The sequence below is a fragment of the Rhipicephalus microplus genome, chromosome 1 (genome assembly GCF_043290135.1).
Source record: "Rhipicephalus microplus isolate Deutch F79 chromosome 1, USDA_Rmic, whole genome shotgun sequence".
Taxonomy (NCBI): domain Eukaryota; kingdom Metazoa; phylum Arthropoda; class Arachnida; order Ixodida; family Ixodidae; genus Rhipicephalus; species Rhipicephalus microplus.
The window spans coordinates 149,736,123-149,854,719 of NC_134700.1; the positions used below are offsets into that span (position 1 = coordinate 149,736,123).

At 46.8% G+C, this 118,597-nt stretch overlaps 3 protein-coding genes across 3 annotated transcripts; 1 reads left to right on the forward strand and 2 right to left on the reverse strand.

Annotated features, from left to right (window-relative positions):
• The first annotated feature begins 7,569 nt into the window (after positions 1-7,569).
• Positions 7,570-52,265, forward strand: LOC142800151 (lactosylceramide 4-alpha-galactosyltransferase-like). The gene is made up of 4 exons (XM_075887466.1): positions 7,570-7,695; positions 34,541-34,574; positions 35,518-35,640; positions 50,726-52,265. The coding sequence occupies exons 1-4, from the start codon at positions 7,678-7,680 to the stop codon at positions 51,556-51,558; spliced, it is 1,008 nt and encodes a 335-aa protein (XP_075743581.1). The 5' UTR covers positions 7,570-7,677; the 3' UTR covers positions 51,559-52,265.
• Positions 52,266-67,974: 15,709 nt separating this feature from the next.
• Positions 67,975-71,599, reverse strand: LOC142765799 (lactosylceramide 4-alpha-galactosyltransferase-like). The gene is made up of 2 exons (XM_075867536.1): positions 71,356-71,599; positions 67,975-68,801 (listed from the first exon to the last, which is right to left on the reverse strand). The coding sequence occupies exons 1-2, from the start codon at positions 71,597-71,599 to the stop codon at positions 67,975-67,977; spliced, it is 1,071 nt and encodes a 356-aa protein (XP_075723651.1).
• A 19,821-nt stretch (positions 71,600-91,420) lies between these two features.
• LOC119177825 (TBC1 domain family member 25) lies at positions 91,421-109,673 on the reverse strand. Its single transcript, XM_037429014.2, has 4 exons — positions 109,147-109,673; positions 108,237-108,539; positions 107,951-108,132; positions 91,421-92,504 (listed from the first exon to the last, which is right to left on the reverse strand). Exons 1-4 carry the CDS (start codon positions 109,534-109,536, stop codon positions 91,628-91,630), a joined length of 1,752 nt encoding a protein of 583 aa, XP_037284911.2. The 5' UTR covers positions 109,537-109,673; the 3' UTR covers positions 91,421-91,627.
• Between the last annotated feature and the right edge of the window lie 8,924 nt (positions 109,674-118,597).

The following is a 118,597-nucleotide window of genomic DNA, read 5'->3' on the forward strand; positions in this document are numbered from 1 at the left end:
CGGGTATAAATTGGCAGCAGCAAGCACAGGACCGGGTTAACTGGCGGAACATGGGAGAGGCCTTTGTCCTGCAGTTAACGTAGCCAGGCTGATGATGCTGATGATATATATATACGCCTATAAGCGTAAAAGACAACTGCTTCTTCTTCGGAGTGATGCACACGTACTGGTTCACGTGATCTGGCGGTATAGCATGGGCGAAATAAGTAAAGTCCTTGCGAATGTAAACAATACCTTTGCTGCTCCTCCCATTCGGGGCTGAAGCGAAAGACTCGTGTCCTGGTATTCTTATAGTCGATGAGTTCGGCTCACAGATTACCATTAGCTGGAAGCGGTTTTTAAACACTAACTGCTGCAAATCCGATATCCGGGACCTCAGGCCTCTAACAATCCATTGAAATATGAAGGTGATTCAAATATCCTCTGCAAACGATAGTTGTTTCAGTTTACAAGCCATGGTTCTTCTGTTATTCTTGTTAAGCCATTGACTTCTGAAGGCTTGCTACGACCAGGCTGTTGGTATAAAGCAGCTGCAGCGCGCCTTGTGCTATTGGTGTTTGCACCTTGTCCACGAACTCACGAATGGTACTTACGAAGGAGCTGACTATGGTGACTATTTGTTTATCTTTCTCTGTTGATTTAGAGAATTTGAACGAGGAGTGCTTCACTGGTGAAATCTGATGGCGCTCTTTAGTGGCGTGTAGTCGAAGGGGTTCCGGCCAGGCGTCAGCTGTGTCACTGTTGGCGGCTTCTTTATTCTTCGACCCGACTTCGCTTGTTCTGGGAACTAGAAGTGGAGGCGACTTTCAGCACGGTTCACGAGTCAACGGTGTCTTGGATGTCTTAAAGCGACCTCGATGACGCGATCGTTGTCGTCTAATATATGCGGCCACTTCCCAGTGAGACGAGTCATCTCGAACCATTTTCTTCAGCACTGCCAATTCCCTTCGAATAATCGGACAGTTCTTCGAAGGTGCACCATAGGGCCTGTCACAGTTCGAACATTTCCCAGTATTGGATGGACATGTGTTAGGGGCGTGAGGTTCAGTACATCGGGCACAAACGGTGGTTTTTTTGCACACGTTGCTCAGGTGACCCAATTTCATACATTCTCTCCAATGAAGTGGCCTCGGTACGAAGGGACAAACAGCGTGCTAAAGTGTCCCACCTACATGTGTGACGGGAGGGTTTCACTCTTGAATATGATTTTCACGCAAGGTGACGTGCCGAGACGAAAAACACTTGTGATGATGGTGCCTTCTAAAGCGGGCTTTATCAGGATTGGCAAGTCTGTGTTGACAATGGTCTCGTCCACATCATAAATCACTCCAGTGATGACTTCCTTGCTGAGTGGTATGCGAGAGCGGACTGTCATGCCTTGAACTCTGCATTCTAAGGCAAAATTACCCGAAAAAGGAGTAACGAAGCCCAATATGCGTGCGCGATGAACGGATAGACCGTTGAGGAGCAACCACAGAGGGAAAAGTGCTGCGTGAAACCACTTACTCTCCAAACACGATCCAAAGGTATGAACCGCCCGGGGATTGCAGGCAGCACGAAAAGCGTTGCCAAGGTGACCAGCCCTCCTTCTCCTCCAGTGCTGACTCAGTCTTTCGCCGTATTGTGCCTGAGGCGGTTCGCGCTGCATCGCGCGCGGAGTGCTCGACCACGGCCGCCTGGATTCGATGATCTATGAATTACGACGTAGTGCTTTTGTTTACATTTGGATGAGTGTGGGCTGCTGCTTTTGTGTTTCGCTCCGCCCATGAAATCTGCAGCAAGTTTCGACACGTCACCACGCAGCGCTGTATATCTCTGGCTTCAACATAGTCACGACCAACACACGACAGTAACAGTTGGGAAGGCCAATATGGCGGACGAGAAGACAACAGGCCTATCGAATATATACTTCAGTCCGTCTCAGGGCAGAAAACAGCGCTGGAGTCTAAGGCAAGTAGGTTATCATTCTTTATTCTATTCTACTTGTCGCATGTGCGATACGGATTGCGCTTGCCGGCAACGAGCTCAGTCGTGTTGTATGTCGCATGCACGAAATGCATCGCGAAGGTCAGCTTCGGCGTCTGCAGTTCGCCTGTGCTTTGCGACCGCCTGGAAATTGGCCGCCATTGCCATCGGCCTCCCGCACGCTCGCTCATCGAGTGCTCGCCTGTCTTCGCCACCGCGATGAGCTCTGGGCTGACGATATTGGGCTGAGACCTCGTCGCTGCGTTGGGAGTCATCGAAAACACGTTGCGAGCTCTTGTATAGGGCTTAGTTGTAGTATGTCGCGCGCTATAGGTGCACCAGTACGGGCTGGCGGGGCTTTCGCTAGCGTCGGAACTCACTGAAAATCGGTCGCCATTACAGTTGGCTTTCCCTTCAGTCGGTCACAAGTATTTCGGCGCCGCCCGGTTGCTGCGGTGGCGCACTCGCGTTTGCACGCTGCACTTGCTCGAGTTTGTGGAAATGGGCCGCATTACCGTCGATTTCTTCGGCGCTAGCTCCAAACCAACTCGGTGCTGTTCGTGGCTGCAGCCAAGCGTACGCTCGCTCTTCTGTTCGAAGTTCGCTGGCGGCAAACACTCCGCATGCAGCGGCGTGTTTTGTCTCGCGATCGCTCGCTCGAGCTGAACGACGTCACTCGCGTAGGACTCGCCGACTTGTTAGCGGCACGGTGGTTCGCGGAGTTGTGGCTGCGGCCGCCGCTCTTAAGCTGTTGTGCTACGGGGATTGAAACGAGTCTTTGACGATGTGTGACATCACGGTGAAATTATTAGCATGTCAAATCTCACGTATGTTTTCATTTCACCTCGCACGTGTTTCTCATATGCATTTGTATTCATCCTTTGTCACGTGTGACTCACTATTTTACATACTTAATGTGCAGCCGTGGGTACACTGTGGTGAAGACTGTGCGTGCTGGCGTCTGCGATGCCTGTCATTCATCTCTTTCGTCAGAGCAGCTTCAGAAGGACAGTGCGAGATGATAAGGTTAAGTCGTTTGTGTGTCATATTTTAGCACTCACTTTTTATTAACGTGCACGTACTTGTCATATGCGTGCATCTTCATCTTCTGTCACGTGTGTCTAACTACATTTACTATAATATTGTACGTGCAGCCGTGGGAACACAATAGGTAGAAGGCTGCGTGCGCTGGCGTCTACAATGCTTATCATCTATCGCTTCCATTGAAGGAGTTTCACAAGGAGTGAACAAGATGTTACGGCGAGACTGCATTTGTACACTTCACCATGAATTCACTTAGCAGATTGGCGAAACTTCATGTGTATATAGAAAAATAAAAGATTTCACTGTCTCACTTGTGTCTTTCGTTGTTGCCGTGACTGCGAAAGCAGTCACACATAGGTGGCTAACTACTTTCTCGCGTTTGTTTTTTTCTGCACAATTTGTTGCTCACTGCGCAGAAAATTAGGCAAAAAGGTATTAGGCCTGGCGGAAAATAAACAAAAAACAATGTTTGAACTGGAGACAAAAAGTTAATTCGATAGGAGTATTTGAGTGGATCAACCGTTTGTCCGGCAAGGTGCAACTGTGAGGACTAACGGTTGCCCGGTAAGGTGTAAATGTGGGGATTAACAGTTACTCCTTAAGGTGCAAATTTGAGGACTAAACGTTAGTCCTCTGGAATGAACTGTGGGGCTAACAGTTACTTACTAAGGTGTAAATGTGAAGACTAAATGTTAGCCCTTTGAGGGGACTACCTGTTAGACCCGGTGTCGTTAGTCCTTAAAGGACAGCCCCATTAGTCCCCAAAAGGACGAACCACACACCCTTTTAACGCCCTTTTGCCTTAGAGTGTGTGACCTTGTGCAATTTGTCCAGCGCAGCCGCGTGGTTAACGTCAATAGCTAGAACATTCTTGCGCATGTTCACTCTGACATCTTTGATTTCGTTTGGCACCAGTGCCTCCAGCTGTGCAGACACGGCTTGCATGTTGAGGCGCCTCATGTTGTCCGTGGCGAGAACTGGCATGAACAGGACGGTGAATGCCTTGATATTACGCGAAGGTCTTATGGAGGATGCACTCTAATCGGAAGCCGTGCTCAGAAACCGTCTCTTAGCCTTGCGGCTCCTCACCAGCTCGAAGGTGTCGCCACCGGACTCTTCACTGCTGACATAATAGTTCATGGTATCATCACTTTCAGTGTCGCTCTCGGCGCCGTTGCGCTTCCTGGAGGCGGATTCCGCGGGATTCGTGGGGTCTGGCGGTCGTGTGCGCGACTCTATGTCCATCGCACGCCGGCAAAAACCCGCACTTGGCTGGTGAAAACTATGTTATCCACAAAAATACAAAAACTGAAGGACTCACCGTTGTGTCAGAGAGACACTTCGCCTTCTTTGTTGAATCTACAAAGAGTATAATTTAGCGATTACCCGATGCCGACTTTCGAAGGTGCCTGACGCAAGCATACTATATGACGTTGCTGCCGCTGATGGCAGTGGCTGTTTTCAATTGATCATTGTCAACTTCGCAAATACCTTTTTCGAATCGGGGCTTATATGAGATAAATCCAAAAGATAATCTATTTTACCGGCGAGTGGCTGTCATATTTTTTTCCGATTTATCAGAAGACATGAAGTCCTATTTACCGCCTACAGAAAAATCCCGCCAGTGTTTCACCATCCTGATCATAACCACTGCCTTAATACCCTGAACAGCTGGGTGAGCTCGAATGTGCACGTATACTTAAGCCACTTCGAAACCATTCATATTAGTTGGGAACCAGTGAACTTGGAGTTGACTGTTCGCACCACGCAGTAGCTACAAAGGTACTCCGCAGCACTTGTGATGTTTTTTTTTCTTTCATCTGTTACCAAGGGCTTCGTGTTTACAAGCAAGTGTATTTGTCACTTTCTGAGTACTCATGAAGCCTAAAAAAGCCATGATGCATTACACACAATGCTGCGTACTATTTTCCCACAAAATTGTAAGAAGATTTACTTACTTGTGGTGGTTTTGCATTTTATTTCCCTCCTTATGTGCTTATTTGATGATAGTGAGTTGATCCGTGAAGGAAAAACTAAATCCCCTTTGATATTCTCGCACGTATGTGCCAGAGGCGAGGACAAAGAAGCAGTGACAAGACACTTGGTCAGGACAAGTACGAAGAAGACGTGGCTTAACATGAATATGTGCCACATATCCATGTACTACCCATTATTTTCATGCTTGCTGAAGCACCATGTGTTGCAACTCCTATAGACACCAGCGCCAGAGTTTCCTGTAGTGATTTTCTAGGAAGCTCTATGGCCGGCATAATTTCCGCAAACGAAGCTTTATAACACGGTCGCTTTAAAACAAGATCGAGCTACGGGAACAAAAATGAGTATTTGATCAGAATTTTGGAGCGTGCAGCGAGATAATGGAAGCAGCTCGCGCAGGAAAGGTCAACTGCTGGTCATTGGGAGAGAATTTCGGCGTGCAGTGGAGTAACACAGTCCGAGAACGAGTGATGATCTTGATGATAACGAGTGATGATCTTGTCTTCAGTAAGATAGAGCAATCGCCAGTGTTTTCTGGTGATATTCAGTTAATAATAATTTGGTAATCAAAATAACATCTCAAAATACTTAGGTCGTTTGCGTGTTTTACAATGGTCGATTGGTAGTTTGTACGTATTCTAGGCACCCACAATTGACCTATTTTCAGTAGCATACTAAAAGCGAGCTAATATTTTCTGAACTAAAGAAGTGACTTCGTGCCAACCGCGCCAGCATCGAGCGCTTTGAAACAGGCCTACAACCAGGTAGTCAGAAACCTGAAAATAACACGGAAAGATAGAATTAAATTATCGAGCAAGTTTTTGATCTACCACTACCTCGGCAAAGCTTGTGTTCCTGATATGTATAGCATTGCGACCGCCTGGAAATTAGCGAAACGGCCGCGAGCACGCTATGAGCGTAGTATGTTGTCATATCCTTAAATGACACGCTTGGAAGCATTACCATGTTTGCACCAGTCACATATTTTCGTCCTTCATTGACGTCACGTAACACCTAATTTGGTATATGTGGAGTTAGCAAAATGGCCACGAGCGCATCATGAAGAGCCCAATATACTCCAATGTAGCGTTGACGCGTGCGCACGCTGGGCACAGCGACCCTACGTAAGCGAAACTTGAGCACTCCGACGCCAGACGCTACGGGTGCGACAAGCGTCCGTCGGCGCGACCCGATGGCAACCGATGCAAATTGCGAAATGCTGCATTTCGCGCCAATGCATTACCCAGACAACACTGCGTCTCTATCTTTTCGTGATGTAGGGACGCCGGACGTGCTGAAACGCGCATGCGCCAAGTCAACGCAGCACAGCGCGCGTGCGAGTATATGACAAGACTAGCGCCTGGCGTGGCAACGCTGGTGTGACGCGTCGAAATGAATGCCGGTGCACGCGCACCACGTCACGTCGCGATGTATTAGCGCCTTGACTGTGGTATGTAGTCATGTTTTCACATGACACACTAATGATTATAATGTTTGCACCAGTCACATGCCTTCGTCATCCATTCACGCCTCTGATACTCACGCTACTGGGGGAACCTTGGGAAGCCGTCCTCGCCCGACCTGACCTGAAGACCCAAAGGGGTTTCCTGGATCAAGCCGGAGCTAGAGCGGCCACTAATGTCCTGGAAGGGGCAAACCACCTTTGACGTTCTCTCCTCCCTTTTTTTCTTTTTTTTCATAGATAAAACTGTATCATCGTTATCATCACGTACCATAATACCGAATTACGTATATGTGACGCTAGCGAAAGGGCCGCGAGCGCATCATGTGCGTGGCATGTAGTCATGTTGTCACGTGACACGCATGTCATGATTTTTATGTAAGGGTCAGTCGCTTGTGTTCGGCATGCAATGATGTCATACCATACACGTTTTTCAACATGTCATGTGAAAGAAACCACCGCAAGAGCTGCAGGACTATTAAATGTAAATCACGACATTCATGACATACATGTAATGATCTTCATGTTATGACTAGTCAAATATGTTCTTCATACAGTCATGTTATGCCATACCACGTTTGGTGTCGATACCATTATCAAAATGAACGATAGCTAGATGTCGTAGGTTGATAGATAGATAGATAGATAGATAGATAGATAGATAGATAGATAGATAGATAGATAGATAGATAGATAGATAGATAGATAGATAGATAGATAGATAGATAGATAGATAGATAGATAGATAGATAGATAGATAGATAGATAGATAGATAGATAGATAGATAGATAGATAGATAGATAGATAGATAGATAGATAGATAGATATTCGCATTTAAAATATTGTCTTAGTTTTTTCACGTACCGCTGCTGCTGCTTTACAGAGAACACTTGTGCTCGATAGTTAAGGCATGATGTATGTCATGAACCCAACCAACCCCCTGTGCCAGAAAGCATTATAGAAGTTTTTCCTAGAATGCTTATATTTTCATGCCCAAACAGCCGTTCCGGTACAACGTGTTGCGAATTCGTACCTGTTGTCACGTGCACGCTAGTGCACCTGCAGCCACGTCATCCACATATCCCCATCATAGTGCGAGCTTTCGAGAGCGTTTCGACATTGCCGGCTGGCTCCTTACGACACAACAGGGCAGAACGGTTTCCAGCTGTCCAGCCCGTGACATTCAAAAGTGTGCCGGAGAGCTTTCATAATGTCTCGGGTGTCGCAGGTGAGCGCTACTTTCTTACACTATTTTGTGGAATACTCTCAAAGGAAGATAAATTCAGGCGATGACAAAGGCTACAATGAATGAGAAATTTTCGAACGGAGAATGTCACGAAAGCCCACACTTCAACGAGTGGTCTCGTTTTTTTCTCAACTCACAGAGGCCTTGAGGAAGACAAGTCTGCTTCTTTATTCGTTGGGTCCAGTGACACTTTATTGATAAATTATTTTTATCACTGGAAAATAGGGTCATTCTTGCTTTGTGAGAGGTGAAGTTTGACGAGTATTGTTATGTGAAGCCAGATCAACGAGGGTGATAACGAAGAATGCGTACTTATGTATACCTTATGTCTACTGATGATGAAGACATGAATAGCACTGTAGAAACAAAGGCTTGGAGACTGTCCTCGGCTGTGTTCATTCTGTGGCTACAATAACATGCCCCCCCCCCCTCGCTGCCCGTTTGATTGTTTCCTAACACTCGGAATGCTGACCCACAATCACGGCACTCTTCATTCGCCAAAGTTTTTTATCGCCTTGTCCAAAGGTACTTCAGCTGGAAGCTTATTCGTTATTGACTGAGGCATTGAATACACATTAGATCTTCATGAGTTTAAAGTACTAGAAATTGAATGGCAGCATTATTCCTCTGGCTTCATCCGCTGCCAGGGCGTTACCGGTGAGCCTAATCGCAATTGCTAAGGTTTAATAAGAAGTGGGTGAAGTATATCGCTGTAAAGAATAGCAACCTGTTGCTCAGTAATAAGCTTGTTCAGCCGGCCGGTCTAACAAGAAGTTTAAGCGTCAAGTCCACACTTCCTACTAACGGCACCAGCTCTCATAATCTTCGGCAGAGTGGCTCAGCAGCAAATTCCAGCCACAACTTGGGAGGATTCTCAACGCAAATGGGGTGGTGGCGATTGAGACATACATGCCTGCGTACTATACCAGATCGTCGTTCGCAGACCAAAGTTAGCGTATATTGCCACACGCACGTACATGGTTACTACTTTTAACAGATCTCAGTTCACGTACAAAAACCATTAGCACCGCCTGTCCCAGGTCGCGCAGCAATGTTTGGGAAACCTCCAGATGGTTTTAGATTGCTCTACTGAGATCACGAGCAGAACGCGACTGACCAACGTATTCGGTAGATTACGTGGGCACCATCAATAAACGATGAATGGTTCGATCACTGACGCATACAAGACAAAGCATCCCCGGACGATCAGACTACCGGTGGCGGGCTTCTGTGCTCGCAGTTATCATTGTACGGTGAGTGTTCATTCTAGTACATTGAAACTTGCTCTTACCGGGCACATGTCCGCCCCAATAAGCGCTTCCTTCATTCAGTGCCGGTTGCGTTTGCTTCCTCACAATTACTACGGCGCGGCACTATAAAAGAAGCAGTGTCGAAATGCAGAAAAGCGACCCACAGAATGGACGTGGAAAGCATGGACTGCTGGGCAAGTTGGTAACTCATCTTAACCATTTCATTCATCAACATGTGTTAATCAAACAATATTTATATATATATATATATATATATATATATATATATATATATGGGATCTAACAGACAGTAATGCCAAGGAATGTATAGGGGAAGGTATTAAAACCAATGGAATGTAAATAAGAAGAAAGAAAAGTGGGTGAAAAAATAACCAGCCATGAGCAGGAACCGAACCTACGACCTTCGAATGACGCGTTCGATGCTCTAACCACAGAACTATCACAGCGTCCTTCCTTCCATCCACTTTTTGGGGTTCATATGTGAATTTAGAAGTAGGAGTGTCAGTCAGTGCCATCTATAAGCCAAGCGACAAGTGTGAAACACTCTTTTATGCGCATTTCTGGCGTCACGTAGCACGTGAACTTATTACGAGTGGGCAGCTGATCAATAGTCCCTCGTATACAACCTAATGACACCAAGTCTGCCAGTACGAGACCCTCGTTAATGAATAAGGGAAAGAAGTGTATACCTAAGGGCTTGTTTTTCCGTGTTTTGACACAATAATAATGAGATCTAACAGACAGTAATGCCAAGGAATGTATAGGGGAAGGTATTAAAACCAATGGAATGTAAATAAGAAGAAAGAAAAGTGGGTGAAAAAATAACCAGCCATGAGCAGGAACCGAACCTACGACCTTCGAATGACGCGTTCGATGCTCTAACCACAGAGCTATCACAGCGTCCTTCCCTCCATCCACTTTTTGGGGTTCATATGTAAATTTAGAAGTAGGAGTGTCAGTCAGTGCCATCTATAAGCCAAGCGACAAGTGTGAAACACTCTTTTATGCGCATTTGTGGCGTCACGTAGCACGTGAACTTATTACGAGTGGGCAGCTGATCAATAGTCCCTCGTATACAACCTAATGACACCAAGTCTGCCAGTACGAGACCCTCGTTAATGAATAAGGGAAAGAAGTGTATGCCTAAGGGCTCGTTTTTCCGTGTTTTGACACAATAATAATGAGATCTAACAGACAGTAATGCCAAGGAATGTATAGGGGAAGGTATTAAAACTAATGGAATGTAAATAAGAAGAAAGAAAAGTGGGTGAAAAAATAACCAGCCATGAGCAGGAACCGAACCTACGACCTTCGAATAACGCGTTCGATGCTCTAACCGCAGAGCTATCACAGCGTCCTTCCTTCCATCTACTTTTTGGGGTTCATACGTAAATTTAGAAGTAGGAGTGTCAGTCAGTGCCATCTATAAGCCAAGCGACAAGTGTGAAACACTCTTTTATGCGCATTTGTGGCGTCACGTAGCACGTGAACTTATTACGAGTGGGCAGCTGATCAATAGTCCCTCGTATACAACCTAATGACACTAAGTCTGCCAGTACGAGACCCTCGTTAATGAATAAGGAAAAGAAGTGTATGCCTAAGGGCTCGTTTTTCCGTGTTTTGGCACAATATTAATGAGATCTAACACACAGTAATGCCAAGGAATGTATAGGGGAAGTTATTAGAACCAATGGAATGTAATAAGGAAGAAAGAAAAGTTGGTGAAAAAATAACCAGCCGTGAGCAGGAATCGAACCTACGACCTTCGAGTAACGCGTTCGATGTTCTAACCACTGAGCTACCACAGAGGCCTTCCTTCCATCCACTTTTTGGGGTTCATATGTGAATTTAGAAGTGCCGGCAATATTTGAGCGCATGATGTGCCGGCAACATTTGAGCGCATGATGGACACAATCTTAAGAGGCTTCAAACGGAACACGTGTTTGTGCTACTTAGATGATGTTGTGGTATTTTCGCCTGATTTTCCCACGCACCTTCGTCGCTTGGAACAGGTTGTACGCTGCCTTTTTGCAGCTGGCTTCCAACTAAACTTGGACTTGCGTGTCACTTTGGAGCACGCAAGCTGACCATTCTCGAACACGTCGTGTCGAAGGATGGCGTTCTCCCTGACCCCGCTAAGCTACGTGCTGTTAGCGAGTTCCCGAGGCCCTCGTCTCTTAAGGAACTGCGTAGTTTCATTGGGCTTTGCTCATACTTCCGCCGCTTCATCTGGGATTTCGCCTCGATCATAGCATCTCTGACAGACCTACTTAAGGGAGACCGTAATCAATCTGCGTCGTCTCCAGCCTGCGACAGTGCTTTTGCGAAGCTCCGTGAACTGTTAACAACACCACCCACACTGCGACATTTCGATTCAAGCACTCCCACAAAAATCCACACGGATGCTTGCGGTGTCGGTCTTGGCGCTGTACTCGCCCAACGAAAGCCTGGTTACCAAGAATATGTTGTTGCGTACGCGAGCCTCACTCTTACAAGCACAGAAGCAAATTATTCGGTCACTGAGAAAGAATGTCTAGCGATCATCTGGGCCATTACCAAATTTCGACCTTATCTGTACGGCCGCCCTTTCGATGTTGTTACCGATCACCACGCGCTCTGCTGGTTATCCTCCCTCAAGGATCCCTCCGGACGCTTGGCACAGTGAGATTTACGGATCCAAGAGTACGACATCCGTGTCATTTATCGCTCAGGCCAAAAGCATGCCGATGCCGATGCCGATGCTCTTTCACGTCCGCCTGTTTCTGCTGATATTGCGAGTGTCTCCATCCAAGACATCTTACTTCCACTGTCAAGACCCATTGACATGGCTGTGGAGCAGCGCAAAGATTCGTGGATTGCGTCTCTGATGGATTACCTATCTGAAACACTCTCCCACCCGCCACATCGAGCGCTACACCGACAAGCCTCTCACTTTGCCATCCGTGATGGAATACTTTATCGCCGCAACTACCACCCTGACGGCCACAAATGGCTACTCATCATACCTAGGCATCTCCGTGCCAGCATATGTGCTGCTTTCCATGCCGATCCGCAGTGTGCACACGCCGGTTTGTTTAAAACATATGCCAGGCTACGTTTTGGGTTTTATTGGCACGGCATTTACACATTCCTTCAAAAGTACATTCGGTCTTGCACACAGTGCCAAAGCCGCAAGCACGATCCTAGCCGTCCAACTGCACCAATGCAGCTGTTACCGTGCCCAATGCGACCATTCGACCGGGTTGGGATAGACCTTTATAGTCCTCTGCCATATACATCAGCTGGGAATCGCTGGATTATTGTAGCGATTGACCATCTCACGAGATATGCAGAAACGGCCGCTCTACCAGCCGCGACGGCACGTGACGTTGCGTCTTTCCTCCTGTAACGTTTTGTTTTCCGTCACGGCGCTCAACGTGAACTTTTGAGCGACCGAGGCCGCGTCTTTCTCGCGGATGTTATTAAAGAACTTCTTGCTCAATGCCATGTGATCTACCGCTGTACTACCGCATATCGGCCACAAACAAACGGCTTGACCGAACGTTTCAACCGCACTCTCGGCGACATTTCTATGTATGTCACCTCCGACCACTCCAACTGGGATCTCATCCTTCCCTACGTATTGTACGCTTACAACACGGCACCTCAAGCGACGACAGGCTTTTTTTCCTTCTTGTTACTTTATGGTCGAGAGCCGTCATCTCTCATCGACACCATTCTCCCTTACCGACACGACTCATCCGAAGGAACACCAGTTTCCGAAGCCGCTCGGTATGCTGAAGAATGTCGACAATTCGCTCGCGCCCTTACAGCACAAGAACAAGAGCTACAAAAATTTCGTCACGACGATGGACGGTCTTACTACCAGTTTTCGCCCAACCATCTTGTTTGGCTGTGGGTGCCTCCCACTGCTGCTCCTGGTACATCCACAAAGTTTGTCAGCAGGTCCCATGGGCCTTATCGCATCATAAAGAAAACTTCCGCTGTCAACTACCTCATCGAAACCCTAACACCTACTCCAGAGCGGCGTCGCCGAGGACGCAAAATCGTACACGTGGATCGTCTGAAACCATATCACGAACCACTTGTTCTCACGACACCTTAGAACACCTACTTCGCTCCGTCTTCAGCGAGGGGGAAATATGTAATGGTGAATGTAGTGGGTCATGCATAGCTCGGAAAACACATCGTCAGTGCTAAGCACGAGGCGCTCGCGCCGGACGTTATCGCTGCTTTCGCTGGCTAGGCCTACGCTCCTACTTGGTTTCAAATAATAGTTCTGACTGTCACAGTTCTTTACAGTATCAAGTATATCCTCCGTGAGCGGTCACTACGTGGCTTATTTCGACGTTTCGGCCTAGAGTCTGGCCTTCATCAGGATTGAGGGTACAGTTTGTTGGTGCTGAGTTTTATACAATCTTCAATCATAGGGTGAGAGAGAGAAAGAGGAAAAAAGCGAGAAAAAGAAGAAAAAAAGAAAGAAAAAAGAAGAAAAAGAAAACAAAAAAGAAAAAAGGATAATATAAGGTGGACTGCCCCGGGCGCCCCCTTTCACTCTTCCCTCCCCTTTCCCCTCCATCTCTCTCTCCTTTCTCCTTTTAACCTTTAGGATGTTATCGGTCTGTGTATCCTTCCTTTTACTAACGCATTGTTCCCGACCAGACGGCGCCTCCTGGCTCTGGCGGTTCGGTGTGGGGGGGAAGAGCTTTTTTCAGACGTTTCAGCCGTTATTATATTGTGGGGCTTTAGTATACGCATCCTCTTCACCGGTACATTATCATCATTATCATGTGTGGCTCATGCATCCTCATCGTTTTCGCGTAGCATCATCATCTTGGCTCATTCATCGTAGCTGTCGGCTGCCGGTTCCTCGGGCCTAATAAAAGGTAATCCAAACCAAGACTTCATACGTGGTGGAGCGTGCTGTTAGATCCCCCGCCATCCTCTCGACCACTCTACCCCCTGGAGCTACGTTCAGGTCGCCGCTTGGGCCAGGTGTCATGAAATATGTCGCACCAAGATGAGGCCGGTGCTGCAGCCGTTCCCACTTCTCCACCACGTGCCGCGCCTTCTCACGTCATCAACAGCCTCCAGCGTGAGCCCCATCTCTTCGCTGGTATGCGCGGGGAAGATGTGGAGGAATGGCTGGATGATTTCGAAAGTGTCGGCGCTGCTAACCGTTGGGATAACACCTACAAACTCGCTCACGTGTCATTCTACCTCACGGGTGTCGCAAAGACGTGGTTCCTCAACCACTTCATCGACATCTCCGACTGGTCAGCCTTCAAAGATCAGCTTCGCCATGTCTTTGGCACACCGGCTGTTCGTTCGGATCTCGCAAAGAAAGCTCTCGTGACTCGGAAACAGCACATCGGGAAGTCGTATACATCCTACATCGAGGATGTTCTTTCACTTTGCCGCCGGGTTGACACACCAATGACAGAATCAGACAAGGTGCGCCAGCTTCTTAAGGGAATTGCACCCGTCGCATTCAATGCCGTTGTAATCCAGAATCCGGCTACCGTTGCTGACGTTGCGACAACCTGTCAGCGCCTCGAAAAACTTGAGTCTATGCGCCTAGAACCAGACAGTGACGCGGCCCGTATTACGACTGATCCAAACCTGCGAGACACGATAAGGGTGATTATACGCGAAGAATTAGAATCGATGGGACTCACACTACCTTCAGTGTGTCCCATCCAGTCTTCTTCAACGTCATTGCGGGATGTCATCAGGGAAGAGCTCACGTCCATGACCCACAAGGCCAACCTGCAGCCCACTGTCTCTCGTACTCTCCCATCGTTCCCGCACACCGCCGCCGCGCCACCAGGCACCGTCAGCTCGACGTCCCCGCCACGAACGTACGCATCGGTTGTTGCCGCACCTCCCACAAGCTTTCCTATGAGCTTTTAATCACCACGGCCTGAGCCGTCATCTGTCCCTCTGACTGCTCTTTCTCCCGGTGCAGTTAGCGCAAGCTACTAACCTCCTTATCGATTGACTCGGCCTACGTGCTATTATTGCCGCTATCGTGGTCACATTGCACGCTTTTGCCGCAAGCGCTAGCAAGACGAGCGCCGAGGGTATGACATACGCGAACGGGACTATACCGCAGGAGCCTTGTACCAGGGCGGCCGTTATTTGTCACCACCGCGTCGGTCTCCATCTCCGCCAGCATCGGGTGAACTGCGCAGTAGTCACCGATCAACCCGACGCCGTTCACCGTCGCCTTACCGTCCCTCTTCTTCTCCTCTTCAGCCTGCTTCCCTTACTTCTGATCGGCGTCAGGAAAACTAAGCGATGCAGTTTTTGGAGGACAAACTGCATTCGAACACAGGACTCCAATTCCTCCAGCGCGCCCCTACAATATGATTGCGGTCACAGTTGAGGGAGTGGACGATGATGCTTTGGTGGACACTGGGGCTGCGTTTTCTGTTATTCGTGCTGATTTGTGTGCCCGTCTTCGAAAAGTCCCGACGCCTTATGATGGACCGACACTGGTTACAGCCCAGGGAACAATGATTCGCCCTTCCGCTCTCTGTACTGCCCGTGTACTAATCGACAAAATTCTTCATCATATAGAATTTGCTGTGCTATCCCCATGCTCCCAAGAACTCATTTTAGGCTGGGACTTTCTTTCCTCTGCTTCTTCGGCTATTTGCTGTGCCCAACGTGTCGTCCATTTTACTGACACTGACCACTTGCTCAACGACGAAACCTACAGGCCACTTCGACTCATCGCTGCAGTAGACATCGAGTTACCACCATCAATTAGTTACAGTTTTGTCCAACGATGGTGGACAAAACCTGGTCCATTTTGGTCACTCTGGTGACATTTTGGTCACTCCATCACCACGATGCCTTAATAAAGCCATAGCTCTCGCATGAGGTGTGGCTCGCTTCAACAATGGATCAACTGTCCTCGCTGCTACCAACAGCACACAAGATAAAATTTTACTGCCACGGGGCACTACTGTCGCCTGCGTTGCCGATCTGCAGCCTGTGTGCGTTGTGCCTCTTACCCCTGTCTCCTCTTAAGGCCATCCTGCAGATCATGCTGCTTCTTCGGCCTTTACAGCAGCCATCAACAAAGACTTGACAGACTCACAGAAGCAGCAGCTGCTTGATTTGTTGGAAAACCATGCAAAATCCTTTGACGTTCATTAATCCACCCTGGGCCAGACAACCGCTACAGGACATCGTATTCAGACCGACGGAACATCCATTGTGCACCGCCGTCCGTACCGCGTCTCTCTAGCCGAACGAAAAATCACTGAAGAAAACGTAGACGATATGCTCCTACGGGAGATAATCCGACCCTCAACCAGTCCTTGGTCGTCGCCCATCGTTCTGGCGCGTAAAAAAGACGGTTCCGTACGATTTTGTGTCGATTACCGAGCACTCCATAAGATCACTAGGAAGGACGTATACCCCATGCCACGCATCGACGATTCCCTAGATTCCTTACAAAGTGCTGAATACTTTTCGAGCCTCGACTTGCGTTCCGGCTATTGGCAAATCCCCATGCACGAAGATGATAAAGAAAAAACTGCGTTTGCAACCCCGGACGGCCTATACGAATTCAATGTTATGCCGTTCGGTCTATGCGATGCGCCCGCAAATTTGAGCGCATGATGGACACCGTGCTGCGTGGCCTGAAATGGAAGACTTGCCTATGTTACCTCGATGACATTGTTGTCTTTTCATCGACGTTTCCTCAACATCTGCAACGCTTGGACGAGGTCCTGACTTGTCTTGCGGGCGCTGGTCTTCAAATTAACACCAAAAAGTGCCATTTCGCCAGCAGATTTATCAAGGTACTCGGTCATGTTGTAAGCAAGGACGGAATTCGTCCAGACCCTGATAAAACTGCTGCAGTGCTTCGCTTCCCTCGCTCTGACAAACCGAAAGATTTGCGAAGTTTCCTTGGTCTCGCCTCTTACTTTCGGCGATTCATACAAAACTTTGCCTCCATAGCCGCACCACTTCATAAGCTACTTGCTTCCAGTATGCTCTTTCAGTGGTCTCAGGAATGTGAATCGGCTTTTGACAGGTTGAAGAGTGCCCTCACGACCGACCCTGTACTTGCTCATTTTCACGATGAGGCACCGACCTTCCTGCACACAGACGCTAGCGGCCGCGGTTTAGGAGCCGTGCTCCTGCAACGCGACAACTCTTCGCGAGAGCGAGTCGTTGCATAAGCCAGCCGCGTCCTCTCCGCAGCCAAGAGGAACTACACGATCACCGAGCAGGAGTGCCTCGCCATCGTTTGGTCAGTACAGAAATTTTGTCCATATCTGCATGGCCGCCATTTCATCATTGTGACCGACCACCACACTTTATTTTGAGATCGCATACAGGTGAGGCAGGAAGCATAGTGACGCTGACGATCTTTCTCGCTGCCCACTACCAGCGACTCCACTCGGGGTTTCCGCAATCAATTTGCACAACACGCCCTCAGAGTCCACGTCTACGGCGGTTTCCTCTCTCGCCTCTATGAACCAGCTGCCTTCGGACGACCCGCACGATTTTTATTCTCGACAGCTGGCTGACCCATACTGTCGAGGTATTATAGGCTACCTCACTCGCAGTTCCCGTCCACCTAATGCAAGGCTCCGTCGCCTACTCTCGCAATTTAAGCTGGACAACTCGGTGCTGTACCGCAAAATTTACCATCGTGACGGTCAGCGCTGGGTTCCCATTCCACCCCGATCGCTTCGGTCCGAAGTGCTCAGAGCGCTTCATGACCATCCGACTGCTGGTCATCTTGGTTACCATAAAACCTATGATCGCCTTCGAAGTCGGTTTTATTGGCCAAACATTACCACTAGTGTAGCTCGGTACGTCGGGTCCTGCACTACCTGCCAATGTAGAAAAATACCAACATCTGCTCCCGCCAGTACACTACAGCCTCTTCCGTGCCCAGCCACACCATTCGAAGTTGTAGGCGTCGATCTTTATGGCCCCCTTCCCGTCAGTGCTGCTGGAAACCGATGGATAGTAACAGCCGTTGACCATTTGAAGCGCTACGCCGAGACGGCATCTGTCACTACCGGTTCCGCTTCTGAAATTGCCGACTTCATCCTCCGAGCCATTATACCGCGTCATGGGGCTCCACGTGTATTGCTCAGCGACCGTGGAAGGGCCTTCTTTTCACAACTAGTGAACGAACTTCTTCGCGCCTCTGGCACAACTCACAAGACTGCCTCTAGTTATCATCCCCAGACTAACGGCCTCACTGAGCGATTCCACCGCACTCTTGCTGACATGATCGCCGCCTATATTCAACCAGACCACAATAACTGGGACTTTGTTCTACCATTCGTCACTTTCGCCTACAATACAGCCATTCAGCGGACAACCGGCTACTCGCCATTTTACCTAGTTTATGGACGCTCCCCTACATCTTTCCTGGACGTCTCTTTCTTTACCTGCCAAGCGAATTCATCTCCATCTTCTTCAGAGGAATACGTTTCACGACTCGCACAGTGCCGCCAACGTGCTCGTATAAACACTGAAGCCCACCAGCAAGACAGAAAGCTAGTTTATGATCAATCGCATCGTGCTGTATCCTTCAAACCTGGAGACGAAGTGCTCCTTTTGACGCCTGTTCGCACACCTGGTATGTGTGACCAATTTCAGCCTCGGTTTATCGGGCCGTACACAGTTCTTGAAGAGACTTCACCAGTGAATTATCGCGTGACGCCACTTGTAACCCCAGCAAATCGCCGTTATAGAACTACAGAGGTCGTCCATGTCTCCCATATGAAGCCCTTCATGCGACGTTCTTTGTCCCCTTGACTTGCCGCGGCCAGGCTGGCCGCTTTCACGTGGGGGGAATATGTGGGCATTTAGTATACGCATCCTCTTCACCGGTACATTATCATCATTATCATGTGTGGCTCATGCATCCTCATCGTTGTCGCATAGCATCATCATCTTGGCTCATTCATCGTAGCTGTCGACTGCCGGTTCCTCGGGCCTAATAAAAGGTAATCCGAACGAAGAATTCATAATATATATATATATATATATATATATATATATATGACATAAGAAGGCAGAGATGGTTAGGAGAAGTACATGAGGAAGAAGTGAGAATGGAATAAACATGGGGTATGCGCCAGGCCACGTCTGCCATTCATCATAGCGTCACACACGTCGACAGGATGAATACCTGCCAGCCCTTTCATCAGTCGCTCATCATCGACGCAGTTCCCCACAAGACGCCCTGACCATACATTGACTACCGAATCATCTCCTAGCAGTACACAGTGACCAGCACCTTGACGGAACCATCAGCTGACCTTGACATCCCCAAGCACACCGGATCAGCGGACGATGGAACCGTACAGGACTGGTTAAACCTATTCGAGCTCCACGCTGCCGCTGCATCATAGTCGGAACGGGAGATGATCGCCAACTTCATTGACTACTTCTCCAGTGAGGCTTTTAAGTTTTACTTGACACACATATTCGAAAACTACGAATCGTTGCAAAAGATGAAACAAGAGATGATCGCCCGATTTCGCAACTATGATGAAGACTTTCTTATTGCCAACCATCTGGAAACAATCGCACTCGGTCAGCACAGTCAAAAGCACTGCTCACGCATTGGTATATCAAGAACGAATCGGCCTTTGAAACAAGAACAATTAAAGCACCCTCTCACTGAAAGGCAGCCAGATCCGTTTGCAGGAAGAGTGCACCCTCTACCACACCACGTTTCGCAACTGCCCGATCGAAAACCAACCTTTACGTCATCAATGCATCGTAGCACTCCTGTTAGTAAGCCACCCTACGCAATGTACTCTTCGTCTCGCGCACTTCGCCCACCTCCTGCTTCTCCGCCGCTTGGCTCTTCAGTTGCTCACAACGCTCATCGGGCATCTCACAGGCTCACTACGGTTGATACACAGGTGAGTAACTCGGAAGATACTCAACCAGGCTTTGGTCTTTCTGTGCAGATGCATGCATCAGAACAGCTTAACTCGTTAGTTACACAGAAAGACAAACATTTCCGACTGAAATCTGACCAAACTACGCCTGCTGCGGTGTCACCACCCAGTGCACGGACACCAGGGAGTCTTAACAACACAGGAGGCTCGGAAGCATCAAATCGCACACGTTGCTGAGAGCCAGAAGCGTCCATTAGGAACAGCGTCATAAGAGCTTCCGAAGAGTCTCCAGTAAATTCGAGCGCACAACCTTCATTACCCGCAATGCAGCATAACAGTCCGCTGACTACCATCTGCCTACTAGACACCACATCAAGTTGCCCAGAAAATTAGTGCCATGGTCATAAACGGCTGCCACCTCAGCTCCTTCCACATGAACACCATCAATGCCAGCAGAAGCAAGCCCAAGAACAACAGAGTCTCTATGGGCTACACCAGTAAGGACGACTACGAATGGAAAAATCTTTGGAAGAACACTCAAGGATTAAACAAAGGCGTCTACAAGCGGGTCAAGTGAAGCGACGACAAATTAAATATGTCTTGCTTAAGAAAAACAAGTCTTCTGATTCAAGACATTTTCGCAAAAAGGAACATCGCACAAGATTTCTCCAGAAGAGATCAAGATTCAGTCTACAATCAATGCTGTTCAAACAACAGGACACAAAGCGACGAAGGAGGCGCAAAACAACACCATGTTTTACGGAAAGACGCAGAAATCACCGCATCAGTCTTGGTCAACAAACACACAGACGGGTGGCACAGCATGTGTACCAATCAAGGAAAAGAACACGACGCCTACGCAAATCATGCTGCTGGTGCTCCGAAGCCTTCGCACGCCGTTCATTCCTTGCAAGTATACAATAAGTTTCATCATCTGCAGTTTCCACGTTCAAGGTGTAATTGTGTTTTCCAGAACGCAAGTCAGCCTCGCCCACCAGAACTCCAGAACTTACCGGACTGCTGCACTCTCTGAAGCTAAAGTGTGTTTACGGAAACTTCCTTGGACACGAAACGATGTTCCCTTTTTTGACAGTGTTCACTTTTAAGCCGTGCATGTTCAGTTTTTAATTTCTGTTCGTCTGACGCGACTTCTTTCGGGGGGAGGGGGAATGCTGTGACGTAATAAGGCAGAGATGGTTAGGAGAAGTAGATGAGGAAGAAGTGAGAATAGAATAAACATGGGGTATGCTGCGCCAGGCCACGTCTGCCATATATATATATATATATATATATATATATATATATATATATATATATATATATATATATATATATATATATATATATATATATATATATATATATATACATGCATGCATGCATGCGTGAGTGTTCAGCTGGTTCTTGTAATAAATTATTTGGTGATAGTTTGCACTGTCATTGTAACCCTTCCCTTGTGCTAGAGTTTTCTTTTTTCGCACCACCATGATCCACCGATAGGGGGCCGTATTGACCAGACGCGTCTCGCATGGGCTCCTGCTTTTCGTGCTTTTCAGCCTGAAGCAAGGCCAGTGACGAACTCAAGAGTATCACAGCCTCAGCCGCCAAGACACGAGGAATCGGTGGACACTAGCTTATTTTGGGTGAGTGCATCCTGTCTCAAGATATAAGACTTAATTCCCGACAAGCGCACGTCCAGTTTATTAAGCCTAACGCCAAGTTCGTTCCTGAGCAAAGCTGCGCGGCGCGTGCACAACGCGGTCAGGTGCACCTGACGGCACGGCAGGAGCACTCGTGCTCACCGTGGCGAAAATCTCTTAGAATGAGCCGAGACGCAGCCGCAGCAAGCGAAATGCAAAGAAACCAGCAAGACGAAGAAAATACAATGCAAACTGACCCAGTGGAAGCAAACAAAACTACAGAAAATTTGTGGACTTATGACGCTGGCAGTGGCAGAACAATTGCAACGGAAAGCGCTTGGATCACGAGAAATAAGAAAGACAAGAAGGCTGCCGTCAATCAAAGGACACCGGCCAACTAACCCACAGAGCAGCCACCTATCACAGAGCAGACGCTAAAGCCATCACCACCGCAGCAACAACGCAGGCCCAAGATGCCACCTGTGCCACTCGATGACTTTAAGATCGTCTACCGCATGCAAGCAGGTCTTGACCTAGCCAAATGAAACACCGTCGCTGTCGGCAGAGTGAGTGGACTATCGCAGCAAGACTTTAACGACAAGGTACGCGTACAAGTCCAGAGAATGGAAAACCTAATCATCGCAAGCACCGCCGCCAAAGAAGACGCCAAGAAACTGGTAAGCATCCAGAAAATACAGCTTGGAGGAAATTTCTACACTGTGAACGGCAACATCAGAACACCGGACGACGTCTCCAGAGGCGTCATCAGTGGCTTGATACCCGGTACGAGCACCGCAGAACGCATGGCTGGAATTCGCGCACCGGCAAGGTACACAGTTCTTCACGCCCGAATGCTGGGTCAATCGACTGCGGCAGTCATCTTCTTTGAAGAACCGCACGTTCTCTACTACAAAATTTTCCAGAGAGTGGACTTCCGCTGCAGACCATATCGTCAGTCAGTGCAGTATTGCCGAGCTTGTGGCAATACGGGTCACCGCCAGGACGTCTGTCCGAAACCTATCCCAGATTTCTGCTATAAATGTGGCAAGGCTGGACAAACGCAAGGAAAGCAAAGTCCACCACCATACAACGTAAAACAACAGCGCCTGAACAGGCTTCAAGAAATAGACAACAACTGAAACGCCAGCGGGGAAGAGTTCCCTAAGGTTAACATATCGGCCGCTACCTCTAACAGAAACAATGAGGGCCGCGTCTCCATGCGCAGTAGATCCAAATCAATACTGCGTTCATGTTTGCGCTCCCGCTCTCGCACGCGCTCGCGTTCCGTTAAACGTGCGAGCTACGCTACCATGGCAAGTGGATCTAACGACAGCAGCAGCTTAACCTCCTCGAATTCGGACACGTCATCCATACAGGTTCTCGAAGATAAACTGAAAAACCAAGGAAAAAAAGCTCCAGAATCAGCACAGCCAACTGCAAATCCAACAAAGCCTCATAAATAAACTGCTTCAGAGTCAAAAACGACAACAAGAGCTCATTGACAAGCTGCTTGAAAAGTGCACGCATCAGCAAGGACATTCAGACAATGCAGAACAACAATATCAAGAACAAGCAAACTCAAGCACAGAGCCGGCAACGACGCTGACCAAGGTAGGCGTCCAAGCCCTAGTGAACGCAAGGTGCCGGATATTCCAAGAATCTTTCATGTATAACATGCACGCCACGATAGAAAAGATTGTCCAGTCAGCAATAGAAAAAACAGCCTCAATGTTTGAACACAAGATCACTACGCTTAACTCCAAAATTGATGGGATTGCTGCGCAAGTCAACAATTTCATCGCGCACGTGAAAAAACTTACGTATCCATGGCACAGTTCGACAGCTTGAACAACCCACGCCAAATGACTCGGAAGAAGGCACGAGCGAACAGTCACAATGCTTCTCGCTCAGTCTCGCTGAGTCTCGATCGCAGGCGTGACATCGAATCGATCGAAGATGGCAGTTCCTAGCCATAAGTATAAGAACCAGCATTCAACTTTACACATATGGCAATGGAACTCTCGATCATACCGCCCTCGACACGCAAGCCTACAAGAATTCATCAAGCTTAACCAACCAGACATCATTGCACTTCAGGAAACCAACACGCAGAACGTACGACAGCAAGGGTACATGACCTACGCACAAACCCAACGCCCTGCCATACTTGTCAAGAAAGCACTTTCAACGCAAAAAACATGAAATCGAGGACACTCAGATAGATCATACCCTAATAGAGATTCTGCCGGAACGAAAGACGCAGCAAAGTCTTTTCATAACCAATATATACAGCCCCCCCACGAGACCAACTACCAGACTTCACTCACTTCATACGAGATATCAGGAAACGCACGAATGTCCACCAGATCATAATAATGGGAGACTTTAACGCCTCTCACACGGCATGGGGCTATCATATCACCCCGGGGAAAGGTTCTAGGGTGCACGATACTGCTCAACATCACAGACTAACCCTGTGGAACGGCCCTCTTCAGAGCACGAGAATAGGAAACAGCGTCTCGAGGAATACAAATCCCGATCTTAAATTTACGGCGAACGTCACTGGGGCAGAGTGCAGTGTGCTACCGGAAACTTTAGGTAGTGATCATCACATCATCCAACTCTCTGTAGCACACACTCGTAAACAGACCAAGACTGGAATAGCGCGGTTAACGGAATGGCAATCTTTTAGGAATGACCTCGACGTTGAAACCACCATAATCGACATTGAAGACTGGTTTAAGAATGTGCTCAAGATAGCCGAACGCTACACTAAGGACATATAGCTTGACGTCGATACACCCGCCGTCGACGCACATCTCCTGCACCTATGGGAGGCTAGGAGAGGACTTCTAAAACGGTGGATGCGGCAAAAACTAAACAGAAAGTTACGGAAACGCATTTCTCTCCTCACCGAGCAATCTGAAGATTATGCGAACCAATTCGCCAGGCAGAACTGGCACGCTTTCTGTGATAAGCTGCAGGGGACTCTGAGCACCAAGAAGACCTGGCATCTGCTACGCACACTTCTAGCCACGCAACCCTCCAAAGCAGCACAGAAGCAGCACCTTCAGAGGCTTATTCGAAACTACGCTGGTACAGAAGAACACCTCTTAAAAGAAATACAAAAGAAGCTCTGTGGCGATGCACCCACTCGGGCTTCAATTCACACCAAAGAATATGCTGGCGCACCAAACACTGAACTCGACCAGCCCTTCAGCCAGGCTGAACTGCCCACAGCCCTATCGAAGTAGACAAGAAATACCAGACCCCGGAATAGACAGGATTGTCAACAAACACTTGCGCAACCTACCGCACCAGGCCACCACGGCTCTTCTCCGATATTACAACGACTGCTGGAATAAAGGAGAGCTACCTGCGGTATGGAAGCACTCGGAAATTACCATGATCCCTGAGCCTAACAAACCAGTCAGCATTGAGAACCTACACCCGATTTTTCTCACCTCGTGCGTGGGAAAGTTGTTCGAACACATGGTGCACAACCGCTTAACCCAGTACCTGGAAGACAGTGGACGCCTACCGGACGCCATGTTTGGCTTCAGGCAGCATCTTTCGACGCACGACGTGCTCTTACTACTCAAAAAAGACCTCCTTGATCACCTCACCCATCGAAGTAAGTACTCCATACTCGGAGTCGACGTCAAGGTGGCCTTCGATAACGTCAGCCACGACGCGATCCTCAACAACCTCGAAGGCATAGGCTGCGGCATTAGAACCTACACGTATGTCAGAAACTTTCTGATGGACCGTACGGCAACTGTGGGCATATGCAACATCCGCAGCAAAAGCTTCCAACTACCTAAAATGGCACACCGCAGGGTTCGGTCATCTCGCCATTACTTTTCAATGTGGCTGTGATCAATCTGCCAAAACTTCTCGACAAAATACCAGATTTACGGCACGCGATCTATGCTGATGACATCACGCTCTGGACCAGGGCTTCGAACACTGGGAGACAAGAGACCAGCCTACAAACCGCCGTAGATACCATCGAACGGTATCTCAGAAACTGCGGTCTCTGCTGTGCCCCCGAGAAATCCGAGCACCTCGTCCTCAAAGCGAGAACAAGAGGCAGACCCCCTCTATACGACGAGCCTGACCCTAGCGTGAAGCTGAAAGCGACCTTAATTCCAAAAGTCGAGACCCTGCGAGTACTTGGAGTTCACATCTACAAGGATGGATTTGGAGCTGCCACCATACCGAGACTCCAACGGACACTATCACAACTCACGCACCTCGTCAAGAGGATCGCGAATCATCGAAACGAACTCAAAGAGCACGACACGCTACGTTTAATGCAAGCTCTGTTCGCCAGCCGCATTACGTATGGCACGCCGTACCTGAATTTAAAAACCGCTGAAATTGAAAAACTTAATATTATGATAAGAAAGGCCACTAAAGTAGCCCTGGGACTTCCACCAATGGCCTCTACCACACGTCTCATAAAGATGAGCGTCCACAACACGTTGCAAGAGCTCATCGAAGCGCATAGGAACAGTCAGCTGGAGAGGCTCAAACTGACGCCCACGGGGAGGTCGATGCTCCGGTACCTCAACTATAGCGACAAGTTCATTGCCGATGCAGACCGGAAAAATCGCATCCCGCTGTACGTTAGAGAGTCGCTGTCCATCGCACCCATTCCACGCAACATGCATCCTACTTTCCACAAAAGTAGACGCAAGGCTAGAGCGTATGCTATTCAACGAAAGTTCAAGCAAGACCCAGACGCCCGCTACACTGATGCGGCCAAATATCCGCATAGAAACGCGTACGCTGTCAGCGTCATAGATTCTCAAGGCCGAGAATTAGCGTCGGCCACAGTCAACGCACTCAATTCAGACGCCGCAGAAGAATCGGCAATCGCTCTAGCAACCACAACATGTACAGACGCCGCAGTGATTTTCACCGACTCACAAGCCGCCTGCGGGAATTTTGCTAAGGGCCATATCTCAGCCAATGCCATCAATATTTTGAAACGGCGAGGCACTCCACTACCATACACTTGTATATTATGGGGGCCAGGACATGAGGATCTGCAGGGAAATGAAGCGGCCCACGCTGCTGCCCGCGAGCACGTCAGCCGGACTGCCCCCTGCACACAGGACATTCGACCCATCGTTGAAGAGACGGAAGCTGTTCAAAACACCTGCTCGTCGTTACTCCAGCATTACAGGCTGGAGCGATGAGTATACCCTCCACCACACCCAAAATTGACAAAAGAGGAAAGCGTAATTCTGAGACGCCTGCAAAGCAGCACATACACACATGGGGCCTTAATGCACCGTCTCTACCCAACGGGATATAGCTCTATGTGCCCGCTTTGCAACGTACCGGACACCCTGGCGCACTTGCTTCTTGCATGCCAGTGTATTGCCAGACGTAATCTGCAAGCACACACGACTGATAACGAAGCAGGATGGACGAAGACCTAACCGAAACGTGGGAGGCGAAGCTCACCTTTGAGGACCTGGAAGACCAACAACAACTCGTCGCCAGGGCCAAGAGGGCAGTAGAAGCCAGAGGGTTCCTGGACTAAGGAGCCCTCCCACCTCAAGGTGACACCGGGCATTGCTCGGGGCACTGTTTCAAAATAAACGTTTACTTCTCTCTCTCTCGCACTACCATATTAAATCTACAAAACTGAGGAAAAAAAAGCGACTTAAGTAGCATGCGTTCGCAATGCAAGTTCATTAAAACACGATTTTCGGTAGATACGGAAGGTCCTTCAATAAGCGCTGCATAATGCATCTTACGTAAACTCACTAGCCACATTCTATCGTGAGTCATACTTCTACAATATCACGGGCTTTAGTTTCAGCTGCAGCTAGTAACCATCCGTTTTATCAGAGATCGAGCCACTTTTTCATTTTGCGCTTTATGCCGCCTTGTCTCCCGGTGACTACAGGCATGTATTATTTAAAAAAGAAAAATACTTGCGATATTATGCAAGCGCACCTATGGTGCCGAGTGAAGCTTGCGTTATCTCCCCCGTGCAACACCTGTGGCACTCGTGCTACAGCATTTGTCTCATTCATCTCGCTCTACTCTCTCGGGCCGCTTACGTGAAATGACGTCACCTGCACCAGTGTATGTATCATTATTCTGCTACACATATTTTTCGAATGGTGAGCCGTATGAAGCATTTCGAATGATAAGTCAAATAGCTTGTTTTGCGACTGCGGATACATCTTAGGTTTAAGAGCCCAATCTAATAAAAAATAAGAAAAATTACTCGGTGACAATTCCACTGTTTCGCATAAGGAGATGATCCAACAGACAGTTAAATAGTGAGAAGCACAGATAAAATCATTTGTCGTGCTTAAGAATAGCGTAGAAATTATGACATAAAGCTTAACTAATTAAAGTGGGCGAAATATCGATACTACATCTTAGCTGAATCCAAACCCACAACTTTCAAATTACGTGTGTCGTGCTTTACCATGAGAGCGACAAATTATATGACAACCCCGTTTTTATAGGTATCGAGAACGTTACTTACAAAAACTTTTAGCGTCAATCAATTTCTGCTTTCAACAGCATCCCCCAGTGACATACCTTGACCAGCTATTTCTAATGCAACCTGTAGCACTACATATGATCAGTTTTATCGTGTCTACAAATACAACTCAGCACCTGCAAGTCCAGTCTATTTTGGTTTTGTACGCACAGGTGCCATTCTCTGTATCTCGGAAAAACGTATGTCGATCATTATAATTAGGCACTGACTACAATGAATAATCAACAAACTATATTGAGTTTTACACGTGAAAAGAGGGGTAGCTGGCGGCTACTTGCGTAAATGTTAACAGCATTTTCATTCGTTGCATATTTTTCGGCCAATAAATTTATTCGAGAGATCAGCATGAATATTCTGTCAATTACTGTCATACTGACCTTTTCCTAGTGCAAAGAATGTTTTTGCTTCGGGGAGCCATAGCCGCTGACGGCCAACTATGCGACCGACCTATGACATTACAATATCTCCTGCCATGGCACATAAGTTGCTATGATTTCATGCGTCTGACCAATTCGCCCCATGAACGAACACTGGAGTCGCTGCGATCGCGGTGATTCAACATCACGGAAACGACTCGCCTACTCAACCGCCGCTTGTCTCTTTTTAAAGACGATAGTCTTTCTTGGGGACCTTCGACGTGAAAACTTTGGTCTGTCTCACCCTCACACTCTCTGTCTGTCTGTCTGTCTGTCTGTCTGTCTGTCTGTCTGTCTGTCTGTCCGTTTATCTGTTCGTCGGCCTTAATAATACTAACAGGTACTAGACGATACACCAAACTTCCGACCCCATCCGCAGCACCCATCAATTATGCTCAAGCATCAGCGTTCATACTTGTGCGCTTGCGATTACAAAACAATTATTGCGCATATATGAGGCACCATAACAACACTTCAATAATCTGTATGTGTGTCTTTTACTAAAAAGGCATACATAAGTAATTCAAAGGACCGTAGAATTTATTACGCTGCGCTGACCATGCAACGCTTGCACGAAAAGGCAAGAGTTTCCAACGCTTTGCTCAGGCGAGATGGTGGTGGCACCTACCCGTCACCTCGCGTTTTATAGCTTATCACCACTAAGACGGGCGCGCACGGCCACGCGCTTTGTTTTTCAAGATAACTGCCAGATAGCGCTCATGTCTGACGTGTGACGTGGCTTGGTGCGCTCGTTCGCCTGCGCTGCACGCTTGAGGCACTCTAACACGGTGCCTCCATAATACCATTCTCCGATTTTCTTGCGCAGAACATCAAATAAACGTTTTGTTCCCTCTTTCCAAACGCAAGACTATCGTCTTATGACGACATTTGCAGTGTAACATGCGGATACTGGACCAATTCTTTCTGTACTCGCCATGCACCCGCTCTTTAGTGAGACGTCGACGATTCCTTCTTAATTTCTTGACAAATCTCTCAACGTAAAAGGTGCTTCATAATTATTGAAACTTGTCAAAGCTGTAAAAATTGTTCATAATAATAGCTTAAGGTAGGCAGACTCACGTCTGACCAGAAGATTTATTGCGAAATGCTGTTTCAGGACAACAAGACAGTCGTTTTTAATGCGTACACCAAGAAATGGGTGCTAAGAAATTATGCTCAGTGAATGGTCCAAGCGTAATTACGACTAGGCATAGACTGTAGCGTGATTACAACTAGGGAAACATACGTGTGCCTAAGTATCACAAACTACATTATCTGTTTTCGATTCACTAAATACACAGCACTTGGCCAAGCAAGCTACGTTTGCATCTACGCAAAATATAAACGAATTGACAGAATTGCGCTTCCTCCAACTGGAAACTTTGCAAGAGTTCGACTGTCATAAACACCTACCTAACGTATTGGGGAAATTATCAAAGTAATACTGCCACACGCACAAGCATTTTTGAAGTTTTGAGATACCCTGTTCTTTTTTTTTCTGCATCATACGTACAGGTTTCGTCTCAACGGTCATATACCCTGATTTTCGTGAGATTCTCGAGTGATCTGCCGGCCCGACACAAACAATAACGTTCACTACGCGTGGAACCACCGCATAGCAACGATTCGCGCACAAACGCCAGATTGTCGCAATGAACTCTTTCGATTACGCGCTCAGCGACGTGACCCAAGTAGTATTTAAACAACCTTCCGCTTGATGAATTGACGGATGGTATCGCCCGTCACTTCCACGTAAAAAACTGCAAGGAAAATAATTTATGAGGTGGCTATCTGAACTGGTAAGTATAAACGCGACAGAATCATTGTTACGGTTCTGCAAGAAGACAGAATCTGGCTGCAAGAAGAATTTCCGCGCACAACCAAAACCACCCTTAAGCTCATTATTTCGGTGAAATGAAGCTCCAATATAAATCCAAGAGAAACATGAAACTGAACGTGTTGAGTGAGCGATTACACAAGAAAATCGACGCCACAGCGTTGGCGGTATTCTAGGCGAGTGCATTCACGATATTATGCGACATTCGATGCTGCACGCGAGAGCGAGGTTTGGCACACCGTTGACAGCACTGTCCACAGATACAGCCTGCGATACTTCGGTGCCGCAGGCAGGGCTTAACAATTCATGTTCTTTTATGTAAAGTTTACGTCACCCAACACCACTTTCTGTCCATAGATACACGCATTTCTACGATACAGGTAACACTATAGAGAAGGGGAAGCCCTCATATTTCCTAAGGAATTACCCAAGAACTACTCAACCTGAAATAATGCAAATGTAATGGTCTTGTGTCTAGAATTGACATGAGTATGCGCCAATGATTGTGTTGTGTTCAAGCAGAGGCGTGTTCTTGCTTTACACACCCTTCGGAATACGACTGCCATGGGCAGGAACAAAATCTGCCTTAAGAATTAGCAGCGCTACATAAAGCTTTTCACCCCTATCACACTGCCTACCACCGAGCGCGCGATGGTGAAAAAGCGACAGTAAGCTTTTCATTGTTTTACCAGCAACTCTACCCATTCTGTTTTCGTCACATTCACCAGCAGCTTGAAGCACGCACAAATCGAACGAAAACAGCGGTTCAGCACACGAAGCAAGCGCATTATTATGTAGGCGCGCTGCGGCGCGCATTGAAGAATTCGTGCCGTGACGTCACTCAAGCCTCCCGCCAGGTGATTCGATTAGATTGATTTGTGGGATTTAACGTTCCAAAACCACTATATATATATGAGAGACGCCGTAGTGAGGGGCTCCAAAAATTTCGACCACCTGGGGTTCTTTAACATGCCCCCAAATCTGAATACACGAGCCTACAACATTTCTGCCTCCGTCGAAAATGGAGCTGCCGCAGCCGGGATTCGATCCCGTGACCTGCGGGTCAGCAGTCGTGTACCTTAGCCACTATACCTCTGCCAGGTGGTGTTCACCCCCTCAACTTTTCCGGGCTTATAGATTACAAAGCGAACGCAAGGAGCCTGGCGACGCAAGAGCGAAGATAAACTTTAATAGCCTGGTCAATGAACTTACGTACCCATTATTTTATCGAGTGTGAGCACACCAAGGCCAAGCGTGCTCTTCGTTATCATCTGCCCCGCAGCGGCCGGAATCACCGATGGACCACCATTATCCCTTCCCTCTCCGATGCCAAGACGGGGTAGGGATGGCGTTGGGCGCGCTGGTTGGGTTCGTTCTTCTATTCCGGCAAGTGGTGCATTCCTGTCTCACTAGCGTTGGTCCTGGCGAGGCGCATACCACTGACTCGCACATGTCGTACGCGCCGTTGCGTACTCAAGGCTGAAGTATCCGCATCGTAATCCTGATCCTCGCTGACAACCATTGGCGGCTGTAGGCAAGGAGGCCGTTTAGCGAAACTCGCACAATGGCCGACACTTCACCCAGCCCTCAACGAGTCCTCGCATGCCTGGATATTGCAGTCGAAGCGATGGTCTAGATCGTGCTGAGCTTTTTTTTTTTCATTGCAGTTACTGTTTAAAACGTTCCAATCGTCCTTCTCATCTCACTTCATGACGACACAGTCTTTAGCGTAACTGTGTTCATCATTATCTTCGCGCGGTCCAAACACATCAACCACTTCGTTCTCTCCGCCCACCACGGTTTTTTTCACTCTCTTCCACGTCGTCGCCTCTATTTTTGACATCGTCCTCTCATTCATTTCGTTGCTGTGGCTGTCTTGCCACTGCCACCTTCATCGTGCATGATCTCGTCATTTTTTGCCCTTGGTGGCACCGTCAGCTGCTCTTTCTCGGTTTTTATCGAAGTCTTCACCACATTAGCCCTTCTCAAATTCACTCAACTTGATGACCTCCCTCATCGGCAGCCTCAACAATTTCAGTCTCGGCAAGCATGGAATCTCCCTAGCCAGCGTTGTTGCGGCTCTCCTCATTTGTCTTCTTGTCTCACGGCGATGGCGAGTGGCCTTCATCGTAGTCAACATCTAGACGCAGCGCCTCCCACGTACTGTCTTTCCATTGGCAAAGCTCAACAGAGTTAGAGATTGGTCTAGTGGGTATCCTTCTTCAATAACCAGCACGTAATCGACAACAGACACGAAGGTGAATGGGGACAAGCCCTCCTTCGATGCCGTTTATCACGTGCTGCGAATTCACTGGTGGCTGATAACGTCCTCTCCGCTTCCCGTTGGTGATGACTGCACGCCGATGGCCGTGTGGTAGGCCGCAATGTGGATACTGAGGCGCAGAGGGGCCTCGAGAATGCATTGCACCTCTGTGTTCATCGCTTATTAAAGACGATAGTCTCTCTTGGGGACCTTCGACGCAAAAACTTTCTGTCTGTCTGTCTGTCTGTCTGTCTGTCTGTCTTTACATTTGTTTGTTTGTACACCATTACCGCGCACCGGGTACTTTAAACAGCACCAGCCAAATCCCCGAACGGCCGACCCCAACCGCAACACCCACCTATGTGGCTCAAGGATCAGCGTTCATACGTGTGCGATTGTCAATTAAGAAGCAATTATTGCGCATATCTGAGGCACCATATTAAAACCTATATATTCTGCATGTCGTCGTTTACTAGAAAGGACATACATAAGTAATTCTAAAGCCCGTAGCGCTTATCACGCTGCGCTGACCATGCAACGCTTGCACGGAAAGGCGAGTGTTTCCAACGCTTTGCTAAGGCGAGATGGTGGTGGCACCTACCCGTCACCTCGCGTTCTTTAGCTTATCACCACTAAGACGGGCGCGCACGGCCACGCGCTTTGTTCTCCAAAAGAAACTGCCAGATGGCGCTCATGTCTCACGTGCGACGTGACTTGATGTGCTCGTTCGCCTCTGCTGCATGCTCGAAGCACTCCAATGCAGCGTCTTCGGAATACCATTCATCAATTTTGTTGCGCAGAACATCAAATAAATGTATTGTTTACTCTCTCCACACGCAACACTATCGTCTTTCGACGACATTTGCAGATTACATGCAGATACGGGCCACTTTTTTACTGAGAGATCAGCCCTTGCCGTTCTGCAAGAAACCTAGGAAGAAGAAATGAGCAGAAAGGGGAGAAGGCAGGGATGTTAACCCGACAATAGTCCGCTTAGATACCGTATACACCAGGAAAAAAGGGGAATGTGAGTGGAAAGATGAAGAGACGCAAAGAGCCAGTCGGAGCCAGAGAACCAACCTTTTTTGATACTCAGGCTGTGGGTGCAAGGTCTCCTGACCGCCTCATGAACAGTGTACTCGCAGAAACTGAACATAACCTCAATTTATATGGTGTCAAATAAATGATTTTCCTCCTCTTCCTCTTCCCGCCTTTTGGTCGAGCGCGAGTTCGCCCCGCCCCAGCGTGCTCTTCGTTATGACCTGCCTCGCAGCCGTCGGAAATAGCCAGCGCCCTCACAAAACAGACCTGTATTTACTCAGCAAACTGTGTGCCTCAAAAGAATTTGTCTATGGTCTAGTACCTTAGTTTCCCACAATATTTACTACAGAACAGAGGCGTAGCTAGAGTCTTTTTTTTTGGGGGGGGGGGGGGGGGACTGTATTCCCTGCCCTTTCCACCTTTGTCTATGGCCCTTCAAGAAGCAAATGCAGCATTCCGAGCCTTCAACCACCATGGGAGTGATCTTTATTACATGGAGTTGCCTTGTCGTCGTGTTTGTGGCTTCGAACACATTTGCGTCGTAGGTTATTGCTGTGTTTCTGGTTTTGTTTCGGATGAAAGAATGACTGATTGTAAACCTCAGAATGGATTTGAATTGATCCGTCTAAAAGGTTCAAGGCCACGAGGTGGGTGTGCAGAATTTTATTGTGCCACATTGCGAATGCAGGCTGGAGGAATATGAATGCCACACGAAGCTGAAAAAATTATGTTTATAGAAATCAATGTACTACCCATCATTTCTATGCGGACTTAAGCAGAAATAGATTTTCCTTGAGTGTGCTGTATTGAAACACTGTGCTGAATACCTTATGTGCAACATAGCTTTCTTTCCGCAAGTACGATTCTCACGTTTGATTGACCATACTTAACAACCAGCTTCTTTTATCTCCTTTCTCCGGTAGAGAATTACGTACTTATTGGCCTTACTGCTAACTGGTAAGTACGTGCTTAAACTTTCGTATTGCGTTTATTATTTGCTGGTATGACAGCGCTTTTGAAGGCATCAATGATTGCATATATAAATTTTTAGTACCTGTGTGCTCATATTATTACTGCGAATTCTCCCAGCCATTCATAACCGAGACAGTAAAATCAGTGTCTCAAAGGCAGCACTATTTTTGGCGTGACAATGTGAATTCTAAGTCACTGGTATTATGCACAACTACATGTATTATGATATAAACAAAAGCTTGATTGTTACGTTTATTAGGTGCATGACACATTTTGACACACGCGCAGAGGCCTCCAGTGACAAGCACTTTCGTATAATCTCAGTATCCTTATTGGTAATAGCTGTACCAAATCTTAACATCATCAAGAACGATGACTTGATGAAAACTGTAGTCCGTGTCAGTTCTCGTAAAGACTAAGTGGTGCAACAAGAAGAAGGGTACACAGAAAAAAAGACACGTTGACAATAACCATGGTACTGTGTATCTGGGCTCTCTTTATCAAACGAGCACTTAATATATTTATTTTGTATATATACGTGAGCCGACCTCATCGGGGCATGTCAATTCCCTCTCCATCCCTCCGTATGAGAGTAGTACCCTAAGTGATTGCTATTAGCTTAGGATATTGCTGGTTTCTTAAGTTGTATTCACAACGCGGTGGTACTGTTCGTTATAAATTTTGGGTCCAGTCTCACTGGCTGACTACTATCCTAAATATATCTAAAGCTTAGCTATAAAGCAGCAAGATGGCTAGTTGAAAGAATTTAATGGCACAATCACTACAACTCGCGCGTTCTTGATAAAAGTACTGGTGTTCTAGTTGCGTGCAGTTCGCCTCATCGGAGGAAAGTAATTGAACCCTATCTATGAACCAAAGAGCTTTCCCAATAAGAACCGTGGCGTATCTAAGCACGTATCTTCTACAGGGTTCACAGTGATTTCTGCGGCATTGCTTCTTTACTGGACTTGGAGTGAAGCCTACGTCCGACAGCTAGATTTCTCGTCATCGGAAACACTCTGGACGCAAGCAAATGATTGTGCTGGAGAAGGTAAAGGTACTTTTGCAGGTTCAGTTTAATTTTTAATAGTAATATTGTGGCATAAATTTATAAACATTACTCTACTGTGAAATTTTCAGAGGTGCCTGAAATTCACGAGTAAATAATAAATATTGGTTTTTGAAGTGATTGTATCCCGCAGAAAAGTTTGCAGCCATTTCGATTACGTGCGTAACCGGTAAGACAGTCATAGGTGGACACCCTGATGATTTGAGCTATTAGATCCACAATATCCTGTCTTGCAGATGAGCAGGCTGCGTAATGATCAAGCCTACTGGCCTGGGGCGTATCCAGTAGACATTGTACAGATTGAACTGGTCACCGACCAGACCACAATATTTAAAAAAATAGTCACGCCAAAAGAGGCATTGTTAAAAAAAATGTGGTTGGCATTTCATATATTTGTTGTACTAGTCATAAAATAATTGGTTCTTTTACATTTCTCTGTATTAGTTAAGGAACAGAGTCGCAGACTAAAGACAAGTGCAGGTTTTGGGATGTTCTACATATAGAGATATTATAAAGTTTGGCATAAAATTGCGCTGCGGCTTTCATGTTGTGTAAAAGTGAAACCATGACAGAACCTGCCGGTGAAGTTGACACCACGAATGGACCATGGAAAACAGCTATTTCAATTGTTCCTGCTAGTACCATGAAATATTAGGAATGACTGAAGCAGGGTTACTATTGCGTATATTTGAGAAAAAGTGATGAACTCGTGTTAAAATTAGCCGGAATAGCCATGTCATTTAATGTTATCGCTAACTTTGTAGCGAAGTAATCCAAAAGCCGTAATATAATTGGAGTTTTCGATATAAATAACACTAAAATTCTATTTTGAAGAAAAAATGTCATGGAAATAACAGCACAATGTTTCGATCTCATTTCTCGTGCAAGCTTTAGATACGTTCCAAATAAATGGACACATTGTGACAAATACCATGCGCCGACATACATATAGTCCGTACGGCACGTTCTCTTTACTTCCACTTTTACACCAAAAGCTCTTACGAGATCACAAGGGTCGCATGCACCGCAGTTCTCCGCTGCCACCACCGTCGGTGTCCGTAACCACTATCGCGCAAAATAGGAAAAAAGTCAAGTAAATATCAACATCAAAGACACAGAATAACTTTAACCCAGGTCGCCTGCGTGCCAGCCCAGTATTTTACCACTGAGCCAAGAAGGTGCCTGAAATCGCCCAGCTAAAATGCCTTATTCAGGCTTGATGTAGGGAAAATAATCGGGTTAATATGAGTAACAATGCATTTTAGATTAGCAAAAGAACAGCCACGCTTCGCAAACAAACAAACAAACGCACAAACACACACACACACACACAATGTGAACTACGTAACGCGTAAACCATCGAATGCTCCAACCATACCCCCTTCTTAGTACAAAATCTCAAGGTATCTTTCTTTGTTATCGTCGGTAACAGCACACAAAAACGTTGCTTTTACCTCTTTTTTAGAAATAGGTATATTGCGAAAGTGACACGTGTCTTCCCTGTGACAGCTAAGCGTTTACTGTGTCTTGTTTTACCACAAGGGTGGTGGATTTATGTTACAGTAACAAATTATGACGTCACGTGAACAATGGCAAGTGCCTCGAAACTTATAGCACGCACCTGAAACAGAAAGCTTGAGGTGCGTGCTGCAGAAGGCGAGCATACACAGGGCTAACGGCGACTAACGACTGTCACAGCTCGACAGTTGTAGCTCGCTGCTTAAATAAAATAAATAAAACGCACAAACGAACGCACAAGTACACACAACACGAGCGCCATTAGCTGTCATAATTTGTACTTCTCCGTGTGTGAGCAGCAAGCTCCTTTCCTAAATGTGGCCTCGGCAGCGAGCGAAGTGACCTTCGTGCTCTCTTTAAGCATTGCAGTTTCAAAACAAACGTGCGGTGGAGGCACAAGAGGTACAAACAACCTGAATATTGAGATAAGCGCGCGACAGAGAGAGCTGTCACGTCAGAGAATATTTGAAGACATATTTTAACTGCGCGAGGAAAACAACACGTTAGACACACAGGACGATCACGAACGAAGCGCAGACTTCCAGCTGTGTTTATTTCATAAAGGTATAGCATTTGCAAACTCGGACGAAGGCCAATCAAACAGATAACCTTACACTGCACAGAAATGTGGCAAAACAACTTGCGCGTTACAATCTCGGAAAGAACCTGATATGCCGACCAAAGAAATCTTTACACCTCGCCGTGGTGGTCTAGTGGCTAAGGTACTCGGCTGCTAACCGCAGGTTGCGGGATAAAACCCCGGCTGTGGCGGCTGCATTTCCGATAAAAGCGGAAATCTTGTAGGCCCGTGTACTCAGATTTGGGTGCAGGTGGAACTCCAGGTGGTCGAAATTTTTGGAGCCCTCCACTACGGCGTCTCTTACAATCGCATGGTGGTTTTGGTACGTCGAACCCTACAAATCAATCAATCGAGAAATCTTTACGTGATAAAGACAATGAGGGTGAACTAACACACGTATCTTCTTTTTTTTTTGCTATTAGGACTGCCTAATTGGGCATTCTTCTGCCCACCAATGGGCATCACACAGTGCAAGTAGCGTAATGTGTGGGCCGACGAACGCTCCAACCCGCTCCACCTCATACTACAAAAGCTTCAGGCATAATTCTTTGTCATCATCAGCCACTGCATAAAAAAATTGCACAAAATTATTAGGAAGTGTGTAGCGGGTACCACACTTTTGCAAAGAACGTCGAAGGATGCCACAGTGAATACAAAAATTATGATGAATTATTATAAATACAAAAATTATGATGATTATTGGCGTAGTGGGTACTCTGCAAGTGTGCTTGTAGTAGTTGCCCAAAAAGTGCCTAAATAATGCTTGAAAGGGCACTCTTCTAGCATTCGCTGTGATTGTGCTGCACGTTCCGCGGAGGCCTGGCAGCTTCCAGTTTCCGTTTTTATTACTTACAAAGTATCGATCACTTAACACTTGTGTACAGATGAGGGTCCCAGAGTATAAATACTGAAAACGTGACCCTCAGTTAAAAACTACGACAAAAGTGAATTGAAAACAAATAGAGGACAATAGCGAGTGGTAATAATAAACTGATACAAGGCAAAACAAGCAGCAACATGCTAGAACATTGTTATAACCTCCTCTACGTTTCTCTTGACTTGCTTGTCTGTTAGTTCTCTTTAATGCTGCGTCTAACAAAAAAAACAAGTCCTTATAATTCACCTTCTTTGATTTGTGCATACAGTTTATGGAGCTTGGATAGAAAGCTTGCTAGGTATATAGGGATTATGTTCAGTCTTTGACAAGGCCACTGCTACATTTGTTCACATCTCGACACTGTGATATGCAACAAAGAAATCAACAATGCGATTCCGGATACAAAAACTTCTTGCGATCTTTATTGCTTGTGTAAACACTGAACCTAGTTTTCAATAAAGCTATAGTTGGAATTATGCTTGCATAGTTTCCATAATTCCAGCTTAGCTTCAGATAGTGAGACCAGGTTGAAGATATACATTTCGCCTTCAATTTTTTGCGTACTACTGTTTTATATTTCAATTTCACACCGGAACACGTGCTGGCACATCAGAATTTCCCCCGTAATCATAAACGCTCCTCGGCTCGATTTTCACCTTTCACTTGACAGAGTTGAATACGTCGCCCCAGCTCGGCTCAAAATGACGCTGCGCTACTCAAAAATCGCAGCATTTATGGAAGCCCCTACAGCACTTCACACTGACGCCAGCAATGTAGGTCTGGGTGCCGTTCTGGTGCAGTGACAAGACGGCTGTGAAAGAGTAATAGCCTACGCCAGCAGAACTCTCTCTCGCACGGAGGAGAACTACTCGACTACCGAGAAGGAGTGTCTCGCCGTGGTGTGGGCGGTCATCAAATTTCGTCCATATTTGTACGGCTGCTCCTTCAAGGTTGTTAGCGACCATCACTCTTTGTGCTGGCTCACCAACCTCAAAGATCCATCTGGCCGTTTGGCGCGCTGGAGCCTAAGGCTTCAAGAGTTTGACATGACCATCGTCTATAAATCTGGGAACCGACACACCGACGCCGACTGTCTCTCATGGTCGCCACTGGAGACTGTCGCTCGTGATGACGAAAACATCGACGCGGCATTCTTGGGAGTTGTGAACACGGCCACTATTGCACGGGAGCAGCGCAGTGACCCCAAGCAGTTACCACTCATTGAATATTTAGAAGGACGACGTAAGGACGTTCCGCGGTTATTTTCCAGAGGACTTTTTGCTTGCGAAACGATGTTCTCTATAAGAAAAACTTCTCACCAACCGGCAACCCGCACTTGCTCGTTGTGCCTGCCTCTCTTCGAAAAGAAATTATGGAAGCGTGCCATGATGAAGCAACTTCTGGTCATCTAGGCTACACCCGAACATTGTGCCGACTACGATGCAAGTACTACTGGCCAAAGTTACCCGCTGCTGTTAACCATCCCGTGCGCACTTGCACCGACTGCCAAAAGACGCAAAGCACCTCCCAGCAAGCCAGCTGGTCTTTTACATCCAGTCGAAGCACCAGCGAAGCCGTTCACCCAGATTGGAATGGATTTCCTGGCCCCCTTTCCAACTTCCACAACAGGGAACAGATGGATAATCATGGCCACCGATTACCTCTCCCGTTATGCGGAGACTAAAGCTATGCAGCGCGGCACAGCAGCAGAAGGTGCTCAGTTCTTCATCGAAAACATCGTCCTTCGGCATGGTGCTCCGACAGCAGGGATCACAGACAGAGGACCTGCCTTCACTGCAGAGCTTTTGGAGTCGGTTCTTAGACTCAGCGGTACAGCTCATCGGAGAACAACTGCATACCATCCGCAGACAAACGGACTGACGGAGCGCCTCAATAGGACCCTCACAGACATGATCAGCATGTACGTTGACACGGAACATAAAAACTGGGATCAGATATTGCCGTACGTGACCTTTGCCTATAATACCGCTCGACAAGAAACCACTGGAATGACGCCGTTCAGTCTGATTTATGGTCGCGAAGTCATGACAACGTTGGACGCCATGTTGCCGCATGAGTGTGACGACATCCATGTAGACGCCGAAGAGTTCACTCAGCGCGCCGAGGAAGCCAGACAGCTCGCGCGAGTGCGCAGCTGTCATCAATAGCATCAAGATGCACAACGGTACGACCCCCGACACAAGTTTATTAGCTACAGACCAGGCGACAAGGTCTGGGTCCGGATTCCGATACGTCGACGTAGGCTGTCGGAAAAACTGCTAAGACGATACTTTGGCCCACACAGCGTCACGCGACGCTTGAACGACGTAAACTATGAAGTTGTTCCCGACACTGACTGTAGTTCTAAGCGCCAAAATCATTTACCCGAAGTCGTACACGTCGTGCGTATGAAACCGCATTTATCCAGTTGACGCTACCACTTCATACGCCTGGTAGAGCACCTAAGTTGCGCATCGGGACGATCTCTCTTTCGGAGGGAGGCAAATGTCACGTGCTTGTCAAAAAGAAAGACAATGACAGTTGAGCATGTGCCATGAAGTACAACGAAATCGATGAAAAAGAAGAACTCTCTTGCGCGTTCTATTAAAAGAACCTACCTGCTTCTGGTGTCTCAATTTCTGCGGCAACACCTCTGTTTTGACGTTGTGACATTATTACCGCTGATATGCAGTGACTTGCAGTGCCTAGAGACGTCGCTCCCATTGGCTTCCTCAAGTGAAGGTGAAGCATTGAGTGAAGAGACGTTCTAGAATACGGGGCTTAGAACTTGACTGGAACATCAGCATAGATGGCGGGCAGCATGTGCAGCGTGCTAGCCGCGTGTATGCCAAATACATGCTTCTTCGCCTATCCGTATTTGCAGGCGTGGCGCACTTTGTGTGGAGGTGCCTCGATACGCAACAGCCGGCCGCTGACGGGACGCACAGCGTGCATTGACTTACATTACACAAAGGTTTTAATATATTGTATCTTCTCTGCATATATTTTGGACATTTCTTACCTTACCCACCAAACAGAAGTTTAAAAGTGGTCAGAATATAACGATGGTGCCGACCCTAAATTTTGATCAACATACTGGGTCGTAAATTAGCCAATACGGTGCCATGTGACCATCAGCTGGTTACTTAACGCTTAACGCTTATTACTTAACCTAACGCTTATATGCGCCAAGCCATTCTTTCAAGCTTTGTTCACAGTCGCATAAGTACATGCTCCTATGGGGCGTGGGTGCAAGATGTTTGAATATTATACCTGCATTTCAATTAAAGGAAGAGTTGGTATTCACTTTATAGCAGCAGAACCACCCTTATGTGCCAGCTGAAAGTAAGTTTGTGATAGTAAGCGCGAACACCTTAGCAAATCGTTTTTGTTTCCATGCATTGTGTGCTCGGTTCCATAATACTGGTGACACGCCAATGTCATCACTTATACGCTGAGGAGTACTAAATTGAAAATACAGTGTATATTTTAGCTTCGGGAGCGATGTTTAGTGTACTGTAAATGTGTAAAAACCAGATATAATTTTCAGCCATTAAGCTACATCAAGTCGCGGCAATTTCACGACCTAGAATAGCCTATTAAGTCGCTCCAGGCTACTATGATGCAGACAAAGCTTGCATACCGTATTACCCTGGTGGTTATAGCTAGCACCCACGACGTTTCATTCAGCGCGAGTAGGTCCTGATTTATTTTACGGCTTGCGGCAACATGTTTCCACTCCGTGCAAACACAAACACAGCTCATTTGATCGAATTGTTGGGTTTAACGTCCCAAAATTACGATCTGATTATGAGGACGCCGTAGTGGAGGGCTCCGTAAATTTTGACCACCTGGGGTTCTTTAACGTGCACCCAAATCTGAGCAAACGGGCCTACAACATTTCCGCCTCCATAGGAAATGTAGCCGCCGCATCCGGGATTCAATCCCGCGACCTGCGGGTCAGCAGCCGAGTACTTTAGCCACTAGACCACCGCGGTGGGGCCACAAACACAGCTAGCAGAGCTCATGTTATAAACATCCCTTGTTTAGCGGCTTCCCCTGTAGAAGAAACTTTCGCTTTTGCGCAGATGTGTGCACTGCGCCAGCTGTACGGTTCATAATAAAGTTGTTTTCGCATGAGCTGGCTTTACCGTAGTATCGACATTCAGTCACCACAAATCAGCACATCCAGTGGTGCCGGATGTTTGAAGCTGCACAATGATATCGTCTAAAAGTCCTGCATGTGTCGTATAACATACGTATCTCATTGTGTTAACAATTTCAGGGAATCATTCAGTTATAAGTCATTGTACGGGCGAGTTTCTGTTTACCGGTGTCTGCGTCAACTCTTTTTCAATGCGGCTTCAAGGAAATTCACACTCGCTTACCAACTACTGTAATGTAATTTTTTTCCCTTTTTATAACAACATTTTGCTCTGTGAAACATTAAACATGTAAGTATAGGTGTATATGGTAAGTCAGTTTTATGAAATCCTGAATTGTAGCGGAATGGCTGTGATTGAAAAACTTGCTGTTCACCCATTTATAGCAAAAAACTACAAAAGAAAACCGATTTGCTATTTTCGTAAATATAACTTACTGAGTGGCCTTTTAGCCTTGTGCGGCAAGCGGCTCAGCAATTAATGTTTTCACGTGACCTTAAAGGAGAAAAATGCTAGTGTGTTTACTAACCGACGTTCATTCAAATAAAACATTCGCAAAAATTTATTATTCTTTTTACAAGTCAAAAGATACCACATGATGTGCTGATAAATGATAAGCCATGGATGCGGGAAACGTCCTATGGTGAAATAGGAGGCCGGAAGCTGACAAAGTTGATTTATGCCATTAATGGTACAATAAAATGTGAGAAAGAAATAAGCCAACGTGAGAACATTTTTTTTTTTGCACAGCCATCCTTAAAATATTCGTTTGAGATCGAGTAGATATTAGGGTTTTATCAGTAGTAATTAGGTTATCTCCAGCTACGAAATAGAGCTTATAAAGCACATTTCTTCGACCCGTGATTTACGTAACAACTCATACCTTCAAAGCATCACAGCTAAAAAATAGTTGGAAAAGCAAGCTTCGGCATTATAATGGGTGAACGGAGAAAACTTCTTCGACACTTGCAAAACTTGCAAAATTGTTTGTGATTCAGATCTGCGATGGCCTCCTCAGTAACAGATGAGTCCAGTCCAAAGAGACGACAAAAGCGGCATCCTTCTTCGAGCTTAAAAGCAAGTGACGCCCTCTGGTTTGCATACATGATCATGAATTTGTCGTTCATGAGTAGAACATCAACGAAAATTTGCAATATTGAGTGAAACTGCAAGAAGGGGGTCTAGAGTGATTAAGTGTTTGCATGAGGTGTATACTATAGTTGTGTTCTTCCCCAAAGTAGACAAGATACTTAAAACTTAATTGTTACGTTTACTAATTACGTTTACAGTAATTATCGACCCATTACTGAGAATGTAACTTTCACAGACGCTTCGTAGTGGCTACACAATCTTTTAGGCAGTGTCCATTACAGTTTATAAAGACACTAACTTTACCATAATAATAAGCATTTAGTTCAGTTCATTCAATATGTGAAGATCATTTGGTATTTTTACGTCTATGTCGGAATAAACTCTGAAGATCGTTTGCGCTTAATATGAATCGCAACTCGCCTGGCACATGCTTCCACTATAAGGGGCCCCAAACTTGCACTTCAGTAGCAGAAAAATATCAGTGGTTGAAACAGTGCTGAATTCACTCATGGTTTTTTGTGCGCCATCAACTACACAGTGTTCTACCGCTTCAATCACAGGCAGGGTGTTGCAACTCATACTTGGCGCGATGGCACATTTAATGCCAGGCCTTTCTTTACAAAGTTTAGAGATGTGTCAAACTTATCGGTCTAAGTCTTTTAAGTGTGAATACACTTTATGAGCGACCCCAAACCATCCACCGCCGTCGGCGGCATCCGCAGTCTTCTCTCTATCTTTAAAAGAAAGAGGACTTGGCGGGCCGCAGCGCGACGCTCTACCGAATAAGCCACGGACGCGACGCTGATATCGGTGTCAGTAACGCGCCTTATACCAACACCACCTAAATGAGCTTATCTAGGTGGTGTTGCTTATACCCCCTCCCCCTTCGCTCGGTCCTCCGCTCTCCTCGCTCGCTGAAGCTGCGCGCGCACCCCTCTCTCTCGCGCGCCCGCCTTCTCTCTCAGTCTCCCGTCGAGAGCGGGTCGTGAGGGGGAGTAAAGTTAAAATCCGTTGGCATTTACCGGTGAGTTAACGTAAACTCCCCCGTGTGATCAAATTGCGATTCCCAGGAACCATTACACCATAAAGGCACCATAGTGTGATAAATATATATAATAGTGCGAATGAATAAATACCCCTCATAGCATCACCCCGTGTATTCGCACTTAACCATGTTCACCCTCGGGGAAATGCTTGGGAGTTTTTTGTTTCATTTCTGTAATAGGGCTATAACAATATTATACCAGTGCTATAACATCTGATTTTGGCGTTATACAACCAGGTGTGATGACGTTTATTCGAGCCGAGAAGTCGCAGCGAGGTCGCAACGGAAAGTGGGCGTACGGCAAGTCTGGCAGAGGCGGCACGAACTCTCGCGCAAGCAGAGCACGGGCTTTTCGTTGTCTTCCGAAGGCGCATACGCGTTGGTGCGTATGCTCCACTACAATACCCCCGGGGTGAAGGGTAGCTATCCTGGCGACTCAGGGAGTAGGCACAATGAGGGGGTCGTAGTAGGGCTTGAGACGGTCGACGTGTACGGTCTCGCGTCCTCGACGGCGCAAATCTGGTGATTGTGTTAATGGCTCGATGATGTAATTCACCGGGGAGGTCGCGTCAATGACACGGTACGGACCATGGTACCGGGCCAGAAGTTTAGAAGACAGGCCAGGAACGTGCGGGGGCACCCAAAGCCACACAAGGGAGCCAGCACGAAATGTAGGAGCTATGCGGTGAGCGTCGTCGTGTCGAGTCTTTTGTAGACCTTGAGCCTCGCTTGTCAGAGACCGAGCCAACTGACGGCAGTCTTCAGCGTATCTGGCGACTTCCGAAAGCGGGGAGCACTCAGATGCATCATGGCGGTACGGTAGTATAGTGTCGAGGGGGTGGGAAGGTTCGCGGCCGTACAATAGAAAGAACGGAGAAAAACCGGTAGTCGCTTGCGTCGCGGTGTTATAAGCGAAGGTAACAAAGGGCAATACAGCGTCCCAGTTAGTGTGGTCGGAGGAGGTGTACATCCTCAGCATGTCGCCAAGTGTGCGGTTGAACCGCTCAGTAAGACCATTTGTCTGTGGATGGTATGCGGTAGATTTCCGGTGGATAATGCTGCATTCAGCGAGGATAGCTTGGATGACCTCCGACAGGAACACTCGACCCCTATCACTGAGTAATTCCCGCGGAGCACCATGGCGTAGAATGAGGCTGCGGAGAATGAAGAGTGCAACTTCGTGGGCGGTCGCTGCCGGTAGAGCTGCAGTCTCAGCGTAGCGTGTCAGATGATCGACTCCGACAATAATCCACCGGTTTCCAGAGCTACTATATGGGAGGGGGCCATAGAGGTCTATACCCACGCGGTCGAATGGGCGAGCCGGGCACGGGAGCGGCTGTAACATGCCAGTAAGGTGCCGCGGAGGTGTTTTGTTCTGTTGGCAAGTGGTGCAAGACTGAACGTATTTCTGCACAAAACGATACATTCCTCGCCAGTAATAGCGTTGGCGCAGCCTTTCGTAGGTTTTCAGGACACCTGCGTGAGCACTTTGGGGATCTGCATGGAAATTCATGCAGATGTCAGAGCGCATAATAGTTGGGACAGCAAGGAGCCACTTCCGACCACCAGGCGTGTAGTTGCGGCGGTACAGAATGTTGTCACGTAAGGAAAAGTGGGCTGCTTGCCGGCGCACCGCTCTCGTGGAAGGGACAGAAGATGGATCGGTAAGGTAGTCGACTAACAAGGCAAGGTATGGGTCTTTACGCTGCTCCGAAAGCATGTCAGTGCTGTCGAGTGGTGACAAGGTGGTAAAAGGGGGTGACAGAGAAGCCACATCTGGTGTTAATGGCGATCGGGAAAGTGCATCGGCGTCCGCATGCTTGCGACCGGAACGATATACGACACGGATGTCGTATTCCTGCAATCGAAGTGCCCAACGGCCCAGACGTCCGGACGGGTCTTTCAAGGTGGACAGCCAACATAGAGCGTGGTGGTCTGTGACCACGCCGAAAGGACGGCCGTAAAGGTACGGGCGAAACTTCGTAAGCGCCCAGATTATGGCCAAACACTCCTTCTCTGTCACGGAGTAATTCAATTCAGCCTTCTTAAGAGCGCGACTTGCATAAGCGACTACGTATTCGGTTTGGGTGCCTTTCCGTTGTGCCAAAACTGCACCAAGACCAACGCCGCTTGCATCAGTGTGAACTTCTGTGGCAGCAGTGGGGTCGTAGTGGCGAAGAATAGGTGGCGAGGTCAGCAGGCAGCGCAGCTGGTGAAATGCGTCGTCACATGCAGGTGACCATGCAGATATACCTTTGCTGTTGGAAAGCAGACTAGTCAGAGGTGCAATGATGGACGCGAAGTTGCGCACGAAGCGACGAAAGTAAGAGCAAAGACCAACGAAACTTCTTAGGGCTTTCAGTGATGTGGGCATTGGGAAGTCAGCGACAGCTCGAAGCTTATCGGGGTCCGGAAGAACACCGTCTCTTATGATGACGTGTCCCAAGATGGTTAGTTTGCGGGCTGCGAAGTGGCACTTCTTGGTGTTAAGTTGTAGGCCTGCAGAAGCTAGACACGTCAGAATCTCGTGGAGACGACGAAGATGTGTCGGGAAATCAGCTGAAAAGACTACGATGTCATCTAGGTAACACAAGCAAGTTTTCCACTTGTGGGCCTGCAATATGGTATCTATCATGCGTTCAAACGTCGCAGGCGCGTTGCAGAGCCCAAATGGCATGACTTTGAACTCATACAGGCCATCTGGCGTTACAAAGGCTGTTTTAGGGCGATCACATTCAGCCATTGGCACCTGCCAATACCCAGAACGCAGATCCAAGGATGTGAAGTACTCGGCGCCTTGTAAACAGTCAAGAGCATCGTCTATTCGTGGTAGCGGGTAGACGTCTTTCTTTGTAATCTTGTTTAAGCGGCGATAGTCCACGCAAAATCGTACGGTGCCATCTTTTTTCTTTACCAGAACCACGGGTGACGACCAAGCGCTTTGAGAAGGCTGTATGACTCCACGTTTAAGCATGTCATCTACTTGCTCCGTAATAACGCGGCGCTCTTCGGCAGAAACGCGGTAAGGACGCTGTCGCAGAGGCGAATGTGAGCCGGTGTCAATAGTATGAGTGACAGTCGTGGTGCGGCCCAAAGCAGGTTTCTGAAAGTCGAAAGAAGAGCGAAACTTCTTAAGGAGAGCAACAAGTTGGCTGCGATGCGAGGGGGGAAGGTCTGCGTCAATAGCATCGTCGAAGGCTGGTGAGCTTGATGGCTCAGACGCCTGAGTGATTGCGGCAATCTGACATGGCGTTTCGTCGGGAAGAATAATATCATTGATATGGTCGACAGGTTGCACATATCCTAACGTTTCACCACGAAGCAAGTCAATGGGGTAGTTGCAGTGGTTGGTAACCAGCATTACGGTTAAACCAGATGCAATCGTAAAAACGGCAAATGGAAGCACGATGCATTCAGTAAAAACAGGGGATGGCGTAAACACCACCGTGGCGTCAGGTTGCGCCCCACATGAAAGGCTAATAGGGACTGAAGCTTCCGGAGGCAAGGTGATGTCGTCGTCAGCGATGAGTTTGCAGAGCAGTGGTGAATGGTCGAGCGGTGGAAATTCACAACTTGGCAGTAGGGACACTTCCGCACGGCAACAATCGATGATAGCTTCATGACCTGATAAGAAATCCCAACCCAGGATGAGGTCATGAGAGCAAGATGGTAGTACAAAAAATTGGACGATGTACAAAACGTCTTGGATGACGACGCGCGCCGTACACACAGACGAGGGCTGAATGCGTTGCGCGCTAGCCGTGGACAGCACGATGCCACAGAGAGATGTGGTCACTTTCTTCAGTTTGCGACAAAATTTTGCGTTCATCACAGAAACGGCGGCCCCAGTATCAATTAACGCTTGTGTGGCGACTCCCTCAACATTGACATCAACAACATTTCGCGGCGAAAATGGAGGCCTTGATAATTGCGCAGAAGTTGCAGTTCTTGCCTCTGGAACTGCACTGATTAGTTTCCCTCCTCAGGAGGTGGTCTACGACGCATAGGAGATGGCGATCGGCGACGAGGAGATGGGAAACGAGAAGTTGATGGGCGACGATCCGAGTCAGAGTGCCTCTGTTCGTATGCAGACGTGGTGGCCTGCTGCGACGCATAGGTAGGAGTTCCAAAGGAGGCGTACGCAGGTGTGGGACGGCGGCGGCAGTAGCGTGCAATGTGGCCAGCGATGCCACACGCGAAGCAGATAGGACGGTTGTCATGGGTGCGCCACTCATTAGATGGACGGAAAAAGCGAGGTGAGGGCCTGTAAACCGGAGGCGCTGCCGGAGGAGTTGGAGCCGATGAAGGATACTGGATGCGGTGGGGGTCGCGCAACCACAGCTGCGTAGCTGAGAGGTGAAGATGGTGCAGGTGGTGCGTAGCTGACAGCTGAGAGATTAGATGCTGCTGAAGTGCATGCGTAAGGGGCCTGCACTGTAGGTAGGACATCGCAAATTTCAGTGCGTATGGCCTGCTGCAGTGTCGAAGGCAGACTTGCGGTGGGCGCGTCGCTATGCGGCAGCAGGGAGAGCTGTCGGGCGACTTCCTCCCTGATGAAGTCTTTGATCTGGTTGGACAGACTTTCTTGGCGAACGTTGACATTTGCGAGTGCGACAGCCGAGATCGAATCTGGTGGTGAGACACTCTGTCGGGCGATGGAACGCTGACGGCGTAATTCATCGAAGCTCTGGCACAGGCTCACGAGGATTGCCACCGAGGTCGGGCTTTTCGTTAGCAACATCTGGAATGCGCCATCCTCAATGCCCTTGAGAATCTGCCGAATTTTCTCTTCTTCGGGCATAGATGGGTTAACACGCCTGCAGAGGTCGAGCACATCCTCAATGTAACTCGTAAACGTTTCGCCAGGCTGCTGGGCTCTGTGGCGCAGACGCTGGTCAGCGCGGAGCTTGCGGACCTCTGGTCGGCCGAACGCTTCTGTTACGAGGGTCTTAAAGGAGGACCAGTTGGCGATGGCGGTTTCGCGGTTGGTAAACCAAAGCTTAGCTACGTCTGCCAAGTAAAAGATAACGTAAGCGAGTTTAGAGTCGTCGTCCCACTTGTTGCTGACGCTTACGCGTTCGTACAAGGAGAGCCAGTCTTCGACGTCTTGCTCACCACTTCCGCTGAAGATTGGTGGGTCCCGCTGGCGAGTAGCGCCGGGGCAGGTAAACGGGGCAGCTGATGGTGCTGGCTGGGCTGGGACGGGCTGGTTGGCGACTGCGTCAGTCATGTTTCGCGGTAGTCTTTCAGGCAACTTGCGAGAGTGGAGCTCCAGGTCTTCTTGGGGATCTCAGCAGCCTCCACCAAATGTGATGACGTTTATTCGAGCCGAGAAGTCGCAGCGAGGTCGCAACGGAAAGTGGGCGTACGGCAAGTCTGGCAGAAGCGGCACGAACTCTCGCGCAAGCAGAGCACGGGCTTTTCGTTGTCTTCCGAAGGCGCATACGCGTTGGTGCGTATGCTCCACTACACAGGGAAAAAAAAGTATTAGAAGACTACTTCAATTACAATGGTGGAATATCCCTTGGAGTACCAAAGCCACACCACTACACGTGATGTTTTAAACACTACAATCAATAAAACATATATCAAATGGATCTGTTATTGTCAGGAATAAAAGCAAAAGCGCCTGCCAATAGAGCGGGAAGCCTCCGTGCTTTTTTTCGTATACTGACTGTACTCTGGAAACAAATGAAGTTGTGAAGTTTTCATATCTTATTGCCTGTTTTTATATGCAAAGGATTTAGAGCAATCACAATAACTTTTGCAACTGTCTTTTATTGTCTCTGCAGAATCGACTACCGCCTGCCAGCCCAATATATGGTTCCTAGAAACATTCAATCATAAGAAGCTCAATGCAAGGCAGGCGTGCAGCATCGAGTCAGCTTGCCGGCACAACAGCGACTTCCTCGTGCATCTGCTTTCTACTGGAAATATCAGTTCGTCTGCCTGTAAATTTTTTCGTCTACTTTCCAGCTTTCCGAATTTCCGATTTATGAGAATAAATGCTGGAGCAGAACTTCAAGGCACTCCGTTGGCGCCGTTGCACGCCAAAGGGGGAGCGCTACACCGGAGCCCGCATGCTGCAGTACATTTGAGTGACTTTCTGCGGTACGTTCTGCTTTGGAGACATGGTGGTGTTTATCTGGACAGCGACGTCATTGTGATGAAGTCAATCAAGGGAATAACCAATAGCGTAGTCTACCAAGGCGGAAATGACAGCTTCACTCTGGCGAATGGTATATTATTCTTCAACAAACAGCATGCAGTGCTCGAGGCGTTAATTGATAAGTGCGCACGCTCGTACGATCCCCAATGGCGGATCACGTGTGGTCCTGGGTTGATGTCTATGCTTCTTTCAGACAAGAAATTTTCTCGACAACTCAACTTCATGAATGAGTCAGCATTTTTCGTTGTTCCGTGGCAAGAGTGGGAGTGTTTGTTTAGTCCTCGGGTGGCGCCAGTAGTACTGAGTGCGGTAAATGGTAGCTATGGTGTGCACTTTTGGAACAGCCTTAGCGAAAAGAGACCAGTAGTACCCGGCTCTGGTTCCGCTATGGACGTTCTTGCCCGAACCCACTGCCCGCAAGTTTATCTCGAAGCCTTGTATGAGGGTGACTTTTGAGTACATTGTGCTCACCAATGCTGCTGTAGCAGGAATGTGCCAAATCCACTGCATCAACGGAGTCTTCACCATGGTTGGATTTGGTTATGTGCTAAGATGGTCAGCTCAGAACGACCCATTGTCTGAGGACCCACCTTCATGTCAGTTTGAGTGACATGACTCGCACAGAAAAAAACGGAGCCTATAATTATTTTAGACTGCTGTGCGTCTTTGTCGCATCATTCTAGCAGAGAGACATCTGACGGCATGAAGACAATGAAGGCGTCAGGAGTGGCGAAGCGGGCATTTTCAGTACAACGATCCCATTCCCACACAATAGTCGGCTGATTGAGTGGGGACTGTACTCTCCTTGAGTTATTGCTGTAAACAGAGGCTTCGAATCAACAAACCATGCCAGTGACCCCAAGTTCTTGTGTTCCTCATTCTGCTTTTTTATCTTTTTTATCAAAATGGCACATGTCGTATGATGCTTTATTCTACACCGCACAAGAAAGTGCTGTGTCGTGCCAGCAAGCATGTGTTTGGAAGCGGTTGAATTAACATTTCCTCTCAAGTGGCCTACGAAGCTGCTGAAATTTGCGGCCACACGGCCAGCTATCAGGAGGTAATTCAGCCCGGAAACCTCCAGAAGTTGAATAAAGCTGTTCACTCACACATCGTTGCTGTTGGCGAAGTGCTCTACTCAAATAAATGATTATTGAATCGAAGTGGGCATTTTGTCCCTCAATTATTTACATTCGTGAACTTTTCATGCTAGCGAAGCTTCCCCAGAATAGGAGTATGTTGACACATCACCACTTCACAAGCACAGTAAGATGACATAGAATGACGACGCCACATGCAAAGCAGGAACGTTCACAAAATGCTCTTCCCTCGAACAAAATTAACAAGCGTCGACAGTGCATTGTATTTCAAGAATGAGCATGTGGAAAGGATTTGCATTGCAAGCCCAAAAGTGCTAAAGGAAAGTCGTAACAAAACGCACAAAAGGTCGACACGAGCGCTGCTTGCTTTCCGTTACGCCTTACCTTCAGCCTTTGCCTGCTGGCTCTGCGAATCCTTTCAGCATACACTTAACGGACTAGCTGAAATAGCCGTTCCTATTTTTTTTCAAAGAAGATTACGTCATTTAGTCTTGTTTCGTGCGAATATTTCTACGCACAGAAACCTAAATGTTGAAACCTTTCAACAAAGAAGCTTCAAGTTTACGGACTGGTGAAAGAGTTCTCTTCACCAAAAGACGATATGTGGAGCCCGGTCTTGCGCACGCAAGTGGAGGAGAGATGTCAGCGGGCGCCATATTTATGAGCCAAATATGAAACGACATCATCGTAGACAATTCAGGCAAACTCGAGTTGCTTTTGAAGCCTACGATTTCTACAATTATGGCGATGATTCAATCATACGAGGTGATATTTTAGAGACGTATTCGATGCTTACACATTACTGTACTCACTGAAATGCAGTGTCACTTCGTGCAGAAACAAATAAACAACTTTCCATAGATAAATATTGTGCGAACCTCACTGAGAAGTCAAGACACACCCAAGACTAGTTTGTGGTGTTAGGACTTTTGCTCTGTCGCGATGGTAGCGGTGGCGAAGAGCGGCGAGCCGTCGAGCGGACTTCGCTGAAGCCTTAGCCCGTAGGCGAAACAGGGAGGCAATCCGTTTTGAAAACAGCAACAAAAGTAGCGTTCACTGTAGCAGGTTGTCGTTTGTACAGAGCCGGCCAGCACGACAACGTCGGCTGGGGCAAAATCTACTAACATGGGGCCGGCACGGCCTTAAATAGCGTTTTGGGACTCTTCTGCGAGACCAGTTCCCCGGAACGGCACAGTGGCTCGGCTGAGGAGACGCAGCCGTACCCGGAACTGCAAAGTGGTTCGGCGGAGGAAGCGACGTTATCCCCGGAACTGCACGGTTCTTCTGCACGGAAGGCGGCGCTGGGAGGGGGGGGAGACAGTTCATCGGAACAGGGCTCGATCTCGTGAGACGTGCTGCCGAACGAGGAACATGTCTGTGGCACAACAGCACCCCCGCCGCCAGACAATGCATCCGGAGTTTTGAGCCGTCAGCGCGGCTCGGAAGGAGGGATGCTGGTTGACCGTCGATACTGTAGCCACTCCGTGGTGATCTTCAGAGCCCTGCAGGGAATCACTGGAACGACGGAGTTGAACGCAAAGCCAAACCACTTTCGTGGAAGCAAGCACCCTCTGAACGCCTCTCATAGCGCCAGACCAAGGCAGCAAAGAGATCTATTGAGTCTCTACTATTGTACGTTTTAAAAAGCACGAGAAACGTATCCTTTAGAGACCTCAAAACACTGGCCCTCACAAATGCTGTGATTACACTGCGCAGTCCCGATGCCAAGAAAGGCCACGCGAAACCATCCCTAATGCCATACGAGCTCGTCGGAACCCGCTGAAGCAGCCCAAAACCAATTCTGTGCAATTTTTTTTAACAATTTTACCAGAATGGTAGAGGCTGGCCTTCCTGGTAATCTATCAGAGTACACTTCAAACAAAATTACATCTGTTAGTGCAATGCGACATTGTTGATACAGTTTAAATCGAAACGAAAGAATAGACGCCAAAATTATGCAAAACATGTCAAACCAGAAGGATGTGCCTCAACTTGTATGAGGGAGCTGAGCTGCACTTCAATAAGCTCTGCTGAGACCATCTGCATTTGAGTGCAGCTTCCCTTTCTTTTAGCGCACACTAAAGTTACGGTGCTGAAGCGTCAAGCTCCACCTAAGTAAACGACCGCTTTTAGACGACATGTAGTGCAACCAAGTCAAGGGGCAGTGATCAGTTTCTACTATGAAGCTCGACCCTGAGACGTAACATGCTAGCTTACCAATTGCCCAAACAAGGCAGGCGCACTCTTTTTCTGAAGTGCTGTAAGCTTCCTCTCTGACACTGAGCTTTCTGCTGAGATACAAAACTGGCCGCTCGTGCCCTTCGGCGTCTTTTTGGCACAAAACTGCTCCTAGGCCGCGGTCACTGACATCACACTGAATAATAAAACTCTGAGAAAAGTCCGGTGCCGCTAGCACGGGTCGTTTTGCGAGAGCGCTCTTGGGGCTCTTGAAAGCATTCTCTTTTCTTGTGTCCCACGAAATGACGGTGGGCTCGGTTTTGCGGAGAGAGTCCGTCAGCGGACTAGCGAGGTTTGAGTAACCTTTGACGTAGTGTGAGATAATACCCCGCCAGTCCCAAAAACGCCCTCAATTCCGAATTTTTGGTGGGACGACGATACTCTAAAACGGCCGCAACTTTCAGCTCGGACGGGCTACGCTGGCCACGACCCACGATGTGGCCGAGATAACTTACGCTTGCGCACCCTAAGTGGCATTTCTGCGCTCTCACGGTGAGGCCTGCATCACGTAGTCGAGCCAGAACGGTTCTCAAGTGAGTCACATGCTCGACCCACGTCTCAGAGAATATCGCCACATCATTGAGATACGGCAGCGCGAAATCTCCTAAACCCCGCAACACCCTATCCATGAGGTTTGAGAAGCAGTAGGGAGCATTCTTTAAGCCGAAAGCAAGCATTAAAGGGCGAAATGTTCCCAATGGGGAAATGAATGCGGCATAACGAGAGGCTCGCTCCGTCAACGGGACCTGCCAGTATCCCCGTACCAGATCTAAGAGGGAGATATATGTGGATTTTGCCACGGTTTCTACTCTCTCCTCGATATTAGGTATCGGATACGTCTGATCTAAAGTGATCTTATTTAGCCGGCGGTAGTCCACGCATGGCCTAGGGTCCTTTCCCGGAACCTCGACTAGTATGAGTGGGGAGGTGTAATCGCTTTCACCTGGAATGATGACCCCCAAGTCACACATGCGGCGGATCTCGGCTTCCATGATCTCCCTTTGCCTCGGCGATACGCGGTAAGCCTTACTAGAGATCGGTTCTTCTCTTGATAACTGAATATCATGCTCTACCAAAGAGGTTTTCCCTGGTTTGTCGCAAAACACGTCTGCGTAGTCTCTAACTACTTTCGTGAGATCATCACGCTGACTCTCCGTGAGACTTTGCTCTTCGGCAATAAGCTGTACGAGCCTGTTAGCTGGCGCGTCGCTTTCACGTGGAAAACTTAAGAGGTCGGTCTCCACTTCGTTCGCCGCATTCAGTGTCATGTTAACCACGGCATGGCGCTGGATGTAAGGCTTCATTAAATTACTGTGGTAAACCTTACCTTTCTTTCGGCCCAGTTTTACCTCGTAGTTTGTATCTGAAAGCTTGGACATTACTTTAGCTGGCCCTTCCCACTGCATGTCCATTTTGTTCTTTTTACACTGTCGTAGCAGCATTACCTGGTCGCCGATGTTGAACGTGCGCTTCCGGGACAACTTATCGTAGTAAGTCTTCGCTAAACTCTGAGCCGCCTTCATGTTTTCCTCAACTAGCTCTCTGGTTTTAGATAGTCTTTCCAACAGATCTAAAACGTAGCTGACTACGCGTGGGTCTTCTTCATATCCTTCCCACGAGTCTCTCTATAGCCGAAATGGAGATCTTAAGTTTCTTTCATAGACAAGCTCGGCGGGACTGAATCCCGTTGTCTCGTGGGGAGCGGACCGTATGGCGAACAGTGCCGCGGGTATGCATGCCTCCCAATCTTTGTTATGTTCAAAGCAAAGAGCTCTCAGAACTCGCTTGAGTACAGCATGCATCCTCTCCACGGGGTTAGACTGTGGATGTCCTATAGAGCTGTGGATTATTTTTATTCCACAGCGTTCACAAAACGCTGTTGTGAGACAACTGGTAAATACGCTCCCATTGTCACTCTGAATCTCGGCTGGAAAGCCAACGCGAGCAAAAATGGACAAAAGTGCGTCCACAATGCAGGGAGAGGTGAGCTCTTTTAGCGGAACCGCTTCGGGAAATTTCGTCCCCACGCACAAAACAGTTAAAATGTAGCGGCAACCGGAACGGGACTCTGGAAGGGGGCCAACAATATCAATTACGAGCCTCAGGAACGGCTCTGTGATAACAGGCACTAATCTCATCGGGGACTTCCGTTTGTCAGTAGATTTTCCTACTCTCTGATACGTGTCGCACGATCGCACGAAGTTTTCTACATCTTTCCAGCATCCAGGCCAATAGAAATCCTGTGCGAGCCTCGCCTTTGTTTTCTTGATGCCAAGGTGGCCCGCCCAGGCATTTCCGTGCGCCAGTTCTAAAAACTGTCGTCGGTACTTCTCTGGCACTAGAAGCTGGTCGAACGTTCTACCCTCAGCGTCCCGATACTTTCGATACATGAGCCCTGCCTTCGTGTAGAATGAGATGTTCTTTCGGGCTACTCCTTCTTTCCCGTTATGCTGCAGATTCTTAATGGTATCATCACTTGCCTGTGCAGTGACGAGTGTGTTTCTGTCCACTTTACTGAGCTTTTCCCAACAAGTGGATGTTGGACCAAGCAGGGACGACTGAACGCTCTCCTGAAGCGCCCTGCTTTCATCCACCTCCGCAGGCTCGTCGCGTTCGGCAGCCAATACCGTATCCGGAGCCCTACTGTCTTCGATGTCCTGTGATACAATAGTCGCCTCTTGGCCCGAGTCTCCCTGGGGAGTTGTCTCACGCTCGACCGCCTCCTCGTTCGAAACCGAGACCTCAAGTCTCCCCGCGAGAGCGCGGGACCGCGATCGCGTGAGTGCCATGCACGCGAGGGGAGATGAAAATGACTGGCCCTTTTCTTTAAGGAGCTGCTCTGATTTGTTGGAAAAAAGGTACGGAAAATCTTGGGGCAAATTAGGGCTCACGACCGCCTCAGTGCGCAATTTTCCAAAACTTCCCTCTAGAACAACCGCAGCAATTGGCAAACAGGCACTTTGCTCTTCTGCAACCTGTCTGATCCAGGCGCATTCGCCAGTATAGTCGCCAGGGGAGATGCAAGATGGGTGTGCTATGTCCATCGTCGCAGCTGAATCACGGAGTGCCCGGCATTTCTTTCGGTTGACCACAATTTCGCGCATGTAAGGCTCGAGTAGCTTCAAGTTCTCGTCCGACTCGCGAATGCCAGCGAAAACGAACTTTTGCTTACAGCTAGATGAGATATGACCCTCCTTTTTACAATTGTAGCATACAATTGGTCGTTTTGATTCAAAAGCTCGAGCGGTGTCGACGCATTCCCTTGCACTTGCTGTCGACTCAGGTGCCTCTCCTGGCTTTCTCCTTTCCCTCTCATTGTTAGTCGCTCCATGACTGAATTCATCACGCGGCGGAGCCATCTTTTGTGCTGCATTTTGAGCAGCAAGCCGCCTTGAGGAGTCCCTCTTCTCTTTTGTATCCTCGCGATCCAACTAAAAATTCCTTCGCGTGTAATACTCATCAGCTAGCTCAGCAGCTTTGTCAATGTCTGTTCCCTTCATTCTGTCCTGAAGCCAGAGTCTGGCATCTTCAGGCAACACACGATAGAATTGCTCGAGGGCCACACAATCAATCACCCTGTCGTGGTTACCGTAAGCATCCGCACTTCTAAGCCATTCTTTCAAATTAGACTTAAGCTGGTACACGAACTCTGTGCATGATTCACTGCCCCTTTTTGCTTGCCGAAATCGCTGCCGAAATGCCTCGGCAGACAAGCGGTACTTACGAAGGAGGGCCGCTTTGACCTTAGCGTAGTCGTCAGAGTCTTCATTAGACAACCGTGCGATTACTTCCGCGGCCTCTCCCGGAATGACTGACAGAAGCTTCTGGGACCAGACACCCTCATTTATCCCAATTTTCTCGCACGTGCGCTCAAAGTTCACTAAAAAAAGCGCGATGTCTCCACCCGTCCTAAACGGCGGAATCAAATCTTGGATTTTCTGTCTTGGCATTTCGTCTGCCAGGTATAGCGAACTAGACTGCGCCGATGTTATGCGAAGTTGCTCAAGTTCCAGCTCTTTCATTCTAAGAGCATGTTTACGCTCTTCTCGCCTTTTACGCTCTTCAGCCTCCTCGCCTTCGTGTTTTCGACGCTCCTCAGCCTCCTCGCGTTCGCGTTTTTGACGCTCCTCAGCCTCCCGCTGTTTTTCTTTAATTGTCTCCATAGCCTCTTCTACCTCCTCTTCAGTTATTCGTTCCGCTCTCATGACATCAAGAATATTTCCTTTACGGCTCGTCCTAGCAACGGAAACACCCAGCTGCTCACAAACATCGAGAAGGTCCCTCACTCTGAGCTTCTCCATTGTGTACCGCAACTCGTGCACGTTCCTTTCTGAAATAGCTTTGTCTCAGAAGCTATATTCTTCGACGTGAAGCAAGTCGAGAACCAGCCAAGCACTAGCCACCTAAAGATCTAAAAGAACATACTTGGCTACTCTGTGCTAACAGGGTCTGACGACAAAAGACGAACGTCAGGCACTCACCCAACTAGAGCGGGTGACTTCGGCCATCTAGTCGTTGCCGTCGAGCGGTGTCGTGGGTGTCCTCGGGCCTGCCAAGATCCGCTCCAACTTTCCAGCCGTAGAAGTCGGCGTAGCGGGTCGCAGGGCAGCAAAACGATATCACGGTGGTCGTCCTCGGGCTTCCAGGGATCCGATCCAACTTTTCAGCCGTTGAGATCGGGGTAGCGGGTCCCAGAGCAGGAAAACGTTGAGGACAAGGGTAGCGTATACCCGCGTATCCAAACGCTGATATCAAATCGGTCGTGCTCGAGCTTCCAGGGGTCTGATCCGGCGTGCCAAACGTAGGATATCGTATCCCGAAGCTGCCAACCACTGTTAGGACTTTTGCTCTGTCGCGATGGTAGCGGTGGCGAAGAGCGGCAAGCCGTCGAGCGGACTTCGCTGAAGCCTTAGCCCGTAGGCGAAACAGGGAGGCAATCCGTTTTGAAAACAGCAACAAAAGTAGCGTTTACTGTAGCAGGTTGTCGTTTGTACAGAGCCGGCCAGCACGACAACGTCGGCTGGGGCAAAATCTACTAACATGGGGCCGGCACGGCCTTAAATAGCGTTTTGGGACTCTTCTGCGAGACCAGTTCCCCGGAACGGCACAGTGGCTCGGCTGAGGAGACGCAGCCGTACCCGGAACTGCAAAGTGGTTCGGCGGAGGAAGCGACGTTATCCCCGGAACTGCACGGTTCTTCTGCACGGAAGGCGGCGCTGGGAGGGGGGGGGGAGACAGTTAATCGGAACAGGGCTCGATCTCGTGAGACGTGCTGCCGAACGAGGAACATGTCTGTGGCACAACAGTGGATCTTTCTGGAGGAGTGATTTGCAATCTCTTTTGTCTTCTCTTGAACCGTAGCTGAAAAACGCATCTTGAATAGTCGACGATGATCTTCAAAGCATTCCAATTCCCGCACACTTTACCTATACATTAGTGGCAGAAAAGACGTGAGAAGGGTGTGACATTAAGGAAGGGGGGGGGGGGTAAGAGAGGAGGTTCATCGCAGTGTACCCATCCCCCGCTAAGTCAATGTATGGGGCCGATTTTGCGCCTCCCTCTTCTTTGGTAACTAGGAGACGGGCGCTCTTCTTGACCGAGAAGATAGTTGCAGAGGGGTAGGAAAGCACACATCTTTCCCTTATCTATCTCGACAGGTCAGATAAGTCACAAGAGGCGGCACCTACGTGAACGCACAGGCAAAGGACCGGCGATTCAACGTGGATACATATTTTCCATCTGGCAAGTAATCTTTGGCTTCTCCAAGGATTAGGCAAGTCGAGTGCCACCAGAAAAAATATAATAGAGCTTAATTCCCCTTTAGCTAACGCTATCTACAACACCACCAAACCATTATGCTCGCCTCGGAAACACATTAATGTACATTGACCTCCAAGTCTTTTGAACTGGTATACGTGTAAACGTTGTTATTTCGGTAACCTAGGCTTTGTCGCAGCTTATACACACTTCGCTACTAAGCAGGGAGTGAAGTGGCCTCCGTTTTGTCCAAAGAATGAGGTGAAAAAAGCGTGTAATAATGTATAAAAAAACAAATACCGTAACTTATCGAGGCTGCTGCATCCTCACTTCAGAGCACAGACATATAAGACTGCAGTATACTTCACAGAAAAGCGGTAAGTTTGGCCAGTTTGTGCTGGTTTATGGTCTAACTGTGCAAGAAATGACGGCGACCACATCACCATTACCCTCATGCGATCAAGGACGGCATCAACTGCACAATGATTATTTCAGTTTTATCGCAATATACTCCGATTCTATGAATTTGATTTACTTTAAACTGCTTTCACAAACTAATTATAGCCCATAGAAAATGTTTCGAATCCATAAAAGACAAATTCAAATTTTCACCTAACTACTGTATATAGTGGGCGACATAGATTTCAGCGAAATTATAGATTTGATGTATTTGGGTACCACAAACACACCTGGAAATTTTGTTGGCACAGGTTAAACGAAAAGCGTAAAGTAGCACGAACAGATGTCGTTCCAACAGGTGAACATCTGCCTGATTGAGCTTTCGATATCTAGCTGAGTACTTTCTGAGTTACAATAGTAAATATGTATAAATAATATATAACAATTTGCACGTGGTTTAAGGGGCGTTACACTTTCCTCTTCTTTTTATCGCTCAGCGTGATAATGGGGACACTATGTAAAAACCACAAAAAAAAATGATTCAGGAAAATATTTTTCGATTCGCAGAGTCGAACTGGTGACCTATTACTCCGAAGGGAGTAATAGGTCACCAGCTATCCAAGAAAACGCAAGCCATTCAACGTGGTAACGGCGAGCTATTTATATACGACGTTTACTGCTGGTGGTACAGTGCAGTCGGTAGAAGCGCGAGAATTTCGGCGGATATACCAAAGCAATTTGTGGCACTGATTATACTTCATTCCAAGCATTTGAGCCTGCAGATGCACATGATTATGACCATGCTCACAGTACATTGAGAAGAGTACCTTATGTTTCTATTTTAGTAATGCACAAGATCTAGTTATTCAATAAAAAATGTTACGCATCTCTCACTACGTACATGACCATATAGTGTGTAGAACGGGGAGTCGTGCAGTCCAGAGAATCACAGGGGATGTGCAGTGGTCTACCTCAAAACTCGTCATTGCAACCCTGTATCCTACGACCTTTTCCATGGTCGCCATACCTGAGTACGTGTGGCTCACCAAAGGCGAAGTGAACCGTCTTCACAAACAGCTTACACACATGTATTGAATGACCTCGCTCAACCTAGGCAACGATCCTTTCGGTGTAAGGTTAAGGCCGAATGAACGGTCATGAACACCTCCCATACACGATGGCAATTATCACGTGTCTGGTACAATAGTGTATTGTTAAAGTTCCTTAATATGCCATTGTTTTCGTGGTGCTTTTGGCGTCAGCAAGAAAATGGCAGCATATCCACGGGGTTAATGAAGGAGAGTGGGGCGAAGCAACCGTCCGTCCATTCTTTCTTGCTTCCGTCCGTCCGTGCGTCCGTCTGTGTGACCGTCCGTGCGTCCATCCGCCCGGCCGTGCGGGCGTCTGTTCGTGCGTCCGCACGTTCATCCACGCGTCCGTCCCTGCGTTCGTCCGTGCATCCGCCCCAACGTCCGTCCATGCATCCATCCGTCTATGCAGCCATCCGTTCGTCCGTCCATGCATCTGTCTGTGTATCCGTTCGTCCATCTAGTCAACACTCCAAGTACCACCATCTCGCATGTTTTCATCATATATCCCGCATATAGAAGCACTGCCATCTAGCGGACATTCCAAGGACTAAACGAGTGGTGGCACACGCACACTTTCTTACGGCTTGCGCTTCGTGTCTACTTCCCACCTCTAACCACCTCGAGTTCATGGTATATACTAGTTCACTGTATTCATGGCACTGCGGCCCAACGCTCGCTAAACCTTTCTAAAACCAAGAAGGTTACGCCCAGCGAGTATAACGTAGCAACCCTTTCTTGTCAGATAGTGCTCAATGTACATGCCAATGGCTGCTAATGGGGAATGAGAGACAGAAGAATTCAGTTTTTAGTTTACGCGCACGCTGCGAATTTTTTATTGTTCACCAACGCACAGGAGAAAACTCCCACCGGCACCACCTTGCAGATCAAAACGTAAGACTGGTTAGCACTACGACGAGGGACGAACGCATGCCTCTTTGAGGAACTTCGCCCCTAAAAGGTCCATCCGGGACATTTGTAAAGAAATTTATCTGTTACAGTGCTTCAGGACCGTAACCGGTGTCTATTTTACTCCCACAAGCTGAAACCAGCGTGAGCAGTTACGATTCATTTGGGTTGTCGGGCTCATTGTGACAGTGGAAGACCAAAAGCTCAAGCCAGAAGAGGGGTAACATTACTAGACGGACTTGCATCTATAAAAGCGAACAAACACTCGCCTTGCGACGGCAGACGCATCACCTGATTTTGGTTCGCAATGACCAGACTATCAGTAAAACATGACGGCAAAATATACATACATGATCGAAACTTCCAGCATTGTTGCCTTTTCACGCATTATATCAGGCATAAAATCAATTACTTATGAAATCTTAACAAAATAGCCTGTGAAAATCACGAAGGTTCCGAAAAGTTGGTGCACGCTCTGCGCCAAGCGCTGGCAACCATTGATCTATCAATGCAAAGCCATTTATCACGACAGCTTCAATACAAGAGTGCTGAAAAACGCAGCCGATTTCTTGTTCTAAAAGAACAAGAAATTGGCTGCGTTTTTTAGCGCAGCCAATTTTAGCGCAGCCAAATGACTTCGCAAAGATTGTTTGGTGCCTCCTTTTCCTGTTGCATTGTGATTGCTGCTTTCAGAACACTCGAACACAGTCACGCGGTATTGAAAACAGACAACACATGAATATTTATTCGTTTGCTTTTCACACCAATGAGCCCGTCAGCCGAATATAATACATCACTAGTGACACGCTAAACAACTTCAAATAATGCCAATACAACAAACAAACGACATAACCAAATACAAGGAACTGCTATATGCGGCGTCGGCAAGATTCGACTCACACGAGGCATCCACGGGTAGCACGCTGTGGACCCCTGGAGGAGACGTCTGTCGCCACAAGCTACCGATCCGCACCAACAGCCACGCGGCTCAACTGGCACCGCCGCGTCCCGCGTGGGCATTACGCCACCTTTCGCCCTTTCACTCGGCGACTGTTCAACCGAAATGTGGCTAATATGCTATACCCACATACGCGCTATGAGCCGTGAACGACCTTACAGGGTGTTACAGCTTCCGCACAGAGCCTATTCGCAATCACCAGGCGCGTCGCTTGCTGTCACCCACGACAGATAAGTAATCTCAGTGTATTTACGACCGACCAGACTCCCTTTCGATTTAGGATAGCTGCTAGATCGACAAGATGCCATTTGCTTCTAACCTGCGTAACAGCACACGCCACTGTGATGCACTTCCAACGTAGAATGCATGGTCTTTTGACGGCGCATGCCCATTCCGATGTCGGTGACGTCATTATCTTCATCGTTACCTGGTGGCATATATTTTCTTCAGGCTTCCGCACTTTTGCCGCGGGAAGTGTCTCTGTAGCTGCCGCCTAATGGTAGCTTGCTGGTGCAAGCAATGGTGCAAGTGCAGCAAAATCCTAATAGGCCCTGTGACGTCATTATTCAGCTTGCCCAACGCTGCAGAAAACGGGAGTGATAAGCGCGACGCATTCAGCTTGTCGCAAAGCGTCTCTGGGCGCCCTGATCACACTAGGGGAACTGACAGCACGCTTAAGTAGACGCGGTGTGCTGCGTTCAATGATCAGCGCGTGCTGTTCGCTGCAGTAGCTTCGCAAGTGGTCACTTCTTTGCTAGTATTCGCCATGCCCATAGATTGTTCCGACACCAAGTGAATCCCAGGAGGAGAAGGAGGTTTTAAACTGATATCTCTAGTATAGACCAATTCAGAGTGTGCCCTAATCATGTCTCGTGAATAGCTGTCCTGGCGTCACGAAGAGTGACAAAAAAAAACAAGAAACTTCTAGAGCAAATAAGGCGCCTGAATTTGTATTTAGAGGCTGTTTTGAGACCGTTGAAAAAACAGCATGCGCAAACAGAGCCACAAAAGAGCAATTATTACACTACAAACACCGGTAGATGAAAAGTCGTACATTGGCGAAAAAGATAGAAAAAACATCAATACAGCTTCACTTTGAAGGAATTGCACAGCTGAGCAGCCTTCCTTCTCCTCAGTTTAGTCTCTTTTTCCTGCTCTCTCTCCTCTTTTTTTGTGTGTTTCCGTTTTCTTTCTTTTTTTTCTCTGATAATTTTTGCTTTCTTCCTTTCGCTCCATGTATTTCTTTCTCTTTATTGATCTCTCTATCTTTCGTTCTATTTTATGCCTGATACTTTTTTCTATTTTGATACATAGTTTTTTTCATTCGTTACGCCAAGCGATGGCCGTATACGACAACACAGGGTAGCCTAGGCCCCTAAAACGCTCCGCATATAATTTCATCAAGGCGCTCTATGAACAAGATGAGTGTGGGAAGGCGCGCTTAGCGGCATCCTGTATGTGGCTATGATACTGCAATTTCGCTTGCCTTCCGCCATGCTGCAAAAGCATACCGTTGTGGCGTACGACGACAGCATATGCTGACAACAAACGACAGCCTGAGTGAGCCCCGCGCTAAAAGTACCTATGTGCATTTTTCCAGGCAAAAGGCAATAGTTGTCAGTCAGTCGTGCATAATGGTCGTTGTTATAGATAACTAGTGACTCTCTTAAGTTCCCTCGTGTGTCTGTGTTCTCCCGCCGTCTCATATTAAAATGAATATGAAACAACTAACTCAGCTATCGATTATTCGCAGTATTTCATTGCTGGACGAGCCTTTCACGGTTAGCGAAATCCACCGTGCCCTACATGACCTAAACAGTTGGTCGGCACCTGGCCTTGGCCACATTGCCAACAAGGAACTCGGAAGCCTAAAGCACGAGTCGATCGACTCTCTCACAGATGAGAGAAATTGCATTTGGAAGGAAGCAATACTGCTAAAACAATGGAACGTGGCGTAGGTCATACTCATCCTCCAATCCGATAAACCACCAAGCTTGGGCAACCTCCGCCACATCTCCCTCATGTCTTGTGTAGGGAAGGTGACTGAGCACACCGTCTATACCAGAATCACCGAGCACGTTGAGAACAACGATGTCTTCCCTCACAACATGATTGGTTTCAGGCCATGCGTCTCTACCTGGGGCTCCAGGATGCTTATTATAATCCAAATACTTGACAGCAGCACTCGGGACACGGAAGCCATCCTCTGCCCGGACCGGCGCGGCCCGGACCTGGTTTTGATAAAATCCGTCATGAGTTCATTCTCCACGCTATCTCCAAACTCGACCTAGGCTCGTGCTTTCATGATTTTTTCATGTCTTTCTTGAGCAGGTCATGCGCCGTCCTCTAGGCTGCATATTTAGAAACAAAAAAAGTTGAGCTGGATGAAAAGGGCACCCCTCATGGATTAACCATCTCACCACTCCTCTTCAATATTGCAATGGTTGACCTCTCTGGAGACCTAGCCAAGATCCAGTGCATCGGTCCCACCACCTACGCGGACGACATCACTGCCTGGTGTGCGGGAGGCAGTGACGAACTATACGAAGCCGCTCTCTAGGAAGCTGTTGACACTACGAAGCGCCTTCTAGTAGGCACGAGTGCTCCCCCAATAAATTATAGCCCCTTCTCCACAACCCAACCAGGAAGAAACCGAAGCCACAGAACTGGAAGCCCCGCACCAATATTGGCGATAATTACCACACCAAGTGTGGTAATTATCTCATTCCCAAAGTCTCATCCATAAGAATCTTGGGAATGAAACTCAACCCTGCCGTTTCTTCCAGTGAAAGAGAACCAAGAACACCATGTCATACGCTGTCCCTCGTTCTTCTCTTCTATAGCGCACGCTACGTTTACGCTTTTAACGAGAGACAGTGAAGTCTGGCCGCTGTATAATGTTGCATGATTTCTTGATATGTCACCGTACTATTGTGTGTCGACCACCATATTTCTTCTATTCCCCGTTCTCATCTTAGTTGGGAGGTAGGCTCGGGAGGGGAAGCTCGGGCCTGATTGTGGGTGGCCTCATTACCGGAGAGTGGGTTGGTGCCCAAATAATTTTCGAAGCACTGCTCCTGGTCTCGTGAACTTTTTCCGAAACAAGATGCGCTCGTGTGGGCAGCCAATAACTTTATTTTTTTTCGAAGTGCACCAGTACTTTTTAAGATGAAATACATGGTGCTCCCCGTACTATTTGATACTTCTTCCTTCTAATCTTTTTCCTTAAGTAGGACCTTCGCTAGAATCTCTTCAGTAGACCAAATCACGCATGTCTCCACGAGGTTCTCAGGCAGCATTTTTCTCAAAACACAAAGCGTTGTCTGTGCCCAGTTTTTGAGAGAATTTCGGATCATCATGAACTGAAACGCACCAGCATCTGGCCCTATAGCACTTCAATGGTGTATTTTAAAAACGTTCGTACAACTCAATGGTTGGTTTCATTGACGTTCATTAAAGAGTGTTATTACTGTATGCACCACTCCATTCGAGTGCCGAATCCAACAGAACGCTCCTCGATTCGTTATTCGAAAATCCGAGATTTTGTAACTTGTTTTTTGGAAATAATAAAATTTCAAACTTGAAACTTTGAAGTCATTCTCCTTTGGAGTGGTGGCTGACAATATTTTGTGCGACAACTGTGTTAATGAGGAGACAAGCAGCACGTCTTATGTGACTGTTTTCGCTACAGTGCGCAGGTAGCATTTGTAGCAGTTGCTCTATCTCGCTTACATCGGAGACCAATGACGGCAGAAATCATTATATAATGTCGACCTGAGGAGTCATCATGGGTAAAGGTGACGAATGCGGTGCTCAAGTTCTTCAAGGCAGCAGACTTGCACCAGTGATTATAGGTGTAATGCATTCTGATGACTTCGAAGTGTGACTGAGTACGTGCTCTCCTCTATCCCTTTTTAGACCTTTGAAATTCCTCCCCCACTTTTTCATGCAGGGCAGCATATCAGTCTTCTTAGACTGGTTAACAAGTATCTCTCCCTTTCCTTCCTTCCTTGATTATTCACACACGCCTGCTAGGAGTGTGAGCATCTTCCGGCCTTTCAGAACTATCTGGTTGTGTTACGCTGCCAAGCGAAAAAGCAGGGTAGTTGGGGGAAGGGGCAACTTTACAAGAAAGAGAGAGAGAATAAAAGGATCAGAAAGCTAGGGGCCTCTTTTCCGTCCAGTTTGAGAGATTTATTTCTCTATTTCTGATAAAAGCTAACTCCCAACAACGAGCAGCTTCAACGAAGATGAATGATATCCTATTTGACACACTAAATAGGGCATCCCATTTATGAAGTTTTATTAATTGCCACTAGTTGTACAGTGTATTATAAAACGATGTTTCGACGTAGCAGCCGAAATCTCTTAATGGTGCCACGTGGCTCAGATCTCTCTTATTTCTCGCGTCCTGCGTAGTCTTTTAAAAATATCCTGCCGAGGCAGCTGCACTGTAGGCCGAGGGGCAGTGGGCACGAGCCAGGCGATCCATCGCGCTGCCCGATCCGACCACAGTGACTGTACGGGTGCTCAACTTATTCCAAATGTGAACGCCGTAGCTTCTGTTTACCGCCTTGAGCACCTGTTCCGCCATCTTGGGATCGAAAAAGTATCGCCAATGGGAGTAGAAAAACGAGCAGAACGTCCACGACTCGAGAAAGTTGACGCGCCGAGAGAATACCGCGTCGAGAGGCAGTCGTGACATCAGCGCCAGGCTGCACGAAGTCCACACGTCACGGCTGTACTGGCGCGAACACGCATCCATAAGGGCCCCGATAGCGGGGTGATTCCTCGTGAAGCAAAGTAGACAGTTTGTGACGGTGTTCCCTTTGTCCTCGAAGAGAACGCTGTTGTGGATGCCTTTCAGCGACTTCAGGACAATAATGTCCGAATCCAAGTAAATACCGCCGCGCTTCCAAATCACGGCATAGCGAAGAAAGTCACTCAGATGTTCCACGAAATGCTTGCTTCGACGAAGTTCTCCGCCTTTTTCGTAAAAGCGTGACAAGGGGGTCCCCGAAAGTTCGGTGCCCGCATTTACCACTGCCGACCGAAAATTTGGCAGCTTAGAAAGTACGCGAAGATATGGGCAGTGATTTGAGCTAATGTTTCCGGTGTAAAGTAGGTGCACGGTGTAGTCGGTGTTGTGCCGGCAGGCGGACTCAATGCTGCAGGCTTCTCTGGGTTTTAGCTTCCGCCGACCGGATGTTTCGAGGAACCATATATGGTCAGCTTTGCTGGCGGCGGATTCTGCGGAGAGAATGAAAAAAAAACGCATGAATTCAATGACTCCCACGCAAGTTAACTTTTTTTCCAAAAAACGATAATCTCCCTTTAAATCAGTAATGCTATCCTTTGTTGCATGTCTTTCTTGTTTTTACTGGAGCCAATATATGCGAAGAAAGATATAGTTAAACATGTACTTATTAATGTCCAAGTGCAGTGAATGCAAAGGACCGAACACGTCTTGCATGCATCTGCCTCATCTGATGAAATACTGCCACCTGCCAGAAACACCTGAGCTGTTGCCTAATTTCGACGTAAAACGCTTCCTTTATCTGAAAGATACTTCCGGTGTAGATTCAATCAGGATGCAATGCACTTGCAAGTTCTGAGCAAGAAGCGCAAATATCTTTTTTTTTTGAAGAAATTTTGTGATGCTAGTGGACATGAAGGGGGTTTGCTATGCACTAAACACGGGCACGAAAATAGTGATACAAAGTCGTGTACCAATATTCACTTTACACAGAGCCCTAAATACACCAGTTTAAATTCAACTTATCTGCCCTACCAGCTCATTGACATTGTAAAATATCACAGAGCCGTTTGAAGGACCACTGACGATCAGATCACAATTTCATCATTCCATGCACTGCGCGCACAATTCCAATTTTCACCACTAATCTCATAATATACACTGTATACAAGCTACACCATACGCACTATGGCCAAATCGACCTTTTTCGTGTGTCCTTAGGGTGACATGTTCACAAATTGATATTAACTGGGTAAAAAAATATAATAAAACAGCTACGACGGCATCACGACGTATAAGACAACATATTTATTTATTTATTTATTCATTTATTTATTAAGAAAAGCTTTTGGTCGTACTTTCCAGTGGTCTTCAAATGATCTTGAGCCAAATTCCAACGCCGTTATAAGGCTGAACTAATGAGACCTCCGGGAGCTTCCCGGGACATCCAGGCTAATTAGCCTAAATGTGTAAAAAGTACTTCACACAGCGTTGGCTTGGGCGTGCCAGTAATTCATTTCACTATATCAGCGCATTGATGAACAAGATGTCTCATCACCATGGGGTCGTTGTCGATTCTTTGTTAACCAAGTCAGCTTGTTTCCTTTCTAATTCACTTGCTCGCGTGCTAACGCACACATCAAAAACCTAGCAATCCCCGATGCTTCGATGGTTTTCCATGTCATTTCCGCCAGAATTTTTTTCCCATTACGCTGCATTTTATATACTGGGAATCACACCCACCATTCCTGCAATGGACAGCTACGTGGCCTGAACTCTGGTTGCACCAAGCCACGCTAGAAGAAAATACAGTCGGAAATCAAAAGTCGCAAGGCAGGGGGACGGGTATGTTAGCAAGCCTACAATTGAATTAACAAGGAAAGAAACTGGCTTTCTCGACGAAGCACGGACAGTGACCCGATGGCGATGACTCATCTTCAAATCTAGTTGTCTGACCGACTAACATGTTGTCAAAGATATAATGTCAACAACTTTAAAACCAAGATGCACACGTATTTTTAAATTCTGTTCGCATTTATATTCTCTATAAATACGTCGGCGTGTGCTGCTGTTCCGCGCATTCATTCTTGTGACGCCTATACTAAAGTAAATGACACGTGAAAGCGCCGACTCTATGTCGCTCTTTTACAACTATGTGGTAAAATAGTTCAGAAGTACACGATATTTTTCAGTACATCATGCGCGCAGAACCACATTGCGTATACTGGACGCAGTTCAAGCCAGCCCATAACCACACTGCTTCCCATTTGTTTGTTTTTTTACTGCAGTTCAAACTACCTCATAAGGTGCAACTTTTTGTACGCTCAAATTTGACTTAGCATTACAATAGCGATATTCTAAATGCCGATAGGATGCGAAAGACTAGTTATTTAGCCACACAATCTGCAAAAATATTTGTTTTAGCGAATACCGCAGATCCACGAAGCGACGTGGTTTTGCTGCTGCCAATCATCTACACAAGTAGTAAACAGTCAGAGGCATAAAAGCGTATGGCGTATATGCGGCGACGATACTTCCAAAAGTCTCTATCGTTCGTACAGTCCTGTCGTTCTTCAGAAGTAGACGGTGGAACAACTTCCCCTGTTGTCAGACTGAACGCCTTGACAGAGAAAACGGGGTGCAGCCATTCAGATTTTCCAAGCATGCCATGAAGCGTAATACCCACGTGAACGTGTCCGCCAAGAGTGAACACTGTAAGTGTCAAGTTGGCATCCCTTGTGTGCAGCACTGTGAGATCAGCGACTTTGTATACGTTGAACGACGGAAAAATGTAAAATTTACCGAGCGTCAGAACATATTTCACGGTTCTGAGCACTTCCCACCACGCAACTGCCCTTGGCAACAGCCCGTCAAATTCTAAATGACATTCAGCCTTCTCACAGATATAAGTAATGACATGCTGAGGATAATCTTGCGAAGTTGTTTTGCGCATGGCTTTGAGAACTTCTTGTGGCAAGTCCACAAGGGGTTCCAGCTGTTGAGGCTTCAACTTTTCCCCTGAGCACGACCGGGACGTCAACGACGTGCCTGCCTCTTCAGTCGCAGTCTGCCGAGAATTTTCCTTTTTCGGCGAGGCCGGGGGACTCGGTGCCGCGACTTGAGCCAAATCTGACGTGGCAGCTGCCGCTATAGCTTGAGGGATTGCGGCCGACCTGGATTCCAGGTTCCTCATCCGTTCAGTCAGTTCATTCAGCTGACTCTGCATTGCAGGTAGCAGCAGCTCCTGATTAGCGCCCCTCAGCAGCGTCTTCATTTCTACGAGCACACCCATCACATCTTGGATGGTGAAGTCTTGAGAGTTCGATGAGGTGTTCTTCGTACAAGCCAAAGAAATAGCTGCGCTGCATCCGGCTGCGTAATGCGCTGGCAGTTCGCTGTGCAGGACTTGCTCGCCGCATCGGAAACACTCCTCTGTGTGGAATGTGAATTTGTTTTCATAGTGTCGCTGCATGATCTTCTTGACTCCCTCAAATTTGCCTCCATGTCCTTCATTCCAGCAGTGAACCTTCAAGGTGTTCATTCTCTCACAGGCAAATGAAAAAGATTTATTGTGTTTCAAAAAGATTTAATGTGCGCGATGATGGCAGGACGAGAAAAGGAAAACATACACAAGACACGAGCTCAAAAATGTACGTGTGCGCTCGCTCGCGAGCGAGCGAGCGAGCGTGCGTGCGTGCGTGCGTGTGTGTGTGTGTGCGTGTGTGTGTGTGTGTGTGTGTGTGTGTGTGTGTGTGTGTGTGTGTGTGTGTGTGTGTGTGTGTGTGTGTGTGTGTGTGTGTGTGTGTGTGTGTGTGTGTGTGTGTGTGTGTGTGTGTGTGTGTGTGTGTGTGTGTGTGTGTGTGTGTGTGCATGCGTGCGTGCGTGCGTTCCTTTTATTGTACCATCTTCATCATGCAGTTCAAACTTTTTCGACACCATCAATCAACGTGCCCAATAGTATCCCTTGCTTCACAATCACACGTATAAGATCGAACGCTAGATCCTTCACCCCGCGAGAGGCAGTCGGGCCATTTCCTCTAGGCTTCGCGCACTCGTTGGTGTTAGAGCATGAGTACTTCGCTAAAAGACATTATTGGGCCCTTCTTCTCGTTCTCTGTCATTTTCGCTGTTTCTGAGATGTGAACCTCGTGCTACAGAATTGGACAGCTTCTTTCACCTTGGCTTTTTCCACGTGCGTGGAAGAAGCTAAGATTTACTATAGCTCGTAGAACTGACGATGCGAAAGGTTACGTTGATTTGGACGTTCTAACAAAGACGACGGTGATGACGATGACAAATCTCCTCTGATAGCGTCTATATAATTGCTATTTAAACGAACAAAATAGTACTTCAGTGTTACAAATCAACCGTATAATAGTTATTTGCAAGGGCATACTTAGCTTCCCGATAATTGCGCGATCACCCAAGCTTTCTAATCACTGCTTTCGCGCATATGCTCACATCAATAATTTTTGTTCACTATACATCTCTAACATTGGCAAAAGATCATTTGCTTCGCCGAACGTATCATACTACGACTACGTGTTTTTACCGGCTCAAGCTATCTTTAGCAGCTTCAGAACCAATATCGAACTCGTTTTCTGAACAAAATTTCTCTAATGGTATTCACACTTGCCTTCAAAGAGGGAATCGTTGTACCACTTGTCGCTGAACAGACGCCGCTTTGCTGGAGTCGTACCTGAAATGAATAATTTAGTACCGATCTCTGCCACTTTTTCAAAAGAAGACTCACTGTGATACCATGGTCAGTCAAGAGCAGAGTACAACTCAGAGGAATGGAAGTGTAGCAATAATTTGGCTGCTACATTGCGCATGAGCGGAACAATGCATCTATATGATCTTAGAGAGATTTAGGTTTTAGCTGAAAAAATGGACATTGAGTTATTTTATCTACTTATCTATATGTTCGCTACTACTTGGCCCCCTCTCATGGTCCTCTTCTGAACTTTGTACATATCCAAACACCGTGCGTAGGGTTCTAATTTATTATCATCACAGCCCTCCGCCACCCTCTACGGTCCCTCAAGTCCAAAACAACAAAAGTTTCGCAACACATTAAAAATGAAAGTTATCCGGTATTGTTTTGACATCAGAGACCGGTTTCCTAGTTTAAAATGCACAGAAAGTATTTTAATGCCCTATCACAACTCGTCGGTCGTCAGTATCAGTAATACGATTTGTAGAGGCACATAGAAGGTTCGATGAAATAAAAATGTAGGGCTGACTTGGCCTCTTCAGCCAACAAATACAGCACCTTCTGCTAAGACAACTGTGTATATAGGGCCAACTTGTGCCCGTTAACTCAAGATACAATAGTTCTTGCCATGTGGTCCTACGCTCACTGGCCCGAACCTGGTTGACGTCTTCTTCGCTTCTTCTGTCTTGTACCGGTCATTCTACGGGAAGCCATTCTTCTTCTTCAGCATACCACGCGCTGTTCAGCGCTGAAGTGCACGCTTGGCTTTTCAGCCATGTGGCGGAATTTAGAAAAGCAGCAACCAGCGTGACACTTCAGAAGGGGTCGAACAACTTGTGGCATTAGTTTCCCTCCTGAAATGCATCGTCCCAATGCGTATGAGTGGACAAGAATTTCGGAAACTATGACTGATCAGATGTTCCACCAGCACATGTAGGAGTTTTCTCGTTAAGTGCAATTCGTAGAACAGTTTTATTCATACTACATGTACAACTTCTGGGTGATTCCTTCACCGAGTTGAGCACACTTCACCCTCAGAGATTACTTCGTAAATTGAGGCGCTTAGCCTGCGAAGTTCCTTGTAAGAGCCGAAATAGCGCCCCAGGAACGTTTAAGATAGACCGGATGCAAATACAGGTGTCCATACCGGCACTTTGTCTCTAGGACTGCAATGTACGTCCCTTCGCGTCGGGTTACCGGGATTTTCATTGGCACCTTACTGTTGAATGATGTGTTATCTCGCCAACTGTCATGCTTCTCCTGGCCTTTCTATCTATTCAACGAGTTTTCTCGTTAAGTGCAATTCGTAGAACAGTTTTATTCATACTACATGTACAACTTCTGGGTGATTCCTTCACCGAGTTGAGCACACTTCACCCTCAGAGATTACTTCGTAAATTGAGGCACTTAGCCTGCGAAGTTCCTTGTAAGAGCCGAAATAGCGCCCCAGGAACGTTTACGATAGACCGGATGCAAATACAGGTGTCCATACCGGCACTTTGTCTCTAGGACTGCAATGTACGTCCCTTCGCGTCGGGTTACCGGGATTTTCATTGGCACCTTACTGTTGAACTGTTGTCATGCTTCTCCTGGCTTTTCTATCTATTCAACTATCATACAAATCATTGACAGATAACATCCCGTGTTACCATACGACCATAAGCAGGTTGGAATGGTATCATGTGTGTCGTCTCTCGCACTAGCATATCATATGCAAATATAGCATAAATCAAAATATTATGCCCTTTCCGAAGTTCACATACACGGCGGTCATGTCTGCGAGTGGGTTATTGATCCTGTCACTTATTCTCTTTGTTTGCTGATGGTATATAGTAGCCCTTCTGTGATCCGTATTCGTGGCTTTCATTACAGGCTTCATGAAACGGGCCGTGAACGCTGTTCCTTTGCCAGTTATGACAAGGTTTGGTGCGCAAGGTCATGCTATGATTCGAGTGACAAAAAACTGGGCTATCTCACTCACAGTTCTTTTTACGAGCGATGACGTCTAAGCATATCGGGTCGTGTAGCATGTTACAACACAACAATCCACGGGTTTCCAGATTATGAGACAAGAAATAAGTCAGCTAAATCTATTCTCACCTGCCGAAATGGCCCTTTAAGTTGCTTGATCGGTTTCAACAGAACCGCTGGTTTTACTCGGTGGTATTTCGCGACTAAGGCAATCTTGGTATGACTTGATATATTGGTGCACACACTTCATTGATTTAGTTCAATAATACCTCAGCTGTATTCTGACCCAAATTCGACTAATACCCAAATGACTAGCCGATGGGTCATCATAGCACGCTCATAAGATTTCTGCTCGCAGGGATGTTGATACGAGAAGTATAAACTCTCACCCCTGTGTTCCAAGTTGTGCTTGTAAAGGGCGTCATTGCAAAGGAGATGGGAAGGCAATCCACAGATCGAAAGGTCGTAGTACCTGAATTTTCGCAGCCTCCAGGTAATGGATAAGCGGGAGTCATTTCGGGTTCATTCGCTGATGACGAGCAATCGCGGACATGTTCAGAGCTCCAAAACAATGGGAAATCTCGTTCTTGAACAGACGACGAAGACTACGGCTGCACGTGATAATAATGCGCGTCATCGTTCTTGTGACCGGAATCGTAGATGACAGTAAGGTCATGTTCCAGGAGACGCAGGCTCCATCTAGCAAATTTTCCTAAAGCGTTCTTCATATTCGCCAGCCAACACAGCGAATGATGATCCCCGACCACTCAAAACGGTCTTCCATACAGGTATGGCTTGAAGTTACCGATGGTCCATATCACGGCCAGACATCCTTTCTCTGTCGTTAAGTAGTAGGACTCAAGGTTACTCACGTCGGTATGGACGTCTGTGTCGGCAGCTACATCAAAGAGTGCAAGTTTAGGAGGACACTGCTCACAGTGTCTCTACTCTGCAGAAGCTCGCTTTTGTTCTCATGCTACACTTTACTTTGTTAGCCATTTCAATGAGTAAGCGATCCTGGCAAAATTTTAGACGAAGCGTCTGTAGTAGGCACAGAGTCCCAGTAATCGTCTCATGGCTTTCTTATCTTGTGGCTTCTCAAAGTTTTCAACTGCTGCAGTTTTTATAGATCTGCAGCGATGCCTTTAGCACTAACAATGTGCCAGAGGAACCAAAGCTCGCGAAATCCGATGTGGCATTTTTTGATAGTGCTGCTGTGAGGCTGACATCCAGTATTGTTCTTAGTCGGTGCACGTGCCACTTCAAGGCAGAAGAAAAAATCACTACATCATCGAGATAGACGATGCACAATTGTGATTTGAGTTCGGAGATGACAGTGTCCATCATCCTGTAGAAGGAAGCGGGAGAGGAGCATAAAGTGAAGAGAAGTACTTCGAACTCATAAAGTCAGTTGCGCGTCACGAAAGCCATCGTCTCGCGATCTCATTCGTCCATTTCGATTTACCAGTACCCATTCTTGAAATCCAAAAATGAAAAGAAGTGAGCATTGCAGAACTTATCCAAGGTATCGTCATTTCGTCGTAGATAGATAAACATCCTGCTTCGTGATGAGGTTTAGTTCTCTGTAGTCATCGCGAAGCGGCAGGGTGATGTCCTATTTGACCAGTGCTACAGGTGTTGCACAGGGTGTATTGGATGGCTGTAATGCGTCATCCTTCAACATTTCTTGCATTTGCTTGCTAATTGCTTTCCGTTCTTTTGGCATTACTCAGTATGGCCATTGATGTGCCAGTCCAACATTTTCTTCGATTAATATACGATGCTTTGCGAAGGGAGTGCGTCCGACTTCTGATGAAGTGGAAAAGCACTCCTCGAATGATTTGATCAGCTTCATGATCTGCTCTTTTTGTGGTGCTTAAAGTTGTATGGAAATGCCTATTGAGTGGAGGATGTTATCGATTGTCGCAAAGGCTGACGGGACTTCATCAAAGGCTCAAGTATCGCCTACTTGCCCATATTCACACAGAGATGCTATGACTCTTCCCTTCGCCAAGAGCCGTACTTCACTACCAAAGTTTGTCAATAAGACATTCGCACCTCCATCACCAATATTCACTAGGCTTCTCACAACATGCATTTTTTTCGAGTAGCAGTGCAATGTTTCTATCTTCTAGCCCGTCATAACCGCGGAATACGTGAGTTTTCACAACAGCTGTGACTTTGTACAAAAATACTTTTATCCCTATTCTTGCCGTACTAAATCTCAAGGGGCAGACTAAGTGCCCTCCTGCGGTGCACATCTGAGGTCTGGTTCATTCAGTCAGCACCTTTTTAAACTATTTTGCGAGTACTATATCTACCACAGAGTTACCTGCACCAGTGTCTATGATTGCAACAGCCTCGGGGTCATCGACATGACCAAAAGTACGAAGGTAACGTCAAGCTGTCCATAAACAGCTTTTAGCCAGTGAACCTCTCCCGAACCTGTTTCTTTCTGGGAAAATAAAATTATTTGATTTGATTTGATTTGATTATTACTATACAATACTCGATCGTTGCGTATACCTGTATTATTCTGCTCGGGTTTGCGATGAATGGTCCTAGTTTACCGGGTATCAGTGGTCTAGCCTTCAAACATCGTTAGCTATAGTATCCCCCCCACGGGCTTGGTTAACCATGCGTCGGGAGGTCCAACAACGGATGAAGGCTCCACGACCGATAGGGTAGTGGTGCTGTGAACCCCGAATCCTGTTGCTGGAGATCATGAAGCTTATGGCACTGAGACAGAGTCTTCGTTCTTTTGTCCTCCATTATGTTGAACCCTGGGCTCAAATAGTTTATAAGTACAGTATTTGTCAGTCAACCCTTCGTACAAAAACTCATTGCGTATACTGTAAGCGGCTCCAACAAACCCAAAATCACAGTGCTTCACAGTTCTTTTTGCTGTTATTCACACTACCTTTGAAGGTGTAGCTGCTTGTATACTGAAACTTTATTCAACATTACAACAGCTCTATTCTAAATGCAGATAGATCTCTGAACACTATTTTGCCTTACAATCTACAAAAGAATGGTTTAAACGAATACCACTGCTCCACGAAGCGATTTGGCTTTCGCGTTGTCGTTCTTCTATACACGTGAAGTAAGTCGCCAGAAAATAGTACGTATAAGAGCCATCTATACTGATGTCTCCGAAATAGCGCGCGCTTGCTCTCCCGACGGTGCCCTAATGATCGAAGTTGGCAGCTGCTGCTCGAGCGAAGTTACCCCACCTGCTCAACCGACGCCTGTTCACACTCCTTCACCCTGACAAGAGACACTTGTAGCATTTACTCTGTCATTGAAGGGCCTTAATGCCAGTCTTCGCATTGTGGTGTCGGTGTTAGAGCATGGGTACTAGGTGCAGCACAGGTGTCCGGCTTCTTTTATTTTTGCTTTTCCCGTGTTGGTCACCAGCTCTCACACACTTTTGCAGAACTTACGATGTGCAGGGTGAGGTTTAGAATTTGTCGAGAATATGACGCCGATGACGACGAAAAAAGTCCTCCTAGATTGTATAAGTAATTGTTATCATCATAAAAGAAATAGGGTTTTACAGTTAGAAATATGCCATATAGTTCTGATGAAGAACGTGGCAGTTAGCTGCACGATATTTGCGTGATCCTCCAAGCTCTCCGATCCCTGCTTCGTGTGCGTGTGGGTACAAACATAAGCTTAGTTTGCCTGTACTTTTCCCCTTGGGAAAAGATTCTGTCATTAGTGACTTCACTGAACAGTGATCTACTTAGCTTCTGAGGTCATTGTCTTAATTCACACACTTTCCACAAATGTATTCACACTTACCTTTGAAAAGGGAATCATTGTACCCTGTGTCGCTGAACCGACGCTGCTTTGCCGGAGACGTACCTGAAAGGAATAATTCAGTATTGATCTCTGCCACTTTCCCGAAACTCACTGTTAAACCACGGTCAGTAAAGAGCCTATAACGTGCAGGAGGTCTAGTATAACAATAACCTAGCTGCTAGTTTACGCATGCGCACAGCAATGAAGCAGTATAGTTTCAGATGATATCGTAATTCAAAAGATAGGATATGAGTGTGTGACAAACACAATTCGTAGGTTGTGATACGAATGTCGTAAGTTCGCTGTCACTTATTTACTTAAATCCATTTCATTCGCCACGCGTATCACATACTTTTTTCCGTGGCCTGCACTCTTTTAAAAGTTTCCTTACTTCCTGTAGATATCTTTTTACTCTCTCCACAGACGAAAATAGAGTGAAACGTATGTCCCCACCTCCTTGCAAACAAAGAAAGGATGAGGGATCTATATGCTTTGTGTTTATGAGTTAATCGCGACAGCGATATTCCGATCATATAGTGTTTACTTCAAGCACTAAGTCTCTACTTTTTATTGTATGATGTTACTTGAAAAGTTGAAATTGTGGATTACCACCACGCAATTCATAAAGTTTCAAGGTATATGTGCCACTGAAACTTTCGCACATGGATTTATTTTGTGTAATGGTTAGCACACTTTAAACCACGGGAAATTATGAGCGGGAAATTTTTTCGAACTTCCAATGCACCCATGTAGCCTTAAAAGAATAGGCTCAGTAACGTCTGAGCTTTCTGTAGTCGGGGGCCGGCTTTAAACTATGAAGTCTTTATGATACTCACATTTTCTGACACCCAATGGATATGAACGCTTTTACCCAGCAGTATAACGGCGATATTACATCATGTATTCTGAAGCATATGTGTAAAACGTGTGTTTTTGCGAAGCATGAAAGTTACTTCAACTCCATTTCCATGCAGAGGAATTCATTTTCTCTCTGTTTACCCAAGCAAACGCGTTGCTGTGTTTGTAGAACACCTGCTAGCCTTGCAAAAGATCCGGGGTTCCGTCCTCACTCGGACACGTAGTGTTTTTATTATTTACTTTATTTACATCCTTTTCAATTTTCGGTCAAATACAAGATAATGATGTTTCGCTCACATCTATGGCTGTCACCTTGTTTTCGTCAACATAAAAAAAGAAGGTATACATATATATACGTGACCCCTTTTTAGGGCATTCCTGACTTGCAACGCTTTCGACTCTCCGTAAAGAGTCACGTCAAGTCTTTTGTGGGTTCAACAACGCTCAGAAAAGAGTTTAAAAGCCTGAAGAGACTTCACGTAACTCTATAGAGAGTAGTATAGGCGGCTAGTGAGAACTCTCAAAAAGAGTTCAAGAACTTTTTTTTTATTTCAACATGTATGTACAGTATACTTGATAAAGTTGACGGCAGGATGACTGCCGCGATAAGTGGTAGAATATTGGACGCACTGTTTCACGTGCAATCGATAACTGCAAAGAGTATTGTTTAGTCGGTTATAGTGTCTTATTTACGTTATTTCTCAATTTCTACAGATACAAACTCCTATGATGTCTGTGCTTACATGGTCCCTTATCTGTAATTTATACGTTGCTTGTGATAAAGTAAACGATGCCAGACCGAACTAATATTTCAAAAATTGTGCTATTGCTGAATTTTAAATATCTGGCATAATCACTTGGAGTAATTTTATCTTTAATATTGCCTTAAAAGTATTTACATGTCTGACATTTTGCTTTTACAAATCTTACATCTCGTCCCGGATTCCCGACAAACACGTTCAAAGAGATCTAAAAGTTGGAAGACCCTGAAGCTATTACGTAGATTGTTTTACCCGAACTATTTCAAATATTAGATGTAGGATTGGTCACTGTGTCAAAATTATAACTTTGTTGAAACAAGATAACCCACTAATAAAGAATATTCTGGCGCACGAGAAAAGCGCGCCAAAAATTGGCCACTATCGACCCTGCAATTGAGGATGTACAGTGAAGCTTTATCAAAGAACACACCTGCTCTCTTATTATTAAGTATGTCTCATTGTTAGTTCAAAACACTTACAGGTATAATCACCTAATGATCACTGTGGTGTGGCGTGACTGGTTCCGCCACCATTTTCAGCACAACAAATCAGCTCCTTCCTTCGAGCATTGTATTTACGTTGTTGTTCTGGTGTGTTTGATTTCCGTGCTCTACACATGTCAGTCCCATAATTAACGGAATTAGTTGCTATGCGGGTCTACTTTTTCTATATGAAAACGAAAAACACACATCGGAAGAAGTAAGAGCCATTTGACGTCATGCAAACCCTTCGTGTGAAGTGCAAAGCAGCTGCTAACTAATCTTTACTGGGAACGCGTGGACGGGCGTTCCCGTCATTCACTGACGCTTATTATCGAGCCTGTCTTTTTATTATGCTCAGTTTTCTTTATTAAAAAAATACTGAGCTCTCTGCTGCGTGCCTGATTGCAAAGTAAAAATTTCTTTAATTGTTAAAAGACTCATGAGCAACGCGGAAAAACAAAATTCAGTTGTGACACTGCATTTCTTCACGAGTCAGCAGGAAACGGGTTCTGTCCGCCCACCTCTCCATCTTTCTGAATGGCTTTGCTCAGTGTCCAAGGGGAAAACGCAAAGAGAACGTGAATTTATTGATGGTTTAGACAACGGGCGTTTTATTTTTTCATGTCTTTCTTCTAGCCATAGTGACGTCCCCATACCGAAGTAGAGGTATACAGCTTCGTTGCAAAATCAATTTAAAGTGGTGGCATAATATTTCCATGTCGCTGATCACAAATTCAATAAACTGAAAATAAACATGAGTCAATGAATCTTTCGGACTAAACCAAATACAGACGGTGGCATACTTGCCTAACTAGACGGCAGGTAGAGCCTAAATAGGTGAACCTATATACGTATGCACTCGCTTATCAGGGAACGACTCACCGTCAAACCTGTTCATAAAAAGTATATACAATCCCAAGTCTCTCACTTATTTCACTCCTCCTTCCCTCGCTTGCATTTCTCGCCCCCTTGATATACTATACTGTACACGAATATGCAATACGTTGCATTGCCTTAGTGATGCTATTCATGGCTATGCTGCGCTTCACTGTCTCTTCCATTGCATTCTCGTCACCCTCGCTTCCATTTTCCACCCCCTTTCTGCGTATGGCTATGCTATACTTCTGCCTGGTGATGCCAAACCGCGGTATGAGATAACATCGTATGATGACAGTATACTTCCTTCTTTATTTCTCTCCCTGTCACTCCCACATATCTCTTCACACTCGCTTCTCTCTCCCGCGTTCTAGCTAAACATGGCTATGCTATGCATGGCAATATAATACCTTATCTTGCCTTCATAAAACCAAGCGACGACATGATATGAGGGTGCACGACACTATTCTAAAACCAGGCCTCTAAATTGCTCTGCACTTTAGCAACACAACCACTCACTCTTATATTGAATGTTTGTTTGTTGGTTGTGTCCTGGCGCAACCCACTAAGGGGTGTCGGCCATGATACAGACGCTACCTTGTTTTAGAGATGAAACTGTATTATGAGCCGAATACACTTAAAAATGAATGGTCTAAAATTATCACTCTGGTAAAACGAAAATTAAAAATATATAAATAACAAATGAAGAGAGAAACGCCCAGCAGCATGATGGAGTTGAAAATAAAGTGAATTTATGGGTAAGCTGCACATTTTATTTATTTTGTTCTCCTTATAAAATCACATACCGCTTCACAAATGTTTTTGTGGGTGAAGCCTATTTTCGTTGCCCCCAAAGGGAAAAAAAACTCGGGAAGCGGTGAGCTTCAGGCCATCCTAGAGAGGTTCTTATATCAATGTTTTTGCTTAATTTTTAAGTGATCTGCATGTTGAAAGGAATGGCAACAAGAGTTGTGTAATTATTCCTTCTATCGTGAATGGCAGTTCGTTTTCAGGATTCACAGTGAACCTTTGAACAAGATGAAAAGTAGCACTGGTACTCACTCGTTGGTTGAATGGCAGCCCGTTCTCCGCCATGAGCGGTCAACTGCAGGAAAAGAATCGCGGTCAACAAACAGGCCAGTACCATATACAGGAACCGACGACGCATCTGAATAGTTGGTCCACTCTTGGAAGCAGTGGTCGCTGAGTTCATGGCACGTACTTTCCACACGGTGACAACGTTTTTCTACCTCTCGAATTTACTTCCTCCCATGATAGAAAAGGAGCGCTCAGCCCATCTGCAACGTCTTCTTCTTCGTCTTCTTCTTGACCTCACATGGCACACACCTGTCGGAAAAGAGTGACCTAGTAGAAGGTGAATTCTTCCCATATTTTCTGTATTATACAGTTCTTATATCCACTCTTTACTTAATTACTAACTTGAAATGTCAGTTACTAGTAATTAAATATGTAATGCAAGCACAATTTAGCGAGAGTTTATTTTCATCACAGTGAACGGCGTAGTCATGAACAGCGAAGAAAACATCTCTGTGGCTGTATCCCAAAGCAGTTGCCTCATAAGAAAAAAAAAAGAACATGTTACGATAGTTCAGGGGCACTTTTCGAAAGGTGTTACTAGTATGCTTTTGCTAAATTCATTGAATCAGCGACGAGATATGAAAAAAAAACGACCAATCATTTCATCCTCACTACAGGAGAGGCTCAGAGAGAAATTCAGTTAATCCTCTTCATGGAATTAAAAATTTAGGGAGGTAACGCAGCAATGAAATTTCGTGATGACACCTTGCATCATTCTTAAACTAGACATATCGTTGTGCCAGTGAAATAAAATGGTTTTGTACTCCGGGGAAATAGTAACTGCATGGCCTGATAAACATTGCCTGAATGTATGTGTGCGAAATCATTCCTCCGTGATGTGTGCTGTTAGGAGGAAAATAGTAATTATCGGTACAGTGAAACAAACATTTGTAACCAGGTACCTTGATTTCATAAATACACAGAAAAAACTGGTAATTTAAGAAGTTACGCTACAGGCATGTGACGGCATGTGGAAAGAGGAGGGCACATAGACAATGAGTCGGTTAAAATTCCCGCAACTAAAATCAAAGTATTTACCTTGCGTAAAGTTAGTTTTGTTGCCCTAAATTTATCAAGGAATGAAGAAAAAAACAAGATCAAGAAATTTTAGGGACAATTATTAGCCAAGTTCAGGGTAAAATACACCAATGACAGATTTTTTATTCGCTTGCAAGGTGTTCGTTTATATCGCCCGCATTCCTTGGCAGATCGTTTAGAGTATCTTGCAACAACTCCTTCAAAAAGCCTGGAGTAATAGTTGGACTCGATTTGAAAAGATATCGGGGTAAACAATTCCTACAGAATTATGGTACATATCGGAAACAAATGCAAAATTTTCACAATTAGTACATCAAATACTGATTGAACTAATATGACGTGGGGTTTGTGTATTCTGGACCAACTCTCTAAGAAAACGAAGTCAGGATTGAAAATAAAAATTATTCGGTCGCGATTAAAGGGTGCTTCGAATAATGCCTGCTGCTTATGCCTGCTGCTAGAACGTTAAAGCGGCATAAAAGGGGATGGCGTTTGCGCTTTTCAGTATAACACTGCATTAGCATCATACTTTGAGATTTCTAAGCACGGCCTTAAAGCCTCTTCCTCCAATAGATCTAGTGATCGAAGCTTGTAGGGTGACACACCACAAAGAAAGAACACAGCCTAACTCTAACAGCGGCCTGACGTACATTTTATATATCATCAAAGGTGTGTTCCTTTTCAATGAGGACCTACGGCTGCTCAGTATGCGCAAAACACCCATTGCGCAAACTCCTTCCGTCATAACGTGTTCAATGTGAGGGTGCCTGTGCAGACGTTATAACTTCAAGGTATTTTATTGCTTGTACCTGTGGAATATCTTCAAGCCTTTGATTAATGGATATGTGCAAAAGGTTTTGAACAGGGAAAACAATAATAGCACACTTAGGGTTCAGGTTCACCTTTAAACCATTTGCCCCGCCGTGGTGGTCTTGTGGCTAAGGTACTCGGCTGCTGACCCGCAGGTCGTGGGATCGAATCCCGGCTGTGGCGGCTGCATTTCCGATGGAGGCGAAAATGTTGTAGGCCCATGAGCTCAGATTTGGGTGCACGTTAAAGAACCCCCGCTGGTCGAAATTTCCGGAGTTTTCCACTACGGCATCTCTCATAATCATATGGTGGTTTTGGGATGTTAAACCCCACATATCACCATTATCAACCATTTACCCACTTCTCCAGTTGTTTCAAGTATGCTTGCAAGATATTGTAAAGACTACGACTACTGTTAGTAATAGCAAAGAAAGAAACGTAAGTTTATTACATCTGGTTGAAATGGGCACTACTCAGCAACATGTTAAACAATACGGGAGGAAGTATTGACACCTGAGGACCACGGGTTTGTTAGTGCTTGCTAGAAGAGAAGCCACCTTGAAAACAATAAAATTCTCTCCCACTTGAATATATATCCTGTTGCCGATGCCGCGATATAAATAGGAACGCATGGCTTCATAGCCAACTAAATCAAGTAGTATGATCTATACTATTATAGGTCTAAAATCACTAAAGCCGCATACTGCTTTTTGTGCCGAGAAATGTGGATTCGATTTTCAAGGTTAATGTTTGTGTGCCTTACTGAATATCCAGATCTAAAAGCAATTTCAGAAGAGCTCAGCAATCGCTTCTTACTATAAACATTATCACATGACAATGAAAAACCATTTCGACAAGTTTTACGACATTGAATGTTAAGGCAATGAGCGTTTTGTTGTCAAGATTATTACATGCTCTTTGCTTCATAAGAAGTGTAAAGAATTCGGCATTCTTCCACTCATAATCAAAACTTGCGTATGTTATCCAGTGCTGGATTACAGAGGGAAGCAAGCATAGCCTGCCAATACAGCCTTGTTGTCTCGTCCTCTCACAAAGCATGCGCTTCGTATGCCGGCGCCTCTGAGTCATTAGATTACGGGAACTTGTCATTATCCCAGCCATTTCAACATGGTGGCGCTCGTATCTCGTGAACCGTGATGTCAGCCTCCTTTGAAGCAGGTAGTGGCAGAGTGAACCAGTGTCCGTTTGTTTGAACGTTATCCTGTATAAAATGCAGTTCCCCCGGGCAATAAGTTACAGTGCCTCACTATAAGCCTCCGGCGTGGATCAACTCATCCAAGGAACACACCCACCGCTTTCCTAAGGGAATCACGAGGCTAGCAAGTAGCAATCGTGAGTATCTCTACTGCTCGGACATTTCGGGCTTTTAGCTTGTACTATACGTCTTTACGTTACCGTGTTACTGAATACCAGATGGAATCTGCGCATGCGCGGGTATTAACGCAACTTAAACATTTACGAATTTGTCGAGTCAAAATAAGCTGAAGTGCGAGCGCGAATAGTGATTACACTAATTCAGTTGGGTTATTAAGCTATAGAGTGGCCTAAAACATCGACGCCGTTCACGTGCGAGCCCCCACCAGGCTGGATAAGTGGTGCCATCTAGCAGGGTCATAATGAACTAGGTAATCACAAAATTGTTATTTCTGAAACTTCGTGCATTGTACGTCTGGTGCGAAAACCGCACAGCTGTGTTATTCGCAATGCCCGCGTGCTAAAGGAGGCGCGCCGTGCAATCGAAGATGGCTGCGGGAGGAGGGTCAACCCGTGAACTTGCGTTGGAAAAGAGAGGACGCACGGACTAGCGCCCCGTGCTGCTTTTGCCATATGAGCTCTTGATCGTGAAATGAATATATATCGGACCAAAGTACCTTCCCAAACGATAGTGCCAGACTGCGAAGGTTGGTGGTGTCAGCTGATTGACCGTGCATCGATGATACGATTGATTGATATGTGAGGTTTAATGTCCCAAAACCACCATATGATTATGAGAGACGCCGTAGTGGAGGGCTCCGGAAATTTCGACCACCTGGGGTCTTTAACGTGCACCCAAATCTGAGCACACGGGCTTACAACATTTCCGCCTCCATCGGAAATGCAGCCGCCGCAGCCGGGATTCGAACCCGCGACCTGCGGGTCCGCATCCGAGTACCTTAGCCACTAGACCACCGCGGCGGGGCATGCATCGATGATACCTTGAGTATAACTGTGCGTGCTACAAAAAAAAATGCGTGAACTAAAATTGACGTACGAACTGAAGGGCACTCCGAGGCAATCGGTACCAAGCCTGCATGACAGATTTGCCGCAAGAGTAGGCCGCTAGCGAGTAGCGTGCCATTGTGGCTGCAGAGGACTGAATGTTTAAACTGGCGGTGGCTAGCAAGCATATTACGCTGTCGTCATTACTTGCGCTGTCAGCAACATGGAATAGCTTCTTCAATGGAACGCAGGCATTTGACTTTTCATTAAGTAGCAGTTGTGTCACGGTCATGCTCAGACTCTAATAATGCGCGTTTCACAACACTGGGATGTTGCAGGTTCCATCAGCGCAATCGAAACAAGGATATCGAAAATAATACACACGTGTGCTTTTCGCACGTCGAAATTGCGAAAATTCATCGAACAACACCGTAGTTTGGAAGGTACCGGTAGAGAGCAGGATAAGATATAAAACAGGCGTGAATTGTAGTCGTAACTGCATGTTTCATGGCTCTAACGATTTCGCGTCACTGATCAAGCTCGAGTCTGTTGGCGGTACGCGGCGCTCCATAATACCCACTGTAATTGGGCTACGTGCAGTGCACAAGAAAATTATGCTTTTATTTTGACTTCGCGGAAGGACATTATACATTAAATACACTCAAAGCGACTCACGAGGGGACGTGAAGGGAAACTCGCTCCTAATGAGTTAGCAGCTGATTGTTCATCGTCACTGACACTTTCGGTGCGTTGACAACTTTCTACGCCCATTAAAAGATCCTCGTCGTCAAAATGGTTTATTTCAACGTCACTGATGAAGGCAATATATGAAATTGTTTTCGCGGAACGACTTCGACAACACCAACACTGCATGACTCACAATGTTTAGCTATACGCGAAGAACTGTCCACTCTAGAACCCGTTCACAAGCAAATAGCTTGCAGTGTGCTGCTATCTGTCAACAAGCGCAGAAAAATAGGTGGTGCAGCGTTGGCCGTGTTTTCGAGAGCAAATCGTAAACCTACGCTACTTTCCGCGTACAATGAATTTTACGCAATTGATGCACTACAAAAACCTTCACGAATGCTATGGAGAACCAGTACTGGAGTTTCCTCGACCACCCCAGTGGTCAAAGCGCGCAATTTTCAGCTGCTCCCGCAGACGATAGTGGTGGCTGGTACAGGCGGTGTGGGCGGGCATCGCCGTAACAAAATTAAAGTGCACTGACGGTACTGCTGTGTATTCAAGTGCAACAATATATAAATAGAGGGAGGACGTATAGAGTAAAGGGAGGACGTAGAAAGAGGACGCGGCGTTGCATCCAAGCAAAAAAAAACGAGCAAAATTCTGCTCTCGCCCTCCTGTTTAGTGTTATCGGGCACGTTTCTAAACCTAATGGCTCGCATCTGGTATATTTATTCGGTAGTGAAGACGGCCACCAGTGAAAATCAGGGCCAAACAGTCGAGTTTGAACGCTGTTTTGCCGGAAAGAGAACGGGAGTATTATGCAACATGTGGCATATGTAATCTTTTTTTTTATCTGGCCTCTGAGCGTTCACTTGAGCTCTTCAGGACTAACAAAGTTTCCATGCATCCATTTATCTGACTACCAACTCTATCTGATGACCCCGCGTGAAGTGAATGATACGATAGGCAGGTACTAATTTTTTTTGTAAAGAGTTGCGTGTAAGGGAAAGCTGCCTTATTTACAAAACTTGTGCGGGACCACGTTCACTAACGCCTCTGAACTGTTATAAAAAATACTCTCGCAGTGAACACTCGATGCTGAGATGCCTCTGTTCAACTTAATTTGTGTAAAAGACAGGGTTCTTGTTACAAACAAAGCAGCGGACTATTCGAAGCTTAGATTTCTGGAGTCAGGCGATGCGGTAAGCGTTTTTCTCACTTGCTGTCATGGCCAAGTAACATCGAAATTTATGCCTTGCTAGAGAAACATCAAATGTATTCGATTTTCACTCATCGTTCAGTTCGCCTAACACACAGTTTCAGTTTTTCCGCGTGCATGTGTCGCCTTAAAGTGAAGGTGCCTGTTTAACATCGTTAATTGCTATAGGCTTTCATGTGCCAAGCAAGATATATCATTTGGAGGATCGCTGTAGTTTGCGTATCAAGATTGTGACCGCTTATGGTTCTCCATCATATATCTTGGTTTACGAGTGTTCTTTCTATGTTTCACCCCCATCAATGCGCTGCTGCCGTGGTCGCTAATCTATCCCGCACCCTCAAGAATAGCAGTGCGACATTACACGTGCTATGCTGCCACAGCGGTTTGCCTATTCAACGTCCCCCTGTATAGACACCGCGGACAGGACGTACAAACGGCGCCAGAAAAAAAAATGGCAGCATATCCACGGAGTGAATGATGGAGAGTGGGGCGAAGCATTCGTCCATCCATGCGTCCGTCTGTGTGACCATCCAAGCGTCTGTTCATGCGCCCGTCCCTGCGTTCGTTCATGCATCCGCCCCTGCGTCCGTTCATGCGTCCATCCATGCATCTGTCTGTGTGTCCGTTCGTCTATCTATTCAACACTCCAAGTCCCACCATCTCGCATCTTTTTATCATATATTCCCCATATAGAAGCACCGCCATTCAGTGGACATTCCAAGGACTAAACGAGAGGTGGCACACGCACACTTTCTTACGGCTTGCGCTTCGGGTCTACTTCCCACCTTCAACCACCTTGAGTTCATGGTATATACTAGTTCACTGTATTCATGGCACTGCGGCCCAATGCTCGCTAAACCTTTCTAAAACCAAGGAGGTTACGCCCAGCGAGTATAACGTAGCAACCTTTTCTGTCAGATAGTGCTCAATGTACATGCCAGTGGCTGCTAATGTGAAATGAGAGACAGAAGAATTCAGATTTTAATTTCTTACGGCTTGCGCTTCGTACCTGCTTCCCCCCTTTAACCACCTCGAATTCATTCATGGTATATACTAGTTCATTGTATTCATGGCCCTGCGGCTCAACGCTCGCTAAACCTTTCTAAAACTAAGGAGGTTACACCCAGCGAGTATAATGTAGCAACACTTTCTTGTGCGATAGTGCTCAATGTACATGCCAATGGCTGCTAATGGTGATCGCAGCGTGCGCGTTGACTAAAAGCCGAATGCTCCTCTCTCTCATTCCCCATTAGCAGTCATTGGCATGTACATTGAGCACTATTTTTTATTGTTAAACAACGCACAGAAGAAATCTCTCACCGGCACCACTTTGGAGGTCAAATGTTATACCTATTTCTTGTATGTGCCACTGGATACAACTCATTTTTCGACCGACTTGGTGCTAAGCAGCGCCCATTGAGTTGTTATATATGATTTCATTTGTTACAAATTGTGTTTCATTTGGATCTATTGTATCGTTATACCCCTGTATCGTGATATTACATTGAATTTTTGTGTACATGTATGCCAACATAATCATGTATATTAGAGCAAATGTCTTCACTGTAACGTAGTGATGTTAGTCGTGAAATATAGATGTGCCGAAGTGTATGTGCCCTGTTACTGGAATGGTATGAAGCCTTTGTGTTCTGTACATGCTGTAAATAAACTTTTTCTAAACAAGGAGCTTCGCCCGTAAAATGACACAGCCACCACTTACACTGTCTTTGTTTTTGTTTTGTTCTACTGCAGATGTTGGCCACGTGCTACCGTCGTTTCACAGACCTATGAATGGGGGCATTTCAGCCAGCACAAGCATTAGAGCAAAACGCAGCACGCAACCAGAAAATGAGGACGAGGGAGTTGTCATCACGGCACAGCACTGTCCCTTAGATACAATATATGTACAGGCGCCGTCCACGTTGCAACGCTTCAGTCCGTTTTTTAGTGATTTTTTTATGTGAGAGCAGCCTACGGACCAAGTTATTATTATAAACCACGGTGCAGTATACTGGCGCAATAGCTTTTCGAGCTGTTCGTTCCTAAATGAAGCATGGCCACGGCACATGCGCGTGCTCTCAGAGTGGTACACTGCGGCTGGTCATCTGGGCGCGAGCAGCTGAGTTGTGTCGTAAATCTCCGCCAGGTGCTCTTTTTCGACACTCCACTTATCCAGCGCTGGACCCCTCTACGTACTGAAAACAAGCTGGGTTTCAACCGAAAGGCCAGAAGATAGCATCTAACTGACATGTCTGGCTACAGAAAATCTCGCGAAGCTGATATGCATAATCTTGCGAAGCTGATATGCGTAATAAGCGAAGCTGATATGCGTATATTCGCAGTTCAAACGAACTCATTTCGCTTGAATTTATCCACTAATATAGGCTATGCCCACGATTCCCCGTACATTAGAGTAATTCACAATGATTTTGTTGATTTGCTAGATATCGTGGCGAATCTGAGTAAACGCGACCCTTTTTCGGAATAAGCCTCAGAATCAGGCAGGAATATTCAATCCGAAATCAAATCTGTTATTATTTACATAAACGCATATAGAAGTGCCGCGCAAGAAACACAGTGCCATCATCTTTATACCACAAAGGCAATCATTGCGGTGCGTGGCGCAAGGCTACCTTGAAAGATCTCGTTGTTCTGCCAGCACAATTAAGATGCACTGAAGCCGTGTTCAGCCTGATTCTGTCAACCCACGTCCTACATTACCCGGGTAACATCAGCCAGAGGCCACCTTCAGCGGATTTCGAGATCTCCTGGAGCACCACTACACGCGTGGATCCTCTTCCAAAGGTTCACCCCATCCGAGGCTCAAGTACTTCGCGTACAAAGCCCTGGCCCGCTGAAGCACGCTCTGCAAGTCTTGTTGTCGTACTAGCTTATCAAAATGCATGGCCAGTTCATTGTAGTCCATGCCTTTGCGCATAATTACGTCTCGATGCTGCGTGAGAATCCCTAAGCAAAGAAACATCATGAACGGGTTGCCGCCACCAAGCTCCTGCGGCCGCGGAAGCTTCATGTTGGCGGAATATCGGCGCCAGGTGATTCTGGCGGAACTCGAAACATTCGTCCGCGGCACAGCGCAAGAGTCCTCCGTGCAGGCACCGCTGGAAGATGCGCCAGCATCCTGCAACACGGGGTCTTGGCGAACCTTCTGCTTGGACAAATCCCCCACTTCCGGGACACACTTGTCCGCACTGTCTCCGCAGCCGTCACTCCGTGTCTTGGCGCATGGCTCCCAGCGCGTGCTGATCAGCTTCGTGCTCCGTTCTTGCCTCACGGGTGTAATCAGGGGTCTGGAAACATTCAGATCTTCGTCATCGCCATCTGTCAACACGTTGACGAACTTGGAGGATGTCGTCATCGGCACTCCTGGTTGCTGGCTCTTTAGCAAGATGACATGCGCACTGTTCTGTGAGCTGGCACAGGCATTCGTGGACAGTGGGCCACGTGGCACGACATCGTCCATCCGGTAGGGCCGCTCGAACAGAGGCAGTTCTCCATCCGGTGGCATCGGCGGCAGCGAACTCCACTGCACCTCGAGCATGTGCAATGCGTCGTCGAAGGAGAACTCGCGCTTCAGCTCCAGCAGCAGCCACCGGTAGCAGAAGAGCAGGTCGTGGGCGCCGCATTTTTGAAGGTACCTGCGAAGTGTTCCTTGCCGTCTTAGTCGTGTAATGAATTCGTTTTAGTATAATCCTTCGTAAATAAAGCTCTGCTTAGATCTCAAAACTCTTCAAGGGTGCACACACCTTTGACCTTTCAAAGAGTGTCCCGTACGAACCTCTCCCTTTTAGGAATGACACTTCGGTGACATCACGTTTCTTGGCCATTATCTAGCAGCTGAAGCCACCTATTCGTGGAGGCTTCAGGTGCTAAAAATTTTCAAGCTGTGCGAACGTGCTCACGCCCATCATCAAAAAATCTGCAAAGACTCCTCGGCCTTTTCGACTTATGCCAATGTTTTAGGGTGAATGTTCCGCAGATTATTTTTGTCCTTACCGACCTTCTTAATATGCACCCTTTACTACTACTCCAATTGAGTAGTTGCATTGGGGCAAAGTGACATTCACAGCTACCAGTTACGCTTTAGCTGGCGCAATGCTCCATGTCACATCTGCTAGTTGACTGATACGCTACATGCTTATACTCACAAAAAATACTAACAATAAAAAGTAAAGTGGCAGGATGCAGAAAAAGGTGACAGCTTAACAGAGGTGCAGACACAAAGATAGCCGCCTTTCTGTCACTGCATGCTTTTCAGCCACTTTTATTGTAAAGACGATAGCCTTTCTTGGGATATGCTTCAACGCAAACATCCTGGTCTGTCTGACTGTTTGTCGAACGGTCCACTACCCAGTCAAAGCATAACCCTTTGCTCAACCCCGCAGAGGCGTAGCCATGGGGTGGCACATCAGGCCCGTGCCCACCACCTTGAAAATTTTTTCGCCCTGGCAGAAAGAGCGAAAAATGGCAATTTTGCGGGGTGCCCCTTCCGAAATCAAGTGGGTGCGCCCCCCCCCCCCCGTCCCCGAAAAGGAGTTTCTTGCGAACATTGTCAACGAAAAATTGGCAGATCCCACGTACAGTGGTAATCGATGATATGCGAAGCACGAATGAGGAAGGGCGATAGGTCACTTTAAAATCAGCAGAACTTTAAGAAGCGGAGGTGAAATATGCCGTACATGTCTTCCATGGCATGATTATTATGTTTAAACGTTTCAATTACCTTTGTCGTCTATTAACGTCACCTGATACCAACTTTGGCACACAGTGAGCTAGCGAAACGGCCGCGAGCATGCTATGAGCGTAGCACATAGTCATGTTTACATTAAATCCATGTCATGATTATCATATTTGGACGTGTCATTTATATTCATCTTCCATTGACGTCACGTAACACCAAATTTGGTATATGTGTAACTAGTGAAACGGCCGTGAGACAGCTATGAGCGTAACATGTTGTCATGTTTTACATGAAAAGCATATTATGATTATCTGGTTTGAACGTATCAAATGTGGTACATGTGGAGCTAGCGTAACGGCGCTGAGCGCGTCATGAAAAGCCCAATACACTCCGACGCAACTTTGACGCGCGCGCAGACTGGGCGCAGCGACGCCACGCTAGGAAAACGCGAGCACTATAGTGTGACGCCAGGCGCTACCGGCCCGCCCGACCAGCGGCGTCCGTCGGCGTGGCCCGGTGGCAACAGGCACGAAATGCGACATGCTGAATTTCGTGCCGACGACGTTACTTAGCACCGCGTCTGCCTCTCTTCGGGACGCCATGTGCGCTCAAACGCGCATACGTCAAAGCAACGCAGCGCAGTGTGCATCTGCGAGTGTATGGCATGCAGATCCACAATGAAGGTCAGTGGGCCGATCCAGTGCTCTCTACTAGGGGGAGATGGGCGCCTGGCGTGGCATCGCCGGCGTGACGCGATAAAACAAACGCGGGCACGCACGCGCGCCGGATCATGTCGGAGTGTATTGGCGCCTTGAGTGTGGCGCGTATTAATGTACACACAGGACACGCATCTCAAGATTATCATGTTTGCACCAGTCACATACCTTCGTCATCCATTGACGTCACGTAATATCAAATTCGGCATATATGAAGCTAGCGAAACGACCGCGAGCGCATCATGAGTGTGGCATGTATTAATGTTGTTACATGACATGCATGTCATGATCATCATGTTTGGACGTGTCATTTACCTATGTCATTCGTTCGCGACAGGTAATACCGGATTTGGTACATGTGAAGCTAGCGAAACAGCCGCGAGCACATCATGAGCGTAGCATGTAGTCATCTTTTTACATAACACGCATCTCATGATTATCATGTTTGCACCAGTCAAATACCTTCGTCAGCCATTCACGTCCCGTAACACCGAATTTGGTTCATTAGAAGCTAGGGAAACGGCCGCGAGTACATCATGAGCATGGCATGTAGTCATGTTACATGACACGCATCTCATGATTACCGTGTTTGTAAGAGTCACTAACCTTCGTCATTTATTCACGTCCCGTAATACCAAATTCGGTATATGCAAAGCTAGCGAAACGGCCGCGAGCACATGATGAGTGTGTCATGTAGTCATGTTGTTACATGACACGCATATCATATTTTGATGTTAGGGTCTGTCGCTTCTGCTCGCCATGCAGTCATGTCATATGATACCAATTTTGCAACATATCATGCGAATGAAACCACCGCAAGAGCATCAAGACCATGAATTGTATATCTTGACGTTTATGACATACATGTTATTATTTTCAGGTTATAACTAGTCAGTTATTTTGGCCATACAGTTATGTTATATCATACCAAGTTTGGTATTGATACCATTATTCAAACGGTCAGGAGAGCTAAAAGCCATAGGCGGCTAAATAGATAGATAGATAGATAGATAGATAGATAGATAGATAGATAGATAGATAGATAGATAGATAGATAGATAGATAGATAGATAGATAGATAGATAGATAGATAGATAGATAGATAGATAGATAGATAGATAGATAGATAGATAGATAGATAGATAGATAGATAGATAGATAGATAGATAGATAGATAGATAGATAGATAGATAGATAGATAGATAGATAGATAGATAGATAGATAGATAGATAGATAGATAGATAGATAGATAGATAGATAGATAGATAGATAGATAGATAGATAGAAACGCTCGAAGTCACCGAAGTTCGCCAAGAAACGCTTCGCATTTAAAAGCAAATATTATGCATCTTGGAGGAACAACATCAATACGTAAGTATTAGGTAGTGTGTTCCTTTATGTAGAAAATGCACAGACACATAATTCTAAAGACCGCAGTGTTTATTACACCCCGCTGAAAATGCTGCGCTATGAACAAAAAAGTGGGTGTTTTCTGCGCTTCGCTAAAACGAAACGTCACTACTACTTTCCAGCTGCTCCACTTTCTAAAAGAAACTTTCATTTATTGACATTACTGCAAGATGGCATCCATATCTCACGCAGTGTTTTCAGCCAGAAGACTCCCGCCGTTCAACATCCTTTTAGCGAAGCATGCAGGTACGCGGCGAATCTTTTTTTTTTTTTCTTGCGAGCTCGTTTCGCACAAAGTCCGGCGTCGGTGTCGGCGTTGATGGTTGTGAGCAACAATCTTCATCTTGTGCGTGACCAAAAAACCGAAAAAGATGCAAATAAAAAATAATCACCGCCATATCCACAATGTGAACAATGTTAGAAGAGATTGCTCGGAGGTACGCAGGACGTTTCTTGGCGAGACAATTTAAGGAGGAGGGCTTGTTAACGAGCCTGCGCATGATGTGTACGTCGAAGAGCCGTTCTATCAGCTACATGATAGCGACGCTATCAGGATTGTACTGATCATTGTCCTCCCTGCCAGTACATTTGTGGTTTAGAAAGGTAGAAGTCGGTACCAACTTTGTATGTTGCGTGCTTACCTTTTTCTTTCTTTTTCGCGTTTTTTTCAGTGTGTGCACATGTGACTGAGACATGTGCCTCGTTAATAATGTAGGTCCATAATTGTTATCATTTTATGCCATGATTTTTTTGTACCCATACAATTGTATAAGTATGTGAATATAGAATGCTTGTTGACACTTTCCGACCCACTCCTGTAAAAATCCCTGACGGGATTGACAGTATTGTTAAATAAAAATAAAAAAAAGACATCGTTGTTGAGCAGGTTTTACGGCCGGCACTACACAGGGTTGGCCTCATCGATCAGCACGTTAACCACTTGCCCGCGCCATTATGCCATAATAGCAGCTTCCGTGAGTCACATGTCTAACTTCATAAGTGGCAGACACGGAGCTATCAGGCATTCTTGAACGGGGTTGAAAGCTGGCAGGTGAGGGACCTTGAGAGAATATCGGTACCAGTGCATAACACTCATCGTAGGAACTTGCCACGTGATCACATGCCTACAAAGCGACGAGAATGAAGTGAATGCATTCGCTTCGTTCTCGTCGCGAGGATCCTCTTCACCTGGCCGGCCTGCCTGACGGTTTTTTCTCTCCTCCCAGCTCCGAGGCGGCGCGCGTGTGCGCGTGGTCAGATCAAACATCACTTGCACCCTCCTCTTTTCTTCTCTCTTTCACACTTGCTCCTCTCGCCCACTACCCATCGCTCGTGTGCAGTTGTTGATGTGAGCTCCTGAAATAAACAGTCAAGACGCCACACTTTTCTCTTCACTTTTCCTTCTTTCAAAGCCACATTGAGGAGGCGAGCGCGCGGGCCATTGGAAACTCAAGGATGGATGGATGGATGGATGGATGGATGGATGGATGGATGGATGGATGGATGGACGGACGGACGGACGGACGGACGGACGGACGGACGGACGGACGGACGGACGGATGGATGGATGGATGGATGGATGGATGGATGGATGGAAGGATGGATGGATGGATGGATGGATGGATGGATGGATGGATGGATGCCGTCTGCTCCCTCTATAGCTATGACACAGGCCACAGCACCGACCCAATTCCAACCTAAACAGCAGTTAGGTAATGAATTATACCTATTTCTGTTGTCATGCAACTTACTGTGAGTGAACTACTCGAATGCGTGCGCATCGTAGACCAGCGTGGTCGTTGCACCGCTGTTTCTCCTAGCGAGTATAACGCGTGTTTGCCCGACCTTCGGGAATACGCACATTCTCGACGTGGCTCTGTACACCGATGACAAGAACTGTGTGCGGAAACAATGCGAAATCCAGAAACATGCGAGAAGCGGACAGAAAAGCAAAGAGAAAGCAAGAACATGTCAAAAATTTCGGTGTCTAACTTAAGATGGCCGCACCACTGGCATGCGCCCCGTGCTGTCGGCTTCCAGCTGCCCGAAAGAAATCGTTCGGACGGTCCCCGGCCGCCCGCAGGCCGCCAGGCACGCGAGAAACGAATATGCCTCCGAGCGATCCCGGACCAGTGGGCGGAGCTTCCAGTTGGTCCGCGAAGAAAACGAATGCGGCGCCGACGTTCGGGGTCCTTACGGAGCCGCCCGGGACGTGCAAATTGACGAAGCTCTCTGATTTGGTGTACGTATTGGGAGATGGTCCGCCATCTAGTGAGCATTGTTGGAATCACTAGAGAGGCGACCTTGAGTGGTGACCGCAGAGGTGAATACACTGGTAACACTGGTGTACACGCCGCCAGCCACCGTACGACAAGCCGCGAGCAAAAGGAAAGAGCTCCAAAATATTCTGGGTTAGCGTGAAGATCGAAACCGGGTGGCTTGCGTGGAAAGCGGGTGTTCTATTACACAGTCACGAGTCTGCTCGGAAAAACAGCAAAACTAACACCTTCTGCTTGGAAATGCAGTGAAAGCAATGCATGCTTCGCAGACGCACCCATCCTCTGTACATGCTTCATAATGCAACGTGTATTAACGCAGTAATAATGCTGATAAAAGCGTACATTGCGATAAGGCGTTTGAATATGCTATCATTATGATATCATGGCTTAAACAGAGCCACCCACTATTAATGGCACACAAATTACTGCGCCTTCTTTCTTAAGAACACGTAGTGGCTGCATAGTGTTACGACCGGCCCTAGGGAACCAAGCAAGAGGAGTTGCGGGGAGAACCGGTTCTTGACCGACTGTGTCGTCGACCCCCACCTCCCCATTCAGGCTCCTCTCTCTCGCCGGGAGGATTCCGGAATCTGCTGTGCGTTCGTGACCATGTTTGGGCATTTTTTAGGGCGCCGTGGCCATATTTGGGCATCGTGTTAGGTTGTGCCACTCCATGTGTTGTGAGGTGTGTTTCCCCCTCCCTCGTGGCCGAGGTACCGGGGCCACCGTATTGGCTGACGATGCGGACAATGCGCCCAGTGTTGGCAACGCGGCGCTATAAAATGCCGAAGACGTTTTGTATCTCTCTCTCTTCTCTCTTTGGATCAGTTGATCACTTCTCAACCTGTAAAGAAATCTCTGTCGTTCGTTTGGGCGCTTCTTCTCGCTGAATTGTTGGACGATGGATCTTGCGACGGGGCCAGCTACCGAAAACAAGACCGGCAGGACCCGGAGTCCCAACAACTGGATGGCAGCGGCGGGATGCCGATAACCCCGAAAGCGACCACTGGACGGAGTGAGCCCGAAGTCCAACAACGGGACGACAGGAGAAGGATGACACGAGCTCATCGACTTCCAGAGGGAATCGAACGGCACTTCTGAGAGGCACGACGCCGGAGACATGACTGCGAACTGGGTGAGTGCCGGCTTTCTCTGTTAAATTTTACCAGGCATTTACTCTATGTGTTAAGTAAAAGCTGGTAGAGAGGGGCTGTCTTGGTCATTGGGTTAACAGGTAACTTGCGTCAGGCAGAAATTGTGTGATAGCTTGGTTAAGCTCTTTCTGTCAGTGGCGTCAAGATTAACAGTGACAGGGCAGGATTTCGTATAAGAGCTTTTTGAAGCTTTATTTGTAGACTAAGTTAACGGAAAACTTGAGGCAAGGCAGGAACCTAGAGCTGTCGTTGCCGTCAAGGTTAATTAGTTGCAGGACAGGAATCTTTGTGGAACAGAGACAGCGGTACTGGAGGCAGCCATGAATCTGAAATCCCTGCGAAAGTCCATGTTGTTGCTACTTGCAAGGAAGTTAAATCTGGAGGTGTCGAACTCTCAAAGAAAGGCAGAGCTGATAGCGGCGATTCTCGCATTGGGGGCGGAGGATGACGAGCTGTCAGAATGTGTCGAGGAAATTCAGGAGAGGCAAGCGGCAGAGGCCGAAAGAAAGGCGGCGGAGGCCGAAAGGAAAGCGGCAGAAGCCGAGGCAGATAAGATGCGAAAGCACGAGCTTGAAATGAAGCGCCTCGAGCTAGAGATTAGCCATAATAGTAGAGCAGGAGGCAGCGAGGCATCCGGTACCGCAGAGCGGGTCAGGTTCAAAATGACGGACCTAATGAGATCGTACAAGCTAGGGGAGCACATTGGGCTGTTTCTCGTCAACTTTGAGAGAACTTGTGAAAGGCAAGGTTTCAGCCAGGATACATGGCCTCAACGCTTGTTGTCCCTACTTCCGGGGGAGGCCTCAGAAGTAATCGCGCGCCTCACGAAAGAGGAGGCTGACGAGTACAGTGAGGTAAAGTCGAGCCTTCTCAAGAAATACAGGTTGTCAGCGGAAGGTTTCAGACAAAAATTTCGCAACGCCGTAAAAGAGAACAATGATTCATACCCGGAGTTTGCTTACAAGTTAATGGCCAACATGGGGGAGTGGCTCAAAGAGGCAAAGGCGTATGGGAATCATGACAAGGTGCTCGAGTGTATCGGTCTGGAACAATTCTGTCAAAGGTTACCAGAAAAGGTGAGGTTCTGGGTGCAGGATAGACCAGACGTGAACACCGTAACGAAAGCCGCAGAGCTCGCTGAATAATTCGTTACGCGCCGCGCCCTCGGGGCAAACAGCGAGCCAAAAAGGGAAAAATTCCTACTACCGAATAAGGCGCCGTTTAGAAAACAACCGACAAGTCTCGCACAAAAGGGTGAGGAAAACAAGGCATCTAACCATGGGGCGTCGGCAGAGGCAAGCAAAAGGAAATTTGAGGCGAAAAAACCGGCGGCTTGTTTCAATTGCCACGAAACAGGGCACTTCACAAAACATTGCCCGAAAGAAAAGGTGGCCTTTTTATCTATAAATGAAGCCGACGATAACATGAAGTTGTTAGAGCCCTATATGAACGACCTTACCGTGAACGGCAAGCAGTGTCGGGTTCTTAGAGACTCCGCAGCCACTATGGACGTAGTTCATCCGTCCTTTGTTCAGGCCGGACAGTATTCAGGAGACTGTGCCTGGATTAGACAAGCCGTAGAAGCAAACAGTCAGTGCCTTCCCGTAGCTAAAGTTGTCCTTAAAGGCGCATTTGGCACGTTGGAAACGGAAGCCGCGGTATCGCCATATCTACCCCCTCAGTATCCTTACTTATTTTCAAATAAGTCAGATCAAATGCTGAAGGAGAAAGGTCTAACGTTGGGAGAAGGCATAGTGCACGCACTGACTAGATCGAAGGCACGTGCGCTGGCTGCGAGAGCAACATACACTGAGGCAAACAAGCCTCAAATCGACAACGGGCCTGGTTGCGAGTTGGACACCACGGTAACAAATCGGCTTGTGCGAGAACAGGCTGCAGAAGCCGTAGTCGCGGAGGCAACCATTCCTAAAGGCGACGATGAACCTCCTCCCGAATTGGAAGGGGTCAATTACGCCTCCTTGACCGAGCCAATAGAAAATGCCGTTGCTCCCAAGCCGATTCCTGGTAGTACAGAGGATAGCACAGAGGGTGACACATTCCAGGTACTAGGAACTACAAAAGAGTTGTGTGTCATGCCAACTTCGGATAATTTCAGTCGGCTGCTGCAGGTGAGCCCCGCTTCATTAATAACCGAACAAAAGGGGGACCCGACGCTTAAGCAATTCCAGGACAGTTCGAAAGAGGGAACCGCCAAACGAAATGTGAGATTCCAAGAGAGGAGCGGCATACTCTATCGAAAATATCTAGATAGGCGAGGAGTAGAGTTTGACCAGGTAGTCGTACCTCAGGCGTATCGTCAGGATTTGCTTAGTTTGGTGCATGGAGAATCATGGTCAGGCCACTTAGGCGTAAAGAAGACGAAAAATTGTCTTTTACAGGAAAAATACTGGCCTGGATGCTTTAAAGATGTAGAGAGGTTTGTAAAATCTTGCGATGTGTGTCAGCGAGTGGGTAAGCCGGGAGATAAGGCGAAATTTTCAATGAAGCTGGTACCCGTAATCATGGAGCCCTTTCGTCGGTTGGTCATTGACACAGTAGGTCCTTTGCCCAAGACAACTTCAGGCTACCGTCACATCCTGACCTTTATCTGCCCAGCTACTAAATTTTCAGAGGCGGTCCCGCTAAAAGAGCTAAGTTCCGTGGAAGTAGTGAACGCACTTCTGTCCGTGCTTGCCCGGGTAGGCTTTCCTGCCGAGATACAATCAGACCAGGGCACCATTTTCACGAGTGCCTTAACGACAACCTTTCTAGAACGGTGTGGCGTGAAATTATTGCATAGTTCAGTCTACCATCCGCAGTCGAACTCGATAGAGAAGCTTCACTCCGTGATGAAGCGAGTGTTAAGGGCCTTATGTTTTGAACGAAAAACTGACTGGGAAATGTGCTTACCTGCAACGATGTTTGCACTAAGAACTGCACCACATGACAAAACAGGGTTCACGCCAGCGGAACTTGTTTACGGCCGCAGACTGTGATCTCCTCTTCGTATGCTGAGAGAGTCGTGGGAAGGTCAGGGTGATGATCCTGTAGTAGTGGAATATGTCCTCACCTTGTTGGATCGTCTAACAAAAGCCCAAGAACTGACCGAGAGTGCGATGACCAAAGCACAGCAGAAGGCTAAGCTTTACTACGATCGAACAGCTAAAGCGCGACACTTTGCTGTAGTAGACAGGGTCATGTTGTTGAGGCCCTCCCAAAAGAATAAGCTTGAAGTGCAATGGGTCGGCCCCGCCGAAATTACTCAAAAATTGTCTGACACCAACTATGTGGTAAAATTACCAGGAAGTCGTAAGGTACACCAGGTGTATCATAGCAACTTACTCAAGCCCTATAAAGAGAGGGAAGCCATCGTGAACATGACTTTAAATGTTCCGGAAGAGGTTCCGGCAGAAATTCCTGAATTAGCTCCCGAATCGGACGAAGTCCCGATCGAGAAAAGAATTGAGGATTTAGTATCAAAGTCACAGCTGACAATGAAGCAGAAGCAGGAATTGCGTGGTCTTTTGACCGAGTTTCAGGACAGATTTGTAAGCGAGCCAGGCCGGACATCCGTCCTCACTCATGACATAGAGCTTATCTCGTCGGAACCGGTAAGATCCAAGACGTATCGGGTGTCACCTCGCCGGCTTGAGCTAATAAAAGCAGAGGTTAACAGGATGCTGGAATTGGGCGTGATTGAGCCGTGTGAAAGTGATTACACTTCCCCGTTAATTCTTGTGGAGGTACCCGGCAAAGATCCGCGTCCTTGCGTAGACTATCGTAAGTTAAACCTCATCACCAAGGATCAGACATACCCAATTCCACACATTGAGGAACGCGTCGAGAAGGTAAGCAGCGCGGAATTTATCTCAACGCTAGACCTAGTGAGAGGTTACTGGCAGGTGCCGCTCACCGAGAGGGCGAGCCGGTATGCTGCATTTATTTCACCATTGGGAACATTCCGCCCTAAAGTGTTGAGTTTCGGCCTAAAGAACGCGCCTTAATGTTTTTCAAACTTAATGGATAAGGTTTTGTGGGGTCAAGAGGACTTCGCATTGCCTTACTTGGACGACGTCGCCGTGTTTTCCTCGTCCTGGCCGGAACACTTGGCGCACTTTAGAGCAGTACTGACATGCCTACGCGAAGCAGGTTTAACGGTGAAGGCGCCCAAGTGTCAGCTAGCACAAGCAGAGGTACTCTATCTCGGGCATGTTATCGGTCGAGGGCATCGCCGTCCCTCTGAAATGAAAGTGGCAGCTATTCGAGACTTTCCCCAGCCCCGAACGAAAACCGATATTCGGGCTTTTCTTGGAATGGCTGGTTACTATCGTAGGTACATCCCTAGATATTCCGACATTGCCAGCACTCTTACTGACGCGTTGCGCAAGACCGAGCCCCAAATGGTCGACTGGGATGAGGAGAAAGAAAAGGCTTTCCGCGTTTTGAAAGCGGCCTTGTCGAGCCAACCTTTGCTTAGTTCACCGGACTACTCGAGGCCTTTCATAGTCCAATGCGACGCTAGTGATAGAGGCATGGGGGCAGTTCTTAGTCAAAGGGATGAGGGGGATGAAGAGCATCCCGTCCTCTATGTTAGCCGGAAACTCACCCTTCGCGAGCAGGTTTACAGCGCTAGCGAAAAGGAATGTGCGTGCTTGGTTTGGGCAGTCCAGAAACTGGCTTGTTATATTGCCGGAAGCAAGTTCATTGTGGAAGTGTACCATTGTCCTCTCACCTGGCTACAGATCATGCCCTCTAAGAACTGCCGCCTGCTGCGTTGGAGCCTCGTTTTGCAACAATATACGTTTGAAATACGCTACAAAAAGGGTGTACTCCATGGCAACGCTGATGGCTTAAGTCGATGCCCCTGACGCGAGAGGATGTCTCGAGAACTCTGGCATTTTTTTCCTGACCTAGACAAGGGCTAGTGATTGTTTTTTTTTTATTCTTTTAGGTGTACTTGTTTGAAAACGTCGAAGACACGGCTATCCAGGGTTTCGGGTTCGGTGTGCTTCCAGTGTTGTTGTTTTGTGTCACCTTAACGTATGAGTAACATTTTGAATAAATTGTGTATTTCCTTTAATATCAGTTAAAGGGGAACATTGCCTGGTGGAGTTTGGCGGAATTGTCCGGCGCTCACCGGCTGAGTAGTTGTGTTTTCATGCGCGTATGTGATGTCTGTTGAGCCCACAATGAAGCAGGTGGTGCCCTCTACTTCATCAAAGACGGTCGTTACCAAACCGACTGCCGGCGCTGATCTCTCCGGACAGTGGCTGCAAACCTCAGCCCATCGAGATCTTTACCCCCCCGCGTGAGAGACTGTTACGACCGGCCCTAGGGAACCAAGCAAGAGGAGTTGCGGGGAGAACCGGTTCTTGACCGACTGTGTCGTCGACCCCCACCTCCCCATTCAGGCTCCTCCCTCTCGCCGGGAGGATTCCGGAATCTGCTGTGCGTTCGTGACCATGTTTGGGCATTTTTTAGGGCGCCGTGGCCATCTTTGGGCATCGTGTTAGGTTGTGCCACTCCATGTGTTGTGAGGTGTGTTTCCCCCTCCCTCGTGGCCGAGGTGCCGGGGCCACCGTATTGGCTGACGATGCGGACAATGCGCCCAGTGTTGGCAACGCGGCGCTATAAAATGCCGAAGACGTTTTGTATCTCTCTCTCTTCTCTCTTTGGATCAGTTGATCACTTCTCAACATGTAAATAAATCTCTGTCGTTCGTTCGGGCGCTTCTTCTCGCTGCATTGTTGGACGATGGATCCTGCGACGGGGCCAGCTACCGAAAACGAGACCGGCAGAACCCGGAGTCCCAACAATAGCAAGCTCGGAAAGATGTCACAAACACAATGGCCCGTGGTTTGAAGCATGCTCACTTCACAAAATGCAGCCGTGTGCGAAAACTAAACTGACACAAGCCATATTGAACTGAGTTCGTACTGGGGACAGAATATCGCTATCGCTTACAACTTTTAGAGGCGTAGCCTAAAGATCCCCCAATGTTATTTCTTGGCCTTAGTTGCTTTCTTCCAGTGCATATTTGCGCTTCCTGTCACTCGCCGACGTGTCTTGCTACGGGCGCTACCTCCACGGAGATCGCTGTTTATTGGCTGTTGCACCAACGAGGCTCAACCAAAAAGATTTCGACCATTTCATTTTTTTTATCCTCGGGTGTTTTATTCAGTCATGATGGGAATATTTCACGCGTGAGAGTTCTTCTGAAGCAACGCCCACGCGCATCTCCTATACAAAGATGTTTTATTGCATTACTTTCTTCGGCCAAACCGTAGATGTCCTCAAGATTTCTACTCCAACTGTTCAGAAGGTACTGTTTCTCGCTATACGGCAATAAAGCTTCTGTACATATAGAAAGATGGCACAAAATAAAGGTGGTGGCCCATTTACATTACCGCTGTCTAGAAGTGGTGCTGTGAACACAGCACACTATGTGGAAGGCTTTTTTCTCAATTAGGTATTACCCAGGCCTGACACGCTGTCGTACATTTTCTAGAGATAGTTTAGCAAAACTGAAAGCTGAGGCACCTGAAGATGCAGTTGTCAAAAAAAATATAACTTAGAGGGTGGTTAAGCCTCGCCTTTAAGAGTGGAACATCATAGCGTGATCGGTCACCGATCACAACACCTTCTCAATCGCTCGACGCGCTTTTCTTCTCGGTGACCACCAGCTGCCGTGCATAGGAGCAAACACGCTCTCGTGCTTGTGAAATTAGCTGTTCATACTGTAGGTACAGTTGCGAAGTGCCCACCATGGCAAAATTCATCATTTTGGTGTGTAAGGAAGCACTCACTTCGCGCGTACGTGAAGCAAACTGTTGTAATAGATGGGAAGCTTTAAACCACCGATTCTGAAAGTAATGCACGTGTTAAAGCGTCTGGTGTGGTTTTAAGTTCCTCCCACTCTATGTTACTTCTACCTACGCGACGCCTCAATAGGGTTGCTCGATAATGTAACACCTGAGCTGCACGAGGAGCGCACCCAATTCAGCCAGATCACGTGTTGTTCTCGTTTGCATCCATTTCATCATCATCATCATCATCATCATCATCATCATCCTGATTACGTCCACTGCAGGACAAAGGCCTCTCCCATGTTCCACCAGTTAACCCGGTCCTGTGCTTGCTGCTGCCAATTTATACCCGCAAACTTCATAATCTCATCTGCCCACCTAACCTTCTGTCTCCCCCTAACCCGCTTCCCTTCTCTGGGAATCCAGTTAGTTACCCTTAATGACCAGCGGTTATCCTGTCTACGCGCTACATGCCCGGCCCTTGTCCATTTCCTCTTCTTTATTTCAACTATGATATCATTAACTCCCGTTTGTCCTCTAATCCACTCTGCACTCTTCTTGTCTTTTAAGGTTACACCTACCATTTTTCTTTCCATTGCTCGCTGCGTCGTCCTCAATTTAAGCTGAACCCTCTTTGTAAGTCTCCAGGTCTCCGCTCCGTAGCTAAGTACTGGCAAGATGCAGCTGTTATACACCTTCCTCTTGAGGGATAGCGGCAATCTACCTGTCATAGTTTGAGAGTGCTTGCCGAATGTGCTCTACCCCATTCTTATTCTTCTAGTTACTTCAATCTCGTGGTTAGGCTCTGCGGTTATTACCTGCCCTAAGTAAACATAGTCTTTTACAACTTCAAGTGCACTATTACCTATCTCGAAGCGCTGCTCCTTTCCGAGGTTGTTGTACATTACTTTCGTTTTCTGCAGATTAATTTTAAGACCCACCTTTCTGCTCTCCTTGTCTAACTCCGTAATCATGAGTTGCAATTCGTCCCCTGAGTTACTCAGCAATGCAATGTCATCGGCGAAGCGCAGGTTACTAAGGTATTCTCCATTAACTCTTATCCCTAACTGTTCCCATTCTAGGCTTCTGAAAACCTCCTGTAAGCACGCGGTAGGTAGCATTGGGGAGATTGTGTCCCCCTGCCTTACACCCTTCTTGATTGGTATTCTGTTGCTTTCTTTATGAAGCACTATGGTAGCAGTTGATCGCCTGTAGATTTCTTCCAGAATGTTTATATATACTTCATCTACGCCCTGATTCCGCAGTGTCTGCATGACGGCTGATATTTCTACTGAATCAAACGCCTTCTCGTATCTATGAAGGCTATGTATAGTCCATATGTATAGTCCATCCATTTATTCATAGACAATGGCGCCACTGCTGGCACCGGAACTTCTTTGGCATGGGATCTTTCACACCATCCTGGTAACATGCATCTATAATATGCATTGATGTGCCAATTGTTTCAGCTCCTGAAAGCGGTAACAAATATCTTCGCTATTTCATTTTTGGTTAAGGTAACGCTGTTGTCTCCTTATTTTGCGCCAGCCACAATGCATAATCATATTTGCTGTGGAACCTCTATTGGTAGAATGAAATGCGTGGGGAACATATCCTGACACCTCCTTGCTACTTAAGGTATTCAACTACCATCTGAACCATCTTACTTTACCTGCGCTGTCACCCTATTACCCATGTACTCACATACATGTTTTCCTATAGTGCTCGCCCAAGAACATTTGTGCGTCAAAACGTGAAATTAATATTATTTGGCACCAAATAGTACACTGCTACGGCTATTGTGACACTATCAACGCAAGTGACCTGGTAAGCCACTTGCATTGTCCAAGTTTTTTTAAAAGAAGCTTTTCCTGGAAGAACGAGGCCCATCCAAAAGAAATTTATGTGTAGCTATAGCGCGGATGCATTTTAAACAGGAAGAAAGAAAGAAATAAGTGAAAGGTAATGGGGTCACTTCCATCTATGCTCAGCCTCTTAAGCCAGTATTGTAACCAGTATTGCGGTAGCAGATTGTACCTGAAGAAAGTTGAGTCGTAGTGTTGGACCAGATCGGACAGGTGCTTGAACTTGAGCGTCATAGCTTCGCCGTCCACGTCAAAGTTCGGTCCAAGACGTCGCATAAGTGCGCAGAAGCACACGTAGGCGTGCGGCTCGTCCCGCATGACTACCAGCAGAGGTGACGCGAGGTCGCTCATGCCCTGAGTCAATAAGCCAGAACCACATGAATCGTTACTTTACTGTCTTCAGAAACGCTCCCCGTATGTCTGTCATCAAGTATGACTCACGGGCAGCGTTCGCTCACCTGACAATAAGACAGCGACGGATGATTCAGCGCGAACGTCGTTAGTAGGTTGAAGAGCGAGACCACGTTCCTGTTGTCGTCTTCACCTTCGTAGAAAGGGTGCGAGCGATCGGTGCGGAGAACATCCTTGCGCACCATGTTGATGACAGATTGAATGTCCCCACTGAACGCAGGATTTTCCACGACCGCTTTCCAGGCGGTGCGCAGCTCGATGTACTGGTCACTTTTCCGGCGCATATACGCCAGCCTTTCGCGACCCGTCAGGCCTTCAGGGTACACGTTCAGGATGTGTTTCCAGATGACCTGCAGACAATTTGCTTTGCCTTTAGCAGCTGATTCCTTGGCATTATTCTACATAGCTCTGGGCAGAGAGGATGACTGTTCGTTGGGGTATGTTCGTTCTTGGTCGTGTTTGGCCTGTAGGCTACCTCGCTTAAGCGTCCTTTCAGGAATCGCTATGTCAGCACGATTTTTGAGTGAACACGCCTGTTACGCATATACAGCTTTCTACAAATGACTTTATATCAGGATACTAGAACAATCGCGCGGCATGCCATGTCTTACACGTATTTCAGAGCCTGTACACGCTCATTGCCTATAGCAAAGCTGGCAGAATATTCTCGCCATTTCTAACGAAAAAAAAATGTTCTTAAGGTATAAAGCCTAATCCTAACATAAGCCAAGCCGAGTTCACATTAAGTGTACCTGTCATCAAATGTTGCTCTATTATGTTTCATTTGGATGAAATAGGGGCACAGGAGAAGGGGGGGGGGGTGAAAAGTTTCCAGGCAACGCTCCCATAGGAATATAAAGGAATAGTAGCCTGGGAACTTTTGCCCCCCCCCCCCCCCCCCCCCGAACCTATACATCTACACTGATAGAAGAACTCCAGAAAAACAAACAGGTGAACCTTTCTGAGAGATGGTTCGACTCCACCCTTGTAAACTGCGAGGCGCAGCTCCTGCGGTTTCAGCAGTCGCCCTTCGTCGTCCAGGCAGGCGCGGAACTCACGGTCCCCTACTGGACACTCCGTTGCCTGTTTCTGGCTGCCACCGGTCCAGGGTAAGCTAATAACCGCAGAAAACCCGCCTGGGGAGCCCGCCGGCAAGTCGAAGCTGGGAAGGTTGAGAACACGATGGAATCTACCCAGTGTCTTCTCCATCTGCAAAAAGAACAGCCAGGCTGCTGCCTTGTAACGAGGCTGTGCCCGCACTCGCCGATCGGGCGCCAGTGGCACTCGAATCCCGGTAGGCGCGGCCGCAGCCTTGCTACCGCGGTTGTTCCTGAACAAGTTCAGCATGGCCGTCAACAATCTTTCTCCTCGAATAAGGGTGGATAGGTAGTTGGTCAAGACCAGAAGGAATGCGTGAACCCACTACGAGGGATTGGCAATTAATAGGGTGCCATTAAATGACGTGGAAAAGAAAAAAAGGACGAAAAAACGTAACATAAACATAGTTCATAACAACAAAAATACAGGATTGGGGTTCTACTTTTCGGTGAAAGGAATATTAAACAAACCATAGTCATATTAACTAATTGATTGCAGACGCCAAAACGGACACCGATGCTTTGATGGCATTCTATTTGATTCATCTACAAAACTAAATATTACATCGCACGTTTTCCTAATGCTGCGACTTAGTGTGGACGCCCAGAAAGGTCTGTAATACGGTCTGGCTGGCTGGTTGCTTCATAGCTTTTAGACGTGAATAAACTTCACGAAAGACAAGGAAACGAGTAAAAAATATACAGAACATCACGAGTGCATAATAAGAATTCAATATTTTAGCTATTTTTCGAATAGTCTTTCCGCAAGTGTAAGCACTATTTGATAATATGGTTCCGTCCTGGGACCACTCTTGATTTTAGGGGTGAAGCTCCTTATAGCATCACCTAGTTGGTCGTCGATCGGCGTCGCTCAATTCAGCATACTACCCCTGTAGCGTCTTCTTTATCATTGACTAGACGGCACTGTCCCATAGAAATGCATATAATTACTGTATATGCTACCTTTAGGTAAAGGTAGCATATACAGTAACTCTAGAAATGCATGCACACTGCAGTTGGGTCATGATATACTAGATGGCGTTGTATGCATTCTATGTCGTCATCGCCATTTCTAGCCTAGTTTCCTAGATGGCGCTGTCCCGTAGAAATACATAGAAATACATGCAGAGTGGTGGTTGACCTAATGTACTATATGCGTGAATTGAAACCCGAACAACGGCAAGCTTTTGCAATAGTATAGTGCGCGCTGTGCAGCTATCACGAATAACAGGCGCGCGTATCCCGTTCGGCAGCTCTGCGCATATATGCGTGGTTGTGCACGGTGATAAGTGGACGGCGCGCACTATACAATAGTGAAGGCAATCGCCGCTGTTCAGGTTACACTTGACGCGGATAGTGCACTAGGTGGCGTTGGAGGTGCAGCTTCTCTCTGATGAGCTGCTGCGCGAGGCTGCGCGAGGTGCGAGTGCCATAAAAGGGTGCTCGCTCTCGTTATCTCTCATTCTCATGGATTGTCGCCGCACGTGGAGGAGTGCCCTTACCAGATTATGCTTCGTTGGACGCATGGATGGATGCCCGGACAGATTAACGCACGAACGGACGGAAGTATGAACGCACGAAAGGACAGATGGACAATTTGCCTCACTCATCATCATTCACTCCGTAGATATCCTGTGATCCTTTGATTATCAACAGCGGTGCTATTTAAGCTGAGTTGGATGCGTGGTTCTTGAAGAAGAGAACACGACACCTAGTATATATATCTGCTTCATGGACGACACGGTGCAGGGCCTTGTAGGGGATGGAATTAGGGCATAAAGAGAATAGTAGGAGGAGAAAAATATAGAAGACGGACTACTCGTCGCACGGGAGTGACAGAAAGAAGGATGAGACAGGAAAGAATGAGGGACACGGTCGAAGGAGTCCCAGGACGGGCACCACTTCGTGAAGGCTACATGGCGTAAGGTGATCGCGTAAGGCGGGACGATCGGCGAGAGCTACGCGGGCGTCAGACATCGTAGGCGACACAACGATGCAGGCTGGAATTCAGTACCTTGGGACCAGTCACCTGCATTTTCCAGCCCAGCCACTAGAACGAAGTCTGACAAGAGAGAGAGCGTGGGCAAAGCTGATTGAGTGAGAGGGAAGTGTAGTGTAGCGGAGGTTGCGCCTGGTAAAAAAAGGGTAAAGACGTGGATTGGGTCAACCTAGGTTCAGAGGAGGTCAGAGAAGGCCAAGCTACTCGCGGATAACTTCAATCAAAACGCTACCTAGTGGAGACAGAACGAAATAGCCTGTTGAGATTCATGTAGCAGGTGACATGCACTTTCGCACTGTGGTGACATTTCGGTGGGAGGCTCGGTCGTCCGCAAAAAAAAAAAAAACATCGCGAAGTAGTTTTTAGGGGTGAAGCTTCTTACGCCGTGGGTCGAATGTCCCGTGTCATCGTCATCGGCGTAGTAGCCAGCCTCTCGTTTTAGCCTTACAATGTCTGCTGTATGGTGGTACTTGTATGTGATGAATATATGATGAAAAGATGCGAGATGACTGTACTTGGAGTGTTCACTAGATGGACGGATTGGATGGACAGACAAACGAACCAACGGATGGACGGACGCATGGGTGGACAGGTAGACAGACAGACAAACGCACGGACGGGCGGATGAACCGACTCATCATTATTCACTCCACGTATATTCTGTGATTGTTTTGCGCTTCTTATGCACGTGGTTGAAATGCAGAGGTATCAGTCATCAAAGTAAACTGTTCATTGTTGTTCGTGTATTGGCAGCAGCCTACGCTGATATAATTTGTTGTGCCATAGTCAGATACCGCGATACAGATTTGCACTCTACAGACAGAGTAAGAACAGTGTCTTTTTCTTGCACAACAAAAACCATCATTTAGTTTGTTTGCCCTTCATTTTTTCAAAACTAAAAGCTGGCCTTTTTTCTATCAAGAATACTATGCCACGCTCATAACGCATACGTCACTCGTGACCTAAAAGTGCCGAGAGCGTGGCGATAGGGCAAGGAAAGAAAGGCAAGATAGGTGAAAATATTTGTTGTGGGACAAAAAGACGCTCTTTTTACTCGATATTTTCTTGCAGTATTTCCTTCAAAGCTTTCCAAAGCTCACGCACACTGCAATGCTTCTTTTTGTTTTTGAAGGTATGAGCCCTTCTGTAATCAACGCTCGTGCGTGTAGTGTGTTTCTATGTCTTCGTCCTTTTGGGGCTGTTTTTCCACAGCTTAGAATGTACCAAATAGCTCAAATGAAGGCAGTAATCAAATCAAGTCAAATCAAATTGAAATGAGTTTAATTAAACCGTGTATACAAAAAATGCGTACATAACCTTTGGACCCACAGCCTGCGTGACTAGTAGCTGGTCCGATAGATAAAACACACAACACTTTGCAACGCACATGATTGGTCATGAAAATAATTTGTTTTATACGTATGGAAGTCTTAGCGACGTACAATCTACGTATTGAAAGGTTATTAAAACTCACTAGGCAAGAAAAAGCGTTTGTAAGAAAGGCTGAAGGTAGGCATATTTTTCATTTCTAAAGCACACTGCTCCGGGTTAGAGCTGCGAAGAATTCTAACAATCGTTTGCCATAAACATTGTTACAGAGAGCAATATAGCAATATTGAAATTTTGCTTATTTGTTTGCCTTGTGTTCGCACGCGGGAAACTGAATATGGTGTTGGGTAGTGGAAAGTAACCTTATATTCTTTTTTATTGCCGTAAATGAGAGAATATGAAGATCATTGAATACGATGCTACCGGGGTGATGAACGGGAGAGAATGATATTATTCCTAAAGCACGTTTTTGCAACTGCAGTATAGGTCTTAAATAAGTTTTCTATGTTGGGCACCAAGCCTCACCACAACTGCCGAAGTGTGAATGAAACGAAGTAAAGTATATGCAAAGACGTAGAGAACGAGGAAGATATTGGCGGGAACGTACCAGTGCATAACAGCCAAAAGCAAGCTTCTTTACACACAGCATTCATCTGCTCTCTCTACTGCAAGAGGTGGTCAGAAATAACTCCTAAGTATATGAATGTGTCAACCCTATTAAGAGTTTGGTTTAGGACTGCTGTAATTCAGTACTTTTCTGCTTGAGCAAAATATGACGTATATAGCGTTCTCAGTATTTATGGCTCAATAACCTGTTTTCTGTAAACCACTTATTCACTATTGCCATTTATTTCGCTATAAGGTCTTGCAGAGAAGCAAGTGACTATCCTGAGTAAAGTAACGCTCTGTGATAAGCATAATATAAGACTTTCGTGAACCTAAAAGCTTGCGATAGATCATTGACTTATAAATAGAAGAGATTGGGACCGAAAACCAGTCTCTGTGGTACTTCAGATGTGACATCAGCAGAAGCAGAGGAATATTTGTTAAACAAATAAACTTCTTTCTATATACGGGCGTGGAAATAGCTCTGAATCAACTGGAGCGGGTTTCAGACAACTGAATGAGACTCAACAAGAACTTTTTAAATAATCCAGCGTGACATAGTGTGTCGAACGCCTTTCTTACATCGATAAATATTGAAAATTATATGTCCTGCTCATTTAGAGCGCAGTTATTAAATAGTGAAAGTTGAAACGGTGGTTGCAGCAGATGTACATGCAATAAAACCATGCCGCTGCGGGCAGATAATGCTATTGTTTTCAAAAGATGCATTCAGCTAGCGCAATGAGCATACAACTGCCGAAGGCTGCAGTTGATTTGAGCGCTTGTACTTACTACACTGTACCAAAAAAGCGCGTTCAATTCACGGCGGTGCCAAGGCGCCTCTTTCGATTGTCCCCCAAACCTTATAATGTAGATATTTCAAACTTGCCTCAGCTAGCAGACCTCACTCGTGAAATTGAGTCCTACAAGATGTGGGACTGTGAATAACGTCGCAGCATGAAAGGGGGATAGGGGGGGGGGGGTCTAACAATTAAGAAAATGTCATCGTATGTTGCCGTTTCAAAGAATGCCTTTATCATATCTTGTGTATGAGTTTTCTACTAAAGAGAGTTGATATCAGCACTCGAGAAAGATATCGAGACTATTCTCAAGAATGATTAAAATTTGGTCGCCAATTCTCAGATATAGAGACTTTGTTCCTCGCTTATACTTCAGATAAGGTAACCATGCAGGGTACTCCACGAACAGAATGATTAGACCAGTCCAGCATCGGCAGCTTACCCGAGCACAACGTTATTTATCGTAATACGCCAGGAAATAATGCGAGTACCATTTAGAAAAGTTTCAAACATTATTTTTTCTGAGGCCGCGGGCTGCCAGCCAATGGCCCACGGGCCACGTTTGAAACACCTGCTATAATGACTCAAAGTCTGCTCGCTGTCATGCTCACAGTGACTCGATGCATCAGTTAGCGTAAATTGGTGACATATGGCTGATTAATCTATCAAAAAATAGAGAAATATAAATAATAGATAGAACAATCTCAGCAACATGTCACGAGAAATGTGGCTGTCCATGTACAAGCATCCTTCAACATCTAGGTCTTCCCGAAAGCCTTGTAAAACGCTACATTGCTAAAACGATTTCAAACATCACAAATTTAACGAAGGTCGCACTAAGCCACGCAAGGCTTGTAGCAGCGATGATTCTGAAGACTAATCTGGCTGTTGTGTCTAGGACATAGCTAAATAACGCAGGCTGCTTCTAGGTCATTGCTGGGACCTAGCTAAATGATGCTATAGGTTGTTTCTGTGCTGCTTCTCTGCGCGGAGATTGCGAGTTTAAGTCATCGACGAAACGGGTGTTCAAGCCCTAGATACAGACTAGCGCATAAACCAAGCTTTCTAACCTCTCATAGATCTGCGGTCTTGTCGTCGTTGGCGCTCGCCTTCCATCTCTTCGGCGTGTTCTCGCACCCGCCATTGCCTTTCTAATTTCCTATAGTATTTTCTCGTTGTACGTATCTTGGGTTTACCACCGTCGCTTCGCAACCATTTTTTGGGTCTAACTATTGCCTTCCACAATTTCACTGCACCAAGCTGAGTAGTGGGGCCTACCCAGTTTCTGTGGCACGTGCCTATCAATGATGATTATTGTTTCCCGCTAGGCCGAACAGTGGCACATTTGTTATTGTTTTGTTTACCTATTGACCCGTTAGCTTTGGCGCGCAATCACTGAGGTGATTGGCCAAAAATTGAGTGGTTTTAAACATACCCGTTTGGGGATGATAATTTTTTCTTCATTTTAGTGCCGGCGTTGAGTATTGGTAATTCCCCTATTTCAGTGGCACATAGGTGTCTTAATGATGATGATGATTTTCGGGTAGGCTGCACAAATCATGGCTCGCTTCAATATATTTGCTGTTAAAATTTCATAAACCTGTTCATATGGGGATCATGCTTCCGGCTCTGCGCACGAATAGAAATGACGAAGCTCACCTTACGCAACAGAAGCATATGCCTCCGACAACGAGAGTGGGAAATGCAGGCGTACAGATTACAAAGAAGAGGTGTATCGCCTTTCATTATGCATGCGGAGAGCTCATCTACTCTCCTCCACTTGCCGACGTCAGCGACCGTTACTCCGCACGCATTGTCATACAAGAGGTCACCTTAACTCTGCACTTAAGGCATCCCTTGAGCCGGCCACTTCGTAGTGTCCAAAACAGCAACCGTGTTCGCGATGCGTCGACAGCGGCTGCAGCGATCCGAAACGTCATTTGCGCATGAGTATGCAAAAGAATGACGACTCGGCTTGGTCGTCGTCGTTGTCATCGCCTCACTGCGTGTGGCGAGGTTCGCACTCGTATGCAACCATTCCGGCGGTTAACAAAGGAACAACCTCAAGCGGCGGAAATGAGATGCCTTAGCCGGCGTCTGCGGGTGAACCCGCGTAGGAGGGGCGTGTACCACAACTGTCGTGCCCTACGCGCCAGCCACGTCGCACGTCAACGGTGTGGTCAACGCTACTGGAAGCAACTCCTGGGTGCATGGAGTAAGGTGAGCCATATTTGATACCGAGTGATTGCACGAGAGATCGAACTTGCGCGTCGTTCAGGTCTTTTGTTCTACCTGGCTTTTGTTATCTTATTTAGGCATATAAAACGGCACGAAACGGAATATCTTTTTTTAAATTAACATTGCCAAAATACGAGAAATATATTTCATGGTGAATGCGCGGCCATCCGAAATTCCTTACTATATGATTTTCTGATTTCACTGCCAAACCTAATGTTAGTTATAAACCTTGTGTAGAATTTTTTTTTCTGCTCATTTCAATAGCTATCACCTCGACACACATACACGCTTTTGTTATGCTAAGCACGCATTTTCTTTTTCGTGCAAGAATGAGAGACACTGTTCAAATCCCCTTTAAGAATTTTTCTCTCCCACAGAGAAACTTCAATACAGTGACAAATACAAAAATGTGTTTTAGACGTTAATATGGACGATAACTTTTACAGAGCTCGAAAGAATCAAAAGGCAGTTAAAGGAGCATGGTTTCTCAATTATCAGTAGCTTAATTTCGAATAAACAACCTTCAGCAAATTTTGTTCCCAATTTTAACAAAGATTAAAATCAGTTTGTCAATCAGAACACGGGTTCAATATTATCTGTCCTCGTCTCCTTCGCTCACAAATTATAAGGGGCCAAAGCAGCCTATGCCGAGTGTGCTTGCTTCAGTAGCTTTACGCACTGTTCATATTGCACTGTGCGCTGATCAACCGACTTCATTGTTTCGCTGCAACGGGCGTTCACTCTGATGGCTTGATTTCAACGAAACTGTTTTGCCAGATTTCATTTGTACCCAGCCTGATCGAGGTTCGGTAGTTGCTGCCTTCGCAACTGCCGTGCATGCCCCTTTAGTAACCTAACTTACATTTACCGTTCCATTATTTTCTACTCAAAAACAGGCGAAGCACCACGAGTACAAGTTTTATCTCGTTTTGGCATACATTGAATGTAAGATACAATGAGTGGTTCGGGAACGCATGCCTGATACAGTTAAAGCGCGTTAATTTGGACTTGGTTAATTCAACCTTACAGCTATATTGAATTGACGCCCCGGTCCCGACACAGTCCTGTGCACTTTTATAGGAGAAAAACTCCCGACAATACGAACATATTGGTATCCTCAATGGTAGCGCTCGTGTCTTTCGTGTCTTTCTTGTCTTTGTGTCGTCGTTTTGTTCTCGCGCTATAACTATCGTCATGTCATACCAACTAGCCCAAGCTGCCACATTTCAAAGGTAAATTCGAACTATTGGAGGGCACTGTATTTCATCGCTCTATGGAGAAGTGCGCCCTGAGTTGTCATATTGCGTTGCGAAACCAAACCAAACCAAACTTTCTACAGATGCAGTACCACAAAACAGCATCATACCGCCACAATTGGTGAGTCGAATGCTGCGCTCGCATTATATGGCAAATTGCAAGGGATGCTCATGGAGCCGCGACGGAAGAAATGCAAACAAGGGCAGAATACTCCTTCCTTTTAATTTTGATCTGCTTACTATTCGAGAACTATTCGCACAGAGTTCAATTATTATTCTATTTGATTCGGTGCCATCCCTCGTCGATTATTTTTCCATCCAGTTCAAAAATTCGCTATAGATTGTTTTGGTGTTTGTAAACTAACTGGCTCGCGCCGAACGGCCTACCCCGGTAGACTTCTGGTGCGGCACTTCTGGCAATACTTTTTCAAAGGTTCCGTCAGTTTATTCGGGGTGTTTCAGTTTGCTGCTCTATTATTTCTGACGCGTTACTTAAAATGTGTTTGGAGCAATGTCTAGCGGCTACATGAAGGGGCTCGACGTAGCACACAGCGGGCACAGGCGCGGCCACTGCTACAGGTAACGCGCCTCGCGTGGCCGACGAGCGCCGTGCCAAATATCTGCCGTGGCCTTCCGATGAGCGCAGCCCCCTGCTGCGTTTTACCTCTGATCGTGGTCGTGCCTATACAAACAGAAAAAGCCTAAATTGCAGGACAAGTTTGTCAGCGTACTTAATTGGGCCAGTTGGTTCTGTATGTCGATGATGTGGATGCGCTTTGAAGACGCGGACCGGGAATTGACAGCGCACACCTGTTTTTTCCCTGTCCACGTCTTCAAAGCGCACCTACATCGTCGACGTGCAGGAGGAAAGTGAAGTTGTTCAATTCAGCTTTTCGACAAGAACTGAAAACCTTCCTCCTGTTAAACCCCGATTTTGTTTTAATCACGAGTAAGCTATTCATGAACGAAACTTTCAAGCTGAACCTACCTTAGCCGGCAGTTCTTGTTCACACCCAAAAAATAAATGAGCTTGAATGCGGCGATGTTTATTAGTCATTTGCTCACACAGATGAGAGCCCACTC

Bases quoted from the DNA above. Each gene is read 5' to 3' on its own strand.
- LOC142800151 (XM_075887466.1), top strand. The intron at 34,575-35,517 runs GTAAGTACGTGC...TATCTTCTACAG, and splicing joins ATTGGCCTTACTGCTAACTG to GGTTCACAGTGATTTCTGCG. The intron at 35,641-50,725 runs GTAAAGGTACTT...TTGTCTCTGCAG, and splicing joins AAATGATTGTGCTGGAGAAG to AATCGACTACCGCCTGCCAG.
- LOC142765799 (XM_075867536.1), bottom strand. From the start codon at position 71,599: ATGGGTGTGCTCGTAGAAATGAAGACGCTGCTGAGGGGCGCTAATCAG. The intron at 68,802-71,355 runs GCACGTCGTTGA...TTCTCTCCGCAG, and splicing joins GACTGCGACTGAAGAGGCAG to AATCCGCCGCCAGCAAAGCT.
- LOC119177825 (XM_037429014.2), bottom strand. From the start codon at position 109,536: ATGCTGAACTTGTTCAGGAACAACCGCGGTAGCAAGGCTGCGGCCGCG. The intron at 108,540-109,146 runs GTTCACCTGTTT...AATTGTCTGCAG, and splicing joins TCGAACCATCTCTCAGAAAG to GTCATCTGGAAACACATCCT. The intron at 108,133-108,236 runs GTGAGCGAACGC...TTATTGACTCAG, and splicing joins CGTCGCTGTCTTATTGTCAG to GGCATGAGCGACCTCGCGTC.